At 39.3% G+C, this 132644-nt stretch overlaps 1 protein-coding gene across 2 annotated transcripts; it reads right to left on the bottom strand.

Annotated features, from left to right (window-relative positions):
- Positions 1-21805: 21805 nt before the first annotated feature.
- Positions 21806-121006, bottom strand: C5 (complement C5). Of its 2 annotated transcripts, XM_025358789.1 has the most exons (41): positions 120918-121006; positions 116912-117104; positions 113418-113580; positions 108331-108401; positions 105285-105376; positions 102602-102684; positions 100878-100968; positions 97627-97741; positions 95930-96056; positions 93631-93746; positions 91620-91805; positions 89804-90007; positions 88189-88398; positions 87908-88057; positions 86772-86901; positions 85716-85778; positions 84388-84585; positions 78779-78869; positions 77271-77344; positions 76290-76429; positions 68085-68312; positions 66790-66850; positions 61735-61824; positions 59796-60008; positions 59274-59349; positions 52266-52425; positions 51443-51538; positions 49676-49847; positions 46271-46476; positions 44353-44505; positions 41516-41578; positions 40366-40447; positions 39234-39291; positions 33915-34017; positions 33153-33227; positions 32931-33036; positions 31750-31833; positions 30525-30614; positions 27539-27622; positions 22904-23042; positions 21806-22338 (listed from the first exon to the last, which is right to left on the bottom strand). In XM_025358789.1, exons 1-41 carry the CDS (start codon positions 120980-120982, stop codon positions 22209-22211), a joined length of 5031 nt encoding a protein of 1676 aa, XP_025214574.1. In that variant the 5' UTR covers positions 120983-121006; the 3' UTR covers positions 21806-22208. The 2 variants fall into 2 exon arrangements, with proteins under 2 accessions (XP_025214574.1, XP_025214575.1); XM_025358790.1 differs by lacking the exons at positions 21806-22338; positions 22904-23042; positions 27539-27622; ... (16 more) ...; positions 66790-66850; positions 68085-68312 and adding an exon at positions 70193-70564.
- Positions 121007-132644: the final 11638 nt, after the last annotated feature.

Genomic DNA, 132644 nt, shown 5'->3' with positions numbered 1-132644 from the left:
TAAAAAAAAAAAAAAAAAAAAAAAAAAAAAAAAAAATTGATGGGCCGGGCGTGGTGGCTCACCCCTGTAATCCCAGCACTTTGGGAGGCCGAGGCGGGCGGATCACGAGGTCAGGAGTTCGAGACCAGCCTGGCTAACACGGTGAACCCCGTCTCTACTAAAAATACAAAAAATTAGCCAGGCATGGTGGCAGGCACCTGTAGTCCCAGCTACTCGGGAAGCTGAGGCAGGAGAATGGCATGAACCCGGGAGGCGGAGCTTGCAGTGAGCCGAGATCGCGCCACTGCACTCCAGCCTGGGCGAGGGAGGGAGACTCCATCTCAAAAAAAAAAAAAAAAAAAGGATGGACTCTGAGTCAATTAGTCTGATGGTTTTCCCATCATCAGAAAACATTTATTTATCTTTGACCTTGCCTTTTCCTGGGTGTTGTGAAGTTAGAAATAACAATTCTAGTAAAAATTTGGGAAGAAATCTGGGGTTATTTGTTGAAGGGAGTTTCTAAGTCTAGTGATTTTCCCTAACTCAACAGATTTCTGGATTTTAAGAAAAGAAACAAAGCACCTCTGAAGTTATTTGAATTCTAGGCACCAAGCAATCCCTGGGGTTTTTCTAGTTGTTTATGGGACTGGTCACTTTGAGGGCACAGTGGGGATTTCAATTTCTGATGGAAGTGCCAGTGACACTCATAGTCAGGGGATGTCGTTCAGGGGAAGAGCTTGGCAGATGGATCCTTTGACAGGGACATGCTCTAAGATGCCAATGATGAGGAAGACATTGATACTAGCCAGCTCACTGCCTCTCTTTGTCATCTGTAGCTACCCATGTGTCCTGTTCTAAGAGACCGATTTTTCTGTGTGGCAATTCTTTCTTTCATGGACTCTGGAAACAAAGACTCTTCCAAAGGTGGGCACACTGCACAAGGGCCTTTTGAAGAAAAGTTTCTCAAGGATTTGGGGCCTATAAAAGCCATTCTCCTCTGTCCCACCCACCCCTTCCTCTCTGCCCTAAGCCAGTGTAAGTGAAAAGAGCAGGCAGTCTGACCTCACTCTCTTCATGTGCCACATCCTGTTTTCAGATTAATGAGCTCATTTGCTGGAAATTTACCAAGGGAAATAGTTTAATTTTGGAAAGTACCAAAAACTTATCTGTAGTCATTCAGCTTCATTTGGGGGGCTCTTGAAACGGAGGGGCATCACCGGAGGACCTCTGAATGCCCAGGGAGCAGCAAGGCAACAGAAATTGAAAGCCAAGCCCAGTGAGGCTGAACCTGACTCAGAAAGGAAATAAAATCTTTTGGAGGCCACTCATGTCTACCCAGCTGAATTTTTTTTCTAAAAATAACTTTGAAAAGAGAAATAGTTCATCTGGCCAAGGCCTCATATCTGGTGGTCTGACCATGGAGCCATGACTGAGGAACAAAAACATGAACACAGGGAAGTGGGCAGTGTTTGAGCCTCCACCCTCTACCTTCTTGTGCATGTATTAATATGTTTGGCTTGTTCTAGGAGGCACGGAAAGGCTTTCAGTCTCTAGTTTCGCCCCAATCCCTTAGCAAACCGACCCTTGACATTGAAGTTGCCTGCCTAACCTAGTAGCCCTCTGAGCTTGTGGCTCCTGCAGCCAGGGGGATTCTAGATAATCACGGATTTGCAAGCCATTCTGCATTGGAGATGATGAGATGATGGAACACAAGTGATGTGCACCCTAGACTTTGCCTCTAAGCATCCAACCATGTCCTGGCCTGCACTGTTTCCCAGAGTAGAGATTTATAATCCATTCTAAGCAGAATGAATGGAACACGTCAGTGAATCCAGCTGGCTAAAGGCAGCCATTTGGGCAGGCTCCTGTTTGTCAACAGCCCTTAAAATGTGGAGCCCAGAATGGTTATCACTCCCTCAACCCCAGTGAGCGCTTTGGTGCCTTCTTCTCATTGCCAGCAGCACGCCTTGTCTCTGTCATATGGCTTGTGTTCAGTAAAAACAATTAGTGAACAGCTTTCCTGTTAGCATCATCTTAATCTGCTCTGATAACTTCTGATTCCTGAACCAGGAAATTTAATTAAACAGATGATTACAAGCTGTCAGCAACCTATCAGATTAGAAGACCAAATGGTACTGGGTTCTTCAATCCAAATTCAGTATCTCCCTTTGGTACATTACACAGAACTGATACCAACAACAAAACAAAGAAATAAAACATGATCTTATAAAAATGATAGCATAACACGTGTACTTTTTGCTATGGTCTGATGATTAAAAATGTCCCAAATTTCCTTCTGTTAATCTCCATCTTGGTTCTTATTACATTTATAATAACTAGCAATTTTTAAAACGTGCCAGTTTACAGGTTTTTTTCTTTCTACCACAGAATTATGAATACATGAGATTGAAGGAATATATGAAAATGTGTATTAGGAATATATGAAATTAGATGAATTAAAACCATGAAAGTAAAGCTGTATCTGATTTCACTGTTGTTCCCCCTGGCATAGCAGGATGCTAGGTACATAGGAGACATCAATAAATATTTATTCAATAAATGGCTAATATGCAAGACACTATTAATACAAATTTTTACTTATGGTAATAACAGTTAATGATTATTTCCCCACCATCAGAAAACATCGATTAAGTATCTTCAACCTGGCCTTTTCCTGTGTGTTGTGAAGTTAGAAATAGCATTCTGGCAAAAATTTGGAAAGAAATCTGGGGTTGTTTGTTGAAGGGAGTTTCTATGTCCAGTGATTTTCTCTATCCCAAGAGATTTCCAGATTTTAAGAAAAGAAACAAAGAACCTCTGAAGTTATTTGAATTGTAGGCACCAAGCAGTCCCTGGGGTTTTACTAATTGGTTATGCACTTTGAAGGCGCAATGGGGATTTCAGTTTCTGATGGAAGTGCCAATGACACTCATGGTCAGGTGACGTGGTTCAGGGGAAGACCTTGGCAGATGGACCCTTTGATAGGGATATGCTCTAAGATGCCAATGATGAGGAAGACATTGATACCAGCCAGCCTACTGCCTTTCTTTGCCATCTCTGGCTACCTATGTGTCCTGTTCTAAGAGACTCGTTTTGCTGTGTGACAATTTCTTCTTTCATGGACTCTGGAAACAAAGACACTCCCAAAGGTGGACATTCTGCCCCAAGGCGTTTTTCTGGACTATGGAATTATTACTCTTTCTTCATACTCACCTTTGTGAGGCTTGGGCTCCCTGGCCACTGGCTAGTACAGAACAAGAATAACACGGTGTGCGAACTCTACAGCTGTTAACATCTGGCTGAGGAAGGGTACAGTGTGGAGGTTCCCATCTCACTCTATCTTGAGGACTCAACCTGAGACAGAAAAATCAAGGAGTAGGGAAAGCTGTTACTCAGAAATCAGAAGATCTGCTCTGATGTTGGAGGACTGTGGGGGAAAGTTCCTCCCATCCTTGCACGTTATTTTTCTTACCTGCAAAGTGGGAGAATGACTTCAGAGGAATCCTTCAGCATGAACCATTTAATTCTTTAAACTTTAATCATTCAAGCCCTGGTGCTGGGGAAGGGGCACATTCTCCCACCTGTTGAGGGGCCGTTCTCCCCACCTGTACTTGGGGTGGTACCAGGAACCCCTATAACGGATGTTGGAAGCTTCCACTAGAGGCATGGTCTTTTCGGACTCCAAACATTTTGTGTGTTTTCTTTTAAGGGAAGCTATGTGAAAAACCTCCTCTGATGGATTTTTTTTCAGAGCTCAAGCCAGGCGAATTCCCAGCACAAGCCAAGGCTTGGGAGCAAGAATATGTAGCACGAGCAAGAGGCTAAGAACCAGGGCACAGCTCTCACTCTCTCAAATAATGCACAGGCTGGGGGCCAGGAGGGTTGTGAAAGTGGAGTTGATATTTGCTCATCTCTTCTGACCCCCTAGTCTTACAAAAGGGGAAATGGGGGCCCAGAGAGAGAAAAACTTGCACAGTCAGTCCAAGGTCCAGAAGTCTCTTCCTCTGTGTTCTGGTGCCCTATTATCTTAAGACATCTTAGTAATAACTCTGTTCTTTTATTCCTGCATTTGTTTCTCCTTGGATATGTCTCCACAGACTGAGTTTCCTGAGGGCCAAGAAGCAGGGCACAGACATCTCTGTAGGCTCCTTTATGCCTAGCCTGCATCTTACACACAGTGGGGGCCCAGTAATGATATATTAAGAGGGACTTCTTTACCGTCATAAGAGGATTCAGGGATACTAGGAAATATTAACCCTACCTTTCACACGTGTGGGTTACCCAGATGTATTTAACAAATATGTGTTTAGCTTCTACCATTAGCCTTTTCACAATTTTTTTTTTTTTTTTTTTTTTTTGAGATAGAGTCTCACTCAGTTGTCCAGGCTGGAGTGCAGTGTTGTGATCATGGCTCACTGCAGCCTCCACCTCCTGGGCTCAAGTGACCCACCCATCACACCCTCCCAAGCAACTGGGACTACAGGCCAGCGCCACCCTGCCCGCACCACCATGCCTGGCTAATTAAAAAAAATTTTTTTTTTCTTTTTTTTTTTTAGAAACAGGGTCTCACTATGTTACTTAGGCTGGTCTCAAACTCCTGGGCTTTAGTGATCCTCCCGCTTCGGCCTCCCAACGTGCTGGGATTATACGCATGAGCCACTGCTCCTGGCCCTTTTTGTAAATTTTAAAAAGACTTCTAGCATATATATCTAGCAACACTTTCTGGAGATCATTGTCTTAATCATTTCAGATCTGTATTTGTAACATTTTTAAATGCAAAATCGAATAGATAAGAAAAGCCATTCTGTCTAACTGCCATCCTTGGTTACTATCTTCTGTAACCAGTGTGCAGCTGCACAGCCAGAGAGCTGTGGGTAGGGCCCATGGCTCTCTCTGGCCCCTGTGATTGCTGAAACTGGAACTGCTTGGGGAGCCCTGAGGCCCTGGCACCAGCTCTTGCTCGGTCCTGCTTCTCCTTTCACAGGGAACAAGTCTACACACCAGCTCTCCTGAGCAGTCTTGGAACCCCTCCAAGGACAGCCCTGGACACTGGCCAAGAGGGAGGGTGCCCCTGGGAAGGACATATCTATCAGGAAGCAGAGACTGTGGCAGGCAGGCACACACACGCACATGCTCGCAGGATGGCTGGCTTATCCAAGATTTCAAGAGAAGTTGGAAATCTGGATTTTTATGTGAAAGTCTTGATTTTTAGAACACCCTGTAAGCCAAAAAATAAACCCAAACCAAATGAACATCCCTACGAACTATGTCTGTGGGCCACTATTTGTGACCTCTGGTAGAGCCTGGCACTGCATAAACACAAGGAAAGCAGATGTGTGAACGTGCCCACATGTAACTCACCCGGGCTGTTCACACTGTTCATCCAGATGTGGACCCTGCACACACATAATAGAGACCTTCCTTGGACATTGACACACACACAGTATCTCCTGGGATGTGGTTTTAATATTTGCACTTTCCAGCTAAGGAGATTGAATGTCAGAAAGATCTCTAAGATCATGTCAAAATCTAGGCTGCCTGACCACAAAGCCAGTGTTCTGAACTGCCGCACAAACCACCACCCAGATGCCTGCACTCGGAATTAAAATTGCCTGTTACTTTGCATCCTTCTCTAAACTAAGCTTTATGAATTTAGAGACTCTGTTTCATTTGCTGGTGCATCCCATCACCTGGCACTATGCCCAGCAGAGCACAGAAGGTGCTTAATATGTACTGGTGGGATTGTACCCACAGGCTCATACAAACGTGTACAGACAGGGCACATGTAAACCCACACAGCCCCACCATGCTGAAGAACACGTGCACACCGACGTTCACACATGCACACCACCCACCTCCATCTCCCACCCCCCAGGGCATTGGACCCTAAGCTGGGGCAGCCCAAGTTTCCCCTGCCAGCCCCCTGCCAGCCTTGCCCAAAGTTTTCAGAAATAGTTTCCTGGAAATCTTGAGGAGGCTGTGGGGTTCTTTTTCCTAACTCAGGAGACAACTCAGCAGTTTTGTTTTTCAAAGTCTGGGACTCATAAACCTGGAATCCTTTCTTCATTTTTTCCACTAGAATTTTCCTTGGCCTGTTGCCTTCCCCCAGGGCCTTGGCTAGGAGGTTACACTCGGAGCGCCCTCTGCTGGACACTGTCCTCCCAACCTTGTGGGCAGTTGCAGATGGGACCTGCCCCAGGCTCCTTTACAGATGGGAACCTAAGTCAGACGGTGGTAGTGGGGAGGGGTTAGAGGATACTGGCCCATTCCAAGTGTGTGCCAGTGTTATTACTAGTAAGGGGTCTTTTGTGATTTTTTTTTACATTTTTGAAAATAAAAGAATAAATAGCTTCCAGAGCTCAGATGAAGGCCCTCTGCTCTCCCAAGGGCCTCTGCGTGGGGCAGATGACAGAGGTTTGGGAAATCACCTCATTCAGCTTTATCCTTGGGTCTCCATCACGTTTAATAAGTGAGGAAACGGAGACACAGAGAGACTTTGGGGGAAGAGGTGTGAGGAATATTTATTGAATGACTGCTATGTGCAAGGTATACTTACAAATCTCTATCATTTCATCTTGGCAAGTAACCCTGTAGGGTAGGTGATTTTGTTTCCATTTTACAGATTAAGACATAGAGGCTCAGTGAGGTCTCTCAAGGTCAGAAAGGGAAGGGGAAGAGCTAGGATTTGAATCCAAATCGTTTTCTTGGCTTTGTAGCCTCCTGGATTTTTTCCATTTGGCTGCAGGTCTGAGTTCAGTGGGGCCCAGGGTGGAGCCTTTATGGCTGGACTCATCAGAGGCCAGGGTTCCTTGGCCCTACTGCCCAGAAAGGCAAGCCTTTCTCCTTGTACACTTCCAGAGAGCAATCTTTGGGGGACACAGTCTTTGGGAGACACAGGGAAATGGGTCAAGCAGCTCCACCAGGACTCAGAGCTGGGAATAGGCTCCTGGGACTGGCAGCTGTGCCAAGTCCTCTTAACTAAGAGTGAAAAACAGGATCAAATGCCTTTATCAACCAAACACGTGAGAAGCTCCAAAGGGCAGGGTTTTTTTCTGGGAAAGAAAGCAGGTCCTGAAAGGTTTTTGTTTTTTCTTCTTAATGGGACACTACGTTTCACCAAGAGTTAGTCACTACCCTCCCTAATCCATCCTGCATCCTGCAGCGCCGTCCAGAAACTTTCAAAACGTCTCAGTTCCTGCAGGAAAAAATCCAAAGCCTTTATCTTGTTCACTTTTGGTCTGGCTTGGCCTTATCTTCCACTTGCCTCATTTAAGCAAACTGCTTAAGGGCCTCTGTCGGCGCCTCCCTGGAGTCCCACTGCTGGGTGTTTGCTCACATTACTTCTCTCAGAAATCACTTCATTTCGGTGGATCCAAGCCTTAGTCATTCTTCCAGACCCAGCTCAGAGGCCATCTTCTCCATGGAGCCTTCTCCACTGCAGGCAGCAGAAATGATCCTGCCTTGTACTTGTCTTATGGGCACATGCTGTAGTTCCCCTAATAGACTGAATCCCTTAAGAAACAGTGCTGGATTCATCTTTGATTCTCTTATATGGGTATGAGTGTGTGTGTGTGTGTGTGTGTGTGCGTGTGTGTTTGTGTGTGTGTGTGTGTATGCACGCACATAGTCACGTCAATGGTAGTTTGAGAGGGGGAAACATGGTGAGCTTTGTCTCATGATAGCATATACCAGTCACCCAAGAAATCTTAACAATGAGATATGAGCACCATTTTAGACAAACAAGACAAAGGAGAGGTGGCTCTGCTCGGATCAGCCTCAATTCCTAAAGTTGGTGTGGGCAAAGAACGCTGTTGCATGGACTAGAAGCAGGCCACACACAAGAAAGCTGATGTGAAAGGCCTCTTAAGTTTGTCCAATAGCGAAGGGTGACAAACTGAAGGTATTGCTGGATTCCTAGGGTGGCAGAAGGAATGAATGATGTGATACAGTGTGATGCAATGAACACGGAATGGCGAAAAGTCTTCAGAGATTGGGGGAGTGGCCGGGTATGGTGGCTCATGCCTGTAATCCCAGCACTTTGGGAGGCCAAGATGGGTGGATCACCAGAGGTCAGGCATTCAAGACCAGCCTGTCCAACATGGTGAAACCCTGTCTCTACTAAAAATACAAAAATTATTCCAGCATGGTGGCGCACATCTGTAATCCCAGCTACTCGGGAGGCTGAGGCATGAGAATCACTTAAACCCAGGAGGTGAAGGTTGCAGTGAGTGGAGATCACGCCATTGCACTCCAGTCTGGGTGACACAGCAAGACTCCATCTCAAAAAAAAAAAAAAAAAAAAAAAAGAGACAGAGAGAGATCGGGGGAGTGTCTAAAAAGCCCATGGACATGCCCATGAAAGAGTCCACTTTAAAGCCTTTGAAAGCCATCTTATGGTAGTACTGATCAAGTAAGCTCTTCTGCTCCCGTTTCTTCTGCCTTTCCTCCCTACCAATCCCTCTAGTGCTGGAGAGGTCAGAAGTCACAGCTTGCGCAGCAATGTGAATATCCTCAACACTACTGAACTGTACACTTGGGAGTAGTTAAGATGGTAAATTTTATGTTATGCATTTTAAATTTATTACAATCTTAAAGAAAGAAGCAGCCACACTAAGCAGCCCTGGTAAGCTGAGAAGGAAAGTCCAGGGAAAGAAGCAGCTGTCTGTGACACTATTCCCAGCTATAGGGGTCCCACCTGCAGCAAGCCTTGGTTGGGAGGGAAGATTTTATTTTAAATCAAGTTGGGAATTTTGCTTTTGTATGGGACTGAACATCTAATTTATGAACAGAGTTATTTGGTGACTGAAGTGATCACAGGACTTTTTAGTTCCTAAGAGTGATCACAACAGTCATAAGATGCTTGAGTTTTCCTTCAAGGGCAGAGAAAGGACATCTCTCCCTTGCCTTTGAATAAATCTTTATAGGGAGCTGGAAGACAAAATAAAGTTGACTTATGAGTATGCACGGTGAGTCTTATTTACTTAATTTAGCAATTATATTTGCTTTTGTAAAATGGGATGTCTTCTTCCATTATATTTTTCTAATTGGTGTTGTTTGCCTCTATCACATCTCCCAAAGCAACCAAAACCCTGGGCTCACCTCAGATAAATGCACTTAACCATTACCTGAAAGATCAGCTGGCTTCAGGCTTTAAACCCTTAACTGCTCAGTATTCTCATGTCCACAGGTTGAGGGACTCAGTATCAATGTGCCTTTGTTGCAAGTTCTTATATGACAGTAAAATTATGGTTCTGATGTTTTATTAATTGTCACAGACTTTAATTTACACCTACCAAGGGTCAGGTCTTGTGCTTAGGATACAGGGAGGAACAACATACAGCCCCTATCCACCAGGAGCTCACAGTGGGATAGAAGGCCATGATAAGCAATCAATGAGAAGGTTGTGGGTGGCAGGAGCTCCAGCACAGGTGTGTTTCCACAGAAGGACTTACGGGAGCTTGTCCTGAGTGTACCCTTGTTGCTGGTACTATGTTTGGCCCATGATAAGCTTCCTGCCTCAGGCCATGTGCTTCCAGGAAGACATCCTTGCTTATTTCTATGTCTACTCTGCTTCTTTATCATCTCGGCACTTTGCAATTCAGCCTTGTGTTCATTTACCCTGGTGCTGCAAATATAGGGAACACACATAATGCGCAGGATACTGACATGCTGTGTATCTCAGGGCACTCAGAAGAGTTGAAGCTGTGATTGGAACCCATAAAGTTTATCATCTGCTTCTCATTCATAGGCAGTTATTACAAAGTGGCAATCACTGCCTTTGTGATGATCATAAGCATTTTCCAGGTTCCTACCTAGTCTTTAAAATTTCTTTTTAGAGGCAGCATAATATTTCATGGAATATGCATTCCATCATTTACATGTAATTATGAGTAATAATTACAATTTCTCCCTTTTGAACTATTAGTTTATATGTCAGGTTTTTTATATCACACAAAGTACTTCAATAAATTACAGTGTATTGCTTTATATACCATAATTCTAGATTCATAGTAATTCTAGGCTAATTCCTACCTGGTATCTCCACAGGGATGTCTAAAAGGCTTCTCAAACATAATGAAGCCCTGAACGACATCCTTCTTCTCTTCTGTGTTAGTTGGTGAGAGCTGTGGTAACAAAGTGCCACAAACTGGGTGGCCTGAAACCACAGAGATGTATTCTCATACGGGGCTGGAGGTTAGAAGTCTGAAAGCAAAGGGTCAGCAGGGTCGGTTCCTTCTGGCCGGCTACGAGAGCAGACCCGTGCCTTGCCTCTCTCCTGGCTTCGGGTGACAGCGGTGGTTCTTTGCCTTCCTTGGTTTGTACATGCATCACTCCGATTTCTATCTCTGTCTGTATGCGGCCGTCCTCTCCCAGCGTCTGCATCTTCACATGGGGTTTTCTCTGCATATCTCTGTGTCTACTTTTCCCTCTTCTCATAGGGACACCAGTCATTTTAGATTAAGAACCACCCTATTCCAGTGTGACTTCATCTTACCTTAGCTAATTACACATGCAACAACCTTATTTCCAAATCAGGTCCTACTCTGAGGTACTGTAGATTTGAATTTCAACATATCGTTTTGAATGATAGTGTGTTCAACCCATAACATCTTCTTTCCTTGTTTTCCTAAATGTGTACCTTGTCCTGTCTTCCCCAGCTGTGTAAATGGCATCTGCAGTAGTGCAAGCCAGGAATCCGTGAGTAATCTTTGACTCCTCTGCATTCATCACCCCACCCTGATTCCTTCAGCAAACCCTCTCAGCACCACTTCCAAAACCATCCTGAATTCATCCCTGTCTCTTCATCTCCATTTCTTCCTTTCTAGTTGAAGCTACTGTTACCTTTCACATGACAATGGCACCAGCTCCTTGCTGGTCTCCCCTGGCTCTGTTCTCATCTACAACCTGGTCTCATGCCCTTTTGCTTAATATTCTCAACTGCATAGAATCCAAACATCTCACCAGTTCTTACAAAAATCCCAGTGATCTGGCCCCTCTCACTTCTCTGACCTCATTGTCTATCACTTGCTTTCTTCGATCCAGCCATGTCAGCCTTCTCGCTGTTCCCTGGACCCCTAGGTCTTTGCACACACCAGCCTGGACCTTCATGTGGTTGTTCCTTCTTGTCAAGAAAATCTCAGCTTAAATGTCACCTTATTTAGTGACACGTGATAGACCTTCCCTAACCATCCAATCTAGAGCAGCCACTGAGTCATTCTCTATCATAGAACTTTAAAAAAATTCTCTGCAGAGGCCAGGCACAATGGCTCACACCTGTAATCCCAGCACTTTGGGAGGCCGAGGCTGGCGGATCACTTGAGGTTGAGAGTTTGAGACCAGCTTGGGCAACATGGTGAAACCCAGTGTCTGCTAAAAGTACAAAAATTAGCCAAGCACCGTGGTGCGCACCTGTAGTCCCAGCTACTCAGGTGGCCGAGGCAGGAGAATTGCTTCAACCTGGGAGGTGGGGGCTGCAGTAAGCCGAGATCACACCACTACACTCCAGCATGGGCAACAGAGTGAGACTCTACATCCAAAAAAAAAAAAAAAAAAAAAATTTCTCTGCAGAGAATTTAGTAAATATATTATTTTCCCTCTTTAAGTAGGTATTTATTGTCTTTTTCCTCAATTATAACACAATCTCCAGGAGAGCAGAGACTTTGTTTATCTTGATTACACCATCTAGAACTGTGCTTGGCATGCAGGAGGCACTCAACAAATATTTATTAAATGAATAATTAATCTTCCACAGAAGATCTTTGTGTACCAACTATTTTTTTTCCTTTTGGGAATTTATATAAATCATTCAGCAGGAGAAGGATTACTGGATCAAGAAATATAAACATATTTTGGCTCTTGAAATGCATTATCGAATTGCTTTGCAAAGAGGTAAGATCAGTTTTCATTTGCTGGGCAACCTTTCAAATCCCAAGTACCAAGACAGTGATTTCTAGTATGTGGGGGAGGGGGGAAGGGAAGGGAGAAGAGAAGGAGGGAAGTGAGGGAGGGCAGGCATAGGCCGAATCAGAGCTGCTATCCCTGGTGGGTTAATGGAACTAGAAGCAGCAGCAGCGGTAATCAACCAAGCAGGCCCACCCTCCACAGCATCTGAAAGGCCCACGCAGGGCAGGAAACATCTGTTATATGAACTTGGGTCTGGCCACAGGAGCCAGAGTGAGCAGAAAAGCTGACAGGTGCACCTGCTGTTCGGCTTGCTGCTGAAATCCTGAAGGCTGGGTCGGGGGCCAATGAGCAAGTAGGAGTGAGGGCACAAAGTGAGGCTTGGGTCTGGTACTGAAGGCTCCTTTGCAGAGGCTGTTTCTGAGTTGCAGCTACTCTGCTTAGGACACGGGATCTGGAAAATTAAGTTACACAAGGACCTCTGTCCATAAACCTCCAGGAACACAGAGGCCTCTTCACGTAGTTCTGCCACTGCCAGGCCCATTCAGCAGCACGCTGGCCCTGGATTCCTTTGCTTCCTGCGCGGCCACTAGAGCAATGGCATAATTTTTAAAAAGTGAAATAACATGAATAACATTTGCTAGGAACATTACAAAAAAGGTGTAGTAAAAAAAAGAATCGCTAAGAACAAATACATAGAAGCTGAGAATAAATCATCAGACTAAGGTACTAGTTGAGTAACCCTTATCTGCTTGGGACCAGAAATGCTTCAGACTTCTGATTTTTTTCAGATTTTGGAATATTTGCATATACATAATAAGATATCTTGGGGATACACATCCCCTGAAGATAATTTTATACAATATTTTAAGCAATGTTTTACATGAAACAAAGTTTGTGTTAAAGTACTTATGTGTGGAATTTTCCATTTGTGGTGTCATGTTGGTACGCAAAAAGTTTCAAATTTTGAAGCATTTCAGATTTTGGATTTTCAGATTTGGGATGCTCAACCTGCAACTATAAAATGATAGTAATTAGAAGAAAAAAAGAAAAAATTATTAAAACCGTACAAAAGTAAACAGGATGACCCATCCCAGATCCACAGAATAAGAACCTGCACTTTCACAAGCTCTTAAACACTTCTGATCTTTAACATGCCTATAATTTTCCTGGATATCCTTTTTTTTTTTAAGATAAGAGTCTCACTCTGCCACCCAGGCTGGAGTGCAGAGGCGCAATCTCGGCTCACTGCAAGCTCTGCCTCCCAGGTTCGCGCCCTTCTCCTAGCTCAGCCTCTCAGGTAGCGGGCACTATAGGCGCCCACCACCACGCCCGGCTTTTTTTTGTATTTTTAGTAGAGACGGGGTTTCACCGTGTTAGCCAGGATGGTCTCGATCTCCTGACCTCGTGATCCGCCCGCCTCGGCCTCCCAAAGTGCTGGGATTACAGGCGTGAGCCACCGCGCCCGGCCTGGATATCTTATTTTCTGTTTCAGTAGGTCTGGGGTAGGGTCTGGGAATTTGCATTTCTAACAAACTCCCGGTGGCCAGAGACCAAACTTTGCATAGCATTGCTCTAAGGCTGACAATCCTGAGGACCAAAAGAGGAAGGAAAATGGGAAAATGTGAGGCACTGGAGGAGGCTGTTTTTGAAGATAGTGGCCTTTTCCTAGTTTTTAAAAACACACACCAGGCAGTCTCTGTCTATGGTATCTTAGCACAAAGATGCTTTTGGTTTTTAATGCTATACTTATATTTGCACAAGATTCTACATTTTAAAAGTTCTCTCACTTGTTTGATCTTATTTCATCCTTGCAACAAATCTGTAAATTGGGTTGGAGGAAATTCTTTCATTATTTTTAAAAGATAGAACTGAGGCCCAGAGAGTTAAGACAGTTGGATATCACACTCCAGCTGGCTGCCACAGACTGTGGCCTCCTGAGTCGGCACTAAGGTGTTTTTCCTAAACATTATAACTCTTTAGGGCTGATAATGTTACCTCCGCTTTCTAGATGGGCAAATTGGGACTTGATGAGGTTCAGGAACTCTCCCAAGGCCACAAGTCAGGGCAGCTCCTCTGTTTCATGGTTCAATGTCTTACTTCTTCACCATATCACTTCCCCATAGTAACTCCTCCTTTCTCTCTCTGTCTCTGACTCACACACACACAACATAGCCAAACCAATGAGCCATTTTAATTTCGACACCCAGCATTTATTTAATGAACAGACCACAATTTGGCCTTTTGCCTTGAGAGGTGAAAGGAGGAGGCAAGAAGAGGATGAATGATGACCAGCCTGGCCCCAAGGCCCCAACAGACTCAGGAAACCTTTCTGCCTTCTCTTCCAACTCTAAGCATATCTCCTTTCCCTTCCTCGTCCTCTGCCCTCAGAGAATTAGAGTCTAGTCCTGGCTCTAATTTCCTGAAGGTTCTCTATTTGGAAAAGATATTATTAAGCCAAACAATCCTTTCCTTAACTCCAATTTCCCTTGTCTCATTCAGTTTCAACCCCCTTCCTACCAACACCAACACAAACACACACACACACACACACACACACACACACACACACACACCCCTCCAGCCTAACAACAACAAAAACAAAACCCTCTGATTGCTCCCATCTCATCTGTTAGACGTGTTAGCCCTGGCCCCCACCGCCAGGGTCTCTGTTCGCCCCTGCAGGCAATGTTCCTATTAGGCCCTGAGGAGACACGAGGCTGCCTATAGGAAGGCAGAGGAGCCTGGCGCTGTGCGTTGTAGCCCCAGCTCTGTTGTGGAATCCTCTTGGTGAGTCCTGGCTCCTCCTTGGGCCTGCTTCCTCATCTGTGAAATGGGGAGGCATTGATGAGATGATCTCTAGGGGATCTTGAAACGTCAATATTTTATAAATCTAAGTAGGATGTTCACAGGGAAAAAATTATTGAATTTATCACCTATAGTGTGCCAGAGATGTATTATTACCCAGCCGCAAGTTACTTTTATTGTGCCAGGCACTGTGCTAATCATTTGATGTGCATGATCTGTATTATCTCATTTGAGCCTTGCGGAAACCCTCTGACTTGGGTATTATGGGTACTTCTGTTTTTCAGATGTGAAAACTTCACCTTTTTATTAAAGCAGTCAAGTAGATGTTTTCTTGACTATTAAAAGTCTCTCAGAGCTGAAGGGACATTAAGCCCCCTACCTTGAATTGCCCAGAAACATCCCTGGAAAGTGGCAGCTAGACTCTGCTCAGATGGCCCCAGCAATAAGGAACTTGGAGCTGACTCTACTTTTGAATGGCTCTGGCTATAAGAAAATGCTTCTTCACAGGGAGCCAAAACCAATGTCTCTGTAACTCCTGCTCATCTCAGTGGTGGGAAGAATGCGGTGTTCAGAGGCCTCATTTGGGCTTGTGTCCTGGCCCTTCCATTTATCAGCACCATAATCCTAGGCAAGCTGCTCCTCTGGACTTCCATGTTCATAGGTGAAAATGAAGGAGTTGGATGAGATGAGCTCTAGGTCCTTATGATGTGGGCATTTTAGATTTGTATAATTCATGACTGTGCATGTAACATACACATATCTGACTATAATGATGGAAACAGAGGAGGAGTGGACTTTGCGTGGCGGGGACCTCTGTCAGGTATAGAGCTGTGAGCATGGCCTGTGTATGTGCATGTTTCTGTCACAGGGGTTTGTGAAAGAGAAGAGTGGCCCTGGACAACTGGTGTGAGGGCTTGGTGTCCCTGGGAGCCAGTCTGGTGCTTAGAGCCAGGCCGGGGTGTTCTCTGTGTCTGATGTCATAGAACATCAACATCAGACAAAATGGATCAATACTGAAAACGACTACTCTATAATCATGATTGAGCAGGATATGAAAACAAGAACATTGTCCAAACCACAAAAATGACCACACACACCCCTTTCCTGGCTAAAGTGAGTAAGTGCTGCTTCTTTTCCTCCCAGCTATAAAATAAATAAGATACTGGGTCATAGGATTGCCCCTGCTTCCTGAAAGCATCCAATCCAGAGTAAACTTCCACTTCTTTGAGGCTTCTCCCAAATACTCTATCACAAGTACAAATCCTATACTAAGGCTTTTCTAATGCACTCTCACCGAGAAGCCTTGATGTTCCCCATGATGTGTATTCTCCCTTGTTGCAAAGACTCAATAAACAGAACCTTGTTCAGTTCCAGGTATTCCTGGTTGTCTTGATTGGAGGGAATTGATAAGTCTACAGGTTTCATTAGATTCTGAAAAGGATGGGAATGTGGCTGGAGAAAATTCCACAACCCATGCTGATCAGTCCCACTTTAAATTCATGACTAGGAACTTCAAGTGAACCCTTAATATGAAGAAGCAAATTACAAGTCCTTAGTTGGTTCAGCCTCCCTCTCTTTTAGATAACTATCTCACCCTTCTTTCCTCCCGTCATGTCTCCAATTGCTCCTCCCTATCCCCCATCTCAGGTGATGATCTTGCGTCTTACTTCTCTGAGAAAGGGACTTCTACAGACTCTCACCACATCTAACCCTTGCCAGCGTCTGCTGCATGTGCTCAGCTTCTCTGCCTACAACCATGGGTCATGGATCAGGGATCAGTATGCTGCTGCTGCCCAAGGGCTAAATCCAGCCTGCCTAGTCCATGCTCATTCTTTTCTGCATTATCTATGGTTGCATTTGTGCTACAAGAGAAAGTTGAGAAGTTGCAATAGAGACTGTATGGCCCACAATGCCTAAAATATTTACAGATATTTTAATGCATGGCTCTTTACAGAAGTTTGCTGACTCCTGGCATAGGCGAGCTAGTCATGTACTTATTTAAAGCCAGGTCCTCCACTTGTGCTCCAGATCGCATCCACTCTTACATCTTCAAGGATATTACTATAGTAATTCTCCTTTGTCTCTCCTGCATCGTCAATTATTTACTCTTTACTGAGTCATTCCCTTTAGAACACAATGTGTTATTTCTTCCATCTTAAACTTTCCTTCACCCTACTTCCCTCAATCCATTTCTTTGCTCCTTGAATGAGCTGTCCATACTCCCTGTCTCCAAATCCTCTCCTCCTATTTACTCTTAAACTCACTCTATTCAGGCTATTCTTCCTACTGCTTCACCCAACCTGTCCTGTCAAAATCACCAATGCTAAACCCAATAGCCAAGTCTTTATCTTACTACTCTCTGTAGCATTTGATACAGTTCAACACTCTTCCTCCCAGAACCTCTTTCTTTTGTTTGGCTTGTAGGGGACCTCATCTCTTGTTTTTTCTCTTAATTCAATGGATCCTCTATCTCTTTTCTCTAATAATTTCATGTTGGAATGCTCAAAAGGTCTATCCTTGGTCTTCTTTTTTTCCTCTCCTCTGTCTGTATTCACATCCTTAGTGATCTTAACTAGTCTAATGATTTTAGTATGCTGATGACTCTCATATTTATATTTTTCAGCCCAAAGCTCTCTCCTGAACTCCAGAACTATATGACCCATTGCCTTCCAGACTCCTTCACTTGGATGTTTAATAGATTTCTTCTAAGACTCAACATATCCAAAACTGAACAGATTCCTAACTCCTCACAACCTGCTCCATCTACAGCCTTCCTAATCTTAGGCAACTCCATCTTTCCAGTTGTTCAGGCCAAAAATTTTAGCATCATCCTTGACATTTCTCTTTCTCTCACACTTATTTCCACTCTACCAGGGAATTCAGTCAAACCTACAATATTAGCCCCTTCAATTAAGCCTACTATATTAGTCCCTTTTGTATTGCTATTAAGGAATACCTGAGGCTGCATAATTTATAAAGAAAGAGGTTTATTTGGTGCATGGTTCTGCAGGCTGTACAAGAAGCATGGTGTCAGCATCTGCTTTAGGTGAGGCCTCAGGAAGCTTACAATCATGGTGGAAGGGAAAAAAGAGCCTAAGTAGAACCTGGTGAGAGAGGAAGCAACCAGCAAGAAGGAGGTGCCAGGCTCGTTATAACAAACAGATCTCATGGTAACTAACAGAGTGAGAACTCTCATTACCATGGGAGGGCACCAAGCCATTCACGAGGGATCCACTCCCATGGCCCAAACATCTTCTAGCCCACCTCACTTCTGACAATGGGGATCACATTTCAACATGAGATTTTGGGGGACAAATATCCAAACTATATCATTTACTTTTAAAATATATCCAGAATTCAACCACTTTTCAATACCTCCACTGCTACCACTCTGGTCTGAGGCACCATCATCCCTCACGTAGTTTATTACATTAGCCTCCTATCCGTTGTCTTTATCCTTGCCTTACTTTCAACACAGCAGTTACAGTAGTCCTTTAAAAGGCAAGACAGACCATGTCACTCTTCTGTTCAAAGCCTTGCAATGGCTCCTGTTTCCTTCCAAGTAAAGCCAAAGCCTCTTCCATTGACTTCATAATCTATACCTGCCACTCCCGCTTCCTTGCTTTCCCTGTGACACACCAGCATGCTCCTGCCTTAGGCCGGACACCATGTACCAAGAGTGCCAGGAACACTCTCCCCCTGGCTAGTTATGTGGCTCACTCTTTCACATCCTTCAAGTCTTTGCTCAAATTTCACCTTCTCATTGAAGCCCACCCTGACCTGGCCACCCTATTTAGAACTGCAACCCCTCCCCTGACCATTACCAGTCTCCCTTAGTCTGCTTTACTTTTATTTTTTTCCCATTGCTCTTATCACTTTCTGAGATCCAAGATTAATTCCTTAATTATTCTCTTTATTTTTTATTACATATCTCTCCCAGTTGGAATCTATGTTCCACAACGGCAGGAATCTTGGCACCAAGCACCTAGAATTGGGCCTAGCCTACAGTTACCAATCAATACATGTTTGTTGGATGTTGCTGAATACATTAGTATCACAGGGTCTGGAAAGAAAGATGGAATATGACTTTGGTCCAGAATCTCTCACTGAGAAATATGGAGCGAGGCTGCTTGCCTCAACCTTGGCTCATAGTCACCTCCACGTATTTTCTTAAGACAGAGTATTTAAACTTCAATCATTTGCAAGCCAACTGCATGATTTTTGCCCTAAGAATAATCTTACCTTTATTTACTCAATACTTTTTCTTAAATAGACTTACTTCTTGGGAAATAAATTTATTTTGGAAGAAAATGTTATATCATGGCTTTGATGTGCTAGTTTTTAAAAATACATGTTAAAATAAACATATAGCTACTAAAATGAACAATGTGCATCGCATCACCTAAGAACATCTTGCTTACCCCTGGGGAAACCTGCCTTAAGCATTCCCCCTTAACCAGAAAGGCCCTCCTACACCTCCCACCTACCCAAATCCCACTGTCCTTCTCCAGGAAGCCTTGGCAGTTCTTCCAGCTTACTTCTCTGAGCTCTCTCCATACTCACAGATGAAATATGTAAGCCCAGGCTGGGCACAGTGGCTCACGCCTATAATCCCAGCACTTTGGGAGGCCAAGGGAGGTAGATCACCTGAGGTCAGGCGTTTGAGACCAGCCTGACCAACATGGAAACCCCATCTGTACTAAATACAAAAAATTAGCTGCGTGTGGTGGCACATGTCTGTAATCCCAGCTACTCAGAAGGCTGAGGCAGGAGAATCGCTTGAACCCAGGAGGCGGAGATTGCAGTGAGCCGAGACTGTGCCATTGCACTCTGGCCTGGGCAACAAGAGCAAAACTCTGTCTAAAAGAAAGAAAGAAGGAAAGAAAGAGAGAAAGAAAGAAAGAGAGAGAGAAAGAAAGAAAGAAAGAAAGAAACAAAGAAAGGAAGGAAGGAAGGAAGGAAGGAAGGAAGGAAGGAAGGAAGGAAGGAAGGAAGGAAGGAAGGAAGGAAGGAAGGAAAGAAGGAAGGCAGACAGACATAAAAGCCCAGTATTTGGATGCTTATATGCCATTTGGTTTTTTCTGTTTCACATCATAAGATTATAGAACATCTTCTTAGCTATATATAAAAGAGACATTAGAGTGTCCAATTCCCTTATTTTATAGGCTATCAAAGAGATTAAGAGGCTTGTCCCAAATCACTGCCTATTAGGGCCAAAGCCAAGACTAGAACTTGGGTCTTCTGATTCTCTACACTGTGGGGGAATCCACCAACACTTATCGAGTCCCTATGATGTGCCTGACATTGTGCCAACTACAGGAGATACTGGCGAATAGAACAGACTCAGACCTTACTTATGTGGAGCTTTCGGTGTGGTCACGCTAAACAAATAATTCCATCTGATTAAGTAAATCATTGCAACAGCGCAAGTGCCTTGGAGGAGAAGTGCAGTTTTGGATAATGGGCCCAGCCTGGTTTGGAGGGTCACAAAAGCCTCACTGAGAAAGTATGTTCAAATGCATAGGAGTTAGCTGAAGAGGAGCTGGCGGATATTTTAAATGGTGCCAGGCTAATTCACAAAAGCTGCTTTGATATTTGACAGCTGCATTGTGGGTTAATTAGGCCACTGTGGCCCGCCCTATTTGCCAAAGTGCTCAGGGAAAAGGCAGGCAGACTCCTGTGCCTCCGAAGCAGCACCAGTGGTTCCCTCCTCCAGGCAAGGAGGTGACAGGAGACACCAAGAGGCCTGCTCTGGAGAAGGTCTCCTCTCCCCTCACTGACAGGGAGTGTGGCCATCTTGAACATGACACATTGGTTGTTTTTGCCAAGGGAGTGCCTACAATGTGAGCTTTGACATTAGAGAAAAATAAGTCCTTAGTCCCTGGAAGTGGAAAATCTTAGTGTCATTTACAAAGGCACACTACAAGGTCTTGTGTAGTTTCACCTAACTAGTACAAAGCAGACTCTTCAAAAGGAGCTGCATTCCAGTCTCTGTTAATTACCATTACATCCAGAGGTCATCTTCATGTTTCCTGTGATAGTTCAGTGGTCCTGATTAACCTGTGTCTAAGAAACTTCTATTATATCTCACCTTACTGTTAGAAAATTCACCCCAACAAGCAATATGTAGTGACGTGGAACAGAGATGTATTTAGACTGAGATAGTCTTGGGGTGTGATTTCCAATTCTTTTCCTGACTCGGATGGGAAAACTGCTTTACTTTTCTGAACCTCAATTTTCTTTTTTTTTCCTTTTTTCTTTTTTGAGATGGAGTCTCGCTCTGTCACCCAGGCTGGAATGCAGTAGCACGATCTTGGCTCACTGCAATGTCCACCTCTTGGGTTCAAGTGATCCTTCTGCCTCAACCTACTGAGTACCTGGGATTACAGGCTTGCTAAATTAACCTGGCTAATTTTTATATTTTTAGTAGAATTTTATATTTTTAGTTTCACTATGTTGGCCAGGCTGGTCTCGAACTCCTGACCTCCAAGTGATCTGCCCGCCTCAGCCTCCCAAAGTGCTGGGATTACAGGCTTGAGCCACCACACCAAGACTGAATCTCAATTTTCTTATCTGTAAGATGGGGATGATAATGATAATAACAATAATTTCTGAATCTTGTGAGAGTCTTGAGACATTAAATGGGAATATATGTGAGAGCTTTTTAATATGATCTGAAGTGCTGCAAAATGTCACTTAAAAATTAACTTTTTGTTATGAATCCTCTTTTATAAAGCTCAAACTGAGGCTCAAAGAGAGACGTGGTTAGGGCTGGAAAAAGGTCTTCTGATTGGCCACTCAGTTTCTTTTCACCAGGTGGCTGCACTGGGCCTGTCTTTTAGTAAAGCAATTGTTGGCGAGAACAAGTTCCTGGGGGAAATGAACATGTGCTGGGAGGGAGGGAAAGAGAGTAGAGGCTCTCCCTTCAAGGGTATGAAGAGGGCAATGGAAGGGGAGGGGGCAGAGACAAACTTGCCTACCTTCTCAGTGTGCTGAGGGCTCTGAGGCTAAGCCTGCTCCAGGTTAAGGTTCTCTACTGCTGACTTTCTCCGTCTCTCTCAATTTGCCTGTGTGGTTGAAGCTGATCTAGCATAAAATAACAGGCTTTTTAGCACAGTTTGAAAGCAAACTCAGGCTTTAATGATCAGTTTCCTGTCCCCTGGTATTTTCTTTCAAGCAAAGGCCATGTTTTTGTAATACTCCATTTCAATGGACTGTTCTTTCGGCTCCAGCAAACATTCCTAAGTGGTAGGTTTGAGGAGGTGTTCTAATTTATTGTTTCCGGTGTCCAATAACCTTGGAGGAGTATCTGTCTTCATGCCCTCCAAGGCCATGTTATTTCAAAGTTACAGGGTTTAAAATCATTCTCTAATAAGCAAGTGCCACTAATTCTAAGTAAAGTGAGCTTTACAAATAAGACCAGCTGTGAATGTTTAAAGAAAAAAAAACGAGAAAAAAAAACAAACTTCAACAACAGGAGTCCATAAGTGCAAACTGTATGTAGCTGAACTTCAGGAATTTTAGCATCCATTTAAAAAGATGTCTTCAGCAAATTCATCTAAATTAGCTAAAAATGCTTGACACGATGAACATGTTGTGTCTCTAGGCCAGTATTCAATCCAGGTCAAGGAATCTAAAGGGTAGATGTACCTACCAAGAAACAAAGCGTTTGTGAGGTGGCCAGTACAGAAAACCGGATTTGATTTCTTTTATAAGAGCCCAGCTGTGGTCAGGTCCCTAGGGATCAGGTTGTCCACCAAACTCTTCTGTACCAGCCTCTCCTGGAGGGGTTAACAAACCCTTAAGGAAACATGAAGCTGCCTGGGGTTCCCATATTAAAGGCAGAAATGGCATCTATTTCAATGACTAGCTTCTAAAAGCAGAGAATACAATGCTTATTTACACATTTTCCTCTTTACAAACCACAGTCTGAGAACCTATCAAGGGAGCTGGTGTGGTGGTTAGGGGAGGTCCGGTGAGTACTTTCAGATTCATCATCAGGTCCAGATACTCAGATGGTTAATCAGGCAGCTAAGCCCTCAGCTGCCACGATGGTTTTAAATCATTCTCTGTTTGACACTCATATTATTTCACTGATGTTCAAAATGGCTTGTTGGTTAAGAGCAGGGCCATAAGAAACACGTAGTGTATTTAAGAATAAATCATACTCAGTTTTGGAGGGAAGATCAGTGACTGAAAAATATTGGTGACTTACCTGAAAGTGAAATTGTATTTTATCTGGAGAGCTTCTTTCCCCATAATTAAGTACTGTCTTCCTTTCACCAGCTCAGCGTTAGTGCAGGTTACCTTTTTAATGAAGGTGATTTCAGAGTCTTTCTCAGCAACAGCTTCCCCTGAGAGACATGCAAGTCAAGTAAGGTTAAAACATTCATATTTTAATGTCACAATGATAAACTCTCAAGCTTTCTGGTTCCTTGTGGCTACTGAGAGGTTCTTGGCTAGTGGAGAGCAGTGATATCCATGTGGTTAAGGCTTCAGTCTCTGGAGCCAGACTGTCTGGGTTAAACTCTAAGCATGCTGCTTCCTGGCTATGTGACTCTGGGAGAATGATTTATGTTATCTGTATAAGGCCTTAGACCCTCATCTGAAGACTGGGCATGATAATAAAACCTGCCTTGTAGAACCATTGTGAAATTAAATGGGTTAATATATAAAAAGTGCCTGGAACATAGTAGGAGCTATGTAAGTACTTATTATTACTCTTATAGAACCAGAATTAAAAGAAGGCTCTCTATAGTTGAACAATATTAATCTCCACATTATATAGTAAAATATAAAATTATTTGGTAGTTGGCAACTGTCAATTTTGTAGAAAAGTACAAAATGTGAAAGACTTGGAAAATTTCAAAGATAATAATTTTGGGATTCCCAAAGAACTCACAAGTAGCCCATTCCCCTATCTGGAATGCATTCCTCCCCATGTTGGCCTATTGAATTTCATTTATCTTAAAAGTCTCCTTCAATTCTCACAGTATCCAGTAAAATATTCCTGGATGCTCTTTGTTTTAAATATATGTCTGTCTCCTCCTTACCTCTTTTACACTTGAATTTCTATCACAATGTTTTGTCCCACATCTGTCCTTCTAGCTAGACTAGAAACTTCTTAAGGTATGGACTGTGTCTGACTTATCGCTATATATCCAGAGCTGATATTTAACTATTAAGCTCTGGCAGAGTCATCTTAATTGTTAAGTCCTGAAAAACTTCTGAACCAATTGGCAAATAGTGTATAATAGAAATTGTGTAAATGGTAACCTTTCATTAGTAATATAAATTTCGGTGTACACTCATTAGTTCAAGCTGATTTCTTAGGCTGCCCTGATGGTGTAGATTCCTATTATGTCAATATCTGAGCAGCATTACCAGTACTATCTGCCATTTCAGCGCCTGTCATAGTAAGCAGTGTGGCTGTATAGGGCCTTATTTTTTAAACTTCTCATCATGGAAAATTTAAAGTATATTCAGAAGAGAGAACAGGCATCTACCCTGGGCTTCAACAATAACTTTTATTCTTCTGTATCCTCACCTATTATAAGCACTCTGTCCTTTGGAGAAATACCAATTTATCATTATCCTCAAACTACAGTTTGCCCTTGATTCTAAATGGTTTATTGTCACTGTCCCGCAATTCTTCTGTAAGTAGTGTGTGGTATTTTTATATTTATAAAAATTCAAAATTTATAAGTGTTAAAAATGAACCCAGAATGAGGAGATGAAGTATGCAAATGTTTCTTAACATTTCCTTTTAAATATCATAAAATGCATCTTTGGATCTACAGGAGAACAAAGAAGAAATGATACTAATAAAAAAAAACTGTAGCTTGGGAATCATCCGATGCTATGAAAAATTCAGAACAGTCTAAAATGTCTTTTGGTACTATGCAAGAATCAGTATCAAATAAAACAAATAATTTGTATTTCTGGAATGAAAAGCACTTTGTTATTTCAGTAAAAAGAGAATGGCTTATTATTGCTTGTAATATGAATATTGGATGAAAATGGTGCTCAAAAGTTGGATTGTAGAAAGATCAAAGTTCTAAACACTTATTTCATTAGAATGGCAACTAGCCTGCAAATTAAAAAATTACAACCATCAATGAAGAAAAAATAAAATAACATCACAAATAAGTTTCATACAATGAAACTTTCAAAATAGCAAAAATTTTAAAAATTATCAAAGTGTTGATAAAGCAAATACAAAATTGAAAAATATTACTAGGATTTTAAAATTCTAGGGTATGGTTAGTAATAATCAAGCTGGGAGGCTGAGGAGAGAGGATCCCTTGAGCCTAGGAGTTTCAGACCAGCCTGAACAACATAGTGGGACCACGTCTCAGAAGAAAAGAAATCAAGCATTTTAGGACTTAAAATATTTGATAGAATTTCAAAAGAGAAAAATATTTAGTATAAACATATTATTGCAATTTAGCTTTATAGTCCTACTTATTGCAAAATTTATATCAATTGAAATGAGGCCAGGTGTGATGGCTCACACATGTAATCCCGGCATTTCAGGAGTCTGAGGCGAGTGGATTACTTGAGCCCAGGAGTTCAAGACCAGCCTGGCCAACATGTAAGACCCCATCTCCACAAAAATACAAAAATAAGTCAGGTGTGGTGGTGCATGTCTGTAATCCCAGCTACTCAGGAAGCTGAGGCAGGAGAATCACTTGAACCTGGGAAGCAGAGGTTGCAGTGAGCCAAGATCGTGCCACTGCACTCCAGCCTGGGTGACAGAGTGAAACTTCATCTCAAAAAAAAAAAAAAAAAAAAAAAGTAATCCCATTCACAATAGCCACACACACACAAAAATGCCTAGGAATACAGCTAACTAGGGAGGTGAATGATCTCTACAATGAGAATTACAAAACACTGCTCAAAGAAATCAGAGATGACACAAAGAAATCAGAGATGACACAAACAAATGGAAAAACATTCCATGCTCATGGATAGGAAGAATTAATACTGTTAAAATGGCCATACTGCCCAAAGCAATTTACAGATTTAATGCTATTCCTATCAAAATACCAATGTCATTTTTCTATTTTTCATAAAATTGGAAAAAAAACATTTTAATATTCATATGGAACAAAGAAAGAACTTGAATAGCCAAATGAATTCTAAGCAAAAGAACAAAGCTGGAGGCCTCCTACTACCTGACTTCTAACTATATTACAAGGCTACAGTAACCAAAGCAGCATGTTACTGATACCAAAAAAGACACATAGGCCAATGGAACAGGTTAGAGAACCCAGAAATAAAGCCACACACCTACAACCATCTGATCTTCAACAAAATCAATAAAAACAAGCAATGGGGGAAGGACTCCCTAGTCAATAAATGGTGCTGGGATAACTGGCTGGACACATGCCAAAGAATGAAACTGGACTCCTTCCTTTCATCATATGTAAAAATCAACTCAAGATGGATTAAAGACTTAAATCTAAAACTTAAAACTATAAAAATCCTAGAAAAAAATCCAGGAAATGCCATTCTGTAAATAGGCACTGGCAAAGATTTCATGACAAAGACTCCAAACGTAATTGCAACAGAAACAAAAATTGACAAATGGGACCTAATTAAGGAGCTGCTTCTGCACAGCAAAATAAACTATTAACAGAGTAAACAGACAATGTCCAGAGTGGGAGAACATTTTTTGCAAACTATGCATCTGATAAATTTTTAATATCCAGAATCTATAAGGAACTTAAATCAACAAGCAAAAAACAACCCTATTAAAACAATGGGCAAAGGACATGAATAGACACTTCTCAAAAGAAGCCATACACGTAGCCAACAAGCACATGAAAAAATGCTCAACATCACTAATCACTAGAGAATTGCAAATCGAAACTACAAAATGCCATCTCACACCCAGTCAGAATGGCTATAATTAAAGAGTCAAAAAATAACAGATACTGGCAGGGTTGCAGAGAAAAGGGAATGCTTATATACCACTGGTGGGAATGTAAATTAGTTCAGCCACTGTGGAAAGCAGTTTGGAAATTTCTCAAAGAATTTAAAACAGAATTACCATTTGACCCATCAATTCCATTATTGGGCATATACTCAAAGGAACAGAAATCATCTCTCCATGAAGACACATGCACATATATGTTCATCACAGCACTATTCATAATGGAAAAGACATGAAATCAACCTAAATGTCCATCAGTAGTGGACTGGATAAAGGAAATGTGGGACATAGACACCATGGAATATTATGCAGCCATCAAAAGGATGAAATCATGTTCTTTCCAGCATCATGGATGCAGAGCCAGAGGCCATTAACCTAAGTGAATTAACACAGTAACAGAAAATCAAATATCACATATTTTCACTTATAAGTGGGAACTAAACACTGAGTACACATGGACACAAAGAAGGGAACACTAGACAGCAGAGCCTACTTGAGGGTAGAGGGTGGGAAGAGGGTGAGGACTGAAAAATTATCTATTGGGTACTATGCTTATTACTTGGGTGACAAAATAATCTATATACCAAACCCCTATGACATGCAATTTACCCATGTAGCAAACTTGCACATGTATCCCCTGAACCTAAAATAAAAGTTGGAAAGAAAAAGAAATTGGACAATTACAAAATTAAAAAAACCATTTTGCTGAAGTTTGAGAAAAATGAATTCAGTGAGAAATGTTTATATGAACATCTTTAAGAAATGTTTCTCCCCAAGTAGAATATAAGCTTTAAAAAGGCAGGAGCTCTGTCTTATTTGCGTTGTATCTTCTGCATCTAATACAATGCCTGGCACATAGTCAGTACTAAATAGTTGTTGAATGAAAGAACGAATGAATGAATGAATTCTCACCAGTTTTGTAGATATCCAGAAGGGTTGCCTTGTACTTGACAAAAACATTTTCTGTAGTGATGGATGTGATGCTAACTTTATAAGCTGATAAAAGACAAACAAAAATGAAACAATTCAGTCTTAATACTATTAATGCTATGTCCAGTAGAAGCCAGAATTTGTCAAACACGAGAAATGAAGCATGGCGAACTATTATAGTTCTTATTTCCTCCAAGAAGCCTTCCCCAGTCCCCTCAGTCTGATTCAATCTCTCAATCTATTAGAATCATTAGCCCTGGCCAATGTTATAGAACAGGCTGATTAGAACAAGAGACATATTTAATAAAATAACAGAAGCACATACAACAAACAAACAAGATAAACCTTCGTTAGATGTTAAGTTCAGAGGCTGATCCTTTAAGATGAATGGAGTCATGCCTATGGGCATCTTTTGAAGAGCCCCTTCATTCTCTTCTCCATGGCCACAGAGGAAGCCTTATCTCTCATTCAGGTCAACCATGTGAGCTTTCTTGGTTCCTTGCTTTGCTTCCTCCTATAGTTCCACTGGCTTTAATCTTTGGTTTTGAGGATGATTCTGTTGTCTCACTCACCCTTGCTTGGCAACTACCCAACATGAGCTGCCCACAATCCTGTTTTCTCTTCATTCAGACATCAATGTTTGATGCACAATGTGCTTGACCTCAGGTCTGGAAAGACCAGCTTGAAGGGACCCGTTCTTTCTATGTGGCCTCAGGAGAGGTTTATTTTATTTTTGCTTTTGATCTTTCCATTTTTTGTTTTGAAATGAGTGACCTAAAAGATTTGTTCATTCTAGATATCCCTCAAGTCTTTAAGTCTATCCCAGTTATAGATTGACAGATCGAGAGATAGATAGGTGAACTCATCATGGCAGAACCAGGGGCTATGTAAATTAGTGGCTTAAAATGCATGAAAAATGTTTTGAATTTCAGATTCATAGTCTTTATAATGGACATGGGCAATGTACTTACTATGTGGGCCTGAGTAGAGAGACAGAACTACTTAATTTTGTTTCTATTCTGTTATTCCAGTAATAGCATGTAGTCCAGAAAAAGCCAGCTAAGTGTTTTCTTGAAACAACACAATAAACCCAAATTGCATTTATTCTCTGTGTTAAAATAGATTTCTGATATTTTAGATTTAAAATAGTTCTAAAATGGAGGGAAGAAATAATTTAGTGGAATTTTTGTTTGTTAAAACACTATAGTATTCTCAAGTCTTCATGTATTTAACAAACTGCATTGGGTCTACACTGAGTCAGGCAGCTTTCTAGCTTTTTTAAATTTTTTAAATCAAGATAAATTCAAAGGAAAGAAATGTTATTAACCATACAAAACTCATTCTGTTGCCTGAATTACTATTAAGAGAATTCAGTAGACTTCAATGGAAAAAATACTGGAGATCAGGATGCATCTCAATTCTATCACTTGCTTTCTGCATGACCTTGAGCAAATTATTTAATCTCCCTGAGCCTCAGTTTCTTCACTGGCAAATAGTAATAATCCTCTGTTACATTTTTTTTTTTTTTTTTTTTTTGACAGGGTTTCACTCTGTCACTCAGTCTGGAGTGCAATGGCTCACTGCAATCTCCCCACCTCCCAGGCTCAAGTGATCCTCCTATCTCAGCCTCCCAAGTAGCTAGGACTACAGGCACCAGCCATCAATGCACATCTAATTTTTGTATTTTTTGAAGAGACAGGGTTTTGCCATGTTGCCCAGGCTGGTCTAGAACCCATGAGCTCAAAGTGATCTGCCCACTTCAGCCTCCCAAAGTGCTGGGACTACAGGCATGAGCCACCGTGCCCAGCCCTCATAAAGTTCTTATGAGACCCTTTCCATAAGAATGAGAACCCTTTCCATTGCAATGAGAAACTGTCTATGAAAGCTGTTGCTAAACACAAAGTACCAAATTGGCTGTACTTATTTTTTAAATTTATAAATAACACCCTTCCAATTTCTTTCTTTTATTTTCTTTTTTCTTTTTTTTTGTTTTTTTTTGAGACAGAGTCTCGCTGTGTTGCCCAGTTTGGAATGCAGTGGCACGATCTTGGCTCACTGCAACCTCCTTCTCCTGGGTTCAAGCGATTCTCCTGCCTCACCCTCCTGAGTAGCTGGGATTACAGGCACGCACCAATATGCTTGGCTAATTTTTGTGTTTTTAGTAGAGACAGGGTTTTGCCATGTTCGCCCCAGGCTGGTCTTGAACTCCTGACCTCAGGTGATTCACCCACCTCGGCCTCCCAAAGTGCTGGTATTACAGGCATGAGCCACCGCGCCCGGCTCCACCCTTCCAATTTCAAAATGAAAAAATGATTTGAGATAGTGTACGATATGCTCTCTCTCTCCAAAAAATGCCAGCAGTAAACATCAAAAACTGAATAGAAAACAAAGGAGCTAATTTTATCAGGAACTGAGACAAGGCTGCAACTGAACTTGAACACTAATTTAGCTCTGAGCTCTGGACAACTAGAAGGATTGAGATTTGCTTTTTGAAATGGAGAATGTCTCAAACATGGATTGCAATTCTGAATATATTAAAAATTATTTGGTATTTATATTTTTACACTGAAGAGATTTTTTAAAAACCAACTCCCCTAAACCACCTTTGCCTCTGCCTCTGGTCTATCAATTGGAAGAGTACGGAACTGAAATCTTATACCTCTGTGGCTTCTCAAAAGTTCCCTTTGACTATGTTTTAGTGCCTGTAATTGAAAAAGATCTATTAGAGGAAAGTGTCTTGGCTGGGTATACATGTCACTTCTATTATTTATAATGAAAATCACATTTCTTTGCTGGGGAATAAAAAGCTTTTCATGTTAGGGCTAAAAATCAATGGCATTTTCCTTCAGGGGATCACATGGAATGTTGTATCCATATAATCACTATGTAAAGTTTTTGATCTTTCTAACTGAACACGTTTTCATAAAATTTCATGCTTAAAGGAGCTATATTGAACTTTTGAACTCACCATATGCAATCTCTGGGTTACATGCTGTTTGTTTTCTAGTCTCTGCAGAGATTGTCAGATCCAATTCTTTCTGCATTTGCCCACAATCAGCTGGATTTTGTGAAAATTGGTAAAACAAAGGTTAATGTAAAGAAGTAGACACTTTCTAGGAGTAAACACAGTTTCTCATGAACCCAGAGACAACCCAATAAAACCTTACAAATCTCATATTTCTAAGACCTGCCCATTTTCTTTTCTTTCATAAAGCGAAACATTACATAAAGCAAAAACAAAACAAACAAAAACCAAAATCTTGAGCATAAGTCACAAGCTTGTTGAACCCATGGCCCGAGGGCTGCACACAGCCCAGGACAGCTTTGAATGTGGCACAACACAAATTCGTAAAGTTTCTTAAAATGTTATGAGATTTTTTTGTGATTTTTGTTTTAGCTCATTAGCTATTGTCAGTGTTAGTGTATTTTATGTATGGCCCAAGACAATTCTTCTTCCAGTGTGGCCCACTGAAGCCAAAAGACTGGACACCCCTGGCATAAGACTTATTGTTAGACTGGGTGGCTACTCCACATTCAGGTCTTTAGAAATGTATGTGCTTCCCTTGATGAAAGGTGGAAATTTTTCCATTTTGAGTATAATCAGAAGTCCTTCAAAGGACCCAGAATGATAATGTGACAGATATATAGCCATAAAATGGCACAGTAAGTACCTAGAAAATGTGTAGCTATTGAGGATTTTGAAAAAACCAAAACTAACTCAGCCCCTTATGGAGCCAGCTGTTGATTACTGGTGAGTTCTGGATCTTTTCCTTGGCCAAGAAGGCTTTCGTCAATTTACGAAAGACTAAATGGAACTGGACAATAAATAGAATTCCATTAACTGGGAAGTAAAATAGAAAAGAAACAGAAGCTAGTGGTTCAGTCCTGAGCCTCTGGTCCTGTATGTTAAAAAGACTAGGTGAAAGTAAAATTTCACATCATGTTGTCCCTATAATATCCAACAACCATCTCGATAGTGTTTCCCTGCCTCTGTACAGCATGAACTATCAGGTTGTTCAGGAACTGTGAAAATGTAGTTTTACAATGCTCAGGAATCATTAGCTTTCAATTAGCTGAGATAGCATTTCTACTTCTGAGAAAGAACAGTTTACCAGTGTCCCCCAGATTAACCTCAGGTTATGAAGGACTGCTTTAAATAAGCATGCAGCCTAAACATGTTAAATAAAGTTTACCTTCTATACACTTGCACGTGGCTCCTTCACAGACTTTCTGAATTTTGATATTGGAAGTGCTATAAAACATGGTACACTGTTTATCTGTGGCAACGAAAGTGTGGTTAACAGAAGTGGTTTGAAGAACAACACAGGTACTAATTGGCGAGTCTCTTACATGGAGCCTCAGAGATGGCTTATTCTAAATCCTTCTTTTTATAGTTAAGGCCCAGGGAGGTGAAATTATAAATTGGCTGTCCTGGGAAGGGTTCCCCTACCCTCGGAAAGAGCTTCCCTTTTTAGCTTAGTTCTGTGCTTAAAACACTCATTTCTCAGAAATAAAATATTTTATGCTTCTATAAGTAACAGGAAAATAAATTATGTTGCATGAGGATCTTTTGAAAGAGTTGGAATTGTTTAGGGTGGACAAGGGAAGAAAAGCATATATCTATGTAACTCTATATATCTATCTCAAGGAGAAGAGGGACTATGTATGTTCTATGTGATTTCAGAATATAAAACTAGAATGAATGGGTGTCAGAGTTTTGGTTCACTTTAAGAATTTTCTAACAAGTAGAACTGCCCAAGGTGGAGTCATCTGTCTTGTGAACCAATAAGCTCTCCAATCACATAACATTCTCAAAAGTGGAGTAGTCAAATGTGGTATCACTCATTCATAAATATTTATTGAGTTCACATTCTATACTTGACACTGCATTAGATACTAGGGACACGAGAATGAAAACACCCTGGAGTTGATGAGAAAGACATACAAATAATTGAATGCAATCTGACAGCTGCTATAACAGAGCTATCTGCAAAGTGTAACAAGAATATAGATGGGCTAGAAGTTGTTCTGGGAAAATTGAGTTGGTTTCTCTCAAAAGGAGAGAGATGATTTATCTGTGAACACCATAGATAAACCTGAGGCAAAGAATATTGAAGTTGGAGGCACTACAATCCATTTATTTTAAAAATGAAGAAACTGAGGACTGAGGTAAAATGGTCTGCTCAATGTCAATAAGTAGTTTATGTACAATATTTTGTATACAGTAGTTTGAATGTTCAAATTGGGACTTTTATGAAGAGTGGTCTCTAAGAGAGGCAATACATAAAATTTACAGGACTCTAGTGGATTTCTAAATGTTCTGTAAAGAATACAAAGTATTCTTCTGAAGAAATGTTAGCATGGAGTTGATTACCTGGTCTGTGGTATTCATACACTGTGAAAGTGGCAGGACTAAGAAACCCAACTTCAAAGAGTTCAAAAATCCGGAATCGTACACAAAGGAAATCACTGGAGGGGATCTGTTTAACAAATTCAAGGATTTAAGGAAATTACGGAGAGACGGTATTTATAATCTTTTAGCCTGTATATTTTGAATAGTAATAGTAAAGGAAAAATGGTTGGAGGTGGAGCTTACCGAATTCAGTTGCAGAATAACATGTCCATCTTTGATTTGGTAATCAGTGAATAGCTGATCCACCCCTTCCACAAGCTAAGGGGGAAAAGAGAGAAGCTTGAATTTCATTTCATTATCTTTTTGTTTAAATGCATTCACCTGTTGATGAGATGTCACATCGCAGGGATGTGATCTGTTGTTCAAAGAAACTGAAGAGCAGTTCCTCTTCTTGAAAAAGTCTGAACACATTAGCATATAAACTCATATTTTTCAGAGCATGCTAGTGTATGCTTCTGTTTCACTTTGATAAATCAAAACTTAGGTTAATTATGTTTTGAAAGGAATATTCTGGCCAGGCCTGGTGGCTTACGCCTGTAATCCCAGCAGTTTGGGAGGCCAAAGCCAGTGGATAAACCTGACGTCAGGAGTTGGAGACCAACCTGACTGACATGGTGAAACCTCGTCTCTACTAAAACTACAAAAAAAAAATTAGCAAGGCGTGGTGGTGCATGCCTGTAATCCCAGCTACTCGGGAGGCTGAGGCAGGAGAATCACTTGAATCCGGGAGGCGGGGTTGTAGTGAGCCAAGATCGCATCTTTGCACCCCAGCCTGGGCAACAAGAGTAAAAATCCATCTCAAAACAAAAACAAAAACAAAAAACAGAGAATATTCTGGGTGATTCTATACAAGTTGTATATTAAAATGAAAGAAAGTAAAATTGTCTGTAAAATAATTCAGAAAAGAAAACAAAGAATTTACATGATTTAAAAGAAAACACATACAGCTTTTAAGTCTTCTTCATTTGCATTGATTCCAGTAGGCAAGGAGATGTCCATCACTGCATGAGAGGATCCAGAAGATGATTCTTCCCTGCTGGGCTTGTAGCTAAAATAAAAAAGAGGTTAGAAAATGTAATAAACAAGTGAATAAGATTCTTTAAGAAAGGACACTGTTCCTTAGTGGACCTTAATTTTTAAATTTGGGTTTCCATTTATTTACTTTTCTACAATGTATGGGTTAAAATCTCTGACTTTAGAGTTGCAAGAGATCTTTGAGTCATCTATTCTCTTTCCTCACTTGATCAATAATCTCAATGAACCACTCTACTGGAACACAGAAGTCATCCACACCAAGCTAACTAGCTGGGGAAACTCAGAATGAGAGTAAGGCACTGGTTCAAGGTCACATGGCTAATTCATGCAGAGCTGTAGAAGAATCCAGGTCTTTGGATTCTCACGTTAGTTTATTTTCTAATGAAGCATATTCCAAGGGAAAAAATTAGTTGTATGTTGAAAAGAGATTCAATAAACATGTCCAGGAAAAGCTGGAAGAAAATACAGTAAGGCCAGGCATGGTGGCTCACGCCTGTAATCCCAGCACTTTGGGAGGCCGAGGCAGGCGGATCACTTGAGGTCAGGAGTTCAAGACCAGCCTGGCTAATGTGGTGAAACTCCGTCTTTACTAAAAATATAAAAAAATTTAGCCGGGCGTGGTGGCACACGCCTGCAATCCCAGCTATAGGAGAACTGCTTGAGCCTGGGCGACAGAGCGAGACTCCCTCTTTAAAAACAAACCAACAAACAAAAGAACCCACTAAATATTAGTAGCTACTTTCTCTGAATGGTGAGATTATAAGCGATTATCTCTTTTCTTTTTCATGCTTTTCTCTATTTTCTAAATTTCCCATAATAGCTACTTTATGCAGAAAATGTTTCAAGGACTATCCTTTCAGTAGGAATTCTGCTAGAAGGAAGTTAAGGAGAAATGCAAAAAGGGCACAATGGGAGGGTTTTGTTTTTGTTTTTGTTTTGTAAGAGAGAAAAGAATACTGAAATGGAGAATCAGGAAACTTGGGTTTTATTCCAGTTCTGAGATTCCCACAAATCATTTCCCCCTTCTAAGATCATTTTCTTATTTGTAAAACTAACTGTGAAGAAGTATAAGCTTGTATTTTAAATTTATCTTTATAATTCCCAGGCTTTGGTTTTGGGTGGCAGAGGCTTACAGCTACCATTAAGAGATGTTAGAAGACATAAAAGAGACAGGCTGGCTGAGGCTGGGGCAGAGACAGAGGGAGTGTGGTTCTGCAAAAGTTGATTACAGGTTCCAACCTCACCTCAAGATGCTTGAGAGGCAGCTGGATGTTTGAGAGTGAAGCTTGGGAGAGCAGACAGGATTAAAGGAAGAAATTAAAAGACAGCTTCATAACAGGGAAAATGAATTTATCTCACCTACAGGTATGGATGTTGGTGGAAGAGGAGACACTATGCAAGTTACTAAGGGGTCAGGGCATATCTTTTCCTCAATGACACCTCATGGAGCATATATAACACAATCCCAGCTGGGCGCAGTGGCTCACACCTGTTATCCCAGCACTTTGAGAGGCTGAGGCGGATCATTTGAGGCCAGGAGTTCGAGACCAGCCTGGCCAACATGGTGAAACCTTTTCTTTACTAAAAATACAAAAATTAGCTGGGTGTGGTAGCGCACACCTGTAATCCCAGCTACTTAAGAGGCTGAGGCACGAGAATCGCTTGAGGCTGGGAGGCAGAGGTTGCAGTGAGCTGAGATCGCACCATTGCACTCCAGCCTGGGCAACAGAGCAAGACTCTGCCTCAAAAATAAATAAATAAATAAATAAAAGCAGTCCCTAATAGAAGTTATAGATGTAATATTTGCCACAATAATGAAAAGTATTCTAAAATATCTGACTCATAAAAATTTAACCCTATTCTCCACCAAATTGACAATTTAGAACAGAATATAAAACATTTGGAACTCTAATGTGACATCCGAACATCTCGCTAATTGGATGGGTAGAAGCAGAGAACTCTTGCTCACAGATGCAAACACTTTGTCAGCAGGATGGAAAAGGGCCTCCCGAGTGGAGAGTGTCTATGAAAAGGTTGCTGGAGCCTTGATGACTGGTTGCCATGGAGACTGTTTCAATGGTGGAACAGAAATCCTCCTTTCAAGAAGCCCTTTGCCTGCTGCCAAAACCAGCAATCTTCCCCAAAGGCATTTTGTTGCGAGGGAAATGAAATCCTGTTTTTCTTTTCTTAGGAATACAACAGAGAGGTTATAAAAAGGTAAATACACGAAAGAGACCCTCTGAACACAGAAACTTCATGCTGGCATTTTTTAATCAGGAGAGAGAATATTTGAAGGCAAAGAAATTCTTACATGAATAAGTACTACACAGTTCCTTTTGGAATTTACCCAACCTAACTTCAGTGTCAACAGAGCCAAAAGCATATTCCACCCGCCTTTCTGGAACATTTTGTCCCCAATTTGTAAAAACCAAAGGATAGACTATTCAAGATTGCATTTCTCCTTGCTTTCTTTTGTATATTGATAATCTGGAATTAGGCCTCCTGCCAATGAAGTCAAATGAACGAGTTTTTGATAACAGCCTTTTTCTGTACGGCAGAATTGTGGACAATTAGAACTGGCAGAAAACTTGAGATAAGGTAGTGCAATATCTTTGCTTCATAGAAGAGGATCGGAGAAGTAAGCTGATGTCCTGAAGGTCACTGGAGTTCTTACTGGCAGAGGCTATCCCACAGGTGTCTCACCCTATCAGAGAGCTCTTCTTTACGGCAAGTACAGATGCCTCCCTGTAGGGTCCCAGACACTGATTCGAGCTCTGCCCAGAAGTTTGCTTACACTTCCCTTTGACAACTGTTACAAATTTAAAGGTAACTGTGATCATGCTTCTCCCCAGCTGGTAGGTGCCCAAGGGTAGGAATGGCATTCAGGAGGAAAGAAGCTGCCTGGGAAAGGTGACCTTACTGGAAAGAAGTTAGGGAATGAGGAAAGATGTTTGAGTGGGAACAGAGAGCAGGGACTGGCCACAGAAGGAAGTAGGATGTGCTGGAAGGAAGAAATGCTGATGAGGAAGGAAATAGGACTGAATAGTGAAGGAATCCTAGGAAGCGATTGGGCTTGGGAGATAGAGAAGGCTGGGAAACAGCTGGGAGGGAGGCAGGGAGAAACAATGTGCTTTTCCTTGGGATTCGTGGTCTTAGATTACACTGATTGAAAGGGTGGTTTAGGCTGAGCATGGTGGTTTAGGCTTGTAATCCCAACACTTTGGGAGGCTGAGGTGGGCAGATCACATGAGGTCAGGAGTTCGAGACCAGCCTGGCCAACATGGTGAAACCCCATCTCTACTAAAAATAAAAAAATTAGCTGGGCGTGGTGTTGTGTGTCTGTAATACCAGCTACTCAGGAGGCTGAGGAAGGAGAATCTCCCAAATCCGGGAGGCAGAGGTTGTAGTGAGCCGAGATCAGGCCACTGCACTCCAACCTGCGTGACAGAGTGAAACTCTATCTCAAAAAAAAAAAAAAAGAGACAGTTTAGATACTGGATTGAACATCAGAGGCTGGGGATTTGAGCCCCTGGCTCTGCCTCTAACTCTGTGAGCATTTGGCAGGCGACTTTATTTCTTTGGGTCTTAGTTTTTTCATTTCCAAAACAAGAGGATTATGATATCATCCCTAAGGTCCTTCTCAGCTCTCACCTTTTGCACAACACTATTGAATTTCCATGTTATCCACAGTGGGTGCGTGATTATAAGTAAAATCAGCAAAATGCCATCCATAGATATCACTGTTATTGACAATACAAGAGTTAAGAAAATAGAACACATCAGAAAGGATTGAGGGACGATGGAAAGATCAGGGAAGAAGTCTGTGTTACAGTCCTGGCTCTACCACTATCTGATCACACTGTGTGATCACCAAAGCCAAATGTATATACATATTTTCAAATACCTACATATTCTTTTCCTTTTTGGAGACAGGGTCTCACTTTTTCATCCAGGTTGGAGTGCAGTGGCATGGTCACAGCTCACTGCAGCCTCAACATCCTGGGCTCAAGCAATCCTCCTGCCTCAGCCTCCCAAGTAGCTGGGACTACAGGTGCGTGCCACCATGTCTGGCTAATTTTTAAAATTTGCTATAGAGATGGGGTCTGGCTATGGTGCCCAGGCTATTCTTGAACTCCTGGGCTCAAGCAATCCTCTCTCCTTGGCCTTCCAAAGTGTTGGGATTACAGTATGAGCCACCGTACCTGGCAAAAAACCTACACTTTCATAAATATTTTAGGATGGTGGCTGTGGTAAGCAGAATAATGGCCCCCAAGGATGTCCATGTCCTAATCCCCTGAACCTGTGAATGTGTTACCTTATGTGGCAAAGAGAACTTTACAGATGTGATTAAATTAAGGATTTGAGATGGGGGTTATTTGTGTAGGTCTAATGTAAAGACAAGAATCTTTATGAGGAAGGGAAGCAGGAGAGTCAGAGAAGGAGGTGTGATGATGGAAGCAGGGGTCACAGTCAGAGAGAGATTGGAAGATGCTGTGACACTTGTATTGAAGACAGACAGGGGCCACAAGCCAAAGAACACAGGGAGCCTCTAGAATTTGGAATAGGCAAACAAATTCTAGAGCTTCCAGAAGGAATACAGCCCTACCCAACTCCTTGATTTTAGGACTTCTCACCTCTAGAATTGCAAGATAGTAAAACTGTGTTGGTTTAAACCATTATGTTTGCAATAAATTGTTACCTAGCAATAACAGGAAACTTAGTCAGGAGGGTTTAACATCAATGGTTCTCAACCCTGGCTACCATTAGAATGACCTCTGGAGCACGGGACATTTGAACATCTCTAAGAGCTGTCCAGCTGACTTCAATGTGCAGGTTGAGTTGAGAATCTAGCTAATAATGGCCAGGGATTTTGTTAGGTAAGTGTGATTTTTCTGAGTAAGAGAGTAGGAACTGTTTTTGAGAGAATCTTTTATATTTTTTTCCTGTTTTTTTTTTTTAATCACATCTCTATCCCTCTGAAAGAAAGAAAAAATTATTATACTGTTTGAATCAGAAGACAAAAATGAGAGAGAAAACTATTCTGAGCAAAACCAAGGCTGTTTTTTACGGTAAGTGGCTATTTAAGAATACATGTGTTCTGCGTTTTTAAACAATTGAACAATTTTGTATCTTCCGGGCATACTAAAATTTGAAAATATATAAAGAAACAATACTAAAACAAAAATGAGAACTTGGAGTCTATACTCACTTTTGTGGAAATGGGCTCACCTGGCACATGCTACTATGCGTTTGTAATCAGAGTTTCCGTAGCCTCTGTAGTGGGATGCTGGCATACACAACAAGAAAGCAAACAGACAAATATAAGAGTAAACTGTTTTCAGCTGCTTTGGAACGTGTCAGAACAGAATCATTAATGAACAGATCTCTGAACACACTTAAAAATGATTTGTGATTTGGAAGTTTAGATACTTTCAGCGGTTCTAATGGAAATTCATGGCTATTGACAATACCAGGAAGTATTTAAATAATTAATTTAAATAATTAAAGTCTTTAAATAATTAACAGTTCATTGCTGTCAAATAATTTATAATTTAAGGAAGAAATTATTAAAGATAAATATGTATTGGTAATATGTTTGGGGGATGTTGGAGGGAGGAAGAGCAGAGGCCTTGATTTGCTGGTAGTTGGGAAGTTTCCTGTAGGAACAGGCATCTGAGCCATAGATGGAAAATATCAGGGCAGAGGCAGCAGCATTCATTCTGACCCTGGAGGCAATGGGGAGAGGAGGAGGACTGGAGTGTGCAAGTGGACTTGCTTTTGGACCAAGAAGGGAGAACCAACCAGCAGAGGGATGTGAGGGCCTTGGGTTAAAAAAAAAAAAGGGTCGGGGGTACATTTAAAGAAAGAACGGTAAGTACAGGAGAGACTAAGTTAAAGATGGAGGCAGAGAAGTGTTCATTTGCTTGACCCCTTGGAATACAGAAAGGCTAAGGGATGGAAAACTAACGGGGTGATAAGGGAATTCAAGGTCCTAGATTGGAAGGTTAACACAAAAGTAACAGAAATGCCGGCTTCTGTAATTAGACCTTAATGTGGCTTTACAACTAGTTACACTCTTTAAAAGTAACATAGTCAGTCAAAACAATTTATTGATCAATAGCAAATACATTTAGCTTAGTTATTGTTATTTAATATTAGCTTCCAACTGTATTAAAGAGTTATATCTATTGCAAAAAATATATCTAATGTAAAAAATTTACTTGGATGTCAACCTGCTAAAGTATTTGATCAAGAAATTTTGCTTTTTGAGTAAGCACATTTTTCCTAATCAGAGAAGCTCTCTATGTATAAACATGCTTTATTTTTAGCCAAAATTACAGGGTAAATCATGCTGTTTTACCTTCAATATCCTGAGTATCAATTTTCAAATAAAAGCTGCAAACTTCCTCAGAGGTACTGGTTTTGTGAACTACAGTTGTTACCTACATTGGGGACAAGTAAGCAAGAAGAGTCTATTTAAAGTGGGAAAGTGACAAAGGTATTATGGCAACACTGCTGCTGCAGATGGGATGCTTGAAGAATCATTTTCATAATCCAGCACAAACGGTGTACATTAGCAACTCACTTTTCCAGCAGCTGGACTCTAAGCAAACTCCATAATCTAAACCTGAGAGGCCCAAAGTAAGCAAAAAATGACTTCTGGCCGGTCAGAATCTTGGTCTAAATTCCATGCAGTCAAATCTGGGCACCTTACTCTATAGGAGAGTTCCTAAGGTTCTTGTTCTTGAACCTTTCCACTTTAATTTTACACACAACACAACAAGGCTAAGGAGTGTGGGTTTCTTCCAGCCACACACCATAATGGCAAACAGCAAATTATAGGTGTGTGTGAATGGGCAGAGGTGTGCCAGAAGTAGATACATTGACACCAACCAGAAGTGGCAGAAAAGTGGACAACCTCTCCTCCCCCATATAAACTTACAACAGTCCTTGAAGGAATGAATGTACTAAAGATAAAAATGTGATTAAAATTAGTAATAGAATGTTAATTTATGCTCAGAACATGTAATTTAAGAATGCATGAACATACTTAAACAGCCTAGAAAAATCTGCACCTGCCAGCCAGGCATGGTGGCTCGCTCCCGTAATCCCAGAACATTGGGAGGTCAAGATGGATGGATCAATTGAGGTCAGGAATTTGAGACCAGCCTGGCCAACATGGTGAAACTCCGTCTCTACTAAAAATAAAAAAAAAATTAGCCAGGCCTAGTGGCATGTGCCTGTAATCCCACCTACTCGGGAAGCTGAGGCAGGAGAATTGCTTGGGAGGTGGAGGTTGCAGTGAGCCAAGATCACACCAGTGCACTCTAGCCTGGGTGACAGAGTGAGACTCCATTTAAAAAGAAAAAAGAAAAAAGAAAAAAAATTGCAACTGCCAAGTGGCTAAAATGAAGAAATAAGCCTTTATGAATAACACATAAATCCCCCAAAATGCTTACTTAGTACAAATAGACACATAACTCATTATTGGATATCAATTAAATACTTACATGTACCGTAGCCAAGCCACTGCCAAATCCTGTACTGACAACGAGGTCATCATTGAGAAGCACCTGGAAAGACAATAGAGAAACCATGCTTTCTTTCATCATTTGATAGGGAGGGAGGATAGAGTCATGAAAAGTGGGCTGACACCTACCAGCCTCCTCTCTCAGATCTCCTCTGAGAGTAACTGGATGAGACACTGAAAATCCTATGCCCACGGCAGGTGCTAAACAAGGCTAGTATTTTCCCCTTTCCCTTCTACATGTAAATAAGATGTCTGAGATCTCCTGAGTGAACCAACAAAAGCAGCATGTCAGAGGTCACTTCTGGTTACATTTTCATTTACATATGGCCGTGGTAAATCTGGATCTTCATCTCCTTTTGCCAACTGAATAAATTCCTTTCTGTGCCTAGCTCAGGAATCAGCATCCTGTGTGCCAATGGAGATCGTTTTCATCAGAACCCAGAGCAGGGAACCTCCACATAACTTGAAAGTGGGTGCATCTATCTTTGGTCCTCTCTGAGTTCCTCCTTTGTACCCTTTTTCCATCTCTTGATGATTTATCTTTTCCACTTGTCATGGCCTTTGTTTGCAGAAACCCCTGGCACCCCACCCCAAACCACTAGCACCCCACTCAAGCCTGCCAAATCCTTAGTTGCTGCTGCTCTTCTTCCCACTCTGCTAGTAGGAAAGTGAAGACATAAATGGAGTTAACTCATTCTCCTGCCCAGAGGAACTTTGTCATCCAAATGCTCCCTAATTTGTGGAAAGTAGGGGAGAGATAATTTTGAGCCCGAGGAGTTGGCCCTTCCTTTATTCCAAGCCTCCCCTTTCCTTTGCTTAGCACAATAATGCAAGAGGGATTGGGCATATGTTAAAGTTTCTCAGTCTTTCCTTCAAATTTTAGTAAATGTAGGAAAGTAGGTCAACGTTCTTGTTCTCCCTGATAGAATATAGCAGCATTTGCTGGAAAACGAGTGTCTTGAGATACTGCATGTGAAAAGCATGCATGACAAATAAGTTTGGGAAATGCTGTGCACTGTTCTCTGCCTCTGCCCCTTTTCACACCCAGAGTCACCACACTTAATCACATACACATTACAGAACAGGGGAATTCTGGATTAAAAAACTTGTTTAACTTCATTTAAGCTAGAGTTTTTCATGCACACTCAACCACCTAACACTCTTTCACGGAACACATTTCAGGAAATGCTGGAGTAGAAAATTCCACACTGGATAATAACAGCCCAGGTGTTACGTGGAAGCAGCATCCTGGGCTAAGGTTTAAATTTTGCTAGGATGACAAGAGGCCTCTTACAGCATTATCCCTATAGAAAAGAATAATTCCAGCTACCTCAGGTAGCTGGAAGGTCAAGAGATCCTCTTTAGAGCTCAGACTCAGAACATGAATCTCTGGTGAACTCTAAATGATCCCAGGGAAAGAAGACGTATTCCCAAACTAGGGACCACAAGCACAAATGCCTGCAGAGGCCTGGACACAAAGCAGGTATGAACATAAATGCACATGCATACATCCTGTGACTGGTGGGGACTGCAGTAAATTGCAGAAGCCATGCCAATGCCCAGTGCCTTGCTGCCAGGTCTTTTGGTTTATTAAGGGAAGTTGGGAATCAGGTTTTTATTTGAAATCTCTGGATCTTTAAATGTTGGCGTAGATCTACGTCTATGTTTATATCCATATCCTTTTTTTTTAGTATGGGCCACCAGTTTGCAATTTTTGCATGAAATTTTATTTCTCCACTGGGCATGGTGGCTCACGCCTGTAATTCCAGCACTTTGGGAGGCCAAGGTGAGTGGATCACCAGAGGTCAGGAGTTTGAGACCAGCCTGGCCAAATGGTGAAATCCCGTATCTACGAAAAATACAAAAAATGAGCTGGGTGTGGTGGCAGGCGCCTGTAATCCCACCTACTTGGGAGGCTGAGGCAGGAGAATTGCTTGAACCTGGGAGACGGAGGTTGCAGTAAGCCGAGGTTGCACCATTGCACTCCAACCTGGGCAACAAGAGCGAAACTCCATCTCAAAATATATATATATATATTTCTCATACTTGTTTACTTTTAACAAACACCAACTTGTGAAAGATGTCAACAGTGAGGACTATTTCCAATTACTGTACATTTAAGTATACTTTAATGTAAACACAGTAATTAGAAAAATATGTATTAGCAGCTATATGTGGGCAGCTAATATTAATAGAGAACACAGTTTTTCCAACATGTCTTTTTCTTTGTGAAATTTTCATAAGCCATCAAAGTTACCACCTTTAAAAATCCAGCAGTAGCAAAGGACATGGGGCAAGGAGCTGGGGACCCTAAAGGCTGACTCCAGCCTGGCCACAGTCTGCATGTATGACCAGGGCCAGAAGGAACCACTAGCAGCTTCCCAGACATGCCTTCCCTCCTACACTCACTGTACTGCTCTGTGTGCTGTTATCTATGTCTGGAATGTTCTTCCTTTTTCTTCACTTGTCTAACTCATTCTGATTTTTTCAGATTTAACCCAGACAGCTGGACACATCTAACAAACTCCTCCCATCTTTCAGCCAGGATCAGGAGGGCCCCTCTGTACTTCCATGTACCTATCAAGACTCTTATTTTTCACTATCTGCTTAAATGACAATCTCCCTGCACTACGCTGACTGTGTTTTATTTTTGAATCCTCAGTGCCCAGGATATAGCAGGCATCCCTGCTTAGGACATAACAGACACTCAATATATGTTTAAGTAGCAAAAAGATAGATTTATAAAATGAAGAGTGGGACAGATGATTTCAATGGTCTCAGCCAATTGTAAAATACTACACGAAGTTCTTCATTTACCTCTACTGGCCTCCCAAGGAAATTCTTGTCTGTCATTTTATAATTATGTAAGGGACCTTTATGCTTGTAAGCAACATCGATGTCCATATTCAAGCGGAGCTGTTTAACCAGGAGTGAATATTCTGTCAGGCCCTCGATGGCATTGATTGTGTCCTGTCAACAATCAGCAAGGCACAAAAATACGTTTAGTTCATTGATGTACTCCCTATTTACAAATGCCCTTTTTATGGGGGGTAGGGCAGCATTGTCTGGAGATGAAACTCCAGCTGACGCAGTAAGACTGGTTAAGAGCCCCATTGTGGAGGGGGAAGAAAGATCTCTCCCTCCTCAATAAAGATGATGCTGTTAGCAAGGACAGGAAGGAAGCGTGGCCTCAGATCTGGGTCCTCTATACGTTCTGCAAATGTAACCTCAGGCAAATCACTGTTTGCAGAATTCCTCTGAGTCTTTGCATGATTATCTCTTCCTCATCCTTCAGTCTGAGCTTAAGTATCTCCACAACAAGGCCATAAACTCCCCTTTCCCATTATTCTCTGTTTTAATGTTACCTTTTTGCCCTTTATAGCACTCATCTCAATTTGTAATGCTTTTATTTATGGTTTATTGTTAGCCTACCCCACTGCAATGTAAGATTCATGAGGCAAGTAGGTAATATATTTTTCTTGATGCCTGCTGTGGTTTGAATGTGTCCCCCAAAGTTCATGTGTCGGAAAGCTTGGTCCCCAATGTGGCAGTGTTAGGAGGTGAGGCCTAATGGGAGGTGTTTGGGCCATGGGGGTGCCACTTTCATAAATGGATTAATGCTGCTTATTGTAGAAGTGAATTTGTTATAAAAGGATGAGTTTATACCCCACTCCCACCAACCCCCCACTCCACCTACTCTTTGCCCTTCCACCATGGAATAATGCAACAAGAATGCCTTCATCAGGTGCAGCCCCCTGATCTTGGACTTCCTAGGACGCAGAACCATGAGCTAATAAATTTCTGTCCATTATAAATTATCCAGTGTGTCATTTTCTGTTATAGCAACACACAATGGACTAAGGTAATATCCATTGCATTTAGTAGGTACATAAATATTTGTTGAAGGAATAAATGAATAAACTTTATCTTTTTGGACCTCATCTTTCTCATCTATAAAACTGAGAAACGTGACTAGATCAGAGATGTTAAACAATGTGGCCATTCCCTCTGCCTATATCTAGGGGGCAAATGCTAATCAATAGGGCACTCTTTTCTGCTAACCCTATAATTGTACCCAAGATAAAACACATTAGATGGTCAGTAAATTAATACTGAAGGCCCTCTCTATGTCTAAATTTTATATATATAAATATACACACTCCATCATTATCTAAACATCCAGGCAACAGGGAAGATATTAGCATTCAATCTAAACTTTGAATATAAACATTTATTATACAACTGCATAATAATTGGTTGTAATAAAAATACATACTCAAATGAATTTACATTAAATAGCTAGATAGATTAACATATAACAATCAGTATTTCTCTCACTTTTTATTTATTTCGTTGTGGAGAAGGAGCATCAATACCTTTGTCTACATGGCAACCACTATTTATTACATAGGATATGATATAATTGCTAATAACCTTACTAGCCTTTCATGGTGATTTAGAATAATGAAGGAGGTACTGGGCTTAAAGTCAGGAGACATGAGTTCTGATTCTGGCTCTGCCATGAATTCCCTGAGTGAAACTCCCTGAGCTAATTTCCTCTTCTGTATAATAAGAGTGTTGATGCAGATAACCTCTAGGGGTCCTTCAATTCTAGACATTATTCATATCTATTGCACACTCATTTGGTGGACAAAGCCATGGAGGCCAGATGAGCGTGGTGTGGGAGAAAATAAAAATGTCTACAGGAAGATGAAACAAGACAAAGAAATGTTACCTGGGTTGAATAAAAGCCACCTCCATACCTCTGCTCTTCTGATAGCCATTTGATGATTGGGTTAACATAATTTATGTCTTTCAAGTTCAGACTGGTGAGTAAAGCATAGGCAGTTGTTTCTACCATACGTGCTGTACCAGTGTTAGGTACAGAGCTGTCTTTATGTTGAAGACTGTCTTTCCAAAAACGATAAATGGGTGGATTACCTGAACACCAACAAATCACATTCATTAATATGATTAAAAATGTGAATTTGACACAATAATTCCACCAGGTGTATTATGGCCTTCCAGTTTCTAGAAGCTACTTACTTTTTCTTGTTAGAGGAACTTCCTAAAGATGACCAATGCAAAGAGAGATCCCTTAATGTGGTGCTACTTGTCTTTACACATTGAGCATCCCTAATCTGAAAATCTGAAATACGAAATGCCTCCCAAATCTGAAAGTTTTTGAGCTCTGACATGATGCCACAGGGTAGGTAATTTCATCTCTGACCTCATGTGACAGGTCACAGACAAAATACAGTCAAAACTTTGTTTCATGCACAAAATTATTGATAATACTGTGTAAAATTACTTTCAAGCTGTGTGTAAAGGAAAGTACATATGAAACATAAATGAATTTCATGTTTAGCCTTGAGTCCCATCCCCAAGAAATATCATTTTATATATGTAAATGTTCCAAAATCTGAAAAAAAAATCTGAAATCTGAAATACTTCTGGTCCCAAGCAGTTCAGATAAAGAACACTCAACCTTTTTTTCGTTTTTTTTGTGTGTGTGTGTTTTGAGACAGGATCTTGCTGTCACCCAGGCTGGAGTGCAGTGGTGTGATTGTAGCTCACTGCAGCCTCAATCTCTTGGGCTCAGTGATGCTCCCACCTCAGCTTCTTGAGTGGCTGGGACTACAGGGATGTGCCACCATGCCCGGTTATGTTACCCAGCCTGGTCTCAAACTCCTGGGCTCAAGCAACCCTCCTACCTTGGCCTCCCAAAGTACTGGGATTACAGGCATAAGCCACTACACCCGGCCTCAATCTGTATTTTAAAATCAACATAGTACACATGTAGTAGGAAGGGGAAGTTTAGTAGAGTGGAAAGTACAGTAAACTGGGAATCAGTAGACCCAGCTTCTAGTCTTTCTTTCGTTACTAACTTACCATGTCACGTTGGGCAAATTCCTTTAGTTCTGTGTGACTCAGTTTCCTAATACCTGTAGTACAGATAACACTTTCTTCTATGCAGTGAAACTCAAATGAAATACTAAATTAAAAGATGTTGCAAACTAGAAAGCACCACGCATATATAAGGAATTATTATTATTGTTATTATTACTGACACTAAAAAGTCAACTGGAGAACCTTTTTCCCTGATAGGAAAATTTACATCTTGGAAATTATGAGATTACACCTAAAGCCTTAGTTCAGTCTTTGATTATTTCTTTCCAATTTAAAGCACTCAAGACAATTTCACACATGCAGCACTTTTCATAAATTAGGCTGTAAATTATATTTGTTATTTAAACTTGTAAACCTCAAATCCTTTTTGGAACAAACTATTTCTTTTTAAAGTAATGTATATGTGGAAATCATATTTGAAGGTTAGTAAAAATTTTGATGTATATATTTATAATTCGTAACTACATTATTTGCATGACCTTGAAAATTATGTTGACCCTTCCTCTCAGAGTCTCAGATTTGCTGTATTGAAAATGAAGAGTTGAGTTTAGGATTTTAAAGAAACTCAACCGGAACAATTCTTGGGTTATTAAGTTCCCTTCTAGCTCTTAAATTCTATGATTTTATGATCCATATCTCACAATACCCAAGACATTTCTTTTGTGTTATTTTTGAAGTATCATACAAGTGGTTTTGAGGCATATGTCAAAATATAGTAATTTTTAAATGATGACACAAATCATATTTTGTAGATGGTCATAAACCTCAGTAAGATTTATAAAACTTCTAGAAAACCTTAGCTAGAAGAGGACTCCAAAGTGCCCAGTCATGCCAATAATCACTGCTACTCTCTTTCTATTTTTTGTCTCTCGACCTATAGGAAGCAGTATCTTTATTTTTCAAAACCAAACACATACTTTTATAACAAACCTGGTGAAATATAAGCCAGGTCATGCACTCCTTTGCTTAAAATCCCCCAGTGGCTCCCCTTTTCACTCTCAAAGCTGAAATTAAAGTTCTAGGGCTCCTTCTGGTCCCCATGGCACATTGCTGTGGATAAGACATGGGCACTCTTTGCTCTCAGTGGAAGCAGCCCTAAACTAGGGTACGTGGGCAGGGGAGTGGAGCACAGGCTGGATTTCAGCCTCGATTCACTTGATTGCTTAGGTGCTTTGTCCACTGCACAACTGTTTACAGAAGCCCTGAAGAGTCTCTCTAATGCCTCAGATGACCTTCCTTTGTTCCCTCACCTTTTCCTTCCCTGACCTCACTTCCTACTCCTCTTCTCACTCCTCTGCAGTCACACTGGCCTCCTTGCCATTCTTGGAGCACCAGGCATGCCCATGCCTCAGGGCATTTGCATGTGCTGTTCTCCACCAGGTACACCGTTCTAGATAGCCACAGGACTTGCTTCTTCACCTCCTTTCAGCTCTTGACTCAAACACCATTCTCTCAGTGAAACTTAAGCCCAGTCATCCTGTCTGAAATTATAACCCATCCTCTCACCTTGTCTCCTTTCCCTGCTTTATTTTTCTTCATATCAGCCATCACCACCTATTCATAAAGCTTTACTTATTTATCATGTTTGTGTCTTCCCAGTTAGAATTTAAGTTTCATGACAGCCTGGATTTTGGGGAGCCTGTTTTGTTTATTCCTTTATTCCCAGAGACTGGAATAGTGCCAGATGTATAGAAGGTGTCCATAGGATACTCAATGCATATTTATTGAATAAAGGAATAAATAGAGAACAGGTGTGGTGGCTCATGCCTGTGATCCTAGCACTTTGGAAAGCTGAGGCAGTAGGAGTGCTTGAGCCCAGGCATTTGAGATCATCCTGGGAAACATAGTGAGACGCGTATCTGCAAAATAGAAAAAAATTAACTGGGCTCAGTGGTGTGCACCTGTAGTCCCAGCCACTTGGCAGGCTGAGGTGGGAGGATCACTTGAGCCCAGGAGATCGAGGCTGCAGTGAGCCACGATCATGTCACTGTATTCCAGCCTGGGTGACAGAGCGAGAACCTGTCTTAAAAAAAAGAATAAATGCTTGCTGAATGAATGCGTGAATAAATGAATGAATAACAGCACACATTACATTGTATTGTGATGGTTTGTTCCTTGAGGAAGGAATTGAATCTTACTCAAGTTTGCATGTCACTACCCACTTCCCAGATTTGGCAGACTTTATGTCTTAGTGAATGCTCGCTGAATAAATGTATGGAACAAGTTATACCTTTAACCAAAGCTTCTCTCTTCAAAGCTGAAACAATTGAACGAAACTGTGGGTGAGTTTTATCTCCCAGGGAAAGAGCATAGGCAGAAATGGCCAATGTAAAGGTGCTCTGGGCTGGCAGTGTATTTTCAAGCAGAAAGGTGTCAGCTTTAATTAGAGCTGTGTTGATTTTCTGGAAACAAGAGAAGATACTTCAGTTTCTATGTCAAGCAACCACCTATCAAGTGATACGAACTACCCTTAGATCCCACTATCCTGGAGCAAGGAAGATGGGGGTGAAAAGAGGACTGACCTAATGGAAACGGATGGCTTCCCAGTGAAGAAAATCCCTCCGAGAGAAGGAGCAGAGCATAATCTTGGAAGGGACAGTGAGGTTGTCCAAATCAGGTTAAGCTTTTTGCCTCTGAATTCTCACCTTCCTTTCAGAGGTTTTGTGCCTTTAGTTTCTGATTACACCATCAGACCTAGTCTCCAGGAAGAAAAGCCACCAAGCATAGACACAAGTTTTTTTTTTTTTTTTGAGAGGAAGTCTCGCTGTCACCCAGGCTGGGGTGCAGTGGCTCGATCTCGGCTCACTGCAAGCTCCGCCTCCTGAGTTCACGCCATTCTCCTGCCTCAGCCTCTCGAGTAGCTGGGACTACAGGCGCCCGCCACACGCCCGGCTAATTTTTTTGTATTCTTAGTAGAGACGGGTTTCACCGTGTTTGCCGGGATGGTCTCCATCTGGTGACCTCGTGATCCGCCCGCCTCGGCCTCCCAAAGTGCTGGGATTACAGGCGTGAGCCACCGCGCCCGGCCCATAGACACAACTTTTATCGTTCCCTCTCAGCGGAGTTGCAACAGGCACACAGGTTCAAGAGGAGTTATACTTTAAAAAAATAAAACAATAAGTAGCAGAAAGAAATCTAAACTGCCAAAATACTTTTAGATCCTAAGAATGCCTGGGTAAATAGTCCCGATCACCAGTCCCGACACCACCAAAATGGTTGTGTTGGACAAGTGGCCCAGGAGAAAGCCTGCTGCAATGCTGCTAACATCCTGCCTGGCTCCTTCTCTCCCAGCTCCACATGCATCTCTCACCCATGTGGCCACTAGGTGCCAACTGGTCCTCTAGGCCCCTGGAAACTAGTCTTCATTGATTATTTTGTCTTGTTAAGCTTTTGAAACAAACTGAAAACAAATGGTTTTGTTTTATGATTCCAGTTTTGCAAATCCACTTGAGATTTTCCATGTCAACCTTGGAAATCTTCTATGTTGATTCACTTAGGTGGCTCATCACTTTTCTCCCCCGTTTCCAAGCAAATGTTGTTTGGAAGGATTTGGAGGATACGCATTTGCTGTTGTGTATCCTCAGTACTTGCACAATACAGAGTGCTTTCACTATAGGACAACAGTAACATATATAAAGCAGGATTTCGCAAAGATAAGACAGAGAAGCTGGGGGCACTGGATCATTCTCCCATCACAGTTCCAGCTATCAGTTTTAGACCCAGCTCTACAATATATTAGCCTGTGACACTGGGCAATTGAATTCACCTTACTTACAGTCCTCAGCTTTCTCAACTGTCAATGAGTAGGTTGGACTAGGTGGTTTCTAATATCTATCATTGTTCTGAAATCTTTCAATTCTGGAGTTTAAGTTATTTTCAAGTAATTGGAAAGAAGGAAAAGAAGCTTTTGAAACTAAAGGTCTTCTGATTGGTGGCCCCTTCAGTATATGTTACAGAAAGAGATGATGGGTGTGAGAGAAAGAAAACAGTTACTTACCACCAGGGGGCATATATCAAAAGCCTTTCTAATTCCAATCACAGTAAAGGCTGTAAGATATAAGCTGTTCTCTCGGGCTTCAACAGGCAAGGTACCCTAAAAAGAAGCAATGTTTTAAAAGGAGAGTGAAATGGTGTCTTTAAAGTGAAATGACCTGGTTCTACTCTGTGGGTTTTTTTGTTTGTTTTGTTTTTGAGATAGAGTCTCACTCTGTCACCCAGTTTGGAGTGCAACGGCGTGATCTCGGCTCACTGCAACCTCCATCTCCCCGGTTCAAGCTATCCTCTGGCCTCAGCCTTCTGAGTAGCTGGTACTACAGGCGCGCACCACCACGCCCAGCTAATTTTTGTATTTTTAGTAGAGATGGGGTTTCACCATATTGGTCAGGCTGGTTTTGAACTCCTGACCTCATGATCCACCTGCCTTGGTCTCCCAAAGTGCTGGAATTACAGGTGTGAGCCATCGCGCCTGGCCTCTACTCTGTGTTTTAAGCCTTATCTCCCACTTTTTCCCTTCCTGCTTCTCATTTCTCAATAAGCCCTGGGTCTATCTCGCTTGAGTGCTTTCACTTGCCCCTTTCCCTCCACCCTGATAAATGAGAGGTCTAAGATATCACTTCTCTGATCTCTAGTGAACTGTCTGAAGATCGCTTCACTTCAGATATTATGGGAAGACCTTTGTATTTTTTGCTTGTTTACAAAAGGAATTTCTTGTAGAATTACATTTTTTTCCCTTCTTCTTCTTCATCCTCCCATAATCGGATGAGAATAAAACTCAAACTGTAAATAAAACTATTGCCAATTTTTGCATTTGGTTTCCTTACCTGTAATTTTATTGGTTGATACGGTGAATTTTCCTTGAAAGATCCATTATCTAACTGATAATTCTCAACCAGCCACAATAAAGAATTACATATTGAATTTTGGTTCTGCTCTACATATTTATGTACTTGTCCAAGTACTCTTAAAGCAAAAGCTGTTAACCTTTAAGACAAAATAAAATAAATAAATATTTAGAACACTGAATCCCTTTTGGCTTTCAATTAGTTTATACAACTTTATTCTTTACAAGAAAATAACATTTTAAAACACACAATTCCAAAGTAAGTCACCACTTTACAAAGGAAGGGAAGATTTTTGGAATACCTCCAAAACATTCGGTAAACAAATGTGAACAGCACATCTTCTGTGATTACAACATTGTTAGCTAGCACACAAGCTACAAATTGATTCTTGATAAAAGAATTACACTCTAAAGTTAACAGAGATAAAATAAATAGTTTTTGAGTCAAGGCACTGACCCATGAACATGAGGCATGAAAAAGTAAATCATATAATTCTAGATTGTAAAATCTGTACATGCCATGGAATCTAAATTCCTATATGAGGCCCCAAGTCCCCTTTCCCAATATCCCTGGAGTGTTTATCTCACTTGTCTTTGAGTGCTGCCATTGACACAGAACTTACTACCTCACAGGAAATTTTAATGATCATTATTACTTAGTCGAAAAGCAAATTCAAGTCTCTACTAATACCCATCGAAAAGTATCAGAGAGGATTGGGCTCATCCCCCCCATAACATCTCTTCACTCTCTCAGTCGCCCAGGAGTCCCCACTCCCCAAGGCCTCAGATGTCTGAGACTCAGACCACTTTACTCGCTCTCCCACTTCCCCTCACTTAAAAAATTTGTGTTTCTTTTTCATTTTCATTTTTAAAATGTACTTTAAGCATTTTTAAAGAGGTAAAACCCTCACATGATTCAAAAATCCAAAAGTGAAGCCTGGGTATCATATGAGACCTTGTCTCTACAAAAAATGCAAAACATTAGACAGACATGGTGGCATGCACCTATAGTCTCAGCTACTTGGGAGGCTAAGGTGGGAGGATTACTTGAGCCCAAGAGGTAGAGCTGCAGTAAACTGAGATTGTGCCACTGCATCCAGCCTGAGTGACAGAGACCTTTTCCAAAAACACCCCAAAAACCCAAAAGCACAAAGGGATATATAATGAAAAGTCCCCTTCTAGCAGTCCCTGTCCCCCTCCACCTCCCAACAGAAGATGACCATTGTTTCTTGTACATTCTTACAAATAGTAGATGCAACAATATAGCCTTCCCATCTACCTTTCCATCCCAACCACACCAAAATAGTGGGAGAATGTTTACATTATCCTGTACTTGGCTTCTTTTCTATTTAGTAATATGCCTTAGAGATCTAGATTAATACATAAAATTTCCTCGTTCTTTTACAAGTGATTTTATACATTAAATTATAGTATTTTGGTACAGATGCACCAAAGCTATTTAAGCCATTTCCCTTTCTGTAGACATTTAGGTTGTTCTCAGGCTTTGCTCTAATTGCTTTAATTATTTTTAAAATTATTGTTTTGATATTAATTGGAACTTGCCCCTCCACAACTAGGGGCCTTTTCCTAATTCTTTCTCTAAAAACATCAGAAACTTATTTTCTATTCTATTGACTTTTAGGGGGTAAGAATTGAAAACTCCTCTCTTTTCAATCCCCTCACACTGCTCTCAAGGAGGAGAAATACTTCTATGGATTGCTCAGGTTCAAAGACAGTCACATTTTCAAAGATTGGCCCACATTTGATATTGGATCTCTTCTGGGATTTTGGCTTTTGGAAGTCTCTCTTCTTTTAGCAGGCTAGAAAGGTATATGAGTGCCGTTATGCGGCCAGACTGCCTCTCCACTTATCTATACAGCCAGGCTGCCTCTCCACTTGTCTATTTGGCCCATGATATACCCTCCCCGTACTTTAGTTACATATTTGAAAAAAGGCAATGGCAATAAATAGAAACAATGGACTCATCCTTTGGGATCAATTATAAAGATTAAATATATGAACATACTTAAAATAGTTCTGGATTATAGTAAGTATTCAATAGGTATAAGCTCTTACTCCGCTTTTTTTTCCCTTCAGACGAACTCTTGCTCTATTGCCCAGGCTGGAGTGCAATGGCACAATCTTGGCTCTCTGCAACTTCCGCCTCCCAGGTTCAGGTGATTCTCCTGCCTCAGCCTCCAAAGTAGGTGGGACTACAGGCACGTGCCACCACGACCCAGCTAATTTTTGTATTTTTGGTAGAGACGGGGTTTCACCATGTTGGCCAGGCTGGTCTCGAACTCCTGACCTCAGGTGATCCACCCGCCTCAGCCTCCCAAAGTGCTGGGATTATAGGTGTGAGCCACCGTGCCCGGCTTTTATAAGCTCTTACTCTTATCTCTCTTTCTCTTTGGTACTCTTGGGTGTCTCGGCCCTAGAGTCCTTAAGGAGTGGGGGTCTGGACAGCTCTTCCCTCAAGGTAAAGCAAATACAACTTCTCTAGCTTTTTGTGTTCTCTTCTTCCCACTGACCTGTCCCTTGAAGACTGCCCTGAAATTCAAATTTTAAGTGTGACTTGGAGGAAAGAAGTAGGCTATTTGATTTGCTTTTGTTCCAGACCCTAGGCTACCTCTAAGTTCTTAATATGGTCTAGTTTAGTTCCTCATGTTTTACAATAGGGTCTGGGACTAAACATTTAGAGTAGAAAAGAATTTTTTAGTCACCTTGAAGAGAAATCTGGCAAAATCTGATAAAACTGTAAATATGCATTCCTTATGTTCCAGCAATTCTATCTCCTGGGATATACCCTAGAGAAACTCTCACACATGTGCACAAAGAGACATATGAAGATGTTCGTTATCACATTGTTTGTAATATTGAAATTTGGAAATGATTGTCCGTCAAGATACGAATGGATAAAGAATATATACTATGTGACATATTTGTAAAATAAAATGCTGCATGGCAATGAAAAGGAGTGAGTTATATTTACTTATACTACTATATCTAAAATAACTAAAAAGTATTAAAAGAAAAAGGTAAGTTACAGAATGATAAGTATAGTATGATACTAGTTATAATCATTTAGAAATACAAAAAGGGACTGTGAAGCCATCACTTCGTTTTGGAGGCAAATAACCATTCTTTCTTTTACCATGCTTAACTTTCTTAAACAGTGCTTGCTTAAGAATTCCAGGAACTAGCCATGAGATAAAAAGAAAGGTTGCGAAATGTCCCCTGGAGAAGAAAAACACTGAGCAGTTAATCTACAAACCTGTTCCAGTCTAGCTGACCACTAGATGGCCCATTACTCAAGATAATAATCAGAACAATACATGCTGACCTGCAGGTAGCTAACTCGTGCACATGGTTTTCCAAGCCCCTTCCCCTTTAAAATCCCTCTGGCCAGCCTAGGGCATTTGGGATAGTTTCATGACTCTAGTCTGCATCTCCTCAGGTTGCTGGCTTCTGAATTAACCTGCTTTTCCTCCCACCAATCCTAGTCTCTTGAGTTTGGCATCTGAGCAGTGAGCAGCCAAACTGGAGTTAAGTTACATCTGTATGATTTCATGTATATATATATTATATAAAATATTAAAGATGTTATGGAAAGATGCATAAACTCATGATAGTGAATGCCCTTGGAGGAAAGAAACAGACATAAGATGAAGGTTTGTAGTTAAAGAGAAGACTTCAATATCTACAATTTTTTTTTAAAAGGCGAATACAAAAAATGTTCATAGTCATCAGTTTAGGGTTTTGTTAATATGAATGATACTTGCACTTTAAAAAATCTTCTTTATATTTCTCAAGAAAAGTTTGAGGGTATTTAGGTGCTGGATATTTTCTTCTATGTCTATTATTTCTTTCAAGGAACTTACGGAGTTGGGTCTATGTTTCAGTCTTGCCCCAAACTCTTGAAAGGCTCTAAGAGTTTACTGAGAGGCTGTTGCACCTTCCTGTGGGGCTTTCTGCTCTCCAGGCATCTATTTCCTAGGTCCTGCTGTGTCAGTTTCCAGTCTTCATTGACACTCACTCCCACTCCTGCATCCTGGATTATCCTTTGGTTGGTGTGCTGCAGGGGTCTATGACTTTTTTTTTTTTTTTCTTTTTTTAATATTTTATTAAAGACAAGGTCTCCTTATGTTACTCAGGCTGGTCTTGAACTCCTGTGCTCAAGTCATCTTCCTGCTTCAGCCTCCCAAAGTGCTAGGATTATAGGTGTGAGCCACTGCACCTGGCCCTGTGTGTCTTTTAAAGTGTGTCACCCACACAAGGTCAGGCCTAATTCTAAGGTGTAATCTATGGAACTTGGTAGCTGATCAGAGATAAAGCCAAAAGGAAAGGAAGGAATCAAAAACCAACTGATGATTCTGACTTGATCAATGGGGGACAAATGGCAGGGTATTGTTGTGCACTGAGTAAAGAAACAGAGCCGGGCGCAGTGGCTCACACCTGTAATCCTAGCACTTTGGGAGGCCAAGGTGGACGGATCACTTGAGGTCAGGAGTTTGAGACCAGCCTCAACATGGAGAAACCCCGTCTCTACTAAAAATACAAAATTAGCCAGGTGTGGTGGTGCATGCCTGTAATCCCAGCTACTCGGGAGACTGAGGCAGGAGAATTGCTTGAACCTGGGAGGCGGAGGTTGCGGTGAGCTGAGATTGCACCATTGCACTCCAGCCTGGGCAACAAGAGCGAAACTCCGTCTCAAAAAAAAAAAAAAAAAAAAAGAAACAGAGAAGTGTATTTGAGGAAGAAAATAATGAATTTGACACATATTGTGCTTGAAGAACCTTGGCTCCTGGAAACCTAGAAATGTGGATCTAAACATTTCCTAACTTCTTAGGAAAGAAGTTAGGCCTTAAAACATTGATTAGGAGGCCATTGGCGTAGATGTTATGGAAGGCATGGGCAAAAATGAGATTGTACCAGGAGAGATTACAGAAAATAAGAGGGCCAAAGATAAAATTCTGGGAAATTTCAGTAGCTAAAGAAAAAAAATTGGCCAGGTGCAGTGGCTCATGACTGTAATTCCAGCACTTTGGGAGGCTGAGGTGGGTGGATCACAAGGTCAGGAGATCAAGACCTTCCTGGCCGATGTGGTGAAACCCATCTCTATTAAAAACACAACAATCAGCCAGGCGTGGTGATGCACGCCTGTAATCCCAGCTCTCAGGAGACTGAGCCAGGAGAATCGCTTGAACCCGGGAGGTGGAGGTTGTAGTGAGCTGAGATTGTGCCACTGCACTCCAGCCTGGGGACAGAGCAAGACTCTGTCTCGGAAAAAAAAAAAAAAGAAAGAAAAAATATAAAATTAAAGTATTCTAGGTTGTAAACTCCTTAAATACGTTTCATATAGAACCTACAGGCTGGGCGCGGTGGCTCAAGCCTGTAATCCCAGCACTTTGGGAGGCTGAGATGGGCGGATCACGAGGTCAGGAGATCGAGACCATCCTGGCTAACACGGTGAAATCCCATCTCTACTAAAAAAGAAATACAAAAAAAACTAGCCGGGCAAGGCGGCGGGCACCTGTAGTCCCAGCTACTCAGGAGGCTGAGGCAGGAGAATGGTGTAAACCTGGGAGGCAGAGCTTGCAGTGAGCTGAGATCCAGCCACTGCACTCCAGCCTGGGTGACAGAGCGAGACTCCATCTCAAAAAAAAAAAAAAAAAAAAGAACCTACAAAGCAGCTGGCACACCGCTTTTATTAAATATTTTGTCATAGCACGATGGTTACTTCGTTTTTTTTTTTTGAGACAGAGTCTCATTCTGTCACCCGGGCTGCAGTGCAGTGGTGTGATCTTGGCTCACTGTAACCCTCGCCTCCTGGGTTTAAGCGATTCTCCTGCCTCAGCCTCCTGAGTAGCTGGGACTACAGGCACTTGCCACTATGCCCAGCTAATTTTTGTATTTTTAGTAGAGATGGGGTTTCACCATGTTGGCCAGGATGGTCTCGATCTCTTGACCTCATGGTCTGCCTGCCTTGGCCTCCCAAAGTGCTGGGACTACAGGCGTGAGCCACCATGCCCAGCCAGTATTTTTTGAAAATAGACTGCCATATGGACCCTTAATTAATTCAGACTATCTTTCCCTCAAATCATCAGAATTTTGGAAGTTATGTTTCATTGAATAAATACTTATTGAGCATCTACTATGTGCCAGGTAGGTACCCGGCACTAGGGATACTTAGCACTTCCCACATGGAGCTTACATTCCAGTGGGGGAGATAATAGTGGAATAAGCAAGAACATTAGTAATCATGCTGAGGAGAAAAGAAACGATATGAGGTGTTGGGAGGGGAGTGGGTTGCAATTTTAGACATTATGATATAGCAGAGGCCTCCCTGAGGTGACATTTGGTAAAGACCTGAGGGAAATATGAGAGCCAGTCATGCTGATACCTAAGGAGGAGTATTCCAGACTGAGAAAACAGTGCAAAGGCCCTGAGATGGAAGCATGCCTGGTGTGTTTGAGGAAGGCCAGTGGGGCTGAATTGGAGCGAAAGAGAGTATAGGAGATAAAGGAGGAGACATGAGCTGGAGCCAGATCATATAGAGCTTTTGTAAATCACAATAAAAATTTTGGTTTTTACTCTGGGTAAGATGGGAAGCTCCTAAATGGTTCAGAGTGGCATGATCTAACATATGTTTTAACAGGGTCACTTCAGTTGCTGTGTTGAGTATAGACTGAAGAGGATCAAGGGCTGAACCTAGACGACTAAGGGAGACTAGTGCAAGAATCCAGGTGGGAGAGGAAGGTGTCCTGGAACAGGATGGTGTGGTGGAGTTGGTGAGAAGTAGTCAAATTCAGGATATATTTTGAATCCGTATCTGCTGGATCAGATGTGAATTGTAAGAGAAACAGAGGAGTGAAGGATGACGAGGCTTTTAGCCTGAGCAACTGGAGGAATGGAGTTTCCATTGTGATTATTATTCTTTAGTTAATTAACCACTATATGAAAATGCAATTCAAAATCTTCTACTTACCAAGTGCTAGCACTGCCACCCTTCCACACGCTGTAAGAATAGTCAGCATTTCTGTAGGACATAATGCTCACCATCCCTAAGAGGCACAAGAAAAAGAACACAGTGCTTCACAGACCTCCCTTTCTACTCAAAAAACACTGTATCAGCCCCTGAGAATGGTAAGCTTCCTTTGGTGTTGGGCAGCAAGCATATGCTCTGTGGCCAGCATTGAACTTCTCAAAGGAAGCATATGAATTGCCTGAATTGGGAATTATCAAGTAGAACATTCTGATCTCATTCAAAAAGGAAGGAAGTGTTCTGTAGTTTGGAATGCAGGCGCCTTGTCTCTCATCCAGGCATTTTGGTAAGTTAAGCCAAAATGCTACAGAAATAATATTTATTTATATAGTAGAGTGCATCTCATGATTTTTTTGCTAAAATTCTCTTATAAAGTTTTCTATAATTCACAACTTAAATATTAGTTTAATAAAAATATTAGTTTAAAATCACCCAATTTTTATGTGAAATACATTTTTTTTTTACCTTCTTTTAATTTTTTCTCCAGGTTCCGCTTTTCAATTAATGGGTCGGAATGAAAAATGTTCCAATGATTTCCTGTTTCCAGGTAGTGAAAAACATAGAATACCGGGACAACGCTCATCAGCTCCGCCTCTGCACTCCCTTTGGGGAGGTGGGTTAGGATATTGATGCCTTCCCGACTTAGAACTGCAGACAAGATCTCACCTACAAGCAGTCCTGAAACAAAAAAGATCAAAGTAGACACACCGCTTTTTATTCATTTCTTTTTCTTTTTTTTTTTTTTTGAGACGGAGGCTCACTGTGTCTCCCAGGCTGGAGTGCAGTGGCGCGATCTCCACCCACTGCAAGCTCCGCCTCCCGGGTTCAAGCCATTCTCCTGCCTCAGCCTCCCCAGTAGCTGGGACTACAGGCGACCGCCACCATGGCCGGCTAATTTTTTATATTTTTAGTAGAGATGGGGTTTCACCGTGTTCGCCAGGATGGTCTCTATCTGCTGACCTCGTGATCCACCCGCCTCGGCCTCCCAAAGTGCTGGGATTACAGGCGTGAGCCACCGCGCCCAGCCTTTATTAACTTCTAACAATATGTTCTCAAGAGAGAAGAACAATCATCTAGAGATGGTTATTCCCTTTTTATCTAGGCAGTACTTGTTTCTCAGAAACGGGGTCAGAAAAAAAGATCTGGTTAGGAACATGAATATGAAAGAAACAAACAAAAATAAAGACTTTAAAAATCACTAAAATATGGTGGTAGGTAATGTAATACAGTGGACTGATTGCTGCAAGAGAACATGGCAAATTAGTTGTCATTCAACCTGATAGCTTTAGACATCATAAACCATATTTACCAATTCCTTCCAGGAAGCAAAGCAAAGAGCCTGAACAGGGAGTGCTTGATGTGACTCTGTCTATAACTCACTGTGCAACCTTGGACATGCCACTTTCTTTTATATCCAACAATAGGGTTGCACATAATCAAAAAGATCCTTTCCAGTACTAGCATTTTGTGATTCTAGGGTTTTATCTGAGGTAAAGTGTAGTCAGGACATTCTATCGTTCAGTAATATGTTATTGAATTGTAAAGCCTGGAGACTAGGGAAAACCTAGTCACTTGTGCAAATATCACTTCTGCAAATGTATTCGAGGGGAGGAGAACCCCTGCTATGGTTTGAATGTATATGTCTCTCCAAAATTCATATACTGAAGCCTAATTATCAAGGTGATAGTTTTAGAAGGTGGGGCTTTTTGAGAGGTGATTAGGTTATGATGGCTCCGCCCTAATGAGTGGGATTAATAATCTTATAGATGAGGTGTGAGGAAGTTGTTCACCCCTTTTCACCCTTTTGCCTTTCCACTTTCTGCCACAGGAGGATACAGCAACATATGTCCTCATGGAAACAGACAGCGGCCCTTGCCAAACACCCAGTCTCTTGGTGCCTTGATCTTGGATTTCCCAGCCTCCAGAACTGTGAGAAATAAATTTGTATTATTTACAAATTTTGTTGTTTTGTTATGGCAGCATAAATGGACTAAGACAACCCCTCTGGGACCAGTATTTCAGTAGAGCAGTGCTGTTCTCTCTAGGCCATGTGCAGGCCACAGGCCTTCTCTGGAGCAGGACTGGCCACTAAGACCATGGAAAGTTCTTTAAGTCTAGAAGCAACTGGACCCCCATTTTGGAGACATCTTTGAGCCAATGACAGTCCCTACCCTCCACTGGAGGAGAATGAATCTCTACGTAAATCAGGCAGTTGGAAGAAGATAGTGGGAAAAGTGATCAAAGGTTTGAAAGTGGGGGGTGGGTAGGGGTGGAGCACTCCTAAAGGTAGATTTGTGTGTGCTACTGAACACAAAAGTGGAGAAACAGAATAATCATGAGGATATTTGATTTTTGTTTGAAGCACCAAGTGAAGTGAGAACTAAAAATGGCGTTGTTAATTTACCTTTTACACTCAAAATCCTTTTGATTTCTGTTTTGGGGACCAAATCTAATGGTATCCTGTATGGGAACTCCTTTCGTCTGCTCATGGTACCTGTAATTTAGAAAATTTGGATTTATATAGAGTTTCCAGGGGAAGACTATTTGCAGATTATTTACAATGTATCACTTTCAAAGAATTTTTCAAAATAAAAGACTTATAATTAGACTATTAAAAATTTAAAAGAAAGTTAACAATCATCAAGGACTTTAATCAAATCCTAGGCTTGTATAATCTTATTAAACAAAGTATTAAATTTGGCTGTAAGCTTCCTGGTCATTATAAGATGTGAAATAAGTAGGTTATATAAATCTTATTCACCAGCAAAATATAGCATGCCAGCTTGCCCAAAGAGAGAAAATTGTTCCTGGAACTGAAAGCTAAGAATAACTAACATGTAATTTCTTAATCAACTATATATTGAACATTAGCTCCACAGGGAAGTATGACCTGAAATTCTTTCCACCTTCCCTTCCCCGTCTAGTTTTGATACTTTTTAATCTATGAGCAAAACAACAGAGTTTTAGCATACTGGTATCAGATAATTTTTCTACTGTAATCACTGGTTTATGTCCAAAAAAGATAACATTGATCATTCTACTGATAGAGTACCAAGCATGCTACTAAGCTCTTTAAATGAATTATTGCATTCGATTCTCACAACAATCCTCTACGTTAGGTCTATTTTTGTTATTTTAATTTTATAGATGAGGAAATTGAGGCTTAGAAAGTGGTGCGTTCAAGGTCCCAGAACTAGTACAAGTGGAGCTGCAATTTGAACTCTGGAAGTTTTGCTGCAGAGCCCACACTAGTCACCACAAAGAGAATCCACCTCCCATTGTCCTGCGAAGAAAGCGCTTTGGGGGCAGGGATCATTTATCATTCCGGGAAAGCTGTAGTCCCAGCACTTAGCACAGACCCTGGCATATGGAAGATGATAAAGAAAAGTGAGTCACATTTTACAATGTAATGGACAAGCCACGTGGCTTTCCTAAAAATGCAGGAGCATTCCTCATAAAACTTCTTTCTTCATTAACCCTTGATAAATGCGGAGGATATATCAAAATAAAACTCAGTGAAGACATTTAAGAAGTTTGCTGTTTGAGTGAAAGAGCATGAAGTTCAAAAACACCTTACTATGTATGTGGCACTGGGCAAGATACAACCTTTCTTAGCCTCAATTTGTTAATCAGTTAAATGGAGATAACAATATTTTCCTCAAAGGATTTTTGTGGGATAAAATAATATAGACAAAGAACCTGGCATACAATTCATGCTCAATATATGACACTTATTACAGATAGCCATCAGATTATCTAGATTTGCTCCTTCACCATTTTCTCCATTGAAACATGCTCTTGACTATTTCAATTCCATTGGCAACTCTACTACAAGGTGGAAAAGGTTAAAAAGAAAGTTAAAACTAAGAGAAGTTAATTTTACTCCTTGTCTGTGGTCACAAATAAAAGACCCATCAAGACATCACATAAAAAGGCAGGTTCCAGATAGATTAAAACATTTTAAAGTCAAATCTATAAAATTAACAGAATAAAATATCCAGCAATATTTTTGTGAACTAAGAGTACAGAAAGACCTCTTAAAGATTACCTCAAAAATATATAACCATAAGATGAAATTATGATGGATTTGACTACATCACAATAAAGAATTCCTTTTCAAAACCCATGAAGGCTTGTTGTTGCTCAAAGAGGTATGTCAGAAATAAAATCAAGAAGAAATTTTAAAAAGATAACCCACATGGAAAATTTAAAAACGTGCAAAAGATAGAAATAGGCAATTGAGGCCGGGCGCGGTGGCTCAAGCCTGTAATCCCAGCACTTTGGGAGGCCGAGGCGGGTGGATCACGAGGTCAGGAGATCGAGACTATCCTGGCTAACATGGTGAAACCCCGTCTCTACTAAAAATACAAAAAACTAGCCGGGCGTGGTGGCGGGCGCCTGTAGTCTCAGCTACTCGGGAGGCTGAGGCGGGAGAATGGCGTGAACCCGGGAGGCGGAGCTTGCAGTGAGCCGAGATCGCGCCACTGCACTCCAGCCTGGGGCACAGAGCAAGACTCCGTCTCAAAAAAAAAAAAAAAAAAAGAAATAGGCAATTGACAGATGGGAAACCCAAATGGACAAGTATGTGAAGAAATGCTTAAAATCATTAGTAACCAGAAGAATCCAAATTAAAACAATAATGAGATATTGCTTTATACCCATTAAAAATGCCACATTTTAGAGAGACAAGTGTTGGTGAGGTTGTGGAGAGACGAGAACCCTCACGCACTGCTAATGGAAGAATAACCATTCTGAAGGGCAATATGACAGGACTAAATGGCATTAAATATGTATATACCCTTTGACCCAGCTCCTGGATATACAGTCCAGGTAAATGCTAACACGGATTTTTCAAGAGAAATATATTGTATATACAGTGATGGATAAAATGGTGAGGGAACATGTTTTGAAATTCTACGTAAGAAAAATGAATTAAGTATACCTATAACAATAGAGATATTTCTTTAAAGCTAAGCCTTGAGTGTAACAACTTAAGACATAGAATAGGATCTATAGCACAATGTTACATATACATATATTAAAAAGATACACACATACAAAACAACATTACCTTTCTATTCAAAAGTATATAGCAAACACATTTGAGTGGGTACATTTGGAGGAAGGGGAATGGGAATGGGGTCGGGGATGAAGGAAAAAATAAAATGAGAGGGGCCTGCCTAAACCAATGAGGATGGTGTGTCAGGAAGTGAGGGAGTGAGAAACTTAACTCTCTGCATTTGAGATATGAGAAGAGTTGGGAGAAAAGGGCTTATCAGGGACAGAAAGCAGAAACTAAAGACTAGAGCTAGTCTTAAGCATTGATTCTCTGTGTTTAATCTTTTTTTAAGCTGGTATCACACAATTTTAATTACTATATACAGTTTGTTCTCCCTCATTGATATATTTTTTCAGATTTCCTTTAACATTATTGTCCATTTATTTTTCCAAATACATTTTAGTTTTTTTTTTTTAAAATTTTAACTGAACCCTGTAAAGTATCATACTTGTATAGCAACTTCAATATATAAATATTAGAAGTAGGCCGGGCACAGTGGCTCACGCCTGTAGTCCCAGCATTTTGGGAGGTCAAGGCTGGTGGATCACTTGAAGTAAGGAGTCCCAGACCAACCTGGCCAACATGGTGAAACCCTGTCTCTACTAAAAATATAAAAATTAGCCAGGCATGGTGGTGAGTGCTTGTAATCCCAGCTACTCCAGAGGCTGAGGCAGGAGAACCGCTTGAAATCAGGAGGTGGAGGTTCCAGTGAGCTGACATGGTGCCACTGCACTCCAGCTTGGGCAACAGAGCGAGACCTTGTTCCCCCGCCCGGCAAAAAAAAATAAGTAAATATTAGAAGTATTTAATAAAATATCTGAAATAAGCTGAACAGAATTTTTATCTTTTTTCTCTTTAGCTCTCTAGAAATCAGGAAAGCTGCCTAAATCTAAGTTTCCTAAAATGTTAAGGGAAAAAAGTCATATGAGAAGATTGGAAAGAGGCATAGATTTTTGTTTTTAACCCAGATTTTCCCTAGAGAGATTTATTCCCAGATAAAAGATTGTTCCTATCCTGTGGTCTTGATGTTCACACCTAGATGAGTGAGACAAGACTACTCTGGAAAACTGTTTGCAATAATGTCAGTATAGGAAGCATGTGTGGTGGAAAAAAAAAAAAAACCAAGAGAAGCCAAGGACACAGTGGTTTTTGAGGCTTGATATAATTGCATGAGGCTAAAACCCTCAAAACTTGTAATATCTCTACCCATAGATCATTCAAAATGAGCAGGCTAGGAGGAGGTCTGTGTGAAGGAAAAATTGGAGAAACAAGTAAGCATGTGGACACATGTACATAGATGGATTTTTCTTTTTACTAGTCTACTGAAATAACACTCCTCAGTTCATGATACTCAGCTGAATTAAAGTGTAAAGGGTATTAATTCTTTGCTTTCCCAGAGGAAAGACACTGACGATAGTGATCATGATCTGTAAGTAAATTTTCCCCATTGCTATATCACTGAAATAAAACAAAAATTATTGATACAACATTAAGATAAATTGTAAGCATTTAATAAGGACTACAGTAATCTGTCTTCTTTAGTTGAAAAGAGAAGAATGGCCACATCCTAAATTCCATAAATACATGTATATGTATTTAGGCCTTAAGTGCTCAAATGTTTGCAAAATTCTAGCTTTGAGAAGATTTGGAATATCTCAGTTGAAGGAAAAGTAGGGAAGCAGGAGCAACGAGGAATGGGTTTGTTAAGTGATTAATCAGATTATGTTTTCAAATAATGCATGTTAATTATGTAAATGACTTTTTCTTAGGTGTTCTTTGGACTGTTGGCTCAATAATAATATATTATAAATTATTATTGTGATGGATAATGAATATAATCCATAAGGGAAGTCATGCAATTATTACTATTTCGAGGCCTTGCATTCAAAATTAATAGAATTATTATTGTTGTGTCTCAGTCATTCAGATTATAGTAGTTGTACTACAATGCTATCAAGAAAGATAGTGATCTAAGAAGTGAATCCTTTTTTTTTTTTGACACAGAGTCTCGCTCTGTCGCCCAAGCTGGAGTGCAGTGGCATGATCTCAGCTCACTGCAACTTCCACCTCGCAGGTTCAGGGGATTCTCCTGCCTCAGCTTCTCAAATAGCTGGGACTACAGGCGCCCACCACCATGTCCAGCTAATTTTTGTATTTTTAGTAGAGGCAGGGTTTCACTATGTTGGCCGGGCTGGTCTCAAACTCCTGACCTCAAATGATCCACCCACCTCAGCCTCCCAAAGCGCTAGAATTACAGGCATGAGCCACTGCCCCCAGACAGAAGTGGATACTTTTGATTCTAGACAATTCACATTCTGAAAAATAGTGTTTTAGGTTACATACACACTTTAACTTCTAAAGCAAAAGATAACATACAAAATAAAAAATCATTTTGCCTACCATAAATACCCCTAGGATCCAAAGTAATACCAGAATAGCTTTCCCTTTTGACACCTTCTGGCTAAAATAAAGGCAGAAAACATTCAGTTAAAAACATAATTACGTTTATATAACCTGAATTCCCTGGATCAACTTTTCTGGACCACTTTTCAAACTGAAAAATTATTTTTCTTGGAAAAGGTAAACTATGTATAAATACTATAAATACTTACATGGATATAAGCAGCAATAAGATTTTATGGCTATTTGCATACTGACCAGAGCAAATGCTTAAAAAGAAGTTATTTATAAGCTCAGATAATTGTTCTAAGTGCTTTATATGTATTAACTCATTTAACTTCTAAAAACCTCTATGAGGTTGGTGCTGTTATTACTCCCATTTGACAGATGAGGAGACTGACACACATGGAAATCAAGTAACACTGTCACACTGCTAGGAGGTGATGGAGCCAAGATTCAAGGCCAGGCAGCCTGGCTCCAGAGTTTGCATGGAGCCACAATTCAAGGATGCATGGGAATGTGCTTTGCACAAAATAAGTCGGTACATGTTTACTGAAGTGAATTTCATAGCTGAAAACAGAACTTGGAGAGTGAAGAACCAGGAAATCCAATCTGTCGTTAACTGGCCATATGACCCTTAGCAAGAATCTCGTCCTTTAAAAAGTACTATTATTTTTAATTGGTAAATCATACTTATATAAAAATATTAATGTTAATAACGAATACAATTAACAGACTGTGGGTAACCTGTACTTTAACAAATGACACTTTTCTTCTTTTTTCGGCCTGTTTATTTGTTTATACAATGGAAAGTTTTCTAGACCGTAAGTTCTTTAAATTCAAGGGCCATGTCTTATTTATTGTTTTATCTCCAGTTCCTTGCATAATGTCTGGCACATAGATTTCAAGACACATTTTCTGAATGTATTAAAGGGAAAAAAAAAGCCTGTGTATCAATTGTACCTGTGTACCAAAAAAAGACTTGTACCAATTGTTAAAATTAGATATCTCTGGGTATGGGAATTATCGATGATTTTTATTTATCTGTCGTTTTTCAGTATTTTATATTTTCTACAAGAAAAATGTTATTGTTTTATTAAAAATTTTTAAGCACAATTTCAGACGTATAGAAAAATTGCAAGAATAGTACAAAAAACATCTAGAATAACCTCCATCCAGATTCCTTAATGCTTAATGTTTTGTTAAATTTACACTATTGTTTCCCCCTCCCCTTCTTTCTGTGTCTCTTTTTTGCAATAATTTAAGCATAAGTTATTGAAGTATGCTTTTCTTACCACCACTCGTAACGATTTTACTAAGATTTCTTTTCCAAACGAAGTCTCCAGTGAGAAATTGATGTTCTGAAGGCCAATTTCCAGAGGAAGCACAGTAAAGGTCACCAAGTGATTAGAGGAGCCCTCTACTTTCTGGCGCACACATTTGGAGGACTTTGTGCCCTGATGATCAATGACTGGGCTTTCCGAAGTGCAGATTCCCTCCACAGCAGACATTTTAACACAGAACTGAAATACGAGTGAAGAATTATATCAAAATACCTTTTTTTTTTTTTTTTTGAGACACAGTCTTGGGTTGTCACCCAGGCTGGAGTGCAGCTGCATGATCTCAGCTCACTGCAACCTCTGCCTCCTGGATTCAAGCAATTCTCCTGCCTCAGCTTCCCAAATAGCTGGGATTACAAGCATGCGCTGCCACACCCAGCTAATTTTTATAGTTTTAGTAGAGGCGGGGTTTCTCCATGTTGGCCAGACTGATCTTGAACTTCTGATCTCAGGCGATCCGCCCACCTCAGCCTCCCAATGTGCTGGAATTACAGGCATGATGCTGTAATCCATGCCTGGACTCGAAATATTTTATCTCTAACAAAGTTTACCTTAAAATAATCCCTTAGATTTTAAGGCACAGGAGAAAGTTCATTTCAGATTTCCTAACATAGACACACAAGTCGCTGTAGAGTTTAGCAATGCAAAGAGATGTCTAGAAATGTCAACACTGTCTCAGAAACATCTTACTATTCTTAGACTGTTACCTACTAAATTAGGTACAGAGCTCATGCTATTGTGATAGCACTTATTACTCTGTCTCTTTACATGGTTTGTATTTCAGATAGTGGGAGCCTTAGGCTCAGATACTTGTTCATTTTCATCTTACTCATTTTTATATCTGGCCTCTGGTATTCAATAAATGACGGTTTCATCAAAGACTGAAAATTCCCTATATCGGCATTCAAGGCCCTGCCCATTATGCTCCAGCTTATTTTTCTAATTTTATCAACTTCCCATTTGTACCCCATTTTACAACTAAACTCTGGCTCCAGAAAGACCTGGATTCAAATTTTGGCCTTCCTCTTATTAACTGGTGATGGAAACTGGTTGCATGAACACTCTAATCCTCCATTTCCTCATCTTTGTAACAGGAATTATAATAGTGCCCACCGACTTCTGGCTCAAATAGTGAACATTTTTCATCTTCCCTCCAAATTCTGGTGAACTGATAGAATTGAGAACTATACCCAAAAGAATAAAGCCATAAAATCCAGAATAAATCAAGCAGGTAAACAAGAGAGAGCACCAGCTATTCAACCACTAATTTTGAGGAAGTTCATGAAAATAGAAAGTTCCTTTTCCCTCTTAACTATCTTCTTGGGAGACAACCACCAGGGTGGGAGAAGCCAGAGCAAAAGACTATTGGATCACCTGCGGCCAATGATTTCCTTAGAACAGCAGGGGAGGGTGGGGGAGGATAGATATAGAAGAGTCATTTAATACAATTCAGCATAATAGAATTACAAAAACTCTTAGTAAATTGAGACTAAAAGGAACTTTTGAAACTGATGGAAAATATAAAAAAACAGTAGTTCTGGTTTCAGTAATAGCCAAATAGCTTTTATTGGGCGACCCTTCTGTAAAAATAACCACAAACTCTAGACAAGATATATATTAAAACAAACAAACTACCTGCAGATAATAGAGAGTGGGAAGGAAAGTGACCCTTGGGAGAAAGGAATGACACTCAATAAGTGTCCTGTTTTTTATAGCTTTACCCTGAGGGCAGGCCCATTGGTGCCTTGGAGTGGCTAAAACCCCAGTAGAACCTGACATCATACTGGTTTAGGAACTAGAGGACAAAGTAGGGAATAGTTACCACAGCTGAGTAGTGAAGGAGCTCCAAGTTCTGTGTATAATCCTTGCTCAAACCTGGCTGACTCTTTACTTATGCACAGCACAGATTTCTAGCATCCAGCTACGGCAAAAATACTGAACTGAGATTTCAGAGTTTGGAAATGAATCCAGTCAACTGCCTGCTAACACACACACACACACACACACACACACACACACACACACGAAATCTTCAGAGGAATGTAATAGAATCCAGAGTATTTATAATTTTTTATCAATAAAGTCCAAGGTTCAATCCAAAATTACTAGATAAAAAGAAATAGGGAAGTGTAACCCACACTCAAGATGAAAGGTAATTAACAGGAACTAACCCCAAAATATCACAGATGTACTTGTTTCTTATTTTGATATGATGGAAATGCACTGATAATTTAAAGATTCAACAAAATATGGCAGTATAGTGATAAGCACAACACTTTAAAATGCCATCAAGTTGGCTGGGCGTGGCGGTGTGCACCTGTAATCCCAGCTACTTGGGAGGCTGAGGCAGGAGAATCGCTTGAACCCGACAGGCGGAGCTTGCAGTAAGCCGAGATCTTGCCATTGCACTTCAGCCTGGGTGAGGGGGTGAGACTCTGTCTCAAAAAAAAAAAAGAAAAAAAAAAAATGCTGTCAAGTTATATGTAATTGTGTCACTGTAAAGGACATACAAAAGAGATGGCAGGCTAGATTTGCCCCATGGTCCATAAATTGCTGACCCTGATTTAGTTCATAAAGCAAAAGGATAAAAAGATGTAAAAGATTCAGTATGGCAGGTCAATTTCCCTTTATTAATTTATAAATTCAGGACAGTACCTATGAAAAACCTATTATAACTTTTAAAGGAGAATTCAATGAACTAATTCCAAAGTTTATCTGGCAGAGTAAATGTGTAAGAATAGCAACATCAAAAACATTTGAAAAATAAGAATACCAGAGAGTACTTGCCTAATAGATATACAATATAACCACAAATCTATGGTACTTTAAATCAGTGTGATACTGATGTAAACAAAACAGAGGAGAGAACCTATAAATACAAAACAAAGGAGAGAATCTATAAATATAAATCTATAAATAGAGAATATATAAATCCACATATATGGAAATTCAATATATATGGGGGCAAGATGACATTTTAAATCAGTTGGAAAAGCATGAATTCCTTAACAAATACTGCTGGATCAACTGGCTATTTGGGATTAGATCCTTATTTCAGATAAAAAAATCTAAATGCTCGCAGAAAGCTATAAAAGTACTATAGAAAATACGGAAAAAACAATTTTTCAGAAAAACTTTTATTTTGGGTTCAGGGGCACATGTGCAGGTCTCTTGTATAGGTAAATTGCGTGTCGCAGGGGTTTGGTGTGCAGATTCTTTCATCATTCAGGTAGTAAGCATAGTACCTAATTGGTCGTTTTTTGATCTTTACCCTTCTCTCACCCTCCACCCTCAAGTAGGCCCTGGTGTCTGTTGTTCCCTTCTTTGTGTCCATATATACTCAATGTTTAGCTCCCACTTATAAGTGAGAACATGCAGTATTTTGTAGAAAAACATTTTTAAAACTTGCAGTGAGAAAGAATTTCCAAAAACACAAAATTCAAATGACATAAAGGAAAAGATCTACGGATTTTATAACATACAAATTAAAAACACTAATAACAAAGTTAAAGACAAGTAGCAGATTAAATACCAGCAACATTTATAATCAATAAAGGATTTATAGCTATAACATAGAAAGTGCTCCTGTAGACAATAATAAGTACATTTGTTGAGTACTCACTATTGGCCAAGTACTATATTTACATGAATTAGCTCATTTAATCTTCAACTATGAAATAGATACTATTATCATCCCATTTTTCAGATGAGGAAACTAAGCAAGAAGAAGCTAGGTAACTTACCCCAGAAAAAAGCAACTCAATGGAAAGCAAAAGAAAGGATATTAAAGTAGTATATAGGATATCATAGAATACATGACAGAAGAAATACAAATGGCCAACAGACAAATGAAATGAGGTTCTACATTGCTAGAAATCAGGGTAGGGAAATAGAAACATCAGTGACTTATCACTTGTGTCTGTCAACTTGGCAAAAATTTTATGTGTATTACCAAACAATATATAGTGCTGTCTTTCATGTTTTTAAATATTATGTAGTTGTATTCATTGTGTATATATATTATGCTGCCATTTGCTTTTTTCAGCAATGTTACATTTTTGAGCTTTAATCAAAATGATGCATGTAGTTATCTAGTCCATTCATTTCAATTTCTGTATAAGTGTTCCTTGTATGAGTAAAAGAAAAAATGTTTATTCCCCCAAATTATAAGAATGCGAGGGATCAAGGCTACCTGCATACAGTTGGTAAGAATGTCAATTGATGTAGCTCTTTCGGAAGATAATTATGGCAATATTTATTATCAGAAGGTAAAATGTCCATGCCCTTTAGCCCAGTTAGTTCACTCCAAGACAAAACATCTATTCTACAGAAATATACGTGTAGGAAGATATGTATGCATAAATGGAGACTTTGCAAAATCAGTTATAATAGTGAAAACCTGGAAACAACCCAAATGTCTTTAATAGAAACACGGTTCAAAAAATTATAGTGTACCCACCATGTGAATTACTGTGCAGCCATTAAAGTAATGAAGTAAATCTGTATATACTGATATGAAAGGATGTCTCTGATAATATTATTGGTGGAAACACAAATTGCTGAGGCAGTGTATATATATACATATATATATACACACACACATATATACACACATATATATATACACATATACAAACCTATTTTATATGTCTAAGACTAGGTGAGCAGAGGAGCCCCTGCTGATGTCAATCCTACAGTTGAGCAGAGTTTGGCTGTGGCCTCTGTGCCTTACCCATCTGTTATGCCCACCGATTTATGTGTCTATCTTAAATTACAATTTAAATGGTTTAAGAGTGGCACCTCCTTAATCATCTACCAAAATCCTTTGGTAGCCAAGATCAGTGTGAGTTATAAAATTATGCTCAGTCTGTTTTGATGAGATGGTCCGACTGTCTTAGTATCTCAGTTTCCAGGCTTCAAACCAATCTTGAATTGGGATTTTGAGACATAAAAACCACTACAGGAACTTGATGGAGAAATGGCCTTTGGTATCTCCATCTGAATTATGATTATCTAAAATTCACGAAGCATTCTGTCTGCAGAAAAGCTAGTGGATTTGAAAGCAACAATGTAAAGGCAACTTTCTGGCTTAATCGAGGTCCTTCTCCAGACAAGGGAGGGTAATTCCACAGGGCTGAAGATGGTGGCATGATTCATAGGATTTATGCAAACCCTGTGAGTAAATTCTAAGGAAGAGAAATAAGTAACATTTTGATTTTATTTCTATAAAAATAAGATAATACTGGTCGGGCACAGTGGCTCATGCCTATAATTTCAGCACTTTGGGAGGCTGAGGTAGGTGGATCACAAAATCAGGAGTTTGAGACCAGCCTGGACAATATGGTGAAACCCTGTCTCTACTAAAAATACAAAAATTAGCCAGGCGAGGTGGAACATGCCTGTAATCCCAGCTACTTGGAAGGCTGAGGCAGGAGAATGGCGTGAACTTGGGAAGCGGAGGTTGCAGTGAACCATTGCGCTCCAGCCTGGGTGACAGAGGGAGACTCTGTCTCAAAAAAAGAAAAAAAAAAAATATTATCAGTGTGGTAAATTGATTACTTAAGTTTATTCCCCATTTACATCCTGTGGCCAAGTAAAATTTGTGTGTGCATTGTGTGATATGTAGCATTACCTGATGAAATAAGTTTATATGGAAAAGTTCATTTTTACTGAAAATTAAAATTGTGAAAAAAAAGAGTGACATTTCTTAACATGAATTGGATTGAAAAATGAAATTGGCATTTCTATGACAAAAAGTACGTCTGATTTTGGCTGATTATTTTATCAATGAGGACTGATTTTTCCAGTTAGATTATATGGCAAATGTATTACATAAATTGAATAAGCTAAATGTGAAGTTCCAAGACATAAGATTAAAATATATTGATAAAGGGGTAATAAAATTGACAATATTTTTATTTTATCAACCTTCCTGATAATATTGGGTTAAACAGCAATGCCTACCTCTATAAAAATGAAAAATAAGAACAGAATTATGCCAAACCCTCTCTCATTTCTAACAGTAAATAACGTTTATCCATAACTATGAAGCCAATTGAGAGAAAAGTTTCATTTATCTAATGAGAAGATAATTTTTTTTTTTTTTTTTTGAGACAGAGTCTTGCTCTGTCACCCAGGCTGGCGTGCAGTGGTGCAATCTCAGCTCACTGCAAGCTCCGCCTCCCGGGTTCACTCCATTCTCCTGCCTCAGCCTCCCGAGTAGCTGGGACTAGAGGCGCCCACCACCATGCCTGGCTAGTTTTTTTGTATTTTTAATAAAGATGGGGTTTCACCGTGTTCGCCAGGATGGTCTTGATCTCCTGACCTCGTGATCCGCATGCCTTGGCCTCCCAAAGTGTTGGGATTACAGGCGTGAGCCACCACTCCCAGCCGAGAAGATAATTTTTAAATAAAATTTTATATTTTACATTTAATAACTTTAGAAATGTGTATGTTATTTTATCAATAGTATACTAATAATAATATTTGTAATGATACCTAAATCCACATATCATTTGATACTTGGAATTTTACAATCATGAAATTTTAAAATATTTCATTTTCAATGTATATGCATATTTTTGTTCATTAAAATATAATAAGGTGATCAACAGAAAAAAATTCAAGCATAAAATATATAACATTAGGGGAGTAAAACGGAAATACGATTCATTGAGGAAAAGGAATGATATGTAATCTGTTGTTAAGAGCTTGTCTGAGCCCAGGAGCAGTGGCTCATGCTTGTAATCCCAGCACTTTGGGAGGCTAAGGCGGGTGGGTCACTTGAGGTCAGGAGTTCGAGACCAGCCTGGCCAACATGGTGAAACCTGTCTCTACTAAAAATACAAAAATTAGCCAACCCTGGTGGCATGCACCTGTAATCCTAGCTACTCAGGAGGCTGAGTCATGAGAATCGCTTGAACAGGGGAGGAGGAGGTTGCAGTGAGCCGAGATCACACCACTGCATTCCAGCCTGGGCGACAGAGCAAGACTTGATCTCAAAAAAAAAAAAAAAGAGCTTATTTGAGCATTTACAAAATTGTTTGCTATGGTATTTGGACTCTGCTATACATAAGTCTGATAAAACAGTTTTATTTTAAGATATCGATATTTAAATATTTCAAAAGTAATAGACTGCCATCTTTTAAAAAATGTATGATAAAAATTTTACATGCCAATTTTAAAATGTGTCAAAGGGCAGGGCGAGACTCCATCTCAAAAAAAAAAAAAAGTGTCAGAGGGGTACTTAGTTTTTCCAAAACAAGAGGGTATGTAAGCAAAATTTTAGGAAACCACTGAAATTCTAATCTCTAAGAATAAAGTTAGTGTTTTAAAAAAATGTAGCTAGAATTTTGGAACACATTGAATCATCATGCAAAGTTTTGTGATTGTGATTTTCAAATCAAATCAGTCAGCCTATCATATAATTCTCTTTAGGGGTGTGCTGGCAAAGAGAAGATAAATAGTGGGTCCAATCATGGTTGGAATTGTATCCTGGAGTGAGAAAGGATCCAGGGAGTTGGCATAATTTTAGTCAGTGTGGTTTTAATGATGGCTCGTGAATTCTAACCTGAACAAGGAGTAAAGTAAAAAGAGCAGGGAAGTAATGGACAATAAAAGGGATTGCGTTAATGGATTGAAGGTTTCAGTGATGCTGCTGGCCCAGAGCTATGGAAGTAATCTGGTTAATGAGTTAGGACAGGAAGGAGGTTGTCACTGGATGGTGAGATGTGAGATGTCTGAAATCAAGGTTTCAGAGAGGATGATAAGCTCTATAAAGTGAAGATGAGTATGAATGGCTAAAATGGAGGAAAGGAAAGGGTTGTTAGAATCAAGGAGATCAAGGAACTCTGAGTATAGGCAAATAAAGGAACTAAATATGAATTCATCCTTCTCTAGACTTCCATAGCACATGGATTATCTTATACAATTTATTCTTTCAATTGAAGTTACGTGAATACCTACTTGTCCTTCCTCCTTTCTTCATCCCTTTAATTCACATACCTACACATCTAGTACAATGCTCATTTTAAGTGTTTGGTTTCTATTGCTGAACTGAGTTGAAATTTTACTTTTTTTGTGTATGGTAATTCCACTAATAGAATTCTCAAAAAACCAGAGAATGTTTCCTTTATCGCATAAATATTAATACCTACTTACCTGCATCCCAGAAGTCCTATAGTTGTAAACAGTTCCTTTCAACTGGACCTGTTCTCCTCGTACAACAGAATATGGTATATTCATTTCCAGGAAGACATCTTTGAACACCTTTGCCTTAATAGTATCAGCAACACATATACCTTCAGCCCAAAGTGGAAGCGAAGTAGAATCATATTAGGAAATCCCTATAATGCTTTATTGGTATTAAAATTTCTCACATTTGCTTTACTTCAAGGAAAAAAGAATACTAGATCATGTTTTTCTCTGAACTCTCACTTCATGCCCTTGAATTTTCTATTCATTGATCTTAATTTCAATAATAATTAGTATTAACAGAAAACTTCATTTGTTCAACAAATAGTTAATTCTATTTAAGGCATGAGAATGCTTATTAACTAATGTACCAAATCTTTTTAGATATTCATTATTGGCTCCTTTTTTAATGAGTATAATATTTTGATTGTGGAAACCAAGATTTTAAAACAAAAGTAGCAAACAACAAACAAAACCATTCCTGAAATTATTTGGAAAGCATCTGCACTTAATCATCACAAAGATCAGCCCAAGAGAGGTCATTTGTTTGTTTCTAAGGCTACACAAGCTACCAGTCAGTGAGAAAAGTGAAGGAAAATAAAGACTTGAGGTTGGGTGCAGTGGCTCAAGCTGTAAACCCAGCACTTTGGAAGGCGGACGTGGGAAGGTTGCTTGAAACCAGGAGTCTGAGACCAGCTTGGATAACATTGCGAGACCCCTTCTTCATTTACAAAAAAGGGAAACAGGAAAAAAAAGAGAGGAGTGAAAGGAGAAATCAATATGTAAGATTTGGGCACATCCAAGTCTTTTGGTAATACATAAAAAAAGAATATTTTTAAAAAATTACTACCATGTAAGTTCTGGGTACACTAAATAGATACTAACAAAGAATTACATCTTGCTAATCATATCACTATTTAAATGCATATATCACTTAAGCCTGCTTACCACTGTTTGAAATGCCAACACCTTGAATTTCCCAGGTAGTTACAGAATCAGGTAGGGCAAACTGCAACTGTTTTCTGGAAGTTAAAATGTTGATATTCAAATACAGTGGAATATTGATTAGCCCAACTTAACAGAGACATCCATTAACAGTATTTTTGCTCCAAACTACTTTAGAGAAAGAAAAAAACTCACGTGATGAAATCACATCATTAAGGAAAACCTCATCAAGAAAAATATATTCAGTGACTCTCCTATATATTTCATGTTTTTAGACATTGCACCTCTATGATGAGAATTCAAGTTCAGCAGGATGCCTTTGAAACATTGCAAAATCCAAGCATACAAAACAAAGAAAAAACTATGTCGTGAGTATATTCTAAAATAGGGAAGCAAAGTGATTCATGTTAGCACTGCTCAAAACAAAGCTGACATAACTAAAAACTGCTGATTATGATTAAGCTTGTATATTTATTTACAGCTATTGTCTACCAACTTTGTATCAAGTATAGTGCTGAGTACTGAGTAAACAGCACTGGTAAGATATAGTCCTGCTCTCAGGCAGTTTACAATCTAGTGGAAGAAATAGTTAAGTCAATAAATTATATTGCATTGTAATAATTGTACCAATAAGGCATTATAAGAGTTAAGAGGCAGTGTGCATTCGTTCAATACATTTATTTTCAGTATCCTAGGCCAAGTCCTGCATATAAAGCAGTAATCTGAATTTAGTTCACGTCCTTGAGGTATTTACATTTTAATGTGTAAGACAGGAAAGTAAAGAAGTCATTATAATACAATGTGATTCACACAACAGGGTTAATTGAGGGTGTAATTAATCCAATCACTGGTAGGGTGGGGAGCAGTGGCCAGAAGGTTTACTAGAGGACCTGCTAGCTAATGGGTAATGTCAGATGAAATGGACAACAATTGTGTGGAAGAAGGATTAGAGAAGACAAGGATAGAAACAAGGAGATGCATGAGGAGACAATTGCAGGGCTTTGAACTCATTCCTTGCCTTCTCATTGGAAAACCAGTGCTTTAAGCCCACCTAAGAAGAGTATGGCTCGAGGACTCAGTACATCACTGTTTTCAGTGATATAGAGGAAGTGTTTCCTTAAAATGTGTTGAATAAAAAACTTCAAAAAGAAAAGAACCTTTCTTCCTGTTTATTAATGTTTGTTTTATAGTACAGGTATTTTAGGATAAAAATAGTAGCTTAATATAGTGCATAGCACATAGTTGTGTGTAGTAAATGTGTACTGAAGTCAAATAAAATTAAATGGAATAGTACCCTTCTTCATTCTGACCTGGAGCCAATCACCAGTGCAATGTACATCAAAAAATAAAAATTTAAAAAAGCAAAGCAAAACAAAACAAAATTTGATCAAATTGCAGGATCATCTTAACTCTTATGCAAGCTATTGGGAAATGGGTAGTTTCCAGATTTTTGGCCATAATACTTGCATTATCCACATTTCTTTCAAGGAAACATGAGAGAAGTATAATACCTTCTGGGAACAAGATGAACTTCCCATAACCAGCTTTCTGGAAAATAACTCCGAATTTCTGGCTTGCTTACTGGTAACAGGGTCTTCATGTCTGGATAAAAAAATCATATTCAATTATGGAAAAACAATATAAATTCTACTTATAGGTGAATTTTAAAATATGGCCATTAATCTGTAACTTGAGCATTTTCTGAAAGATAAATAAAACATTTTGTTTAATGCTTCCAAAATAGAACTATAGGCAGGGTGCATTGCTCATGCTTGTAATCCCAGAACTTTGGGAGGCTGAGGTGGGCAGATCACCTCAGGTCAGGAATTCGAGACCAGCCTGGCCAACATGTTGAAACCCCATCTCTACTAAAAACACAAAAATTAGCTGGGCATGATGGTGAGTGTCTGTAGTCCCAGCTACTCAGGAGGCTGAGGCACGAGAATGACTTGAACCTGGGAGGTAGAGGTTGTAGTGAGCCTCGATTGCACCACTGCACTCCGGCCTGGGTGACAGAGCGAGACTCTGTCTCAAAAAAACAAAAAACAAACAAACAAAAAGACTATAAAGGCCTTAGGATTTTTCCACTAATCGCATTGGCAAAACAAAGCATTAAATATCTTTAATGATTTGTTTCTTAAGTTGCTAAATGTTTAGTATTCCTGAGATTATACAAGATATTGATCAGTCTGTAAAGTTGTTTGCACTTGTATAATTGTAATAATTGTGTTTATAACAGAAAAAAAGGAGGCTTTATATGATTCTCTGCCTTCTTTAACTTGGTAATTTGTTTATATTTACTTTAATAAAAATGGACAGAACTTCTGTTTTCATCTAAGACACATTAATAGAAAACCAAACATGGTATGCAAAATAACAGTTTTCAGACATTAGAGCATAAGCAGAACTGTGATCTCTGAGAGAAAGGAAACAATTAGGTGGAACCTGAAATTGCCCCAGCTTACTGCCTAGAGGCAGTTTACAGATTAGGGCAGGGAGAGGAATACAAGGAGAGCCTGATGATTTTGAAGACTTGTGGCAACAGAGATGGGAGTTTTGCAAGGCCAAGTTGTCTGGAATGAGGGGCAGAGTTCCAGGAAGGAGGGGGCTGCAGAGAGAGACTTCTATCCAGCTGAAGCCAAACCAGATGATTATAGTTGAAAAACCGAAAAATGAAAAAATATATGAGAGGGGAGAGCAAGATGGCTGAATAGAAGCCTACACCATTTATTTCCTGTTGGTACACTAAATTTTAACAACTAACTACACACAAAAAGTACCATCACAAGAACCGAAAATCAGGTGAGCAATCACAGTACCTGGTTTTGACTTTACATCACTGAAAGAGACATTGAAGAGAGCAAGAAAGATAGTCTTGAAGCACCAATGCCACTCCTCCCATATCCCCTAGCAGTGACTGTGAAACATGGAGAATCTATTTGTTGGGAGAGGGACAGCGCAGTGATTCTGTGGCTTTGCATCGAACTCAGTGCTGCACTGTCACAGTGGAAAGCAAACCAGGCTGTACTCAGCTGATGTCTGCCCACGGAGAGAGTATTTGGACTGGCCCTAGCCAGAGGGGGATCGCTCATCCCAGTGGTTGGAGCTTGAGTTCCAGTAAGCCTCCCCACTATGGACTGGAGTGCTCTAGGGCCCTAGGTTAACTTGAGGGGCAGTCTAGGCCACAAGGATGGCAATTTCTAGGCAAGTCCTAGTGCGCTGGAAGCCCTCAGAAATACTAAACATTTAGCAATTTAAGAAACAAATCATTAAAGATATTTAATGCTTTGTTTTGCCAATGCTATTAGTGGAAAAATCCTAAGGTCTTTATAGTTTTTGTTTTTTTTTTTTTTTGAGACAGAGTCTCGCTCTGTCACCCAGGCTGGACAATTAGACAAGAGAAGGAAATAAAGGTCATCCAAACTAGAAAGCAAGAAGTCAAATTATCCTTGTATGCAAATGATATGATCATATATTTGGAAAAACCTGAAGACTCCACCAAAAAACTATTAGAACTGCTAAATGAATTCAGTAAAGTTGCAGGATATAAAATCAACACACAAAAATCGGTAGCATTTCTATATGTCAATAATGAACAATGTGAAAAAGAAATTTAAAAAGTAATACCATTTACAATAGCCACAAATAAAATTAAATACCTAGGAATTAACCAAAGAAGTAAAAGATACCTACAATGAAAACTATAAAACACCAATGAAAGAAATTCAAGAGGACACACAAAAAAAATGGAAAATTTTTCCATGTTCATGGATTGGAAGAATCAATACTGTTAAAATGTCCAAACTACCCAAAGCAATCTACTGATTCAATGCAGTCTCTATGAAAATACCAATAACATTCTTCACAGAAATACAAAAAAAAAAAATCCTAAAATTCATATGGAACTACAAAAGACCAGAATAGCCAAAGCAATCCTGAGCAAAAAGAAAACAACTGGAGGAATCACATTACCTGACTTCAAATTATACTATAGAGCTATAGTAACCAAAACAGCATGGTACTGGCATAAAAGCAGACATATAGACTTATGGAACAGAATAGAGAACCCAGACAAATCCACACACCTACAGTGAACTCATTTTTGACAAAGGTGCCAAGAACATACATTGGAGAAAGGACAGTCTCTTCAATTAATGGTGCTCGGAAAACTGGTTATCCATATGCAGAAGAATGAAATGTGACCCTTATCTCTTGCCATATTACAAAACTCAAATAAAAATGGATTAAAGACTTAACTCTAAGACCTCTAACTATAAAACTGCTATAGGAAAACACTGGGAAAATTCTCCAGGACATTGATCTGGGCAAAAGTTTCTTGAGTATACCCCACTATACAGACAACCAAAGCCAAAATGGACAAATGGGATCACATCAAGTTAAAGAGCTTCTGCACAGCAAAGGAATCAATAAAGTAAGGAGACAACCCACAGAATAGGAGAAAATACTTGCAGCTACCCATCTGACAAGAGATTAATAACCAGAATATATAAGGAGTTCAAACAACTCTACAGGAAAAAAAAAGTAATACTCCCACTTAAAAATGGGCAAAAGATTTGAATAAACATTTCTCTAAAGAAGACACAGAAATGGCAAAAAGGCATGTGAAAACGTGCTCAACATCAGTAATCACCAGAGAAATGCAATCAAAACTACAATGAAATATCATCTCATATCAATGAAAATGGTTTTTATTCAAAAGACAGGCAATAACAAATGCTGGACGGGATGTGGAGAAAAGGGAACACTTGTACCCTGTTAGTGGGGATGTAAATTACTATAACCATTATGGAGAACAGTTTGGAGTTTCCTCAAAAAACAAAGAATAGAGCTACCATATGATCTGGCAATCCCACTGCTGGGCATATATCCAAAAGAAAGAAAATCAGTACGTTGAAGAGATAGCTGTATTCCCATATTTGTTGCTGCACTGTTAAAAATAGTCAGGATTTGGAAGCAACATAAATGTCCATCAACAGATGAATGGATAAAGAAAATGTGGTGCATATACACAATGGAGTACTACTCAGCCATGAAAAGAATGAGATCCTCTCATTTGCAACAATATGGATGGAACTGGAGTTCATTATGTTAAGTGAAATAAGTCAGGCACAGAAAGACAAAATTTGCATGTTCGCACTTACTTGTGGGTGCTAAAAATCAAAACAATTTAACTCATGGAGATAGAGAGTAGAAGGCTGGGAAGGGTAGTAGGAGGCTGTGGGGGATGTGGGGATGGTTTATGGGTACAAAAAATAGAATGAATAAGACTTAGTACTTGATAGCACAACAGGGTGACTATAGTCAATAATAATTTAATTGTACATTTAAAAGTAACTAAAAGAGTATAATTGGATTGTTTATAAAACAAAGGAGAAATACCTCAGGGGATAGATACCCCATTTTCCATGATGTGATTATTACTTATTGCATTCCTGTATCAAAGTATCTCATGTACCCCTTAAATACTATTTACCCATACAAATTTAAAAATTAAAAAAAAAGTTAAGAGAAATAAAAGCCAAATCCTCCCTCCAAAAAGAAAAACAACATATGGACTAGATTATTTATTAAAATTCTGCTTATAATAAGCAAATATTATTAGCCAGGCATGGTGGCGGGTGCGTGTAATCCCAGCTACTTGGGAGGCTGAGGCAGGAGAATTGCTTGAACCCGGGAGGTGGAGATTGCAGTGAGCTGAGACTGCGCCATTGCACTCCAGCCTGGGCAACACGAACAAAACTCCGTCTCTCAAAAAAAAAGCAAAACAAATATTGGAAAACAATCTGAATCTTAGACATTGTACATCTCAATGAATATATTTCTACAAACATAAATTTTGTGGCCATTTACCAAAATTATGATTATTAGATATTGCTTAACAATAGGGCTATGTTCTGAGAAGTATGCTGTTAGGTGACTTTGTTGTGTGACCGTCGTGGAGTGTACTTACACTAATCTAGATGGTATAACTTACTACACATCTAGACTATATAGTATGGCCTATTATTCCTACGTTACAAACCTGTACAGCATGTTACTGAACAGAATACTGCAGACAACTGTAATGCAATGGCAAGTATTTGTACATCTAAGCATATCTAAACACAGAAAAGTTACAGCAAAAATATGGTATTATAATCTTATAGGATCACCGTTGCATATGTGGTCCATCATTGATGAAAATGTCATTATGCAGCACACATATGTATAAAACAGAAACTGTCATTTTGCTTTTGTTTGTTTTGTTAAAGACTATACATAGGCTGGGCACAGTGGCTCATGCCTGTAATCCCAGCACTTTAGGAGGCCGAGGTGGGTGGATCACCTGAGGTCAGGAGTTCGAGACCAGCCTGGCCAATATGGTGAAACCCCGTCCCTACTAAAAATACAAAAATTAACCAGGTGTGGTGGTAGACGCCTTTAATCCCAGCTACTCAGGAGGCTGAGGCAGGAGAATTGCTTGAACCCGGAGGCAGAGGGTGCAGTGAGCCAAGATTGCACCACTGTACTCGAGCCTGGGTGACAGAGCCAGATTCTGACTCAAAAAAGAAAAAAAAAAAGACTATATATAAAGTCCTAAAAGCTCTGAAAACATATTAATGAGAGTTTTATAAGTTCTGGAAACATGTATTATAGTTGAAACTGAAATAAGACATCAACTTTTATATAAGTACACTTAACCTTAGGTTAGATTTAGAAATCTTCTCCTATATTTCATCAATGTAGATATAGACAGAATTTTTAATGGTTGTAATATCACAAAAGCATAGAATTGTAGCACTCACAGGCATATTGGAGGGGATCTGGTCAAAGCTCCTTGCTTGAGGCTCAGAGAGGATAAATAATCATTCAAGTTTATGGGATGACTTGGCTTTAAGGTTATGCCAGGTCTTAACTCTGGCCTAGTGTACTCTGCTCTGTACTATACCTCTTCTGATGCCCAAAAATGATGGAATTTTTTTTTTCTTATGGACATTTACAAGTTATCTTTTCTACTTTCAATTCTAAATAGATCATGAAAACTGCCTTTCTTAGCAGCATAAAATTACACAAAATTCCCCGTGTTGAGCAGAATTCTGATAGAAAACATCATACTTACGTAGCCTTCCCAATTGCAAGTCTTTATGAGAGTTATTAGCACGGAGCTGGCTTGCGACGACACAACATTCAGTGAAAGCTTTGACGCATCTCGGCCCTACGCTAATCCGTGCAGCTCGCTGCTCACAGGTTTCATCATGATTAATACGGGCTCCATCGTAACAACATTTCTTCACTACTAAATGTTTATATTTAGCAGCTGAAATGGTAATAATGCAAGTGTTCTTGATCATGCAGAGTCATAACATCTCAGGCTTAGAAGGAATCTCAAGGGATACCTGGTTTCTATTGCTATATGACACCCCTACCCACAATAGTTATGGCTAGTTGACTGTCCAGACTCCCCTTGGAACTATTCTAAGAATGGGGAGAATGTGACCTTACCAAATGGTCCATTCCAGCTCACACTAAATGGTTAAAGGGTTTCCTGCAATTAAGCTAAATACAAACTCTTGAAACTGGAACTTTGAGTTCTGCTGAAAATAAGCAGAAAAATATAACGTAGACAAAGAATATAAAATATTTTTTAAGAAAATAAATTAAATATCCAAGAAAGCTTTAAATATTTGAAGATGGCTATCATCACTATGCAAATATTTCCTTCTTCAAGCTATATATCCTATTTTTAAAAAACTTCTTATATAACATGGTTTGTGGACTTCACCCAGTAGCATTACTCTTCATTGTTAAGTGCTCAGATTAGTCAGTGTCTCTCTTTTCATATCATTAGAACGTAGAATAAAGGTTAGAATTAAAATAACTCACATACAAATGGAAGAAACTATTATACTACCATAGGCATATTAGTTGAACTCAATTTGCTGACTCCCAGTTTGATATTCTTTCTACAGTTACATGGCCAATTATCATAACCATTTAAATAATTATTTTAAAATAATTCTCACAAGATGTATTTTCCAAAGAATAATGCTACTAACAGTTAACTATATGAAATAGAAGTAATAGACTGCTAGGTATGTCCCCAAAATCGTCAAATCATGGATTTTGTCAGAATAAAATGGAAGGATATGATTTTAATTGCTAGATGAAGTTATCAGAGAGAAAATATTTATGACAAATAAAAGCTAATATTTTGGATTTTAGAGCTAGAAGTAATAAAGACCTATTTTCTTAGATTAAGGCTATGACAAATGAACTACTAGACTTTATTTGGATTAATCTTTCTGAGAGAGATAAGCTAACCTCCATACATATTTTTCTTTTCATCCATTCTATTTCAATTAGGGGAATTTATATAACATTTAAATTTGTCAAGTTTTTGAATGATATGACCATAACCTTTTTACAATCACATGAATCTTAGGGTACCTATTTCTTCTATCTTCTTTTGCAGCATTCTTCTTGGCCTGATAATTTCTTTACAAGGTTCATCTGGTTTTTTAAAAAAAAGATAAAGAAGAAGGATTAAAAAGGAGATAAAATCTCAAAAAAAAATGCCATGAAACTATTTAAGTATTTAGAACATTCACAAGTTGTTCATTAACAAATATTGAGGGGCTACTTTGGATTAGGAACTGTGCACCATACTTCTTAATATGACTTGTTTTATCTTAGTGGAGTTCATGATCTAGTGTCATATCGTTTGACTTATTTTGTCTGAATTTGGTTTTGAATCCTGCAGCCTTTCTAATCCACTGATTCCAGAGAAATACCTAAGCATTTAGAGTGAGTGATGCTTTTGTTGGGTATGCTATTTTTATTATTTGCTCTTTGTGCTATATTATTGCAAATATAACTATGAATACCATAGTATCAAGTATAATTATGAACAATTTTAAAACCATAGAAAGAAGATGATTAAGATGTGGTTACTATCCTTAAAGAGCTCCCGATGCAGTAGGTGAGACAGGACTTACAACTACAAGTAAGAATGTGCAATGACACAATGCTGTTCTATTACTTGTAAATAGATCTAGTCCCTGCAATAGCCTCCCTATTAAAGGAGGAGGGAATTATAAATTCTATGTGGGGAAGAGGTTTCGTAGAGGCGATGATTCTTATGTTGCTTCTCCAGGCTAATGAAGGGGAAACCAATCCCAATAAATAAAGGCACAAAGGTGCAAAATAGCATAATGCCACTCGAGAACTCCACTTGGTTCTGTAGAGCTTAAACATAACGTAAGGCACAGCAGAGTAAGAGCTAGTTGGAGAGAACCAGGGAGAAGATCATGGAAGGTTTTGAGTACTACACTAGAGAATTCATACTTTATCTTGAAGGCCAGTGAAACATTTTATACAGGTGAGTTATGTAGTCTTGGCATTCTAAGATCAGGGTACAGAATATTTGGGAAGAGGGATAAAAATGAGATCTGGGAGGCAAATGATCAATGGGATTTTCAGTAACAAACATGCTGAGCATTTTACCATTTTCTTGGGAGTCATCTGCATTTGCATTAGTGAGGAAGGTAAGTCCAGCTAGGTGGAACACATTGGCATTGTTGAGGCCACCACCTGCCCCACAGCCCAGATCACTCTTCTCTAAGAATTGAAATACCTGTCCAGAAAGGCAGAATATTGAGCCCATTGAGATGTATAAATCATTCCTCTAAAGAACTAAAAGGTACTAATTGTTACATGGTTATCACAAACCAGTGAAATACACAGATGATATTTTTCAAATGATCAAAGATAAAATTTCCCAACTTTGTTTCTAAGTTTGTCCTTTTGTATTTATAAATACATAACTATTCAAAGTTAAATCAAGAACTAAGTCTTAAACAAATAGCTTTGATGAGGACTTTATTAGAAACTGATGTATAGTGTTTTGTACATAGAATGAATGCTGCAATCAATATAATGTTCCAAATAAATAAATAAATAGGTATGAATGCATGAAGGACTGAATTAACAAAGAAATTAATTTTAAGTTGCTTTAAAAGCACAACTTTGTGCATTTTGATGGGGATGTCCCTACGTTCTAAATGGGTGAAGACTTGTTTGCGCAGGCTTATTCATTTTAATTTTGACCCCAAATGTTCTTTTCTCTACGAATATTTTTTAATTTTACAGTTTCTCAGTCCTTCCCTCCTTGTACAAAGAAATTCAAGCCTAGAAAATAACAACTGTACATAGTAAGATAAATAGGAACTTATGAGAATTGAATTATTTTGAAATTCTTCTGTGCCATGGATTTCAATGAGAGTTAAAAAAAAATCCAAATGTTACCTATACAGGTCTTTCCTGTGCTGCTACAAGCTACTGTAACTGCCATCAACACCCTACCCTAAACCTCCAAAGTATTCTGATAGTAATTTTTCCTCCATGAATGTAATGGCTACCATGATCATATATTCTTAAAGTGCTTACATTTACATTTGAAAAACAAAAGAGGATTGACCTGTGCTTTGGGAGCTAACATGAGGATGGTTTACCTTCCTAAAAACGAGTATGTTGAGTAGATTATAGAAAAGCAGGCCTAGCCTTCCCTTAGTCATGCCCCCATATCCTAGCCTGGTGGCCACACTTCATGCAACACTGCAGTGAGACATGCATTACTTAACTCTTTCCAAGGGCTTTTTGGCTCTTCTTTGGACTCCATACACAGCGCTGTCCACTGCTGTTAATGCCACCCAGGAATCCATCCCAGTTACCATATTAAGAGACACAGTTTGGCCTGGAGAATATGTATCTGCATCAGGAGACAGATGAACCTAAAAGTTCATTTGAAAAAGAAAAGGAAAGATCATTTGTACGAGACAAGACTTTTCAGAAGCAGCTCAGACTTTGGCAGCCTCCTTCATTAAAAAGAAAATTCAATTGCGACTTGTAATTTGTGGCTTACCTGGAGCTGGTTGTCACATTTTTCTTCAATATTTAACCAGACTGAATCAGACACTAATTCTGCTGTCTGCTCTCCTGTGACGATGTAATAGACCAGGAGTCGGGATGAAGGAACCATGTTCTGCGTTACTGGAATGTTTATACTTTGATAAGATGCATCTGAAAGTTTCTCCCTTGTGCCAAAGTGGATAATTTTGCCCTTGGATAAAATCTAAAAATAAACAGCAGCAGCAAAAATAAGTAACAAATAAACCAACAAAAGCAAAACCTATGCTTTAGGATGCAGCCTGGAGCTGGGAAAGAAAGAAAGAAAGAAAGAGAAAGAAAGAAAGAAAGAAAGAAAGAAAGAAAGAAAGAAAGAAAGAAAGAAAGAAAGAAAGAAAGAAGAAAGGAAAGAAAGAAAGGAAGGAAGGAAGAAAGGAAGGAAGGGAAGAGTTAACATGTATGGGCCTACTATGTGCCAGGAACTTTAACATTTATTTAACTCCTTTCATTCTCACAATATACCAATATGATAGGAATATTATTCTCATTGAAGAAACTGAGACTCAGGAACTAACTAAAAGTCTTACTGATTTTAATTCAAAATCACACAACTAGCAAATTAGAGAGCTAAAATTTGAACCCAAAAACTGTTTAAAGTCATCACACTGTCACTAAAACCCCTTTTGTTTCACTGATTAAAAAAATAGATGAATAAGTGGAGTGCATTTTATTTGGGTATTAAGTTTTAAAGCCAGGGTTTAGATTCTAAATTGAAGGTTTAAGATTTAAAAAAAAAAACAAAAGTCACGTGAAGCCAAAATGCCCTCAGAGATTTCTTAAATTGTCCTTAGAGACCAGGACTGCACACATGGGTTTGGCATGTAGTCCATAAACAGTTTCCCTTCATCAGTCAATATTTTTCTATGGTCCTCATTACTGTTTTTTTCAATTTCTTTCTCAAAAATGTTGAAAAGCCAAAAGCATGCATTTGGCCTGGCCATCGAAATAATTCATTCCATTTCTTTGGTGATTGTCAGGAAGCTCTTAATATTTTTTGTAAGCTTTTTTTCTCGGTTTCACCAACAGGCTTCATCGATCCATCTCTGTTTCATATAAATGATGCAATAGGGATATTGCTGAACTATAGAAATGGAACAGGCAAGATAGCATTCAACTCTCAGGAGAGGATTTCGCTTCCCCGTTTTTTGACAGTAAAATGCACTAATCCGAACTGGGTCTAGGCATATAATCTTTGGCCATGAAAGAGAGCAGAGGCAACATGATTTAATCAGGTTCTCGCTTTGGAATAACTAGGCTCTCTTTGGTAAAAAGAGTTATTTGAACAGGAGTCAGAGTCCTCAGCTCAAATCAAAATCTTCCTCTTCCCAGCTGAGTGACCATCATAAGTCTTTTAACTTCTCTGTCCCTCAGTTTCCTCATCTGTGAAATGGTCATGAAAATCATGCCCTATTTCAAAGGTTTTTTGAGAAACGAATATATTCAAGTTAGATGATGTTCTTGAAAGTGCTTTGTGAATACAAGTATAAAGGATAATTCTAATGCTTCTCTAGAGGCAAAGGAAAATGTTCCAGGTGGGGGAATAAGATGTAAATCCATCATTATGTACTTACCAAGTAATTATAGTGAGTTATTTTGTCAATATATGGGCTTTTGGGGGTAACAATAATATTCAAATATTCTCCCACTAGCAAAGCCTTATGGTTATCAGTCCAATCGATATAAAGGTAACTTTGGCTGAGAGATGAGTATGCTATTGCTCGGTAACCTTCCCTGGCCTGATTTTCGTCTGGAAGATGTGGAGCATCAGTTTTGACCTGAAAAGGGAAATTTCAAAAAAACATGTATACTGTGATGTAATGCTTTCTGTAAAACATACCTTTCAAATTATTTTCTTTGCTTTTTAAATTTCTAAATTTCACAATACCAAATGCTAAAGGGGAAAAAAAACCGCTCCATTACTCCAGTGTTTATACAGCTGTGGTATCAAGCAACTTTACAAAGACTACAGACAAGAATGAGGGGATTATGGACTATGGCAGAAAAGTCTGAAATGAAGAGAGAAAGATGCTCCAGGAATAAATATTGGTGGTCTTCCTGAAATGTCATGGTAAGTTGGGGACTTCTTGTCCCATGAGATGATTACAGAGAGATGCCTAAGCATTTAGGAATGTGGGTAGGAGAAGGGAAGTAGTGGGGAGGTAGCACTAACTCTTGAGGACCTGGGGACAGGAGCTATGAATGAACATCTCAGAGACTATCTGGCCCAGTTTCATCGTGAAGTAGAGGCACAGATGGGTGCTTATAAATATGAGGTGGAGAAGAAATGATATCATGGCAGCGAGATCTACCCTGAGACGGCAGAAGTGTTATTAGCTCATGCTCTGGAGTCAGGTACACACTGGTTTGCCTACCAGTATCACCACTGATTAACTCTGGATAAAATTATTTAATCAAAAGAGAGGTTAGAAGTCTCCATATCCTGAGTCACACAATGGCAAAGATAATATTCTAATTCATCTTGTTAATTAAATGGTGTTTCACGTATTCTTCATAAAGCTGTTAGCATGATGCCTAGCACTTAGTAAGTGCTCAGTAGATGACAGTGAGTATATACGTGCTGCAGTCATTGGCCTATGTTATTAACTTGCTCATTTTTTTTTTTTTTTTGAGATGTAGTCTCACTCTGTCGCCCAGGCTGGAGTGCAGTGGCGCAATCTTGGCTCATTGCAAGCTCCACCTCCCGGGTTCACGGCATTCTCCTGCCTCAGCCTCCCAAGTAGCTGGAACTACAGGCGCCCGCCACCACACCTGGCTAATTTTTAGTATTTTTAGTACAGATGGGGTTTCACCATGATAGCCAGGATGCTCTCGATCTCCTGACCTTATGATCCACCTGCCTTGGCCTTCCAAAGTGCTAGGATTACAGGTGTGAGCCACCACACCCGGCCAACTTGCTCATATTTTATTTGAGATTGGGAACTTAAATAATATTTGCTGGGAGAGAAGACTATTAAGTGAGCTCTAAAGTAGAATGGTTCCTGCAGTTAGAAAAAAGGGAGGCTTCCATATTTTTGACCCTTTTGTGGCCCTTCAGGGGATTAAAGGTGAGGGGGGAAAGAGGATATTCCTAACACTCATGTGCACTGCTATACCTATTCTGAAGCTTCTAGAGTCTGATATGGTCTTATTGGTGTAAGCTAAAATAATTAACATCCAAATAAAAAAATTGATACATTTATCTTCCTCAAGGACCATTCAATGGATTAGCAGATTGTCTCTGGGACTCATTTTTCTTGGATGCAAAATTATGGAACTGTTCACTGGACTCAAGTGTAAAATCTGCCACATCTGTTCTGCACACTAGCCAAAACATACGGTCAAGAGTACACATTGTCCTAGAAAACACAACAGGAGAATTCAGCTCACATTAAACTCCAGCACCGTCACTCCAGATGGGAGATTAACCACAAACGAAGCTACTCCATCATCAACACGTGTTACACTTTTCCTTGGCTCCAAGTCAGATGTCTCTTGGTTGACATCAATTGTTTGTGCATTCAGTGTTACTGGGACCCCTCCTACCAACTGGTCAAGCGCATCTTTAACCTGCACCTGTTCGTCAAAACAATCCAAATCTGTTTCAACAGCTTATCACTTCTTTTAAAGCACAACAGTTCTGCAATAAATTTCCTTCCTCTCCACCAAAGTATAAATTACTTATGTATTTTTTTCTTAAAAATTTTTTCTTCTGAGACAGAGACTTACTATATTGCCCAAGTTGGAGTGCAGTGGCTATTCACAGGCACAATCATAGCGCACTGCAACCTTGAACTATTGGCCTCAAGCCATCCTCCCACCTCAGCCTCACAAGTAGCTGGAACTATATAGGCATGCAACACCACACCTGGTTTACTTCTGTTTAATTTAGTAAAGAGAAGTATATTCTCAGCTAATAGGAAGATTTAATTCTATTTAGTTAGTTAAATCATTCTTGAATAGATTCTCCCATAAATCAAGCAGACTCAAAACATAAATATCATTCTATTAAGTCAGTCAAGGAGTAGATGTGATAAGGTCTTCTGCTGTCTAACTTCTGTATTTCTTTGATTGGTTTAGGACTGGATAAAGGAGAAAATGAGGCAATTGTTTCTGGGAATAAGTCTCGAACATGAGAAACAAAAATAGATACACCTTTTTTCCTTTAACATTTACCTCTTACTGCCATATATATAAATATATATATACACATACATATATATACACACACACAATTCCACACAGATATAGTTTGTTATTTTATTTTTATATAAAATATATTTTAAGCTAATGTTCTATATAATATTGTTATATTTATATATTTTATTATATATTATATTATACAGTAATGTATATGCATTTTATACTTTGTTATATATTATTTTATATATATAGTAGATATATGTAAGAACCTACAAGCATGTCCAAACCTTGCTTTGGGCTTGGTAAATCCTTTTTTTATTATTTACTGTGGGACATGGTAAATAATATTTACTCTTATTTATTATTGGCTTTTACCCATGTCCCACAGTAAATGTGGGCTTTTACTGTTGGGCTTTTACTGTGGGACACTGGCTTTTACCCACGTCCCACAGTAAATAATAAATAACACATTTTGATTGTACTTTAGTTGATCTTTAAAAATCACACATTTTCCAAAGAACAAAAAAAATTTTTGCTCTAGCTTTCTAAATTAGGGGCAGGGAATAAACATTTCCATTTAATAAACAAAATATATTATTTATAATTAAACATAATAATAGATAAAAATATAAAAACCACATGAATGTTTCAATTCTATACTATCAGCATTTAGAAGAGGAAAAGAAGATGAAGGAGAGCAAAATGAAAGCAGAGGGGTAAGCAAAAAAGACAGAAAAAAAAGAGATTCAGGGGCAGAAAGAAGCAAAAATGAAAAGAACAGAGAGCAATACAGAGACAAGAGATTGAACAGAGTTCTGCACAAAGACAACACAGAGACAGAGGGAAACAAATGAGACACACTGGAGGCAAAAACATAGAGAAAGGACTCTATTTTCAAGGAATAATATCTCCATCTTAAGGCTTTTTAAGAATTTGCCACCAAATATTTTTAAATGTTTATATTTTTTGAACTAGAGTCTTATGGGATTTTATTTACATATAATTTAATGCAATGCTTATTTAGGGATGCCTAACACAAGGCTATCTTGCCCGAACTTTTGAAGTCACTGCCGAGGCTGCAGTTGACCTGCAATTTCCCATCCCTGTCTGTGTCCACCAGGAGGGGCAGGTTTCACAGAATAAGCTCCCTCTGTGACTTACCGCGGCAACATTATTACCCTGTTTGCCACCCACATGTTTTCCATTAACGGAATAAAATGATTATACGTAGCAAGGTCTATCCCCTCACCCCATCTACCTTGATGGAATATGGAATCCCAGGCTTCAGGAAAAGAGGAGTAGCAACCAAATTCAGTTTGTAGGGAGAGAGGACATATTTGATGCCAGGTATTTCTGCCTCTTCAGAAAATCCACCTAAGGAAATGGCAAGCATCATGTTGACAGTTTTTAGGAGTATTATGATCTGTATGGATATCCATTTTGTCTCTATATTTTTCCACAGACGTATTCATTCACTCACTCACTCCGTTCTTGCATTCATTCATTTATCAGTAGTAAGTAGGATATAGGTCTTGTTTCAGAGGGGCACTGCAGAGAAGAGTTTAGATCTCAGGAGTTTCCAGGGCCTTATGCACAAGCTCATATATAGAGAAGTTCTTGGAGAAGTAGAGCTATAGGACTGGACTGAGGAAGGATGCTAGGAAGGGGGACACCACTTTTCATCAGTGGCCTGAGTTTCAGTTGACTGTATTCAAGGGATTGAGGAGAGAGGGAAGGGTCAGGCCAGAGACTGAGCCTTACAGAGGTGGGTGTGGGGGGTAGGGGGGTGGTGTTCATAGAGCATAGATACATAGAGAAAATCAGAAAAAGGGAGCTTGGTGTAGAAAGAAACCTGAAGGAGAGTTCAAGACCAGCTGGGCCAACATGGTGAAACCCCATCCCTACTAAAACTACGGGGAAAAAAAGAAAAAAAAAAAAAAAAAAAAGCTAGGCATGGTGGCATTGCCTGTAATCTCAGCTACTCGGGAGGCTGAGGCAGGAGAATTGCTTGAACCCAGGAGGCGGAGGTTGCATTGAGCCAAGATTGCACCACTGTACTCCAGCCTTGGCGACAGAGCAAGACTCCATCTCAAAGAAAAGGAAAGAAAAGAAAAGATAAAAGAAAAGGAAAGGAAAGGAAAGGAAAGGAAAAGAAAGGAAAGGAAAGAAAAGAAAAGAACACTTGAAGTTCTACTGGCAAGAACCCAATAATGTTACCCTCCAGGTAAAGATTAAGTTAAATTATTAAGAATAACATTTGAAGCTTTAATATTCCCAAACTCCTTTCCAATATTACATCTCTAATACTCTCTATACATATTCTATATTTTAGTCAAACTGGATAATCTGCCGTCCTTAAAGATTAAGCTTCACCATCTACCCTTCTTCATTTGCCCTCTCTATGGAGGGTTTCTGTTTCACCCTGTCTACCAACTCTGCCTCAAAACCCTAATTATTTTTCAAGGCTCATCATCTTCATAACACTGTTCTTGGTTGCTCAACAATCATCTAGAAGCTTGCCTTCCTCTGAATCCTATTGCATTAATATTTTGCTTAGAGCTCATATGGAATTCTTCCTTGCAACAGTTCTTTCTTCACCTGTCTTATACCTGATGCTAATTTGTTTTTTTTTTTTTTTTTTTTTGAGACGGAGTCTTGCTCTGTCCCCCAGGCTGGAGTGCAGTGGCCGGATCTCAGCTCACTGCAAGCTCCGCCTCCCGGGTTCCCGCCATTCTCCTGCCTCAGCCTCCCGAGTAGCTGGGACTACAGGCACCCGCCACCTCGCCCGGCTAGTTTTTTGTAATTTTTAGTAGAGACGGGGTTTCACCGTGTTAGCCAGGATGGTCTCGATCTCCTGACCTCGTGATCCGCCCGTCTCGGCCTCCCAAAGTGCTGGGATTACAGGCTTGAGCCACCGCGCCCGGCCACCTGATGCTAATTTGTAAGCCACTTCAGTGCTGGCATCATACATCATTAATGTTTGCAAGCCTGTGTGTTTGGCAATACTTTAAATATCTTGTAGACACTGCTTAAACTGAACGTATTTAAAATAAATTGAGGAAAAAAAAGAAGAAACATTAAAATAATGTTGAAAACTTTAGGCTTTAGGAAACATTCAGTTTGACTCCATCATTGTGTAGACTATAATAATGATAATAGTAATACCTTTATTTGTATAGTACTTTATCAAATAGTTTTACATACATAATCTTATTTTGGTTTTGATTTTCACCAGGTGAGAACACTGGGGTGCCAAATGGTCAAGGCAGAGAACCTGCAGAACTACTTTGGATATGAATCGGGTAGTGTTTTCCCATTTTTGCAGTAAAAGTGGAGGTAATCGGGACCCAAAGGCTTGCCCAATGACTATAAAGAAGCAGAGCTCTACTGCCTTTTTATAACTATATAAAAATCTACTTCTTCTAATTATATTTAACTATGAAAGAAAATACAATGTGAAATAATAATAGAAATTAGAAATTATTTATACCTTTAATATTCTGTCTAAATATTTTTCAAAAGAAAGTACACACACACACACATACACACACACTTACCTGTAGACTCTATGACTGTTACAGCAATATAAAGGTACTTGTTGTTTAAATCTTCTAAACTGTAGTATGACAGTTCTTTGACTGCTGTTTCAGAATCAAATGTGACTTGAGCAATTCCATTTATCAACTTTTTAAAAGGAGAAAATGGAGGAATTATTTCAGAGAAGAACTTATAAGGAAAAATTAATAAAATCTGCTTTTACTAGCCTCTAAATTGAAGGCAGATGTCAGAAGAATGATTTAGCGCCAATAGTAAAGTAGATAACTGAGTCCATAATTAAGCCCAGGATGTTATTTTCTAATTATTTGTATAGAATTATAGAAGTAGAAGAGTCTTGAACATCACATGGTCCAACAGGTCTTTTTGGTAATAGCTGACAAACACTCCTTCTTCCAGTTCCTGCATCATCATTCATCTTTCTAGGCCTCTCAGCGTACTTCTGCCCTTAACTAAGAGTTTGTTGGGTTTTATAATATTTAATTTGTACTTCACTGCTTACAAATTTAAATACTAATTTTAAAACACACAATGAGTAAGGGGATGTGGGGTTAAGTCATATTCTATTATTTAATTATTAACACAACAGTAAAATAAAGTTTGCCTTATTTTTTCTTACACAATTGAGTGACTCGAGGGCAGACATTTTTGTCTTATTTAGCTTTAAATCCCAATGTCTAGCATAGAAATTTTGCATTTTAAAAATGCATTTAATTTACATCTTAAATTAATAAGATTGTAGAGGATAAATGATTGATGATGCAAACCATATGAATATGCAAAAATGACATGAACTCATATCATCTGTGGTATAATGTAAAGAACGCTGAATAAAGGAAAGGGAACCTGCGCCCTAATCTTAGTTCCAGCAATCACTAGCCCTAAGCTTTGGACAAATAACTTCATGAATATTTCCTTGCAAGATACTATGCTGTCTCCGGGCATATAAGGGAAATGATTCAGACTTACAAATAGTTTAATATTGAAAATGATGGATAAGTAAACAAGTCATTCCAATAAAGAAGGGTTTCTCAACCCCTCAGCATTATTGACATTTTGAACAGGATAATTCTTTGTTGTAGGGGCCTACTCTGCACATGGTAGGAATTTAGCAGCATCCCTGGCCTCTCCCTAGTAAATACCAGTAGCAACCACAAATGTCTCTGGACATTGCCAAATGCCCCCTTGGGGATAAAAAATCATCCCTGGTTGAGAACCACTGCAATGAAATGTGAAGAATGCGTTAAGAAAAGAGGCTATACAACAGGGGCAGCTAACCTAGTGTAGAAGAGTCAGGGGAGGCTTCCCAGAGAAAGGTTGTCAATGTTGAAACTTAAAGAATGAGAAGGAATTAGCCAGGAAAAGAAGGGGCAGGAGGGGACAATGGGAAAGAGCATTTTCAAGTAGAATAAATGACATTGTAAAGACCTGGAGGCAAGAGAGACTTTGGTCAGTTAGAGAAATTGGAGTGATTAATACAAAGGGGAGGGAGAGAGGAAAGGGCATGAGATCAGCTGGCAAGGGAGGCTGATGCCAAGAAAAATGAACTTTACCCTAAAGGCAAAGGGAAGCCCATGGAGGATTTTAAGTTTCAACCTATCTAAAATGGGGGACTGGACTAGATAGTTTTGAAGTAACTTCCCATCTCTCACCTCTGGATGCATCTGTAGGTGTGAGTGACTGTGTCTTAACATCTTACCATTGTGTTTTGCATCGCTGTTTGCATCATTTCTTTTTGATCATCTTTTAAGTCTTCTCTTATTCCAAATGTGATATAAACATCAGCCTCAGTGACTACTTTATTATAAAAATATCTGTCAGACAATAGCATAAAACTGTTTTACTAACATGGTTACAATAACAGGATTCAGATAAAATGTAACAATTTGAAATTACGTAAAACACTTGAGGTACTTTAAAGTGTCTTTCATCCTAACCAAAAGAACAAAGCTGAAGGCATCATGCTACCTGACTTCAAACTATACTACAAGTCTACAGTAACCAAAACAGCTTGGTACTGGTACCAAAACAGAAATATAGACCAATGGAACAGAACAGAGGCCTCAGAAATAACACCACACATCTACAACCATCTGATCTTTGACAAACCTGACAAAAACAAGAAATGGGGAAAGGATTCCCTATTTAATAAATGGTGCTGGGAAAACTGGCTAGCCATATGTAGAAAGTTGAAACTGGATCTCTTCCTTACATCTTATACAAAAATTAATTCAAGATGGATTAAAGACTTAAATGTTAGACCTAAAACCAAAAAAACCCTAGAAGAAAACCTAGGCAATACCATTAAGGACACAGGCATGGGCAAGGACTTCATGACTAAAACACCAAAAGCAATGGCAACAAAAGTCAAAATAGACAAATGGGATCTAATTAAACTAAAGGGCTCTACACAGTAAAAGAAACTACCATTGGAGTGAACAGGCAACCTACAGAACGGGAGAAAATTTTTGCAATCTACCCATCTGACAAAGGGCTAATATCCAGAACCTACAAAGAACTCAAACAAATTTACAAGAAAAAAACAAACAACCCCATCAAAAAGTGGGCAAAGGGTATGAACAGATACTTCTCAAAAGAAGACATTTATGCAGCCAAAAGACACCTGAAAAAATGCTCATCATCACTGATCATCAGAGAAATGCAAATCAAAACCACAATGAGATATCATCTCACACCAGTTAGAATGGCAATCATTAAAAAGTCAGGAAACAACAGATGCTGGAGAGGATGTGGAGAAATAAGAATGCTTTTACACTGTTGGTGGGACTGTAAACTAGTTCAACCATTGTGGAAGACAGTGTGGCGATTCCTCAAGGATCTAGAACTAGAAATACTATTTGACCCAGCCATCCCATTACTGGGTATATACCCAAAGGATTATAAATCATGCTACTATAAAGACACATGCACACGTATGTTTACTGCGGCACTATTCACAATAGCAAAGACTTGGAACCAACTCAAATGTCCATCAATGATAGACTGGATTAAGAAAATGTGGCACATATGCACCATGGAATACTATGCAGCCATAAAAAAGGATGAGTTCATGTCCTTTGCAGGCACATGGGTGCAGCTGGAAACCACCACTCTGAGCAAACTATCACAAGGACAGAAAACCAAACACTGCACGTTCTCACTCACAAGTGGGACTTGAACAATGAAAACACTTGGACACAGGGTAGGAAACATCACACCCCGGGGCCTGTCGTGGGATGGGGGGCAGGGGGAGGGATACCATTAGGAGAAACACCTAATGTAAATGATGAGTTAACGGGTGCAGCAAACCAACATGGCTCATGTATACCTATGTAACAAACCTGCACATTATGTACATGTACCCTAGAACTTAAAGTATAATAAATAAATAAATAAATAAAGTGTCTTCATGCACTATTACATTTCATTCTCATAAAGCCACATTAATAACGTTATGTGCTAGATGAAAAAAATTGATCTAGGGGAGATCACAAGACTTAGAATCAGGGCCCTCTCCTATAGGCCAAATTACTTCCTTGATAATTTTGATACCAGCTACTCTCTATTTTATTTTATGTCTTTAAAAGGTACATGTCCAATCTCACTGTTATATGAGACCGATTCTTCATAAAAAATTCAAACTACATGTTGTCCTTTTTAGTTTAGAATTAAAGTAAGAATAAAGTAAACTTTCTACCCAGCAAATAATACTAAAGCAAGAGCTAACTTTCCTTATTTATGGTTTGAATAAATACTCCCCATTATAGGAGGTCAGTTTCTATAATTTTCTCTCAAGTGAGACTTTTATGCTGGTTTAGACCAAGTAATAAACACTCTATTTTCCAAATAAATGCTAATAAGAGAGTTAGCATAGGGTAATGTTTGAGGCATGGACTCTGGAACCAGAAAGGCTGTGCAACTTACTAGCTGTGTGATTTTGAGCAAATTATTGAACATTGATGTACCTCAGTTTTTTCACTTGTAACATGGGAATAGTAACAATATCAATGCATAGAGTTGTTGTAAAGATTAAATGTGCTAATATATGCTGAGTGCTTAGAAGAGTACCCTACACGTATAATTATATAGATTGGTATAACTACATTATATTGTAATTTTAAAATGACCTAAGTTTTTGTGATAGGTTGCTTGCAAAACTAACCCCCAATTCTCTACCTCCCCATGTATCCACAACCTTTGTACAGTTCCTTGTGTCCACAACGTGTGGGAGGAGTCTATTTCCTCTGGGCTGACCTTGTAACTTGCTTTGGACAAAAGAATGTGTGGAAGTGATGGTGTGCCAGCACCAAGCCTAGGCTCAGGGGGACTTTTATGCTTCATTCCCTCTCTTTGAGCATTGCTGCTGCTACAGGCTAGCCTGCTGGATGATGAGAGGCACACACACTTTTAGCCCCATCCAACTGCCAGACATATGGACAGGACCTTCCTAGACCAGTCAGCCCCCAGCTGACCTACCAACTGGCTGCAGGTACATGGGCAAGCCCAGCTGACACCAGCGTAGCCCAGATCAGCAGAACTTCCCAGCTGACTCATAAATGGTGGTAGTTTTAAGGCACTGGGTTTTGAAGTAGTTATGCAGCATTAGCTGGCTGATTAAGTCATTTAAAAAATGACAGGAAGTGAATCCTTCATATCTCAGTCCCAATATCCTAAGTCACCCTAGTCACCAAGCTTAGATCTTTAGCACTTTTATTTTCTTTGTTTTTGCTGGTGAATAGCCAACAAAGCTAAACTTGGAATCAGCTAAAATCAGAATAAGCAAATAAACTATCAGCATGATGTCTCCTTTATCAATTAGTCCCCAAATCATGGCAGACTTTGATAATAAATCACAGATCTCACTTTGGGAAACTATCATCAACCAGAGTTGAGTTAATTTGAAAAATAAAAACAAAAACAAACAAACAAAAAAACCCCAAATGTTCTTACCTTGCTTTTATAGTAATTTCAAAATTCTTAAAGTTCTTATAACCAATGAAATTACTTTCTGGTTCTACTGAGACAGAAAAATGTGGCAAGACTGAAAATAAAAACAAACAGGTAATATTACCATTTTGATTAGAGCAGACTTTAAAGCCCAGCAAACAGCTAGACTTTCTGGTATAGTTGGACAAGCTGTAACATCAACACAACATCCACCTTATCATCATAATCATCATCGTCATCATCATCATCAACAACAATCTCTGCAGAGCCTTCCCATTCCACCAATCAGAGGTCAATCCAGAAGCACCTTGCCTATATTTTGATTACAGCATTTGTTATAGGCAATAGGTTATTTCTTCCATTAGAGTATAGGTTCCTTGAAAACAAAAAAACTTTTCAATAGTGACAAAACATAATGAGATTTACATTTCAAGATTATTTTGGCTAATACCAAGCAAGATAGCTTGGAAGCAGAGACATCAGTTAGGAGGCTTTTGCTGTAGTCCAGGAGGGAGGGTGCTGATGAACTGATAAGAGAGGCTACAGATAGTCAGAGGTGGGTGGATTCTCGATATACAGAGAAAATAGCAAAAACACTTAGAAGAAGGGAGATGGGTTAGGATTATATGTTACAGAGAGCTGTAATCTTTAAGGTTGAGTTTCATCATAACGCATTTGTTTTGTCACTGTTTTTCTTGTTAATTGTTAAAATTTGTGTCAGTATTTATTCTTCTCCATGTCATTATGAATCTCTTGGGGGAATAAAAAATGGCTTCAAGCAGGAGAAAGTTAAATTTGATAGCAGAGCACACAGAAATGCTAGTAAACTACTATAAGAAATGAAAGATTAAACTATTTACATTACTTGTTAGTCTATTAATATAGTTTATTTCAAAATAAGAATATCTTAAATATTCAAATTAATATATTAGGAATTTAGGAGCCAGAAAATAGGGTTGGACTAGGGGTAAGGAAACCTAATTGTTTTTGTTTTGTCACTAATTGGTTTCAAGACTCAAGTAAATCATTTATTGGTTTTACTGGGTTCCAGTCACCTCATCTATGACTATTTAAGTTTCTCCTAGTAATAATCACAATTCTAGAAAGGATATTTACTAGTCAAGCTCTTCAGGGGACTAGATCTCTTCCAGCTCTCTGATGGGGAACACAAGTCCACAGAGGTGGTTCTGCTTGATCAGGGTTAAAGACATGCTGGAACTAGAACCTAGGCATTCAACTACCACTCCTCCCTCCAACCCCTGGCCAGTACTTCTAGCCATACGAGCAGGCTGCCTCATCTTCACCTGGGATTAATTTTGCATTAACTACATTATTAAAAAGAATTATTACAAAACACTAACTTTTTATAGAAAAACTTTTAATTGGCTGGGTGCAGTGGCTCATGCCTGTAATCCCAGCACTTTGGGAGGCCAAGGTGGGTGGATCACGAGGTCAGGAGTTCAAGACCAGCCTGGTCAAGATGGTGAAATCCTGTCTCTACCAAAAATACAAAAATTAGCTGTATATGGTGGTTGGTGCCTGTAATCTCAGCTACTCGGGACGCTGAGGCAGAGAATTGCTTGAACCCAGGAGGCGGAGGTTGCAGTGAGCCAAGATCGTGCCACTGGACTCCAGCCTGGGCGACAGAGTGAGACTCCGTCTCAAAAAAACCAAAAACCAAAAAACAAAAAACACAGAAAGAAAAACTTTTAATTGTCAGAAATTACCATATTCTTTAACTTCAAAAAATGCAGTTCCAGTTGTTGAAAAGTCCTCTTTATATTTAGCCTGGATCGTCCACATACCATATCTGTGGAAGCAAAATATTTAAAATTATAGATGTCATCAAATGTTTTTAATTCACTCAGAGGAGATCTAATAAATTCCTGTTTTAAAGAGAGAAGAATACACAAAGATATATAAAACCTAAGTAATATATTTTATTTGTGACTGATTTTTAAGCAATAAATAATTGAGCATTTTTAGGATAATAGATAATAGATATTGTTTAGTAACTAGTTTTTCATGTATTGGGTTATTTTTCCTGGCATTTTATCTCAATACAGTCATTAGTTTTGATTTGAAGAGCTTATTATTTCTGAGAATTTATTTAATCTTGGAGCCTAATTATGCTAACATAATACTAAAATCCAAAATATAGTACAAAATCCTTAATAATGTCTCTAGAAACATATAATACAAGACAAGCTTATACAGATGATAAAATTTATGCCTCACAAAAATGAATTTATGGTCGGAAACAAAGCATGGTTTTTTAAGGATGAAAATGACCTGGCTTTAGTTAATAACCTTTATTTAAAAATATATATGAGGCCAGGCACAGTTGCTCATGCCTGTAATCCCAACACTTTGGGAGGCCAAGGCAGGAGGATCGCTTGAGCCCAGGAGTTCAAGACCAGCCCAGGCAACATGATGAAACCCCATCTCTACAAAAAAATACAAAAATTAGTCTGGTGTGGTGGTGCATGCTTGTAGTCCCAGCTACTTAGGAGGCTGAGGTGGAAGAATTGCTTGAGTCCGGGAGATCAAGGCTATGGTGAGCCAAGATCACACCACTGCACTCCAGCCTGGGTGACAGAGTGAGACTCTGTTTCAAAAAAAAGTGTGTGTGTGTATATATGTGTGTGTGTGTGTGTGTGTATGTGTGTGTGTATGTGTGTGTGTGTATATATATATAGAAAGAGAGAGAGAGCCTACCTTGCAAATTGGCTACGCAGTCCACAAATGTTAATAGTATTATAATAATGATTATTACCATCATCATCTTCAATTTTATGAATATTTATCAAGGGCCTATTATGTTGAACTGCTGGTGTGCAATACAGACAAGGCCCGCCTTAAAGAGTTTATAAGCTAGTGGGGAATAAAAATGCCAGCAAACAAGTAAAGAAATGATGATGACATTGAGATAAGTGTCATGAAGAAAATAAACAAGATGCTGAGATAGGGAGTAAAACAAAGCAAGAGATTACATTAGATCATGCATCCAGGAATAGGCTTTTTATAAAAGCAGCTTCTACTCTGGGTCATAACAGTGAAAGGAAGTCAGGCTTATGAAGAGCCAGGTGAAGCCCGTTCCAAGTAGAGGGGATGACATGTGCAAAGGCACGGAGGTAGGAAAGCACTGGACATGCCAGACCTTCATGGCTGGCACATAATTTTCCGTGGGTCAAGTGGCACAAGATGAAGTTGGAGAAATGATAGCAGTAATAATAATAGGTTTAATTCTGCACTACGGAACATGTAGTATTTTCAAGAACGTACACAATTTTTAAATTATCCAAGTTATTTAAACCCCTCAAATTCAATTTAAATTTTTAGAAAAATTTCAGTACAGTGAATTAACTGTGAACTCCTCTCTAGAGGGTAGAGGAAAAATGACCATAAAAAGATTTTGCTCTAAAATTATAGTGCAGCCATGTATAGGTGCACTTGTCTTATTCATTCTGCTCTATTATAAATTTCTTCCTTTCCTTTCCTTTCTCTTCTTTTCTTTTCTTTTTTCTTTTCTTTTTTTCTTTCTTAGATGGAGTTTTGCTCTTGTTGCCCAAGATGGAGTGCAGTGGTATGATCTTGGCTCACTGCAACCTCCACCTCTGGGGTTCAAGCGATTCTCCTGCCTCAGCCTCCCAAGTAGCTGGGATTACAGGCGCCTGCCACCATGCCCGGCTAATTTTTTGTATTTTTGGTAGAGACAGGGTTTCACCGTGTTGGCCAGGCTGGTCTCAAACTCCTGACCTTAGGCCTCCCAAAGTGCTGGGATTACAGGTTTGAGCCACCGCACCTGGGCTATTATAAGTTTCTTGAAAGCAGGGACTGTGGATTCTTTATTTTGTATCTCTCCCTCCTATTGTGATTTGCCCATACCAAGAATGTGTTCATCGAATGTGTATTACATTGAATCCTGTTTAAACTTTTTCTTAAATCCTTTCATGTGAGGGCAAATAATAGATATAGCGCTGAGAACTCCTTCCCTCTTGGACTTTGCCTCCTGGTAGTTTATCCAGGCAAAACCTACAGACCACCATATTTTATAGCAACCAGAGCAAGGAACAAGACCACACCAGCCTTTTAAACTGACAATCTATTAGGTACTTTGACGGGCAGGAGTTGATGGTTTTTATGAGAAAAAAAACCTGGGTACTATTTTTTCCTCTTCCCATTTTTATTTCTATATGTAAAAAGAATAAGTGAGAAGTACTGGAAATTTTTTTGCCAGAAACAGAGCTTAAATTCTCGCTAGACTTCAAAAGATTTTGCATGTCCACCTATGTGACACCTTTTGTTAACTAACACTAGGTGGCCCCCTTTAACTGGTTATCTGCTTCTTCACCAAACGTTCCATAAGTGGTTTTAGAGAAAATTTTACTAACAAGTATTTTAACATACCTAGGATTAGACGGAATCTTGAAGTCCGGAAAAGAGATAATTCCAATATGATCAATTTCTTCTACCATGTCAACTTCTGATCCTTCAGGATCCTGTGAATAAAAACAAACACCCTCAAAGGACAGAAACTACATTTTAAAAAATTCAGCTGATTATATGATCTTTGATGTACAAAAATATTTGTAAATCAAATATTTGAAGACAAATACCCAAGTCTTCAAATTAAATATGAAGGATGAAGATCAATTAAATGTTATAGAAGGGAAATATGGTTCATTTCAGCCACTTCCCTTCTTTTTCCAACCTTCCCCATCTCTCCGCACTATCTTGAAGAGATTCAACTCTCTGTCTTACATCTAAAAGATGAAGTGTAACAACACGTAAAAACAACAACAGACAAACAAACACTGATGTTTTTGATAAACTAAATGTGAATTTGGCAGGCTTTTTAAATACCAGAATCTAATTTTTATATATGTTCATTTGAAGCTTTCAAAAACAAATATTCTATAAACTATATTTTTTAGCTAGATGTTTTATAAATGTATAGTATGGGCATTTTTCAGCTTGGTAAAACTCTCAAATGGTTAAACAAACTTGATAGTTCTCACAAAGCTTCCCCATAAGCTTCATTTTGTGTTCAGGTTAGCAAATAATTGAAATGAGGTTTTGACTTTCTTTGGACTACACATGGGGGTCCAATTCAGCCTCAACTCAACACATAAACATAGCAGGCAACATAAGTGAGACCCCTATCTGTACAACAAACTTTTGAGACAGGGATCTTGCTCTGTTGTCGAGGGTAGAGTGCAGTGGTGTGATCATAGCTCACTGCAGCTTTGAATTCACAGGCTCAAGCAATCCTCCCACCTCAGCTTCCCAAGTAGCTGGGACCACAGGCACACGCCACCATGCCCAGCTGTTTTTTTTTTTTCTTTTAATTTTTAGTAGAGATGAGGTCTCTCTATGTTGCCCAGGCTGGTCTCGATCTCCTGAGCTCAAGCAATCCTCCCAGTTTAGCCTCCCAAAGTGCTGGGATTACAGGCATGAGTCACTGTGATCAGCCTACAAAAAAACGTTTAAAGAGTTAGCAGGGTGTGGTGATGGGTGCCTGTAGTCCTAGCTACTCAGGAAGCTGAGGTGGGAGGATGGCTTGAGCCCAGGAGTTTGAGGCTACAGTGAGCTATGATCATACCACTGCACTCCAGCCTCGGTGACAGGGCAAGACCCTGTCAAAACAAAACAAAACAAAACAAAAACAAAAACAAAAACAAAAACACCCAAAGCAAAAAATTTTAGCACCATTTACCATGATTGAAATTCACAGTTGGATTTTAGAAGTTTTATTTCTTAATTAATTGTAAAACTTACAGAAGCCTATTTTGAACAAGAATTATACTTGTAGCTGAGAATTTTTATGACTCTTCTTCATCACACTATCCATTGTGCACAATTCTAAGACCATCTTTCTCGGGTACTATTTTCAGGATACTTCCTCTATACTAATTCCTTAAGGCTCTGGGATCAGATTCCTCAATCTTTTCTTCCTGGGGCAGCTCTCACAAGGGATGACTGACATTCATTTTTCTGCAGGTTATGTCATGATTCTGCATCACTTAAGTTCAACTATGAAGATGTTGGATAAAGAGCATACGTCCACACCCCTAGCATTCCCTGATAGAAAAAGGGCATTTGAGCTGACATTGCTCTCCTTAGTTCACTTTCAGACATTCTATCAGTCAATCAGTTTATTTGCTAGCTTCATTTTTTAAATTTCTTCTTGTCCCCATAGCTTAACTCACACTGTTTCTTACATGGATGGTCTTCACTATTTTTAAATAATTTATGTCAATTCCTTTCATTAACACCCAACTCAGGATTCCCTTTATCTATTCCGTTCCAGAGAAGGATGTGTATCACCCCCACTCTCACCTCTCATTGGTCTTCCCTCTGAGCTCATGGTATTTGTCCTACTGTATAATTTATTTGGTTTATATTTTAGTAAGGTTTTGTTCTCCAGTATCTACTCTTTTGCACCTGCATTCTGATAAGTTTTTGTTTTTGTTTTTTTTGAGTAGCAGAAAAGTGCTGCACCCTATATTGAAGGACCATTAGTAGTATACCTCAGTTATAACTGAGCAGTTATAACTAGTTGTACTATTTTATTTCCTCACAAAAGTGTTTGAGGTATGTGACATAAATTAGATGAGATCGTGGCAGTTCAATGCACAGCATCTGTTACATATGTCATGTCTGATAAATGGTGAATTACTGCCAATCTTTAACTCATGGTCTAGCAAGACTTTTTGTGTTAGTATATTAGTTATTAAACTCTAAGTTCCTTAAGAGTAAGTACCTTTAAATATAATTCTTTTGCACATAATAAATACATAATAGATATATCCATTATGTACATCTTATAGTTAAATGGGTATTCAGTCAATTCTTAGTGATTGGTGGGTGGTTTTATGGGTTTTTTTGTTTTTTGTTTTTTGAGACGGAGTTTCACACTGTCATCAGCCTGGAATGCAGTGGCACAATCTCGGTTTACTGCAAGCTCTGCCTCCTGGGTTCAAGGAAGGAATTCCCCCGCCTCAGCCTCCTGAGTAGCTGGGACTACAGGCGCACACCACCAAACCCAGCTAATTTTTTGTATTTTAGTAGAGATGAGGTTTCACTATGTTGGTCAGGTTAGTCTTGGTCTCCTGACCTTGTGATCTGCCCGCCTCGGCCTCCCAAAGTGTTGGGATTACAGGCATGAGCCACCAAGCCTGGCCAGTGGGTGTTCTTTAAAAAAGAAAACAGCAAGATTGTACTTAAATGGTTTAGCTCAAAATCCTTCAAGTTGTTGAAATTTAATTTGTATGAGCCTTTCACATACGTGTATTAGAGGTATAGATCTATGATACTATACTCATTGCAGATGTTCAATAACCAGTTATGGAACACTGAATGATTTAGTGTAGTGTGAGGACAGGGTTATGAAATGAGATTCTTGTACTGAAAAAATGAATTAAAGTATTATTTAAGTAAATAAAATACTTACTATGAAAGTTAAGACAGTTTCTCTTTTGGCTGGCTTCAAGTCATCATTCAACGAATAAACTCTAACCTTTACTGTAAGAATAATTGATATCATCAAAAACTCTGCTAAACACAAGGATATTTTGATTTTTTTAAAACAACCATCCTTAAAAGAGAAGAATCTTACTTTAAAAAACTCAATACACAAAAGTCCATATTTGAAAAAAAGAAAAATTAGTGAGAAAAAGAAAAATTAGTTTGCAGACATATACATTACTAAAGATTCTTTTATTTAAGAGAATCCTCTGGAATTCCTTTAAAGAACTATTTCTATTAGTGGATTTAAAGTACAGTTCACTTTCTTAAAATACATTTACCTACAATGTTTTGAGAACACACCCACAGTATGAAATTAATTACATCTGTAATTAGGCCATTATTTATCAAGAATTTCATAGTAGCAAAATAGTGACGTCCACCATATGGTTATAGGGCAGCGTAACATATTGTCTCATAATAGAGTTGAAGATCTTAATGGAAAATTGGGAGCTTGATTCAGACACACACTCTTCCACTTATGAAAACCAACAAGGCTTCCAATTAGCTCTTATTGCAAAAGGCAGCTTTGGATTGTATGGTTTTGTTGTATTTATTGAGCCAGATCCTACACTTGTTCTTTCATTGTTAAAAGAGCAATGGCGGGGGCTCAATAACTGTTACTTTTCTTCCATTTCTTTCTGTCAGTTAATAGATCCCTACTTTTTAAACAAAAGCATCTGTTTCACTTTTAACTCACAGCTGTTTGAGACATAGTGATCTAATTCCTTCCAAAGATACTGTAATTTCTCTAGGGTGTTGCTGATGCTTAAATCATTTCATGGCCAAATTTACCCACAAAATAAAATGGAACTGGCACCATAAACCCAGTATCTTTTAAAAGATCAGTATTATGCAAAGCTCTGTATGAGAAACCATATTAACACTGGTTTTATTAAGTTCACAAGATAAAAACAATGTGCTCAGTAAATGCCCCACCTCTCTGCTCTCTCCTTCCCCTCACACCTGTCTCCCACCACAAATCCTATCTCCTGCTTTTTGGACACACCCAGTCTAGGCCTAAGTATCACTGGGAAGCTGCCCAAGTCAGAAAGTCACAAAAGTTAAGAGCAGAGGCCCTAGAATTAAAAACTTTGGTCTCACTCCTGCCTCTGCCACTTTCTAGTATGACCCTGAGCGGGATACTTAATCCCTCTAAACCTTAGTTATCTCACTTGTAAAACAGGAATATTAGTGTGTGTTCATAGTGTCCTTGTGAGAATTAAATAATGCAAAGCTTTTGCATAGCCTGACACATACTAAGTAATCAATAAATGTTTATTATTTTATTACTATTTCTGTTACTACTATTTGGCTAGTTTTTAACCCAGTTTGTGTTTAGATCAGAAAATTAATCTTGTCTTCACAGTGATGATACATTGGAGGTAAGAGCTATACAATTTTTTGTATAAAAGATATGGCTTATTGGCTGGGTACAGTGACTCATGCCTGGAATCCCAGCACTTTGGGAGACCGAGGTGAGTGGATCACTTGAGGCCAGGAGTTGAAGACCAGCCTGGCCAACATGGTGAAACTCCAGCTCTACTAAATATACAAAATAGCCAGGCGTGGTGGCAAGCACCTGTAAACCCAGTTACTTGGTTTGCTGAGGCTGGAGAATCGCTTGAACCCGGGAGGCGGAGATTGCAATGAGATAAGATTGCACCACTGCCCTCCAGCATGGGTGACAGAGCAAGACACTGACTAAATAAATAAATATATAAAAATAAAAATAAAAGATATGGTTTATTAATTTTAAAAAAAGTTTGGATGCTTTTTTTTTTTTTTGAGAGGGAGTCTCGCTCTGTCGCCCAGGCTGGAGTGCAGTGGCACAATCTCGGTTCACTGCAAACTCCGCCTCCTGGGTTCACACCATTCTCCTGCCTCAGCCTCCTGAGTAGCTGGGACTACAGGTGCCCGCCCGGCTAATTTTTGGTATTTTTAGTAGAGATGGGATTTCACCGTGTTAGCCAGGATGGTCTTGATCTCCTGACCTCGTGATCCACCTGCCTCAGCCTCCTAAACTGCTGGGATTACAGGCATGAGCCACCACACTCGGCCTTGAATGCCTTTGAATGTGCCAGTCGTTGTGCTAGGTACTGAGACACAGTAGTGAAACAAATCAGACATGGACATCTTTTAATGGAGTGGAGGAAAGAGGCAAACACAATTATATGTAAAATTCTAGGGTGTGAAGTGCCACAAAGGATACTTGCTCGGCCTTATGAGCATGTAGAAGAGGGAGATTTGAAGAGGTCAGAGAAATCAGGGGAAGCTGCCTTTAGAAGGGTCTGTGATGATACGTGAGGGTGAAGGAGGAGTTAACAAGGCAAAGGAGGGGCAAGAATGTACCATGCAGAGGCAATGGCATGTTACACAGGCCTTAATATGGATGGGGAAACAATGTGAGAAAGCATCTGAAAGGAGGTCAGTTTGGCTTGTGTCTATAGAGGGTGGGGCTGTAGTAGGTGATGAAGCTGGGGAAGAAGGCAGGACACACGCTTTATGAAATTGAAGGATTTTGGGCAATATTCTAAAGTCATTTATCCAGTAAAGCCTTGAAGATTTAAGCCTTTATCCTAAAGATGCTTACACTAAAAATCCCTCAAGAATCTTCAGATTAAATGTGTTGATCACGACATTACAGCTATAAATAACAAGACAACTAAAAAAATACTTTTAAGTAATTCTTTTTGTTTTCTGTAAATATGGCTTTGTGCTATTCCATAGATAATGGAAAACACTTTCCTGGTTCTTACTGTGTGCTTGGCTCTATCTTAAGTGCTTTATACATATGAATTCAGTTAATTTTCACAACTCTATGAAGTAAGTTGTATTATTATCTCTGTTTTACAAGTGAGGAAAGTCGGGGGTCTGAGAGGCTGCGTGATTCACACAGGGTCATACAGCTCACAGCAGCTCAAGCTGTGATTTGAACCCAGACAATCTGGTTCCAGAGTCTGCTTTTAACCAATTTACTTCACTACCTCTCAGAAATGGGCCAATATTTATAGGAAACTTCTCTCATTTTCCTCTAGGATTAGAATGAATGAGGATATTACATATTCTTCTTTTTTTTTTTCTTTTTCTTTTTTTTTTTTTAGACAAGCTTGCTCTGTTGCCCAGGTTGGAGTGCAGTGGTGCGATCTCACTGCAACCTCTGCTTCCCACGTTTGAGTGATTCTTGTGCCTCAGTCTCCCAAGTAGCTGGAATTACAGGCGTGCACCACCACACCTAGCTAATTTTTGTAGTTTTAGTAGAGATGGGGTTTCACCATGCTGGCCAGGCTGGTCTCGAACTCCTGACCTCAAGTGATTCACCCGCCTTGGCCTCCCACAGTACTGGGATTACAGGCATGAGCCACCGCACCTGGCCAGATATTACATCATCTTACAGTAAAGCCCTGATAGAGAAATAATACATGAAGCCTTTTTTTTTCTTTCTGAGATGAAGTCTCACTCTTTTGCCCAGGCTAGAGTGCAGTGGCTTGATCTCAGCTCACTGCAACCTCTGCCAGCCGGGTTCAAGCGATTCTCCTGCCTCAGCCTCCAGAGTAGCTGGGATTACAGGTGCCTGCCACAGCGCCTGGCTAATTTTTGTAGTTTTAGTAGAGGCAGGGTTTCACCATCTTGGCCAGGCTGTTCTTGAACTCCTGACCTTGTGATCCACCCGTCTCAGTCTCCCAAAGTGCTGAGATTACAGGCATGAGACGTAAAGCCATTCTTAAGAAAAGCCTTGATAATCGAGGAAGGTCCCAGGCTCTGGATATTACAATGCTTATTGGACAAAGACTGATGACCCTAAGTTGTGGGATGTATCAACAGAATCCAAGCAATAAAGTATCCTTCAATGTAGGAGGAGGACAAGGGAGATGATATGCTTGTTTCCAGGTATAATTATGTTTAAAAGGACCCAACCTTTGTGGGCAGAGACTATTTCCTTGTTTACCAAGTTGTCTCTTGGAGTAAAGAGATGCTACTATTCTGGCAATTATATTCCGGCCAAGCAGATAGCAATATCTCCACCTACTCTAGGCCTGTCCTTTCTGAGCTGATCATAACAAATGATCCTGCTGAAATGGTAATGGTGCAGTCCAGTTCCACCCCACTATTCTCATCAACAACATCAACCAACATGTAGCAAATATCTACTGTGTACAGTTTTTCAATGAAGTCAGCTGGTGCCCACTTCCTTTCTCTGTCCTGCTCCAAGAATATCATTAATGAAATTCCGTAGCCCCTCCCTCCCACATATACATCTCTCATATTCTATTTCTGATGCACTTAAAAGTCAGTGATGGTGAGAGGGAGAAACGGGAGAATGGAAGGCTTTGCAAACACATGAATATATTAGGCAGCATTCACACTTTTCTGTGTTTTACTTTTGGTTCATTGGGAATAGGTCCAGTCATTCCTATTCACATGATTTTGATTGCCTATTCTGCCCTTTTGCCTCTAACAGAAGAACCATGAATATTAAACAATGTTCTAACAGAAACTTTCTTAGGTAGGTCCCCTTTGAAAATTAATATCCATATATTTCTGTGATCTAGTTTATTCTCTGCTGAAACATCTGATCCCCTAGGGTTAGATTAATTTTTCCAGTTTGGGGATTAGTTCCAGACTCAGTGGAATTTTTCATGAACATGGTTCTATAATAAATTATTTTCCCATTGCCAAATTATATTTGCAATTGAGTCTTATATTTGTTTAATAAATAAGACCTAACATAACATTTTACGATTTCGAAAAAGCATTTTCTACTTGGAAATAACTGATGGGGAAGGTAATGTAATTGTTGGTTTTGCAATTTATTTAGCACTTTCTCCATAAATTTAAAATTAAAATACTATTAAATATTTGAAAGTATAGATGTCATTGGGAATTGAGAGTCTTTTGAGCAAATTAGAAAGAAACCGATCTCTACTCAATTTCAGGTATTAAAAAGCTCTACAATATAGTATCAATAGTGTCAGATACCCTACTCAGAGAAAGAAATATCTTATACTCTACCTGATTGGTCTGGAGTATAAACAGGTTTGTCTATATGAATGAAGAGAAATCCATTGTCATAGGTTATTGGAATTTTTTTTGATTTTGAAAAATGCTTTGATACAACTTCCAAATACACATTAGAAACTTGGTTTTGTCCTCCAGGTAATTGTTTTGGTTGTATCTGGAAAAGAAATTGTTGACAGAAAACAGTATAATAATTCTAAAATTATTAAACACATTAATTTTCTAAATACAACTGTGATCTCATTAGAACAATGAGTATGTACATGTAATCATTTAAAAAGTGATACGGGAGCAAGAAGAGTAAATAAATTTTGCCCAAAGTCCTTTAGTGTTTAATTACATAATAGAAATTTAGCTTTAAGCAATTGAAAGTCTCTTTGGTTCCATGTTTCCTAAATTTTATGTACATTTAGTGAAGCTACTACCATAAACGCCTTTAAGAAACTTTCACTCAATTAGTTTGCTGGGTTACCCCGTGCTCCCCATTCCCTTTGTGAAACCTCCTGACCGATTCTCTGGATTTTTTTTTTTTTTTTTTTTTTTTTTTTTTTTTTTTTGAGATGGAGCCTCATTTACTCTGTTGCCCAGGCTGGAGAGCAGTGGTGCCATCTCGGCTCATGACAACCTTTGCCTCTTGGGTTCAGTGATTCTCCTGCCTCAGACTCCCAAGTAGCTGAGATTACAGGTGTGCACCACCATGCCCAGCTAACTTTTTTTTTTTTTTTGTATTTTTAATGAGACAGGGTTTCACCATGTTGGCCAGGCTGGTCTTGAACTCCTGGCCTCAAGTGATCCGCCTGCCTCAGCTTCCCAAAGTGCTGGGATTACAGGCATCAGTCACTGTGCCCACATGCCCAGCCTCTCTGGACCCTTAGTATTACCCCACATATTTCTGCTCCTATGAGTTGAGATGCTCATTTTCTAATTTATGTTTGTAATTATTCCCTTTACATTCAATGATATGTAAATTTAATACATGAAAAGTGATAAAAAACAAAAGTGTATCTATGAAAATTTAGGCTTTGGAAACATGGGATGAAAGTTAATTACAAAAACCAACTGCTGTAGAATTAGCTATGTGAAATTATTGTAAAAGTTTGGAAAACAAGAAAAATATATAAATATTCTGCACCCAGATTGCTTTGTAAGTGCCTTTAAGTTCTTTCTCCCCTTTTAAGAAACAGAAACTATAGAACAGGCTGGGCACAGTGACCTACGCCTGTAATCCCAGCACTTTGGGAGGCCGAGGCAGGCGGATCATCTGAAGTCAGGAGTTCGAGAGCAGCCTGGCCAACATGGTGAAACCCCTTCTCTACTAAAAATGTAAAAGTTAGCCAGGTGTGGTGGTGCACACCTGTAATCCCAGCTACTTGGGAGGTTGAGGTGGGAGAATCGCTTGAACCTGGTGAAGGCTGCAGTGAGCTGAGATCGCACCACTGTCCTCCAGCCTGGGTGACAGAGCAAGACCCTGTCTCAAAAAAAAAAAAAAAAAAAACTAATAGAATAAAGATGATCCATTAAAGTTGTAACACATAACAAATGAGATTTGACAGTGCAATCCATAGACCCACACTTAAAGGACCTTGGTACAACATTAAACAATTGGCAAATAAAGATACATGATATTACTCTGATAAAATTAAATGGTTAAAATATGTACCAACTATGATTCCCCCACCTTAATCTAGTTTTTCAGTTAACCATATAGGTCAACACTGTTCAAAGGACTTTTTGTGATGACAGAAATATTCTGTATCTATGCTGTTCACTATGGCAGACACTAGCTACCTGCGGCTATTTGAACACTTGAAATGTTGCTAGTGCAACTGAGATACTGCATTTTTAATTTCAGTTAAATTTGATTGATTTAAATTTAAAACTAACAGCCACAAATACATTGTATCAGATAAAAGAGTATCTTTTGAAAGTAACACTTTTTTTTTTTTTTTTTTTGAGATGGAGTCTCACTCTGTCGCCTAGGCTGGAGTGCAGTGTCACGATCTTGGCTTACTGCAACCTCCGCCTCCTGGATTCAAGCGATTCTCCTGCCTCAGCCTCCCGAGTAGCTGGGATTACAGGCATGTGCCATAAAAGTAACACTTTTTTTTTTTTTTTTTTTTGAGATGGAGTCTTGCTGTGTCGCCCTGGCTGGAGTGCAGTGGCCGGATCTCAGCTCACTGCAAGCTCCGCCTCCTGGGTTTACACCATTCTCCTGCCTCAGCCTCCCGAGTAGCTGGGACTACAGGCGCCCGCCACCTCGCCCGGCTAGTTTTTTGTATTTTTAGTAGAGACGGGGTTTCACCGTGTTAGCCAGGATGGTCTCGATCTCCTGACCTCGTGATCCGCCCGTCTCGGCCTCCCAAAGTGCTGGGATTACAGGCTTGAGCCACCGCGCCCGGCCAAAAGTAACACTTTTAATAAATGAATTTTAATTGTTAACGAACCTAATAAGTGGAAGAATTTGTTAAGAGATATGAGCATTTACTGCTAAGAACATTAATTAAAGAATTCATATATTTGATTAGAAATTATTTAGATTAGTGTTTCTCAGACATGAGTAATATGCATTAAAGGACAAAAGTCATGGAGAACCCTCAGCATTGACTTTTTATTATTTATAACATAACCAAAATAATTTTTATTACAAAGATACTTAAATATGTACAAACTTAAAACTGGGTATAATCTAATGCTTATGATTTTTGTATAATTAAAAACTCAAAACAAATTTATAAAATAAATTCCAAATGTTATAAAATCAATATGATTCTAATTTTAAGCTCTTTGTTAAATTTCCATTTTAAATTTCTTTATAAAGAACTCACTTTAGAGAAACTCTGGTCTAAATGAACTGCAGAGCCCATTTTACATCTGATATTCTTTAATTTTCTTTATTAAGTATCAGAATCTTTAGTAAGAAATAAGTTGCAAATATGTCTCTAAGCAATCTATACTACAATATCTCAATAGGAGAAAGAGTTATTTGATCAAGGTTGTTCTTTCTATTCACTGCAGGTTGTCAATCAGAGCTATTCACTTTAGTAATAAAAAATTTTTAGTTTTTGAAGCTATAATTTTAGAATATTAGAGTTCAATTGAATGTTCAATAATATCCATGGATTTTTGTGGGCAACATACTACAGATCAAATCATATTCATAATTCTCAATTTCTTTCTAATAATAATTTTCACAGCAAATAAGTATTTTCAATTATTTCCAAATATTTTCACATTGGTACAATTTTATTTTCCAATAAGAATGTGAAAATTGACATGCATTGCTCAAAAAGTGGACATAACTCTTCTGTTTAGAATTTTCTGTTTCTGTTAGAATTTTCACTTATATTATCATTAGTGACTGACATCATCTAATAATCCCACAGTGGATGTAAATGATTAAATCTATATGTTATCAATATTCAAACTTTATACACATTTTTATTGAGAATATTCCGTATATATAAAGAAAATAAAGGATAAATACATACTGTTAAGACTGCCAAGTTTTGGAATTTATTCTCTGAGGATAAATGAACATGGCCTGAGGAGTAACTAAATTTTTTATCAGGATAACTTTTAATAGAGATTGTTGCATCAAATGCTTCAGTGTATCCATAAACTTGAATCACAATGTTTTCAGATGCTCCAACACGGAATATTTTTGGTGCTGAAATGACATATCTATTGAAAAAGGAAAAAATAAGGCTCAGTGTCTTTATAGGACAAACTTTCTTATACTTTTGATTTTTTTCTCTCATTTGAGAGATTCCATTTAAAATACATATATTTCCTCACTTAAAAATGATATTAGTAAGTCAAAATGTACTTGTGATCCACCATAACTTTGGCATAATTTCTAAGTAGTTTGGAATTAAGACCTGAGAAATGAAGCTGGAGGTTTAGTTTACATTTCAAAAGGTAAGGTGATAATAGCACCTTCTCTTAGCTACTGCAGCCAAGGAAGACTTTTAATCGTGTTGACCAGAACATGTAAATGGAGTCAATATTTTTTGCTCAATGAAGAAAAAAGCAGCGATTGAATTCCAGCTGTGGCATCTGCTGGCTGAGTGACCGTGGTAAGGTCATTAACTCTTTCTGAGGCTAAAATAACTTACTGTGGAAATAATCACCTTCTTTACCAGGCTCTCGTAAAGTATTAAGTAAGAACATGTATATGAAAGGGCCTAGCACTCTTAGTACTCAATATGTTAAGATTTATTAATCTCACTAAATTAGTTAAAAGGGAGTGATCTTAGAAATACTATGTTATACTAGTAAACAGATAACGAAAAGTATAGAGTACAAGTGAGCTGGGAAGTGCATTTGGAAATGGAAATAGTGATGATAGTCCTTTAAGAGCAAATCATCATCTTCAAACAATAATGGTAATTAAGTATTTGCCATATATCAGAGGCTGTATCAGCACTTTACATACAGCTCTTGTTAATTTTTACAATAAGCCAATGACGCTGGTACTATCATTATTCCTATTTTGCAAGTGGTAAGAGGCTAACTTGGCTAAGGTTACACGGTTTGTAAGTAAATGGGGGAGGACTTTATATCAGTTCTCTCTCAGTTGTTATGTGTACATTTGAGGTCAAGATTATATGTTATTCACAACCATAGACTGTTCTCTTATTTTTACTTTTCATGTGATTTATACAATAATGGAAGTGAATCTATACATGTTTTGAAATACAAATTTTAAAATACGTGATTTTAAAAAATTATTTTATTTAAAACTTACAAATATAAACTGGATTACTAACTGTATATCACAAAAGTATCTAATTTGAATAGCGAGGACTACATATGCTATTACATAGGAAAAAAAAGTGTTTAAACCCAGAAGGGCATAGTGATCAACTAATTCAAGTGGCCCAAGTTTGGAGTATATGCACCACCCTACCTGGCAGAATTATTCCAGGCTTCCGCCAACATTATGACATTTTGAGTCTGGTAAAAGCAGGAAGTTTTTAGTAACAATGGAATTAATTTATCAGCAATTAAATCCTTCAAAGCATCTGGCAGTTCTCCTATATGACAACTAATTTGGATCCACTTATAGGCAAATTACAAAAGAGAGGAAAGAATTTCCAGATTTCCAACCATCATCTGAATTCCCCTTCCCCACATGCCTAGTAGGAGATAGCAGAAAATGAGAGGAGTTCAGCTTTTATGATAATAAGATACATTTACTGAAATTTTACCCTGTGATAAGGCACTATTCCGAATACTTAATATATATAAACTCATTGTGTTGTTACAACCACTGTGAGGAACTATTACTCCAGTTTTAAGGTGAAGAAACTGCTAATTAATTTTCCCAAGGCCACATATATATGATTTATGAATTCTATAAATCACAAATTATAGAATTAGGAATAGAACTTGAGCAGCCCGTTTCCAGAATTAACATTTTCAACTGTTGTACTAAATAGAATTTATCAAGTTTTGTAATTAGAAAAATTTAGGAATCTAAAGCTACTTTAATTTCAGTATTTACAGAAGCTTTATGTTTTTCAGTTTAGTATTGCTTTAATTTTGAATTGTCTATGTTAGGGGTCCTCAACCCCTGGGCCACGGACCAATGCCAGTCCATGGTTTGTTAGGAACCAGGCCACACAGCAGGAGGTGAGCAGTGGGGCAAAGGAGCATTACCACCTTGGCTCTGCCTCCTGTCAGATCAGTGGTGGCATTAGATTCTCATAGGAGCATGAACCCTACTGTGAACTGCACATGCGAGAGATCTAGATTGCAAGCTCCTTATGAGAATATAATGCCTGATGATCTGAGGTGGAACAGTTTCATCCTGAAACCATCCCCACCCCAATCCTGGTCCATGGAAACATTGTCTTCCACAAAACCTGTCCCTGGTGCCAAAATGGTTGGGGACTGCTGGTCTATGTGATGGTAGCAGTCAAGCGTAAAATACGTAGTGTTTAGAGGCCCCTAAAAGATGATTCTGGAACCACCCTTCATAAAGATTTTGGTTCTTATTGACTTATCAGTAGCATAATCTATCCATATAAAGAATTTCATAGTTTTCTGTGTCTTTCAATTCCTGCAGAGGATCAGGTTACTGAGCTGGCAGAGAGGCAAGAATGTTATTTTGGCCTCTACCTGGAATGCTCTTTCCTCAAATATTTGCATGGTTTGCTTCCTCACTTCCTTCAGGCTCTGTTTGAGCGCAGCCTCCTTAAGAGAACCTTTCCTGGCCACATTTTAAAATAGTGCCCCATAATTTTTTTTTAAATTCTCATACTCTCCTTTATTTTTTTCTTTATAATACTACCTACCTGACCTTACACATTCTTTCATTGGCACATTCATTCATTACTTGCTTCTCCCACTAGAATACAAGCTCTAGGAATTGTCTTACCGTTTGCTGTATCTGCAGTGCCTATCATATGGTTAGGTGTTCAATAAATATTTGTTGACTCAATCAATCAACCAATTAATTAAAGTGATAGATTGCCATGTTGTAAATGGTATACTCTGACTTTTTCAGAGAAAGTGAGGAAATAATTTTTATTAAGGGCTAGTAGAAAGAATTCAGAATAAGTCTGGACAAGAATCATGGAACCCAGGTCCTAGCCCTAGTTCTGCCACTAATTTGAAGTCACTTAATTTCAGTCTCTCTAAGTCTTAGCTACTAGTTGTCTTTCAAAAAGAAATAATAAAGGCAGGATGCTAAGGTAGTGGAGTGTTTGCGGCCATGTGATAAGATTACAGATCAGAAATAGGAGAGTTCTAAAAAAGAATGACATCCTAAGTATGTGTTTATACATAATATATTTACATGCATACATCTATGACAAAATGAAAAAAACTGAAGAGATAAACAGGAGATCTTAATAAAAATCCTGTTTCTCTCTCTCTAGAACTGTGACCTTTGGCCAGTCACTTCCCATATCTGGACTTATCCTCGTATATAAAATGAAAAGGTTTGATTAATCTACAGTTACTTTTCAGTATTAAAACTTTTCTAGAAATAAGATCATTATTTTCAAAACATTACTTAAAATGCATATTATCTCAATAATGACACTAAAAATTGTGAAAAATCAGCTCATAAATGTATTATAGAAGTCATTACAACAGATTTTCAGATCACAGTATTAGACTGACTCCCAAATAACCCTGGTTTAACTGTATATAGTCTATGAAAAACACAAAAGTAAACACCAAGTTAAAATAAGCAAAAAATGTCAAGAAAGTTTATTATCTGGAGTTTGTTTTGTGCTTTTTTGAAGAGGAATTTGAATAATTACATAAATTTTAATAAATAACAATTTCATAAAAGCTGTTACGTTGTTGGCTACTCATTAAATCAAAATGCTTCCATGACTTTCTCATTCAGAGATGATGCTATTCACTTGGTGTTCTCAGAAGTAGCAAATTATTTTCAAATTAACACAATCTGTTAAATTTAACTCTTCATTCATCATAACTAAGATGCATTGAAAAATGAAGATAGCTTGTTTTACTTACGTTTGCTCCTGTCCCCAAGTTTTTCCCAGGAAGATTAAAAAACAAAGTATTCCCAAAAGGCCCATGGTTGGAGGTAGCAGGAAATCATGGATATAACCCTTTTGAGGATATTCTCCTTTTAAATAAACTGAACTTGAACAATTCAGATAATCTGGTTAATTATTAATGTCAGAAAGGTGAACCTCTAAGCAGGAAAACTAGAATTGGAACTAAAACACCCTTTCATGCCCAGGAATACACATAGGGAGTATTTTATAGGAGCTTACACCCAGGGAATTTATTTTTATTAATACAAATAAAGGGACTCTAAAATGGGAATTTGGCACTATGAAGAGTGGCTCAAAGCTACAAACCAGTAAGCCCATTGCTTTGGCCTTTCTTCTCTTGCCCAGGGCATTTACTTTGATGTTGCATCATCTGCAAGCACACATCTGGCAGGTCCACTCTAATACTGATGGAGACACACTTGGACTCAGTTTCAAATGGAAATGATTTTAGAAAAGGCCTGGTTTAGACAGGGCTCACAAGATGACCTTTTTTGGAGACCTGAATGGCAGTGTCCTTGGTGCTGCACATGGTCTGAGCATAACTTAGCTCTGCAAAGGAGGTCTAGGGAATTGTTCCTTGGTCTGTCTCAGTATAGAGAACATTAGGTGGAGGAAAGATTGTGACTGGCAACGAAAATGCCATGCTGAGGATGCTGTCGTCATTCTCTAAGTATTGGAGAATCGATAGTCTCCAATATTTATTAAGTCATACACCACTCATTCAAAGTTTGCCTTTATTCAGATATAGAATATCTTTCTTTTAAAGAAAATACGCTATACTTTTCAGTAAGGATTTTAATAATTTTAATATAAGAACTCCAGAAAAACAAAGCTTCCTATAACAATTGAGTCTGATAACTAATTCACAATATACTAAAATTTTATCTTTATACTTTTTTTTTTTTTGAGACAGAGTCTCTTTCTGTCACCCAGGCTGGAGTCCAGTGGCACTATCTTGACTCAGGGCAACCTCCGCCTCCCAGGTTCAAGGGATTCTCCTTCCTCAGCCTCCCAAGTAGCTGGGACTATAGACATGTCCCACCACGTCCAGCTAATTTTTTGTATTTTTAGTAGAGGCAGGGTTTCACCATGTTGGCCAGGCTGGTCTTGAACTCCCCACCTCAGGTGATCCACCTGCCTTGGCCTCCCAAAGTGCTGGGATTATAGGCGTGAGCCACCATGCCTGGCTGATTTTTAATTAAGTTAATTTTTATGATGTTTTATTTTCATTAGAATTTTTTAATTTACTCTCTTCTCTTTTTGCTTTTCTGTTTTTTGTTTTTGTTTTTGTTTTTGTTTGTTTGTTTGTTTTGAGACGGAGTCTCGCTCTGTCGCCCAGGCTGGAGTGCAGTGGCGGATCTCAGCTCACTGCAAGCTCCGCCTCCCGGGCTTACGCCATTTTCCTGCCTCAGCCTCCCGAGTAGCTGGGACTACAGGCGCCCGCCACCTCGCCCGGCTAGTTTTTTTTGTATTTTTTTAGTAGAGACGGGGTTTCACCGTGTTAGCCAGGCTAGTCTCGATCTCCTGACCTCGTGATCCGCCCGTCTCGGCCTCCCAAAGTGCTGGGATTACAGGCTTGAGCCACCGCGCCCGGCCTGTTTTTTGTTTTGAGATGGAGTCTGGCTCTGTCGCCCAGGCTGGAGTGCAGTGGCGCGACCTCCACTCACTGCAAGCTCCGCCTCCCGGGTTCACATCATTCTCCTGCCTCAGCCTCCTGAGTAGCTGGGACCACAGGCGCCTGCCACCTCGCCCAGCTAACTTTTTGTGTGTTTTTTTTTTAGTAGAGACGGGGTTTCACTGTGTTAGCCAGGATGGTCTCGATCTCCTGACCTTGTGATCCGCCCACCTCGGCCTCCCAAAGTGCTGGGATTACAGGCATGAGCCACTGCGCCTGGCCTACCTTCTTTTTTTTAGTACTATTTTTACCTTAATATATAATATGTGCTCTTCTTTAAAATAATAAAACAAATGTATCTAAATATATTTCTGTAATGAGATATTTACGATATATAAATGAGATATGTATGGTCACAATGGCATTCTTTGCTTGAATTAATAAATAATACACTAAAAATATTTACACTTTAATGCTGAATTCACCAGGGAAAAAAAGGAGCACAAAGGGAAATTTGATATACTAATTTCACTAAAGGTATCTGTTGCATATGTCATTGAAATGACAAATATTTGCCACTATTGTCTGATCATCTAGCCCATTTATTTCAAAAGGGAGTCTGTGAAATGATTAAGCTGGGTTGCAAAAGATGGGTCAAGTTAAAACAAACAGTACTTTTGCCATCATTTTTGGGAAATGAAATTTAAGAGAGAACAAGAACACTCAAATCAAGGTAGGTAATATTTGTATTTTAAGTGCAAAAAAGTTTGTTTGCTTGAGCTATAGAGTAAATACTGAAAACCAATATTTGCAAGTCATTGTCCTGTTTCTCTGGTAGAAAACATTCAGAAAATAATGGATCTCAAAGGTTCTCAACAGAACTGAAGTTTAAACAATTTATAGATTCTCAACTGTGTTTAGTCAAATTTTTTTATCTACCTTCTAAACGTGGCTCACAGATGAACTTTTGAGGCTGGGCACGCTGGCTCACATCTGTAATCCCAGCACTTTGGGAGGCCAAGGTGGGTGGGTCACCTGAAGTCAGGAGTTCAAGACCAGCCTGGCCAACATGGTGAAACCCCGTCTCTACTAAAAATACAAAAATTAGCCAGGCGTGGTGGCAGGTGGGTTATTCTAAGTAAAACCCAATATTTGTCCCTCTGACTGCTTTTTGGCTCAAGCCCGCAGTCTCATGTTTTAATCCTCTAGGAGAAAGGCTCTAATAAAAGGCCAACTGAAATCCAAAAAGAACTACTTCAGTAACTCTCCATGGGATATAGAGGAGGAAGGCACTGGAGGCTTCGGTGCCAGCAGTTTAAAGACTGATTGGAGAGAGGGCCCAGAGAACCCCTCAGAGATAGTTCTCCACACAGGAACACCAAGTAGAACAACTATCCATGCAAGACAGCACCTTCATAAGAGCCATAAAATCAGGTGAGTGATCACAGTGCCTTTTTTTTTTTACCTTAATGATAAGGAAAGAGGCATTGAAGACCGGGTGGGGGTAGCGGGGCGAGGGAAGATCTCCCTGCATTGCCTACACCACCCCTCCTCCAACCACAGGCTGCACAGCAGGAAAGAGAATCTGTGTGCTTGGAGGAGGGAGAGCAAAGTGAGTGTGGGTCTGTGTGCTTGAAGGAGGGAGAGCAAAGTGAGTGTGGGACTTTGTATCGGAAGTCAGTGCTGGAACATAACACAGGATAGAATTCTGCAGGCACCCAGAATTCCGACAGCGCATTTAGGCAGGCCTTGGGACAGAGGAGAATTCTCTGCTCCAGAGGGAGAAACCCAGGTCATGGCTATCTTCACCACTGGCTAACTAAAGTGGTCTGAGGTCCTGAATCTATTTGAGTGGCAGTCAGGACACAAGGACTAAAGTATGTAGACTAAACATAAAATGCTAAGCACTCCCAACTTACTCCTACTGACTGAATGAACACCCACTTGGCCAAAGAGACCCCAGAAAAATCTTAAAAATTGAATTCCTGGCTGTGATGGCAAAGGGAGGTTAGACATGCCTTGTTATATCCCCTCCCTTTGGAGTTTAGGCACAACTTACCTGCATTCAAGTTAAAAGATCGTAGGACAAAACAGACTCTGTGGCAATAAGATACCAAATTATAAACAAGATCTCAGGCCATTCACGCAAGGAATCACACCCTACAAATCATAAAATATTGTTAAATGGGTTTTAAAAGTTAACCTGGTATATGCTGGGCATGGTGGCTCACTCCTATAATCCCAGCACTTTGGGAGGCTGAGGCAGGTAGATTACCTGAGGTCAGGAGTTCAAGACCAGACTGGCCAATATGGTGAAACCTCGTCTCTATTAAAAATACAAAAATTAGCTGGGTGTGGTGGCGGGTGCCTGTAATCCCAGCTACTCGGGAGGCTGAGGCAGGAGAATTGCTTGAACCTGAGAGGCAGAGGTTGCAGTGAGCCAAGATCGTGCCATTGCACTCCAGCCTGGGCAAAGAGCAAAACTCTGTCTCAAAAAATAAATAAATAAATAAATAAATAAATAAATAAATAAATAAATATAAACCTGGTGTAATATGGCTTACTTTTCAACTGACTCTGATATAGCAAGACATGACAGATAGCAGACCTTGTAGGGAATAAAAATATTTTATCTCAAAATATATTTCTTTGACATATTTTGAAATGGCCCTGCAAAGCTATCTTTTGTGGGGGAGATTTGCATCTGTAGAGAATCTCCATGAATGCAGCCAGGCCTTCCCTTTCTAGGCTTTTCCCAGATCTAGCACAGTTGAACTGACAGTCTGACATCTCAAAGGTCTGCAAAGAGACAGATATTTGCCATTGATTCTCTCTGAGGGCTGCTACCTATGAGAAGTCATCTACATAACAAGAGCCTTGGACCCCACAACCTCCTTTAACTCAAGCATTACTTTCTATTGACTTTAAGCCTTTAGATAATAGCTTAACCCTCTCAACCAATTGCCAACTAAAGAATCCTTAAGACCCACCTATAATTACTAAGTCCCTACTTGGAGATGTCCTGTTTTTTTGGGCTGAATCAATATATACTTTGCATGTATCAATTTATATCTTTGCCTGTAACTCTTGTCTCCTGGAAATGTATAAAATCAAACTATAACCTACCTGCTTCAGGCACACTTTCTCAGAACCTCTTAAGACTGTTCCCAAGACCATGATCACTCATATTGGCTCAAAATATGCCACTCCAAAATATTTTACAGATTTTTTTCCCTCTGTTAGCAAGTCCTTGGGCAAGGTCTAATGCTGTCCTGGTCTGGGAGGCAGTGGACTTAGGGTGCAACACAGTTTGACACTAGCTGTGGCAGCCACAGGAGTACGTATGTCACTCCTCCCCAAACTCCAGGTACTGATGCTTGGGGAGATTCATTCTGCCTGGGGAAAGAAGAGAGAAGAGTGCAGAGGACTTTGTCTTGCAACTTGGATATCAGCTTAGCCAGAATAAGATATAACACCAAGCAGATTCCCGAAACCCGATTCCAGGCTTTGCTCCTGTATAGTGTTTCTAGGCCCACCCTGTGTCAGAAGGGAATCCACTGCCCTGTTTGTATGGACTTGGTCCTGGCAGGATTCACCATCTGCTGACTAATGTGGCCTTGGGCCTTGAATAAACATTAGCAGCAGGCATAACCAGGCAGTAGTGGCTGCAGGCCTTAGTGAGCCCCAGTACTGAGCTAGTCTGGAAGGCTGTGGGCTTCAGGTATAACCCAGTGTGATGCTAGCTGTGGCCAGTAGAGTGTCTGCATCACTCCTCCCCAAGCTCCAGTTAACCAAGCCTGGAGAGAGATGCCTTCTGATTTGGGAAAGAGAGGGAAGAGAGCAAAAGACTTTGCCTGATAACCCAGGGAATTCTCCCCTATCTTCCCAAGTCTTAGATACACCAAGGCTGCGTATCTAAGAGTCTGTAAGAGTTACAGGGTTCCTGAGCTTAGGACACTCCCAAGTGCCACAGGCTTAGGCCACAAAACTCAATCCCCTTTGAATTCTTGGAAAGCCTTCTCAAGAACAGGGACAAACAAGCCTGGACTATAAAGAAGGGAATGAATACCTAACTCTTCAATGCGCAGACATGGGTGAATATCCACAATCATCAAGAACATCCAGGAAAACATGGCCTCACTGAATGGACTGAATAAGGCACCATTGACCGATCCTGGAGTGATGAAGATATATGACTAATCAGACAGGGAATTCAAAATAGCTGCCTTGATGAACTTCAATGAACTCCAAGGTAACAGTGAAGAAATTCAGAATTCTATCAGAGAAATTTAACAAAGAGATTGAAATTTTTTAAATCAAATGGAAATTCCAGAGCTGGCTAAAATATAGATTACTAAGACAAAGAAGTGTATGGCTACATTTCTTCCCCCAATATTTGTGACTACATATTATTTTATCAATAAAATATGAAAATTTAAAAAAAAATCTTGGAGATAGAAAATTCAATTGATAAACTGAAAAATGCATTGGAGTCTCTCAATAGCAGACTTGATCAAGCAAAAGAAAGAATTTGTGAGCTTGAAGACAGGCTATATGAAAATACATAGAAGAGAAAAAGGAAAACACTAAAAAGAAAAAAGAATGAAGCATGCCTACAAGATCTAGAAAATAACCTCAAAAGAGCAAATCTAAGAGTTACTAGCCTTAAAGGGGATGGGGGGAGGGACGGGGAAGGAGAGAGAGAGAGAGAGAGAAATTGGGGTAGAATGTTTATTCAAGGAAATTATAACAGACAACATTCCAAACCCAGAGAAAGATATGAAAATCTAGGTACAAGAAAATCAAAGAATGCCAAGAGATTCAACCCAAATAAGACTACTTCAAGACATATAATAATCGAACTCTCAATGATCAAGGATAAAGAAAGGATCTTAAAAGCAGCAAGAGAAAAGAAACAAACATAAAGGAGCTCTAATACATCTGGCAACAGATTTCTTAGCAGAAACTTTACAGGCCAGGATAAAGTAGTCAAAGTGCTGAGGAAAAGAAAACATCCAACCTAGAATATTATACCCAGCACAATTATTTTTCAGACATGGAGAAACACTTAGACAAACAAAAGCTGAGGAATATTATCAACATTAGACCTATCTTATAGGAAATGCTAAAGGAAGTTTTTCAATCTGAAAGAAAAGGCTATTAATGAGCAAGAAGAAATAATCTAAAAGTATAAAACTTGCTGGTAAAAGTAATTACACAGAGAAATACAGAATACTGCAACACTGTAATTGCAGTATGTAAACCACTCATATACTTAATAGAATGACTAAATGATAAACCGATCAAAAATAGTAACCACAATTATTTTTTAAGAGACAGACCATGTAAAAAGATATAAATAGATACAACAAAAAGTCAAAATGCAGGAAAGATGAAGTGTAGAGGTTTGTTTGGCTTTCTCTGCTTGTTTTTAAAAACTTTTCTTCGTGATAATAGTTGTTATTATAAGTCTAAAATAATTGTTTATAAGACGTTATTTGCAAGCCTCATGATAACTACAAACCAAAAACCTGTAATTGCTGCACAAAAAATAAAAAGCAAGGAATTAAAACATACTACTACAGAAAATCACTTTTATACAAAGGAAGATAGGAAGGAAGGAAGAAAGGAAGAGAGGACCAACAAAACAAGCAGAAAACGAATAACAAAATGTCAGTACTAAGTCCTTACTGATTAATAACAACAAGTAAATGAGTGTAAATGGACTAGAATCCTTTTGAGAAGGCACTGTAAACAGTTTTGTCTCTTGTTGTGGCATTGGCTGCCTTTAGTAGATTCTGTGTAACCTACTTCTTATCTCATAAGCTGTAAAAGGTCTTTGCTCCAAAATATCCTTCTCCCTCAGACTTTAAATCGGATGTTGTTTGAAGCATTCTTCTCGCTTCTCAGTGATCAGTCTAGCAATTAAGAGGAAATGCCATAAATGTTAATCACATCTCAATAAGATCTGTAAACTCCACTGCATTTAAATGAGATTTTATGAGACTCAGACATACAGGACATATTCTCAGTCTTTAAGGAGCTTATCCAAATGGTGACAACACAATAGCTACCCATTATTAGTTTCCAACATTTGTCAGTTATTGTGATAATTAACTTGCTAAATTATCTCTCATCTTGACAACCACGTGGAAGGGTGTTATTACCCTCAGGTTACCAATGAGTAAACTGAGGCTCAGAAAAATGTAGTGCTTCAGGGAACACATCTAGTAAGTTGCAGAAATGGTGATTTGATTGTTTGGGATCCATAGAAAAAAGACAGGAAAGATACCAAACCATGCTGAAATCTTACCTTCTCTTTGACACCTTCTCCAGATATATATATATATATATATATATAATTTTTTTTTTAAGATGGAGGCTCGCTCTGTTGCACAGGTTGGAGTGCAGTGGCGCAATCTCAGTTCACTGCAACCTCTGCCTCCTGGGTTCAAGTGATTCTCATGCCTCAGCCTCCCAGGTAGCTGGGACTACAGGGGTGAACCACCACGCCTGGCTAATTTTTGTATTTTTAGTAGAGATGGGGTTTCACCATATTGGCCAGGCTGGCCTCCAGTTCCGGACCTCAAGTGATCTACCCACCTCGGCTTCCCAAAGTGCTGGGATTAACAGGCGTGAGCCACTGTGCCCAGCCTTTTTTATCTGTAACTAATTCTTTATTTTATAAACTCTTAAATAATTTACATCCCACTCCACACATTTTGATTCTTATTATATACTATTGTGTATTCTAGGCCAAGGTTCAAATGCACAAGGTGGGAATAAATGTGACATAATTGAATACCTAGTCTGGCTATGTCTGGTTCTCCTTTCCTCTATAGGGCTGGAGCAAGACTGGCTGAAATGACCACCAGGCAGATGGCAGATTGGGAAGACAAACTGAAAAGGTCAGAGGTGGAAAGAGTCAGAGAATAACTGGATAAGCCACATTCTGGGAAATACAGTGGTTCAAATCCACTGTGGATAAATGTGTATTTGAAGATTGAATGGTAACTGGGAAAAATAGAGAAGACAGTCATTGCTTAAACTATGCTTGAAAGTCACCAAAGCAGTGGGTTGGAATAGCATGTCCCAAAAGGCCACTTCACATCCTAAATAATAATGGAATAGGATAGGATTTCAGATAAGGAAGTAGGGAGGAAGTAGAAAATAATAAGGCCAAGAGAAAATCCAGTGTTAATAATGGAATTCAGTTAAGCACATTTTCTTTAGAGGAGTCAAAAGGAAACAACATACAAGGAGGAGATGCTCACTCTCCCTTTATCTCTCACAGTTTTTGTAACCTCATCTGAATCTGTTCTTTCTATACCCTAGACCTTCTAATGAATCAAGCTCAGCTCATTAACCACCTTCTTTGGCTCCACCGACCCACACTTTTTCAGACAATGTTGTTTTTTGTTCAACATAAGTTCCTTCATCTAATTCTTATACCTGTTACTCATCCAGTGGCTAGATGTGGTAGCCAGACTCCAAGATGGCTCCCAGTGGTCCTTACCTCCCTGATATTCCCTTCCCACACTGTATCACACTGATTCATCTGACCAATAGAATACAGCAAAAGTGAAGATGTGTGACTTCTGAGGTCAGGTCATACAAGACATTGGTGTTTCTGCCTTTTTCGCTCTTGAACTGCCTGTTCTAGGGGAAGCCCCCACGTAGTGAGCACACTCAGGAAGCCTATGGAGAGGCCCATGTGGAAAGGAACTGCGGCCTTCTGCCCAGAGCCACGTGAAGTGAATCCTCCAGCCCCAGTCATGCCTTTAGGTGGCTGCAGCCCAGCTGACATCTTGACTGCAACCTCATAAGAGAACCTAACCCAGAATTACCTAGCTAAGCCGTTCCTGAATTCCTGCCCATTGGAACTGGGCAGATAATTAATGTGTGTTGTTATCTTAAGTCATTAAGTTTCGGGGGAATTTATTACATAGCAATAGTTAATTTTACACTAGATTAGCTGTTTTCCTAAAAGTATAACTTTGATGAAAGCTCGTTACATTCACTACCACCACTAATAGGCCCTTGCTCCTCCATCATCAATACTTAATAATTTGCAAGTGTACTTTAAGTTCCTGAAGAGCAGCAGCTGGTAAATGCTTCCCAAAGAAAGCTGGAACAATTAGTGCTGATTAAGTCAGTGCTTAGGTGTGACAGCTTCTCATGGTAAACTCTGGCTTCTCATCTTATATTAATATCTCTTTTGAGAACCAGCTTCTTTGCTTCCTTGAGATAACAGATGCTTTGCCTTCCTCTTAAGAATGCTGAAATGAGATCTTAGCACTGAAAAATCACATAAACATGTATGGAGTTCTTATGATGATTACTCTTTCTAGGATTACGCTTGCTTGCTTTTCCAACTCTTTTCTTTCTGCTTCAATTTTTTTTAAAAAGAAGACATGCTAAAGTCTCTGTTTTTTACCAGAAAAAAAAAAAAAAACAGATATGACAAAATCTTTGAATGGTTTTTTTTCCTTCCAAAATAACTGCCAAACCTTTCAAACACTTAGTCTATTCCTCCCTGCCCCACCCAGCCTACTCTATGTAATTTTATTTCCCCCTATTTATCCTGAGACCTCTAGAATGCTTTCTGGATATCTTCATAAAAGTTATATAGAAAATATGAAATCATAAATTAATAAAATAATTGCCCAGCAGCAGTCACTTGATGTTGACTGGAATGATTCAGCATTATACTCATTTTACAAAGAATCTGATAATCAGAATGTCTGTATTGCTTCATTTAAAAATCCCACAATCAGGCTGGGCACAGTGGCTCACACAATCCCAGCACTTTGGGAGGCCGAGGCAGGCAGATCACCTGAGGTCAGGAGTTCGAGACCAGCCTGACCAACATGGTGAAACCCTGTCTCTACTAAAAATACAAAAATTTGCTGGGTGTGGTGGCGGGTGCCTGTAATCTCAGCTACTCAGGAGGCTGAAGCAGGAGAATCACTTGAGTCCAGGACATGGAGGTTGCAGTGAGCAGAGATCGCACCACTGCACTCCAGCCTGGGTGACAGAGCAAGACTCTGTCTCAAAAAAATAAATTTAAAAAAAAAAAAAAAAAGCCCAGAATCACACACAAAAAAGTAGCTCTGGCCACTTACATAATTTGAATGGCCTTGTGCAAGATAAAAATGTGGCATCTCTTATTCAAAAAAGCAGGAAAAATGCTGTTAAGGTATTAAAATATAAACATAAAGCCTTTTCCTCTAGCTTGGCCACCATGGGGAAACCCCATCTCTACAAAAAATACAAAAATTAACCAGGCATGGTGGCATGTTCCTGTAACCTGAGCTACTCGGGAGGCTGAGGCATGAGAATCGCTTGAACCTAGGAGGTGGAGGCTGCAGTGAGCCAAGATCACACCACTGCACTCCAGCCCAGGCTACAGAGCAAGACTGTCTCAAAAAAAAAAAAAAAAAAAAAGCCTTTTCCTTTCATCTGTAGTCTCTCCCTCAACTTGTCATGGTGCTTTTTAAGATTTGCTATTTAGCACCATTGTAAATAAAGGGAAATTAGTAATGTTGATTATTGGCATGACTTTTATCATTCATCTTCATATTGTACATAGCCAGTTTAAGTTGCAAATATAAGAGCATTTCACTTGCATGTGGCATTGCCAAAATTATACAATTTGTATGTCATAGCTCATACATGTATATATATTCCATTCTTCCCAGAACAGTGGAAATTATGCACAAACTAGCTCAACTGTTTTTATTTTACTTTTCGATATGTGTGTGTTCTACCAACACTCTCCACCTTTGCTTTCTGAGGACAAGGAAAGCCTGAAAGAAAAAGGAACTGTGAATTATCCTATCTTTCCCTTTCTTTCTATGTGATCATATTCAAGGTAAGTGTAACAGTTCCCTAATACAAGGAAATACCATGAGTAAGAAAAAAAAGATATAATAAGGCTCCTTGTTTTTTTGTTGTTGTCTTTCTTTCTCTTTCTCTTTCTTTCTTTCTTTCTTTCTTTCTTTCTTTCTTTCTTTCTTTCCTTCCTTCCTTCCTTCCTTCCTTCCTTCCTTCCTTCCTTCCTTC

The sequence above is a fragment of the Theropithecus gelada genome, chromosome 15, assembly GCF_003255815.1.
Source record: "Theropithecus gelada isolate Dixy chromosome 15, Tgel_1.0, whole genome shotgun sequence".
Classification (NCBI taxonomy): Eukaryota; Metazoa; Chordata; class Mammalia; order Primates; family Cercopithecidae; genus Theropithecus; species Theropithecus gelada.
Note: the sequence above shows the minus strand (reverse complement) of the source record. Positions and strands in the feature narration are given on the sequence as shown.

Bases quoted from the DNA above. Each gene is read 5' to 3' on its own strand.
- C5 (XM_025358789.1), bottom strand. From the start codon at position 120,982: ATGGGCCTTTTGGGAATACTTTGTTTTTTAATCTTCCTGGGAAAAACT. The intron at 113,581-116,911 runs GTATGTATTTAT...TTTCTTTTCCAG, and splicing joins AAAACTTGGCAGTCTTAACA to ATACAACCAAAACAATTACC. The intron at 90,008-91,619 runs GTGAGCTGAATT...TTCCCTTTTCAG, and splicing joins TGACGGTGCTGGAGTTTAAT to GTCAAAACTGATGCTCCACA.